This window comes from Eptesicus fuscus, chromosome 5, assembly GCF_027574615.1.
Source record: "Eptesicus fuscus isolate TK198812 chromosome 5, DD_ASM_mEF_20220401, whole genome shotgun sequence".
In the NCBI taxonomy this organism is placed as follows: domain Eukaryota; kingdom Metazoa; phylum Chordata; class Mammalia; order Chiroptera; family Vespertilionidae; genus Eptesicus; species Eptesicus fuscus.
In genome coordinates, this window is record NC_072477.1 from 36,011,747 (window position 1) to 36,137,928 (window position 126,182).

Below are 126,182 nucleotides of genomic sequence, written 5' to 3' on the forward strand. Positions count from 1 at the left end.
AGGAATATAGTACTACAAAAGGAGCTTCGACTGGGAGAGAATGGGAGACACTGTGCCCACCCTGGCTGTTCTCCCTCCAACCCCACCGCCCTTCACTTGCACCCCATGCACCCTTACCCTGTCCACACCCAAGTCTTCCGGTCTGCTCTTCATCCAGGCTCTCTGGGAAAGGCGGTGACCTGCTCCCCGGGAGCAACTGCAGCTGCGGGCCTTGCCTCTTTCACTCAGGAGAACATGAAAACACCTGGAAACGGAAGCTCTCATGTGGAATGGGGGTGGAGGGGCTGGAGGGACAACAGTAATATTGTCTTTAAGGAGCACCCATTTTTACAGGCAATGGGCTTGATTCTCTCTTCCGCAGTAGCACAAGGAGCCAGGGCATCTCTGAGACTTCTCAATGGGCAGCTCCAATCTGAGTGTCTCCCCAAGGGATCTCCTGGGAAGCAGGGCTAGAGCATGCTCCCAGCTCCGTGGTCGGCAAACTGCGGCTCACGAGCCACATGCGGCTCTTTGGCCCCTTGAGTGTGGCTCTTCCACAAAATACCACAGCCTGGGCGAGTCTATTTTGAAGAATTGGCATTAGAAGAAGTTTAAGTTTAAAAAATTTGGCTCTCAAAAGAAATTTCAATCGTTGTACTGTTGGTATTTGGCTCTGTTGACTAATGAGTTTGCCGATCACTGTCCCAGCTCATTCACTAAGTTCCGGTGGCCTGTGTTTGGGGGCCACAGGGTGCTAAGAGCTTTATTATACTCTTTATCATGTAATCTGCTCAAGTCTCTGAGGCAGGAACGGACTTTTACCTGGATTATGAAATCAAATGCATAGAGACTTTGGGATGCTTGTCCCCGGTCAAATAGCTAGTAAGAGTTAAAGGATCCTGGACTCAAAACACGATGCCCAATTCCGGCTCCCAGCACATATTCTGGGGCCACTATCAGGTAGGTTTTTCTCTCCCTGTCAAGCAGATGAGGAAACAACAGAGGAAGCCTTGCGAGATCATCCAGTCACCCCTGTGCCCTCCGCCCCACCAGGTGTATTAAATCCATAAAAAAACACAACAGCAACTCTGAGTCGTGCTTTTCTTTAAATCCTCACTTGAGGATATTTTTTTTAATTGATTTTTAGAGAGAGTGGAAGGGAGGGAGAAGGGGGCAAGAGAGAGAGGAAAGAGAGAGAAACATTGATATGAGAGAGACACATTGATTGTTTGCCTCCCACAGTATGTGCCTTTGACCAGGAATCTAACCAGCCACCCTTCAATCCCCACGCTGATACTCTAACTACTGAACACCCCAGCCAGGGCTGGGTGGTGCTTTTTTAAAAAAAAGCAAACTTGATCCTTGTTGATTTAATTCCAATTCCAATGTAAGTGTTCTCAGCAACATTAACCTGGAGAAAACACATGTCACCATAAAGCCCTGATGTTGGGCAGAGCTGAGGAGATGAAGAAAAATAAAGCAGGGTAAAGGGATGGAGGATGAAGGGGGGAGGTGGCTGTCACTCTCAAAGCCAGGCATCTCTAGCAGAAGGCACTGCGTTACCAATCTCTTTCTTGGATGAGAAGAGGGAGAACGTGTGGGAGTGTTGTGGGCACACACATGGGCACCTGCACTGCATGGAAGGCTGTGTGAAGCCGAAGAAGAGCTATATCTGTCAAAATAGACTTCTCATGCTTAAACGGGCCCAAATCCATAACCAGAGTCTAGCGGCTGGTGCTGCCGGAGGCCTCTTCATGCACTCTTCATTTCGTGAAAAGCCACAAACTAAGCTTTCAACCTCTTCCCGTACTGTGCATGCTCCTGCCATCTGAGTCAACCACTATAAGGGAGTTCACGGTTTTGTGTTTCAATCAGTGGACTGAGAGCTGCCCCTCCAATCAGAACTGCATAAATATATCCTCATTTGCATTTATACCGACTAATCAGAATGATGGCCACCAATCAGGACTTCGTGATTTGGATCAATTAGAACTGTCATTTGCATTAAGTGGACCTAATTGGGAACCTGGGCAGGAACTCTCTCTATAAAAAGCAGCCCCCCCTCCCTCCAACACACACACACACACACACACACACACACAACACACACACACACACAAACATTCGCTCGCTCGCTCTATCTTGGTGGAGTGTACTTCCCATTTCAGAAGTGTTGCTTTTCTCTGGTTTGCAATCTCTTTCTCCTGAAGGAAGTCTCTCTGTTTTCTAATATTCTTTGGGGGAGCTTTTGTTGACAGCTGGGAGTGAGGGCAGTGAAGAGTGGGGAGGAACCAGGGGATTAAGCAAAATTTGCAACGAGTTGTTCCTTCGGCTTCCCTTTCTGTTTTCTTTCAACTCTTTAATGATCTCCCAGCGCACCCCGTCTTTCTCATCCGCACCTGTGACCTCTGCTGCATCCTCTGCTCCTGCAATTTTGCTGTGAAGACCACAGTCATTACCTCTTTCCCCATCAACTCCTCAGATGTCACATTTCCTAGAGACCTTGCTGGTCTCCTTCATAATGTACACATCCTGTGTCTCAGTCCTCCAGGGCCCTTTAAGTGACCAGATAGCTATTTTTTTTCCAGTACCCACTTAGCTCTTTTGCATTTGAATTACACTTTGACAGGCGGCAAATATGCCTAATGTTGAATTGCCCCAGGACCTCTCCTTATCGTTACACTGACTTGCTTGGTGCTCTCATCCAGTTTCAAGGCTTTAAATACACCTATAATTTGATGACTCTCCGATTTATATTCCATGCAGACCGCTCTCTCTACCTATCTGACTTTTCCACTGGGAAGTCTAATATATCTACCCAAATGAAGACTGTGTGACCAAATCCTGGCTCCGTCTGCAGCCTCCGCCATCGAGTAAATGGCAATTTGATTTTTCCAGCTGCTCAGGATAACATATTTGGGGCATCCTTAACTCTTCCTTTATTCTCACACTCTGCAAGGACTAGTTCACCTTCAAATAAACCCAGAATTCAACCTGTTCGCACACCTTTGCTACCACTTTGGCCTAAACCCGTGGTCGGCAAACTGCGGCTCGTGAGCCACATCTGCTCAAGTCTCTGAGGCAGGAACGGACTTTTACCTGGATTATGAAATCAAATGCATAGAGACTTTGGGATGCTTGTCCCCGGTCAAATAGTTTGCCGGTAATGAGTTTGCCGACCACGGGCCTAAACCACCATCGTGTCTGGCTTTGCCTCTTCCAACAGCCTCCTAACCGTTTCTTCTTTGGCCTGCTTATAGCTCAGCAGCCAGATTGATCTTGTTAAAAAGCAAATCAGGACACCTGGCTCCTGGTTTACACCTTCCAGTGGCTCTCACCTCACTCTGAGGAGTCAAGCTGGAAACTGCTCCCTCTACCTCTGCTTCTTTGGAAAAACAAACAAACAAACAAACAAACAAAACAAAAACAAAGCCAGCCAGCTCTACGCCCTTTCCTTTTGCTCTCCCTCCTTCTCTTGTGGCGTGTCAGGGCCACACCTTGGCTGCAGACTTCTCCTCATGTGCCAGTCACTCTAAAGCTGGTCAAGGTTAGATTTGCCCAGAAATGTTCTCCCCAGATCCAAGAACTCTCCCCAGAAGCTCTGGAAGAAAAGACCTTCAAGGGCCCTTATCCAAGGAAAGACTGTCCCTTTTGTCCCCACCCACACAGGAATCCCCATTCTGTCACCAGCTCAGAGCCCACACCTACGGGGAAACGCCTGTTTCCAGTAACATTCAACCCAGCAGCTTTCTCCTACTTGGGCCTTCAACTACTTTTCTCTCTCTTTTTCCCTTTAAGAAAACCAAGTCCGTTTTAATTTTATGGGCTTGACAGAACTAGGACAATAGGACAATGTTTGCTGGGATCAAAATTTTTTGTGCGAATTTTTTTCTGGCAGAATCAGTGTTTGCAAGAAGCAGATAAAACTTGACTGTGGGAGAACCTCGCTGTAGCAGGCAGCTGCCTGCCAGCAAATCTCCAGTTAGCAACAGAGCCGGAGTCATTGTTAGCCAGGTAGGAGAGACAGGGGGAAGAGAAGACCCCAGAGCTTCCTTGTTAGGCTCGAAATGAAATGAATCGCCGCTCGGCAATTACTGTAAGACAGCAGACCTGGTACATGACTCTCTGAAGATAACATCTCAACTTGGTTTGCCCTCCTTACACAGCACAGGTGCATCTGCATCAAGGAAGCCCCACAGCCCCGAGATATTTTATTCACCTCACACTCGGAGGAGTTCACTGACTGGAATTCAATAGAAACGGTTCTCTGTGTGAAAGTAATTTCAGAAAGTAATCTAGTTTATGGAAATGAAAGGCATCAAAACACAAAAAAACACTGTTTCTCTACAAGTGCTTTGCCTCAAATATTTGACATGGAAATTTGTATAATCCCTCTGGGGGCACGTGGGTTTCACCAGTGTTAACATCTTTTGAAATGAATTTCACAAATGTTTATTTGCCGCACCAGGCTGACAAATAATTTAGAATATCGAGGCAGCTTACCGGAATCAAACTTAATGATATGGATCTCAGAAGATTGTGGAGGTTAAGTGTGAATTTTAATTGGGTGTTGGGGGGTGACTTCGCTTTCAAATACTGCCCCTGGGGAGCAAAGGTGTCACTTAGCTGCTCTGGCCCCCCCCAAATCTCCTTGCTATGTAATGCACCTCAGAAATGACAGTGGATGCCTCCTGCCACATTCTACTTCATTTCTCACATGGGAAACAGGGCTTACTGCACCTACCTAGAGGGAGAGGGGGAGGGGGGAAGGAGAGGGTAATGAAGCAATGGGCAGGCTCAGGTGGGATGTGGGCATCTAGGGAAATGGGGTGGCTGGCTTCTCACCAGTCCTTAAGAGAAGAGTAGGCACAACATAAGCCCTTACAAAGACAGGCTTTAGGTTAGAGTAGAATCAAGGAAGCGCGAGAGGGGGAAGCTTATGTCTTCCATCATCTGAGTGTGAGTGCTCATCGAACCCCTCTGTTCTTCTTTGAAGGGCTGTGTTAGAGAACCCCCGTGGTCTGTGAGAACCCTTTCCCCTCATGATCGCCAGTGAAAGAGTTGGAGTTGGCACAATCCTCATGGCTCATCCAGGCGTTCTAACACCCTGTTTTACAGAGGCCAGCAGTTTGGCTGGATCTGCCTGGGGAGTGAGAAGCAGAGCCAGTTGCAGATCAGGGTTTGCTGCTCCTTGGTCCAGCATCCTCCCTGCCCCTCAATCACCCTCTTTGGCCTCAATGATCACTAAATGCTGGTGACTGTACCCAGGCCAGAGGGAGGTCTTCTGGAGCAGGGAGCCATGAACCTTATATATGACCTAAAGTGGGGGTACTCAGACCCTGCAGATTGGTGGAAACCGTGGGTGGGATAGTGGGCTTTTCAATACCTCCATCCCATCGCCTGTCTTCTGAGTGTGCCCTGACCGCCATCCTGCTGTCTGTGAGGCGCCTCCATCTGGAAGCCTCAGGAGCACCTCAAATTCTTCAGCTTCCACCCAAGCCTGTTCCCCGTCCTGGATTTTCACTGCTGTTTATGATGCCAGTCAGCAAATCTAGACACCTTTTACCTCCCTTTTTGCTCGACCTCCATGCAATCACTTGCTGAGCTCTATTGTGGAGTCTTCTATCTACTAGGATAGGACAGTTCTTCATGGTGTGGGACTGTCCTGTGCATTGCAGGTTATTTAACATTCCTGACCCCTGCCCACAAAATGCCGGTAATGCCCTCCAGTCACTGTGACAATCACAAACAGCTCTAGACATCCCCAAATGTCCCCTCAGCTCAGTGTCATCCCTGTGGAGAAACACAGGAACTTTCCTTCTGCTTTTCTGTCACTCGCCTGGATTCTGACAATTCACTTTTCATCTGAGATGTTGGATTTGGGATCATTGAATTGGTCTTCTCACCCCTAATCTCGCCTTCCTCCAATCCACTTTGCACAAAGCTGTTCAATGATGTTTTTAAAGCACAGCTCCGATGGCATTACTCCCTGTTCAAAACACTCAGTGGCTCTCTACTGCCTCTAGTAAAATCGCACTTCCTGGCCTTGAATTTAAGACTTTACAAATTGGTTTAATATTCAAACCAGTGACTTTCTTGCTTCAAAGACTTTACTGCTTCCTTTTCTTATGTCCCCAAAGGAATGATGAGTGGGTGTTTGGCCTGTGTGCTGGTGTCTTCCTGCAAATGGAGCCAACGGCAACGATTTGCAGGGCGTCTGGTTAACTAATGCTGCAGCATAAACCACTCCAAACTTAGTGGCTGAAAACATCAAGCATTTTTTTTTTTTTGAGAGAGAGAGAAGGAGAGAGAGAGAGAGAGAGAGAGAGAGAGAGAGAGAGAGAGAGAGAGAGAGAGAGAGGAACATTGATGTGAAAAAAAAAACACATCTGTTGGTTGGTTGCTTCCTGTACATACCCTGACTAGGGATCGATCAAACCTGCAACCTTCTGGTGCACGGAACAACGCTCCAACCAATTGGGCCACTGGGCCAGGGCCAACCATTTCCATGTTTATTACAAATCCTTGGGTCAGGTATTTGGGCAGGGTTCTGCTGGGAGGTTCTTTTGTCCCATGTGGTGTCAGCTGGGGTGCCTGGTGTATCAGCCGGTGCCTAGAATGGCCTGGAGGACCCAAGGCGACTTTACCTGCATGTCCTGCATCTCAGTGCAAACAGTTGGCAGGTTGGGCTCAGCAGTTTTCCTTTCCTCTGCGTGGTCTCCAGGCTTCCCCAGAAAGGGAGTGGGAGTTCTTTCATGATGGTTCAAGGCTCTGGAAGAAGGAAGCAGAAATGGCCAGATCTCCTAAAGCTGGGCCTGCAAATGGCGGAGCAGTCACAGAGCTGCCCACCTTCTGCTGGTCGGGGGGGGGGGGCGGGGGCGGGGAATAGACCTCCTCCTGATGGCAGCTGACTCTAATCTCCACAACAGCGTAGATTCAACTGTGAGGGTGATATACTAGTGTGGACATTGATCTGCTGCTTCTACCTGTACAATTCTATGAGTTTCTGTCAGACAGAGCCCGAAGTGGAAAACATCACTTCTGCCCTTACTTAACTCTGTTCTCTACCTCGTCTCCCTTAGTCAGAGTTACTCTCACCTTCTGCTTCAGAAAATTTTTAATCAATGAGTCATTGTGGCCACACCCAGGACCAGCGCTGGGCAACGGGGTCTAGAGCAGCTCACTCCAATAGAAACATAATGCAAGCCACGTGAGTTACTCTGCATTTCCTTGTTACATGAAAAAGTAAAAAGAAACAGGTGAAACTAATAATATATTTTATTTAACCCCATGGATAAAGAAGTTCTCATTTCAATATATAATCTTATCTAATAAAAGAGTAATATGCAAATTGACCATCACTCCAACACACAAGATGGCTGCCCCCATGTGGTCAAAGATGGCTGCCCCCATATGGACACAAGATGGCCACCACAAGATGGCCAGCAGGGGAGGGCAGTTGGGAGGGACCAGGCCTGCAGGGGAGGGCAGTTAGGGGTGACCAGGCCTTCAGGGGAGGGCAGTTAGGGGCAATCAGGCTGGCAGGGGAGTGGTTAGGGGGTGATCAGGCTGGCAGGCAGAAACGATTAGGGGCAATCAGCAAGGCAGGCAGGCAAGCAGTTGGGAGCCAGCAGTCCTGGATTGTGAGAGGGATGTCTGACTGCCCGGTAAGATCGGGCCTAAACGGGCAGTCGGACATCCCTCGAGGGGTCCCAGATTGGAGAGGGTGCAGGCTGGGCTGAGGGACACCCCCCTGCCCCCGTGCATGAATTTCATGCACTGGGCCTCTAGTCAATAAATAATGTTATTGAGATACTTTGCATGTTTTCATGTGAAGTCTTCAAAATGCCATGTGTAACTTACACATGCAGCCTGTCTCAGTCCAGCCTCCTCTTCGGTGCTCAGCAGCCACATGTGACTGGCCACTTCACTGGACGTGCTGGTCTAAAGCTGTTCCTGTTACTCCCCACGCCCTCCGCCACCCAAATGAAAACCTGCTCTACAAGTGGACTTGTGCTCGAATAATCACGCAGGCATCCTCGGAGGGACAAGCCACCAAGAACGTGCCAGTGAAGCGAAGTACCCCCTGTCACTTAGGTGGGTGTGGTGATCGAGGTGCCTGGTGCATTTCTAAAGCTGCAGACTCCTCACCTTCTTCCTCAGTGATTGTCTTTCCAAGTCAGAACCCTCAGTCTCTCCACCGGAAGAAAAGCTCTCATCACATTTTACGAACACCTATTGAATGAAATAAATTATCCCTGAAAGTTGATTTTGGGGATGAGCATGAGCACAGAGAGGAAATACTGGTAGAAGGCTAGGACTGTAAGAAAACATTAAGTTCACAGAATCTAGGCCAGGGATGGCAAGTGCAGGCACCTGCACCATCACGTCTCATGGCAGACAGTGTGGTGGCCTGCCCCCATGGCAGTCCGGTGTGGCCCCAGACCTCTCCACACTTCCACTTAGGCAGCTGCTTCCAATACACCTGCAGCAGCGAGATGAAATCTGCTATCCCTGTTCTCACAACATGCAGGGCAGCTGGGGAGTATCTGCTCCCCCCGCCCCCCCGCCCCAGTATTCTGAAATTCTCCCGGGCCCCCCATCCAGGGCTGGCTGGTGTAGAGTTGGCACCTGACCTAATTGAGCCGGGGAGGCCCTTTCCAAGCGTTGGCATTTGGGAGACCAAGAGTATGTGCGACTGCAAGTCTCCTTGGAGGCTGAAGCTGTAAGATGGAAAATGCAGGAGCTGTTGGTTCTGTTTTACCCTCAGGGTAGGTCTGAAGGAAGAGGACGGAGCTGCTATCCTGAGGAGAGCAGAGATGAAAGAACAGAGCTGGGAGGCATCTCTTGGGCCCTCAGGTTTTCAACTCTCCCTTGGTTTCCTCGATACCACAGTAACTGTTCACTAAATTATCTTCAGCGTCAAGAGTGTGGCTTGGCTTCTCTCGTTTGTAAACCGAGAGTCATAAGTAATATACAGAGCAGACTCCCAGGCGGGGACCTGGCCCTTCACACAGGGCCCGTGCTCAGAGAGGCACTGGGCTTGGTCTGAGGCTCTGCTGCTGCCATCCTGAAATTCTTCATTTTTTTCAGTAAGGGGCCCTACGTTTTCATCTTGTTTGGGGTCGTAAAATTTATGTCTTTGATGCTGCAGATACACCTTTCCTAAGGAGGTATCAGACCGAGAAGAAGTCAGTAACTCATTTAAAGTCGCAGAGCTGGGTACGGAATCCATTTTCAGTTGAGTCCTGCTTGGGACCGAGAAACTGACAGAAACAAGTGAAAAGGAGGAGAGGACCATTTTGTTTCTCTTGCTCCTTCATCTACACAGAAGCTCCTGAGCCCTCGACCTTAATGGCCATTGTTTTGCTTCTCCATTTTTCTGTGGATAAACAGGAGAAAGGGCGAGTCGGAAAGGGCTGGCTGGTGTCACAGAGCAATTGTTCTGAGAGAAGGAAACACTTGCCAAGTAGCCAAAGCCGACCTCATTTCCCATTTTCCCAAAGACCCAATTTCCCCAGCTGCTTTGTTGACATAGCAACAGTGAATTCTGAAAGGGTTGTTATAATATTAATATGTATTTCATGGTGGGCTTGCCCTGTGTCCGTCCCTAACCGTGATCCAGGTTTGAAAAGAGGTGCTTTTGGCACCTGGCCACTGGAAATAAGAGACCCAAGGTCCGGTTCTCCCAGTGGGATGGCAAGTAAGGAGCAGGTGCCTCCACCAGCACAGTCAGACAATCGGTGGAAAGGTGGGATACCCCAGCCCCCGGGCTTCTCAGCCTTCCCCAGAGGGAAGGGGTTGCCACTGGATATTTTCAGTACAGACTGCACCTTGGGAAACATTTCCATCCTCCTCCTACTCGGGGTGGTAAATGTAGCACCTGTGAGCTATTGCGTGGAAAACCAATTATATCTTGGGGCCAGTGATAAGAATTCATCCCCCCCTGAGCTCAATTTTCAAAAGGCTTCAAAAGGCCTCCCACCTCTTTCCCTTTTTCCAATGCAAATGAGCAACACTCGGGAAATTTGCATGCCAGATTCCAACAAGGGTTTCAAGCGAGTAAATGGTCATATTTGTTAGTAATAGCGGCAGTGGATGAATAAGAGGTATTTAATAAATGTATGTTGAGTGTGCAGCATTTCTATAGCACTTAACAGTTTTTGAAGCTTCTCCCTGCCCCATACTTCATCTATTTTATTTTTCTATATTGAATTTATTGGGGTGACAGTGGTTAATTAAATTGTATAGGTTTCAGGTGTACAATTATGTAATGCATCATCTGTATATTGTATTGTACGTTCACCACCCAAAGTCAAGTCTCCTTCCATCACCATTTATCCCCTTTTGATCTTTGTATCTCCCCCACCCCTCTTTCCCTCTGGCAATGAACCTGCTGTTGTCTGAGTCTTGTGAGGTTTTTGTTTTGTTTTTGCTTAATCCTTGTACCTTTTTTACCCAATTTCCCTCTCAAATTTCTCCCAACTTCCCTCTCCTCTGACAGCTGTCAGTATGTTCTCTGTGTCTGAGTCTGTTTCTATTTTGATTGTTAGTTTGTTTTGTTCGTTCTATTCCACATATTAGTGAAATCTTATGATACTTGTCTTTCTCTGACTGGCTTATTTCAGTGAGCATAAATAATAATTGACAGATCCATTCAGGCTGTCACAAAAGGTAAGATTTCCTTCTTCTTTATGGCCAAGTAGTATTCTATTTTGTAAATATACCACAGCTTTTTTATCCACTCATCTACGGATGGACTCTTGGGCTGCTTCCAGATCTCGACTATTGTAAATAGCATTGGAACGAATATAAGGGTTCATAGATTCTTTCAAATTAGTGTTTTCTGTGTCTTCGTATATATTCCCAGAAGTGGAATCACTGGGTGGTAAGGCAGTTCCATTTTTAAATTAAAAATATATATATATATATATGTATATATATATACATTTATATATATATATATATATATATATATATATATATGTTTATTGATTTCAGAGAGGAAGGAAGAGGGAGAGGGAGAGAAAAACATCAATGTTAAGAGAGAATCATTGGTTGGCTGCCTCCTGCATGTGAGCCTGCAACCTGGGCATGTGCCCTGACTGGGAATCAAACCATGACCTCCTGATTCGTAGGTCGATGGTCAGCTACTGAGCCGCTAGCCGGGTGTTTTTAATTTTTTGAGGCAATTCCATACTACTTACCACAATGGCAGCACCAATCTATATTCCCACCAACAGTGTATGAAGGTTCCCTTTTCTCCACATCCTCGCCAGCACTCCTTGTTATTGATTTATTGATGATAGCCTTTCTGACAGGTGTGAGGATACCTCATTGTGGTTTTAATTTGCATTTCTCTGATAAGTGACCTTGATCATCTTTTCATATGTCTATTGGCCATCTGTATGTCCTCTCTGGAGAAGAGTCTATTCAGGTCCTTTGTTCATATTTTAATTAGATTGGTGTTTTTGGGGGATTTTTTGGTGTTGAATTTTATAAGATTCTTTATAAATTTTGGATCTGAACCCCTTATCAGATGTATCACTGGCTAATATGTTCTCTAATTCCCTGGGTTGCCTTTTCACTTTGTTGATGGGTCCCTTTGCTGTGCAAAACCTTTTTACTTTGATGTAGTCCCATTTGTTTATCTGTTTATTTTGCTTCCCTTGCCCAAGGAGATATATCAGGAAAAATATTGCTACTTGAAATGTTTGAGAGTTTACTGCTTATGTTTTCTAGGATTTTATGGTTCTGAGTCTCTAACATTTAAGTCTTCAATCCATTTTGAGTTTATTCTTGTGAGTGGTATAAGAAGGTGGTCTAGTTTAATTTTTAAAATTTTTTAATTTTTATTTTTAGAGAAAAAGGAAGAGGGGGAGAGGGAGAGAAACATTGATTGGGGCTGCCTCCTGCACACCCTATACCAGGGATTGAGCCCACAACCTGAGCATGTGTCCTGATTGGTAATGGAGTCTACAAACTTCCAGTGCACAGGATGATGCCCAACCCACTGAGCAACACTGGCCAGAGCTGATCTAGCTTCATTTTTTCCTTTTTTGTATCTATCTGTCCAATTTTCTCAACACCATTTATTGACTAGACTATCTTTACTCCACTGTATGTTCTTGCCTACTTTGTTAAATATTATTTGACCATAAAGGTGTGGGTTTATTTCTGGGCTCTCTATTCTGTTCCACTTATGCCAGTACCGTGCTATTTTGATCAATATGGCCATGCAATGTAGCTTGATAATCAGGTAGTGTGATTCCTCCAACTTTGTTCTTCTTTCTCAAAGTTGCTGTGGTTATTCTGAGTCTTTTGTGGTTCCATATAAACTTAAGAAGCTACAAGTAAATGGAAGCATATACCGTGTTCATGGATAGGAATAATTAAGATAATTAAAATGTCTAAATTTCCCAAAGCAATCTGTAGATTCTACACAATTATCATGAAGATATCAATTGCTTATTTCACAGAACTAGAACAAATATTCCAAACATGTAAATTTGATTTTTAAACAAGCATACAAACAAACCCAAAGCCTTATGATGAGAACACAGGGGAATGATAATATTCTCATTTCCCTGATGAACAAAATACGTTTTGAGAAAGATTTTATCTTGCCCAATGTCAAAGCTGATTCAGTGAGTGTCAGGTCTGATGAGAACTTGAGTGTGACTCCAGCAAGCACCGCCTTTCTGCTGTAACACATTACCTCCTGGTATTTCAGAAGGGACAGAGGACAAAACAGGAGTGGTATTAAGTCATTGCAGTAAAATGCAATCAATAATAGTTAAAATACATTGAAGGCTTACTCTGTGTCTGTCATCAATATCAACTCATTTAATGTTTTAATTAAATTTTCGGTTTGAGATAAATATCTACTAGTATTCACATGCAATTGTAGAAAATAAGAGGAGAGAGTCGGTATCCTTTACCCAGTTTCTCCCAGTGGGAACATCTTGCAGAAGTATAGAACAATGTCAGAGCCAGGATAGTGACAGATTGCTGCCAAGAAGCACATCCCCCCGCCCCCCTAGATCCCTCATGTTGTCCTTTTATAGACACACAGGCTTTCCTCTTAAGCCCTGGCAACCACTAGTCTGTTTTCTATTTCTATAAATTTGTCATTTCAAGAATGTTATATAAATGGAATTACACAGCATGTAATCTTTTGTGTGTTTTTTCCCCATGTAGCATAATTGTCTGGAGATTCAGTCAGGTTGCTTCACGCATCAGTAGTCCATTCCTCTTCATTGCTGAGTAGTATTCCAATGTATGGATGTGCCACAGTCTGTTTAACATTCACCTGATGGAGGACATCGGCCTTGTTTCCAGTTTTTGACTATCGTAACTAAAGCTCCTATAAACATTCATGTACAGGTCTGAGTGTGAACATAAGCTCATTTCTCTGGCGTAAATGTCCAGGCATGTAATTATTGGGTTGTACAATAGTTGCATGTTTAGTTTCTTAAGCAATGGCCAGACTTTTTACATTCCCACCAGCAATATATGAGCAATCCAGTTTCTCCACATGCTCACCAGCTTTTCGTGTTATCAACAATCTTTTATTTTAGTCTTTTAATAGATGTGTACTGATAATTCATTGTAGTTTTATTTGATATTTCCCTAATGATGTTGAGCATCTTTTCGTGTCCTTTTTTAATCATTTATATATCCTTTCGGATGAAATATCTCTTCACGTCTTTTGCCCATTTTCTATTGGATTATTGTTCATTTTTTACTATTGTTTTATGTATTCTAGATATATGACTTGTAATATCCACGCCCCCTCCCCCCTGCAGCTTGTTTTTTCAGTGTCTTAACAGGGTATTTTGTAGAATAAACCTTTTAACTTTGATGAAGTATAATTTATCAATTTTTCTTTTATGGATTATGCTTTTGGTGTCAAGTAAAGAATTCCTTGCCTAACCTTAGATCCAAAGATTTCCTGTGTTTGTTTCTAACAGTTTTATAGTTTTCCATATTCCATGTAAGACTAAGAGCCATTTTGAGTTAATTTTTATATAAGACTAAAGGCCTGATGCATGAAGTTCATGCAAGAGTAGGCCTTCCTTCCCCCAGCTGCCGGCACTGCCTTCCCTCCAGCCCTGGCTTTGTCCGGAAGGATGTCCAGAATGACATCCAGAATGATGTCTGGTCTAATTAGCATATTACCCTTTTATTATTATAGATGTGAGACTAAGGTCTTTCCTCTCCCTCACAGCCCTCCCCCATTGATATATTAATTACTCCCGCATCAGCAACCTGGGGAAGGCTATTTTCCTTTATTGGATTTTTTTTTACACCTTTGTTAAAATTCATTTGGGCATATTGTGTGGATCTATCTCTAGGTTCTCTGTTCTGTCTTATTTAATTTTTAACAGCCCTTTTCAAGAGATGCCATTGCTATCTCCGCTTTACAGATGAGTAAACTGAGTGCAGAGAGTGGAGGTAATGTTCTATGATTCAATATTTGCTGCTGTCAGGGGCGAACCATGAGCGGTAGCAAACAACGTCTGCTTATGAGAGGATATGTTCAAGATGGGCTCAATTATATTAAAATTTATTCATCAAGAATCAAATCAGAAAGAAGCATCTATGCTTCCTTTAGAGATATCCTCTTTAATTTTTTAAAACTTGTTTTTATTTATTGATTTGAGAGAGGGAGAGGGAGAGAAGGAGAGAGAGAGAAACATTGATTTGTTGTTCCACTTATTTATGCATTCATTGGTTGATTCTTGAATTTGTTATATGTGCCCTGACCAGGGATCTAACCAACTGAGCTATCCCGCCAGGGCCCATCCTCAAGACATCCTCATTCCGCTTATCAGAAAAGCATCAAGAAGCAAAATAACTACTCTTGGACACAATAAAGTGACTGCAAAGTGGATTTATTCTTCTATTAGGCTCAATAAACATCACTTTGTTGCCCTAATGACCTACTGAGGACTATCATTTGTTAAATAAACTAACCATCAGGTGAAGAAGAAGCTGTCAACAGGGGGCCCTTTACCGGTTGACAGACAGCTGTGAGGTGGAACCTGGAGGCACATCCTGATTACTTGAGAGGCTCTTTTTAAAAAACAGATTCCCAAGGCACATTCTAGGGCTACTCAAGCCAAATCTCCAGACTTAAACTGCTTCTATTGATAGTTATTTATTTACCTTTTTTTCTGTTTGTGCATGGTTTGAAAATTCTCTGGGAAATTTTGGTGCAGTTGGGGTCACTGGATGGGCTAAAGGACTGAAATGAGCTTTTTAAAATGTGGTAGAGGCTACTGCTTTTCAGAGAAGAGTACAAGTCCCATTTTGAGTAATTGAAAGGACACGAGGAACCCTTTCATAGGATCCTGTGTTCAGTTCTTTAGGGAAAAAAGAGCTTCCAAAAGTTTGCCCACCAGCTTCATCCTCACATCCAGGACTGAGTCTGATCGCTAAGGATTTAATCAAGTTTTAATGTAATAGAGATTGCTCTGCAGGGTCAAAAAGATTTTATGGACCCTCAAATATTCCATTCCGATGTGCCAATGAGCCCTGATATTGTTGAAAACATCCATACCTCCAAATTCAAATTGTTTAGGGAGAAGAGACTTCTCAGGTAGAGAGGGCAATGGTATGTTTAAGTAAGATTCTAACACAGGTAACTGGAATTGTCATTCTCCTCCTTTTCTCAGTTGATCAAGTAAAAAAACTGCATAATCAATACATGCGCAATCCCAAATGAACTGCTCTTTGATTTGTGTCATCTTCCAAGAATCTCAAAGGTTTATATTTGTTGTCTTTTTAACTTTCAAACCACCTGGAGGGGTTTTATGGTTTACTCCCCAACATCCATCCCACCTTAGATTACCTAATCTTATTCCACTGCTCTCCTCCCACTGGCCTGGCCAGCGAATGGTCAGACTGAGCACAGCTGGGGAGTTTCCCATCTCTGGTTCCACTGTGCTTCCCTGGGACATAGAAAGATTACACGTCCCCATCCAGTTGCAATTGGATAGAGGCCATATGACTAATGTCCATAAAGTGACAAGTGTCATCACTACGTCAGATTGTTGCATAAGACCCTCCATCGCTCTCTTCCTCTGCCACAGTGATTGTGGAAGGATGTTTGGAGGTGCAAGTGCCCACAAGATTTCCCAGCCTGCGCATAGAGATCTCCACTCTAGAAAGGTTCTGGAGGCTTTGCATAAAGCAAGAATTACACCTTTGTTGTGTGAGACCATTGAAATAAGGGATTCGTTCTCACTAGAGCATTAAGTTAGCTTGAGCTATGACCCTGTTCTAGAGTGAGATGTGAGATAAAGTCTGATGGAGGGCTTCTGGGAAATGTTTTCTCTCAAAAGAAACCACAGAAAAAGGTGGGCTCTCCTTTTCCTCTGGTTTTGGGTCTGAGAGTGAGGCCTGGGACTGACTGCTACCCCCACCCAAGGGTGAGGCTGACACTGAAGGTGGCAGAGTAGGAGAACTTGGGTCCTTGGTGACATCTCTGAGCTGCTGCATCAACCAGCTCTGGAACTCACCATAACTATTTCCGTTATGTGAGATAATTAATTGCTCAGACTGGTTTGCTTTGAAGTTTTCATAACTTGCGACCAAAAGCATCCTAATGATAAATCATGGCTGTTAGCAAAGCAAGATGAAACTTACTTCAGTTCTCTGAAACGACTGCTCTTGTAGCAGCGACATTGCTGAGTTTCTCATTTAATTAAACGGGAAACTAAACTTAAAACAAGCTGATGTACAAACCTGCAATTATTCCCCAAATGCTTTACAGTAACTAAAGCCAGTGAGAGAGTCTGTCTTCCAGCTGCAGGGACGACACGGATGTGCAAGGCCTTCCTGGCTGCACAGGGGGGCTCAGTCACTGCAGCTACATCCTCCCATTGAGGCCCTGCCTCCCGGCCTTCTGGGATCAGCATCTCCCCGAATGGAATGTACAGATTTCAGAGAAAAATCTTACAGCTACACATGATGTTTTAGACAGAAGATGGGGAATCTGAACAGGGCTTGTTGGCACCCTGGGATGCCTTTTAAAACGAGTTTCTATTCTTGGTGCCAGTTTCCCAAGAGGGCTTGGTTTTGTATTATGGGGAGTCCAGATAAAATATGTGCATCACTCCGGTCCTGAGTGGTTCTAAAACTTTACAGAAAGGACCTGATCCTCGAGCAATCCCTGAAGGAATGTCTATAAGGATCCCAATGATACCTAAAGGACAACCTTGGAAAGCAGAAGAAAGGGACTAAGATGGGATCAGCTCCTCAGTAGCCAGAGCAAGAGAGGAGCCCCATTGAAAGGGTGTATGCAACAACAAAAGTGTGTTGTTGTTGTTTTTTATGTGGGAGGCATTATCCATTAGAGTTTTTCTTCATTTCCCTAAAATTTAACTTAAAAACTTTTTTTTAAATTGTATTTTAGGTCTGTAGATGGGCAATAGGTAAATAGTGAGCCAGGATATATGATATGGGGCAGCCATGATTCTCTTGTATTCATTCATTCATCCATCAGAAATATGCTTAGTACCTGTTGCATGGCAGACACTGTGCTAGGCACACAGATACAGAAAGAGAGACACTGACCCTGAATTCAGGATAAAAGAGAGACAAACAGATAGGCAGGTCATGATGACCTCATATGACAAAGCCATTGGAGATTATGCCTTGGCAGCTATGGGGGCTCAAAGGAAGAACTCTGTCCCAACATTTATTCACAGCCCAGAAATCCCATCGGTGGAGAGGTACTGGTGGGGCCTTCTAAATTCTCTGTTGAAAAAGATGTCTTACCTTGGCTTCTCCTCGAAAGGAGAGCCTGAGATAAGGGCCTGTGTGCAGGTAGTTTATTGTGAGAAGTGAACTGGAGTGGGGAAACCAGGGAGAATGAAACGAGGAAGGGAAAGCCAATCCAGGGGTGCCTTAGGGAGCTGGTTAGCACTGTGGGCAAGTGGAATCAGTCCCCAGGGGTGCAGTTTCTGAGGAACCATGTGACAGAGAGGGACAAAGGGAACTTTACCTATTGGCTTTTATCTCCACTGGTCAGTTTGCTCTGGGAGTGCTGACTACCTCGCTCCTGCAGGTTTGTGCCTGGGTGCGTGAGCACGGCTGAGCTGGCTGCCACAGGCAGTGCGAGGACAGAAGCCCTGTGCAGAAAGCTGTGGGAAGGAAGCACAGCCAAGGAAAGTGCTACACCTGGGCACAGGTATTGTCACAGTAACAGCTGGAGCTCAGAGGTGGCCTAGGTCCATGTGAGAAAGGGCATCACAGCTGTCTGGCACCAAGGAAATGTTATCTGAGGGAGAATGTCACTATTCCATGAGGCTAATGCCAATCCCTGATGCATATATTGAATTCTGATCAAGCTTTTATCGAGTTTTCTCCTCGAGGGCCAGGTGGCTCCCTCAGTGTCCTTCTGAGGAAATGAAGCAGAAGACAGGTAATTGTGATAAGACAGTAGGAGGTGAACAGTTTGGGGGCAGTGAGTGGGGGTGGAGAGGGAAGTCCCACGAGGGCCTATTTAAGTCTCCAGAAGCCTGAGGACAAGATGGAAAGAAGTCTGGGGTCCCCTGTGAACAGGAGGAGAAAAGCACGCAGGCACATCGCTCCAACTTTACTCAGGAGGACTCCCTCTAGGGCGAGTTCAAATGAAGGCTCCTAAAGACGGGAGGACATGCGGGACAGCAAGGAGAGGCAGCTGGCGGGTGTGTGAGCAGTCGGGAAAGTCTGAGTCTTTGCATAGTTTCTGAACCAACTCCACGTTGCTTGAAACATAAGACATGTTTCCCCAGAGGCGAGGCCAGATTCTTTAAAGATTGGTCATGATGAATAGCCTTCTCATGGCTTCACCGAACTTAGGTTTCATTGGAATTGAGTTACACTTTGCTGCTTTGAGCATACAATACCCCTCCTCCTGCTGGGAGCGAGCACCCCCACTCGCCGTGGCCGTAACTCTGCACTGTAATAGAATAACTGTCAGAACCACTAGGCATCAGTTCTGACTCCTCTTTCCTTGTTAATGTTGGACAATGCCTTAGACGTGTTTAAAAAGAAATGCCCTGGTATTCTATTCCAGAAGCCACACATAGCAACCTGGGCCCTTGCAGACCCCACTTGGCTTACTTTATTTTTTTGCACGTGCAAACCTATAGTTACAAAGATGCATGGGCTGCAATTCCCAAGCCAGGAGAGGAGAACAGAAAAAATGATCCAAAGTCTGCGATTACTTGCAGGCTTACTATGTGCCAGACAGCCTGAACATCATGCAGTGACCTCATTTAATCTGCACAACAGCAGAAAGTAGGTGTCAGTTTCCCCATTTTACAATCAAGGACATTTGATTATGTAACCTGCCTGAGATCACACAGCTTGAAGGGGAAGAGCCAGGACTCACACTTAGGACTCATGCTGAAGCTTTGTACACTGAGTTGGGAAAAAATATTTATAAACAAAAATAAAAAAATATCGCCCTTGAAAGCATGTCTCCGAAAGGGTAAGACTTGAGACATTGCTAACAATTTGCCGTAACTGCTCTGGGTTCTTGGCTTGACGAGCAGAGACGTTCTTGTCCTCCTTCCTTCTCCTGGATTGTCCCTCTGCAAAACCAGGCCACCCAGCCACCCTCCTCCCTGCAAATCACAGCCATCAATCCTACACACTCTTGTTCATCACACCCAGTTTTTCAGGCCCTTTAGGAGACAGAGGAGTAGTGGGACCGGTTGGCCATAAAATATCTTTATTTTGGGGGGTGGAGGGGAGAATCCTATTAATTTTATTTTTTATTGGTATTACAGCTATTACATTTTATTTTATTTTATTTTTTAATATACTTTTTGTTGTTGATAGTATTACAGGTATCTCCCTCTTCCCCTCCTTAATCCCTCTCCTCCCAGCCCCTACCCACTCCCCCATCTTCACTACCCTATTGCCCATATCCATGGGCTATGCCTATCCTATATAATAAAAGGGTAATATGCAAATTGACCCTAATGGCGGAACAACTAGGAATGACCAGTCGCTATGACACTCACTGACCACCAGGGGGCAGACGCTCAACACAGGAGCTGCCCCCTGGTAGTCAGTGTGCTTCCACAGGGGGAGCACTGATCAGCCAGAAGCCGGCTCCCCGAGGGCCTAAGCCGTTAGTTAGTCAGACATCCCCCGAGGGCTCATGGGCTGCCAGAGGGATATCTGACTGCCAGCTTAGGCCCAATCCTCTGGAGAGCAGGCCTAAGCTGTCAGTCAGACATCCCCAGAGGGCTCCCGGAATGCATGAGGGCGCAGATCAGGCTGAGGGACCCTCCCTCCCCCACCCCCCCACCCCCAGTGCATGAATTTTCGTGCACCAGGCCTCTAGTAAGTATATAAGTTCTTTTTTTTTTTTTTAATATATTTTATTGATTTTTTTTACAGAGAGGAAGAGAGAGGGATAAAGAGTTAGAAACATCGATGAGAGAGATACATCGATCAGCTGCCTCCTGCACACCCCCCACTGGGGATGTGCCCGCAACCAAGGCACATGCCCTTGACCGGAATCGAACCCGGGACCTTTGAGTCCGCAGGCCGACGCTCTATCCACTGAGCCAAACCAGTTTCAGCAGTATATAAGTTCTTTGGTTTATCTCTTGTCCCCCCAATCCCATGTCTAGGTATGTCAGTCTGTTCCTTGCCTCCAAGCTTCGGGTTTTATTTTGTTGGTCAATTCATTCTGTTCATTAGATTCCACAAATAAGTGAGATCATGTGACATCTGTCTTTCTCAGATTGGAAAATATTATGCTAAGTGAAATAAAATATCTTTCTCCCATGAATATTCCTCTGGGGTGGTAGACTTCTCGGCTGCCCGGAGCTGGGAGCCTAGTAACGCCTGTGAGCTGGGCAGAGAGCCTTTCTTCCTACCCGACTCTAAAGGAAGTTTGATTGCATCCTGTGGAGCTGAAAGGGGAACGGACTCTGCAGATTAGTTGTCAGTTTTGACTCTTGCCTCTGGTTCGGCGGTGGGATGATTGATTTGCCTCCCTATCACGGAGACTTCCTCTTTCTCACACGCGGATGCCTACTGGACCCTTCAGAGGCCACTCGTCAAGTAAATGAGGCCCTTGAAAACAACCGAATGAACAACCTCCCTCTCTTTACAATTTTAATCGATTCTTTCATTTTGCCCTCACTCTTGGCGGGTGACTTGGCATTTTAAATGCACACCTTTCCTCCATGGTGCCCTCTTACCTGCTCCCGGCGCCTTCCACCTGCTCGTGGAGCAGAATCAATACTCTGTTATTCTCTGTCATTTGGATGTTACTTTGTGCAAACAGTAGCTTAAAAAAAATAATTCCACCAGGAGCTCTGCTGTCCACACAAATCAACAACCACGGGAACCAAGAAGTGGATTACTACCGAAATCCTTTTTGTTCTAAATTGTAATCAACTATATTGGATGCGAGGTTTGTCCATTTAAAAAATTTAATAATGGGTTCTGGTCCTCCTGGTTCTATAAAAAGGGCATTTATAAATATTAATATGGAATAGCAGGGAAAGAACAATACATAACAATAATGAGAATCACGAAATCCCATCACATTTGACACTGTCATATCACCAGCTTAAGGATTAGCAAGTTAACCTTAGAGTTAAAAATATTGCTTCATGATTAAAAGAAAAACCTCAGAATGAAAAAAAAAAAGCTCCTTGTTGCATTATATATTCCTTTTGGCTTCCTTATTTTTCTTCAGGTTATGGGATCACTGCTTTGATTAACATTTTGGGGGAGAGTGGGCTGAAGGGAAGGTGGTGGGTTGACTTATCTGCATTCTTTCTTGCCCAAGTCGTGCTGAGCTTGGCTTTTGTCTAATTCTAACCCCTGACACTGCTTGAGTCAAAGGCCTGGTGACTAATACCCCCCTTTTAGCTGTTTTTATTATTATTATTTAATTCACCCGAAGCTCCATTTTAAATGATAAAGTTACCCAAGGTGTCAGTTTTCACCAGTATTTCTAAATACATCTAGTAAAAATACAGCAATTTCATAGAAAATCCAAGCTATTGAGATCTAATCACTGCTTAAGCTGTGGCTTTATTCAAATCTGGATCACCAATATGGCTTAAGATGTAAATGAAGTGCAGAGAGTAATAAAGCAAGAAAATCTCCGATGGCCTTTCTCTCTGCTATTTGATGCCTGGGCCCTTATCAGTCAATTAATGCCGCTAAACTTCAGTGGCAGCATCCGTGTAAAAGCCCCAATGGTGGCTGTCCTCCTCCAGCCTCAGCCAAACAAAACACACTTTCAGGAGCCTTAATATGAAACGGGAAAAAAAAGGTCAAAATAGACGGGCTTTGCCAAATAAATCCCGAAGATCCATTCTCATTTCCACCCGTGGATCTTTTAAGTCCTCCTGGATGCTCTTTATGATATGTTGATCCACATTTAGTTTCATTAAAACTTTGTGACTTGGTATTTTTCACCCTGATAGCTTCCCTAAACTAGTTCTCAGAGTGCTCGCTAAGCCGCTCTGCATAAAACTACTTTGCTGTCATGGTGGCTTCTAATATCACCTCCACACAGGCAGCGGCCGTTCTGGAAATGAACCTGATCTACATGCATTCCATCTGAGCTTGGAAGTACTTTGCCTTTGCTTTCACTGGGTGTCTCAGGAGGGAGAGGTGCCGTCCTCCGCAGCCCCCACTCTAAGCCCTCCTGAAACCGAATGCTAAACGATCTACACCCCCTCCCCCCCCCCCCCCCCCCCGTATTTGTTCTGGAAGCAATCTACACAGAACAAGACTGTTATCTTGCTAAGGTTTCCAACTGGGATTAACAGATGCAAAAACATCTGGGAGGAGGGAGAGAAGGAGGGGCGCAAGGAAGGGAAAAGAACGAAAATGAAGGTCTCTTCCAACAATGGTAATGGTATGGCAAATACACAGGAGAGTCAAACTAAGCTAAAGAAGCAAGAGGATTCCCAGAGGGGCACCCCAAGAACCTGGCTTAGAGTGGTAAAAGGGGAGGAAAGCCACTCTGCGCTCCTGGCTGTCCAAGCTGGCTGGGCCCCACTCCGTGCAAGAGCTCCCAGTGTTCCCCTCCCCCCTGGATCTGACCGAAGCCTTTATTTCTTTATCAATCGCTGTGGTCAGTATGCGCTCCTGTAGTCAACAGAGCTACTGGCAAAGGTTTCTAAAGAGGTGAAGATCATTTTTTTTTTCCCTAGGGGAAAAGGGGACGAAACATAAAATAAATAAATAAACCAGCAAGGCACAATAACCAGGTTTGAGTCCCAGCTGAGTCCCCAAAAGTTCCACCCATCGTGACAGGTGGACAGCCTTGGTTAGCATCCACTTTCTGGGGTACAGTGTGGGAAATCGGGCCTTCCTTTAGCTGACCTTGCCTTTCTCCATAAGCTTTGTGTCAGGTGTGGGAGGTGTTGGCTAAGACCTGACCAGGCCTGCACATACATTTATAAACAGTCAGGCTTTGCCATCAAATCCACCTGGATTGGAAACCTGACTCTTTTGGGAACTGGCTGTGTGACTTTGGTACCTTCTCTGAGTCTCGGTGTCTTCATTTATAAACGCAGGTGATGACAGAGCTCTCTGTGAGAGTTGATAACTTACGTGGAGCACCTAGCCTGATGACTTACGGGGAGCACCATCAAGTATGCCTGGCACATACTTGATGCTTAATACATGACAGTTAATATAATGAAACTTATTGTTGTCTTATGACTCTGCAAATACAGAGAGCTGGGCTGTTCATGACTGTTCACTGGGACTACTGAACAAAACATGATGCATCCTGAAGCGCGAACCTCCGCTTTGTTGCTGAACTGGAACCAAACTGCACCTGGATGCCCCATTAGTTGGGAATCACTCTCCACGCCCCATCCCTCACCAGATTGTATGTTGTAGAAAGATGTGACAACCAGAGGCAGGCTCGAGTTCCCAGGAATGTTGGGGGAAGGTGCAAGGGCCTTTAGGAGAACTCAGAATGGCACAGTGGGCTCTGCTTGGGGACTGTAACTCCACCTGCCTTACCCTCTTTGCTCTCCCCAGGACACTCCAGCCACCCAACAGCTATGGAGCATGCTCAGTTCTGTTTTCCTTGTTGAGAATCAGTAACCTCTGGGAATCTGGTTCAGAAAAGTGAAGCCTTGTGATGAGAAATTGATGGGTGCCACGGTCAGAAGGTTGGAGGAGGAATCAGTCGTAGGGGGTGTCCTATAATACGGAATAATCAGGTGTTGAGGTGTGGCTTCTCCAGGGAAGCGTGCTGGTCACCCAAGCATGAGAAATTAGTCACCTCCTTGTGGGTTGCATCAAAGTATCTGATATCTGGGGTGCTAGGAAAGGCCTCCCTCAGAGTCGTAGGTGGAGAGAGCATTGGGCAGAGAGGTGGGGACTCCTGTCCTTGCTCTGCCACAGAAGGGCCAACTTCACTTTTCTGAACCCCAGCATCTTGGAAATGAGGTGGTTGACCCTAGTAATGGATTATCTCTGAAGCGTGAGATTCTGGGGAGAGCTTCTACTCCCCACTTGGAACACCTCTACTTGTTTTAAAAAATTACTTTTAACAACATAGAATCCTTGCATTATTTTTACAGTATAAACTTGTATTGAAAATGATGCTAAACGGCTAGGCCTAAATATCCTATAACAACCAAAGAAAATGGTTTGTCTGGGTTCTAGAGGCAGCCAGGGAAAGACAGCATTTGGCACAGCCCAGCATTTGAGCTCTTGCCATGACCAAGACAAGGTGGGACCTGGAATATTATCACCAAGAGCATCAGATGAAATTGGGCCTATAAAATCCAGATCCTACTGAGACCTGCTTCTCACAAACTGCATGGTCATATGCCCCATCCATCTCCCTCCCCTAACTCTGCCGTTCCTTTCAAACATCTCCTGGCACCATGAAATGGCTCTCTCGGGGGAAGGGGAGCTGCCCTGCAGTCTCTCCTGGCTTGGAGAGTGGCCCCTATTGCTCAGGCAAGGGTTACAGATGATCCTTCAAGATGAAGGTTCATTTGTACTTTGCAAAGAGTGAGCCTGCCTCCTAGCAGCTTTAGTCTATAATTGAGGCCAGGGGTTTACTCCCAGTGACCAGCCTTTTCTGGACCAAGGTGACCCCCCCCCCAGGGTACCCAAGCCCTTCTCCCCACTTCATGCCCATGTCCTTTCACCAAAAGGTCACCAAATGGTTTCGATCACTAGTCTGCATATCAAACCCAGCTGCACATCAGAAGCCCTTGGTTAGAGAGTTAACACAGATTCCTGAGTCCCATCCTAGGAGGTTCTGGTTTAATAGGTCTGGGTGAGACCCAGCATCCTCATTTATTAGGAAGCACTCCAGGTATTTAGGATGCCACCAGGCCACTGATACCTGCTGTGACACATTGCCCGATGATTCCCTTAGGGCTTCCCAGGTGCAGCGGTCTGGATGCAGCCAGGTGAACTGAAAACACGAATCCCAGCCTGCCAACGCACCACACACAGGTGGGTATCAGTGATGAGAACTCCACATGAGGCTGTGGACGTTTTGACAATGCTGAGGGTGCCTCCCGCTGACCCTACCCACAATGCCCCTCTTCCCCCTCTGCCCTCTCCCCTCCACCCAATGGCAAGTTAATGCACAGATGGAACAAACCTCCCAAAGCAAGAAAAGCTCTGCATGAGGCATTCTTGGCTTCCGGAGAACTCAGTCCAATTTGCCACCAATATCCAGGCTGGCTTTTGATTATGTTGATGATTAGGACTGTAAACAAAACAGCCTTTCTCTACTAATTAATTCCCTTCGAAGAACTCTGAAGGTCTTTAATTACACAGTTTGAAAAGCAGCGGTTACCCGATCGGCCGATGGGCCTGTGCGCTCCTCTCTCTGCCCACCTGAACGCAGTATTTTCTTGTTTCCCCTGCTTCACACACCTAGGATGGGCTGCAGCAAATCCTGTCAACCAAACGCCTGCCGAAAGTGCTCTGATGTCAGGTATAAAGAACACCACCTACAGCTTAATGTCTGAAAAAAATTCGGAGGGCTGCAAACAATGAAGGTTTTTGTCTTCTTAATGCCCAGTATGCAATCGAGTGGAAATGCTACTTCCATCTGTAATCTACGAATGAAATTAAAGTTGTTGAAAGACAGAGTGAACCAGAAGCTTTTGTTTCTTTGCAGAACAGGAAAAATTTAAACCATTAAATGTTTTAGCAGATTTACTAAAATTCCAATTAAATCATGAAATCTATTATTGCAGAACTCTGAGAGAACAGTGTCTTCCTTCTCTCTCTCTCTCTCCTCTCTCTCTCTCTCTCTCTCTCTCTCTCTCTCTCTCTCCCTCCCTCCACTCCTTCCCTCATGCCCCTCCCCAACACACATATGATATCAGCAAACCAAAGTCTGCCCCTCCCATATTTAGCCTCATTCTATTCCACCTGTGGGAAAATCAAGGTGCAGACAAGGGATACACAAGCTTGACGGGGAATGAGGCCAGCTCAGCAGTGGTTTTGCAGCACGGCCTAGGCCAGCCCTTGGAAAAACAAACAAACAAACAAACAAACACGGCAATTTGCCCCACATGAGGGTTTCAGGGCCCCCAGTGGGTGGAGGCAGCCCGGCTGGAGCAGGAAAGCATCGGGAGCTCATTCGTGGGGAGGGAGTGAGATCTGCTATACAAGAGCACCCTCTGTCAGCTGGCACAGAGGGCCAGCTGGAGAGGCCTGTGGCCTGGAGTCAGAGAAAGGACCCGAGAGCCTGGGTACAAAGCCGATGGGGCTGGGGCCAGGCAGGAGGGAGATTCTATCTTCAAAACTAGACAGAACACTCACCTCTGGAACAATAGCCAGTGCAGGCAGGGGCGATGCTGATTTTCCAAGGGCTCTCCATGTTAATCCGTCCCACCAAATCCAGCCACTAGGAGCCTGAATGGTCCTCCAGACACCCATTCAGTAGAAAATGACGGGTGATTTTTGCCCTTGTCTCCGGAGATCTCCGGTGAGCACCGCTACTCTGGCTGACATGTGTTTGTAAAGATAAAGCACCAGGCTACTTTGGGGGCCCTCCCAGGCTATTACAAAGAGCAAGTGGTGCCAACTCGGGCTCTGCATGGCTTTTTAGACTTGAGCTGTTAATTTTTTTCATATACGCACCTCTTTCTGCAAAGGATTTGAAGCATCTTACTATAAAGGCAAACACAATAAGTTTATTCAACTAAAATTAGAAAAGCAAAGCCATGAAAAGAGGGAAGACACAGGCACTGACTGTGAAGTGTAATAGTTACAGTGATTTAGCATCATATTAGGTTTGAGCTTCCTGGCAGCCATAGCAAAAAGGATACCCAATTAGATGGTCCGTATACCCTGCTAGAAGGAAGTGGAATAAGAAAGAGACATATACATTTTTTTCTGGCATTAAAGTTTTTTGTTTTTTTTTTTGGAGACTTCATATGGGAACACTGAAAACATCATACAGTGTGTATGACAATCATTTTATATACAAATGCAGAGGCTATTCTGGTACAGCTATTTCTTGCTATAATCCTTGGTGCTTGGCATACATCAGTCACAACTCAATGATAAATTTTAATGAAAGAAAACAGCAAGGGAAGAGGAGTAGCTTGACAAATGTGATTCAGATTTTAGCTCTTCCGTATTTCAATCGTTTGTTTGGTGCATTAGGTAGTTAGGTACCAACTAAATGTCAGGTTTTAGATGTGGGGGTTAGAGCAGTGAACAAGCTGACAGAGGCCTACTCTTGAGGTCTGATGTAGCATGATACTACGAAAGAACTTAGCATCCTCAGAGGGGTGGGTGGATAGCAGGCAAGCTTCCTTTAACTTAGTTGCTGCAGTAGATAGAATGCTTTCAGATGTAAGTCTCAGAAATCCCACTTCATGTTGCCTTAAACAGTAAGGAAATGTAGTGCCTTTGATTTAGCAGCTCAACAATGCTTTGTCTACCTTCACTGCTGGCACCGTCCTCAGGCCTATAGCAGTGTGGCTGAGGCAGTTCTGGAGTCACAAGGACATGACGACCTTCAGAGCAGGGCAGGAGGCCATTGCTTCCTGTGGTTTTCACTGGGGATGGAGGAAGTATTTTCCAGCTCCTGTCCCTACCCCATTCAGCAGACTTCCCCTTTTGTCTCATTGCCCAGAATTAGCCCACATGCCCATTCCTGAGCCAGTCCTGGCAAGGGGGATGGGGTCACCCTTAGACCAATCAGGCCACCCCTGGAGCTGGGGCTGGAGTTAGCCTCCCTTGTACTTGGCCAGGTGGAGAAGGAGGATACTTGAGCAAAATTGGGGTTATGTTAGGCAGGAAAAAGAGGGCTGGGGGAATAAAGGAATGCTGGATAGGCAGTTATCACTGCCGTTTTTCATCTCTAAATACCACCTCCCTGGAATGTCGAGGTTAGTGTAGGTGAACAGTCCTCAAGGGTTAGAACATCCATCTGCTTGTCTTTCTCAGAAAAAGAACATTCTTACTATTGCCTTCTTTTTTGAGTTAGACTTATCATTTATTTTTTTAAATATATTTTTATTGATTTCAGAGAGGAAGGGAGAGGGAGAAATAGAAACATCAATGATAAGAGATAATCATTGATCAGCTGGCTCCTGCACGCCCCCTACTGGGAGTCGAGCCCACAACCTGGGCATGTGCCCTGACAGGGAATCAAACCATGACTTCCTGGTTCATAGATCGATGCTTAATCACTAAGCCATGCCAACCAGGCTATATTTATCATTTCTCCACTTCCTCAGTTTAGGTCTTTACTTCCATTTGTATACATTAAAAATAAATTCTCATACCTCCAGTTTTACTCAGATCTAATCCATTTCCCACATTGTTAGTACAATCTTCTTAAAAAAACAATTATATGACATTACTCCTCTGCTTAGCAACTTCTTTGATTTCCTATTGCCTACAGTATAACATTAACAATCTTTGCATTAGCACACAAAAATTAAATACGTAGGTATATACTTAACAAATATGTGCAAGGTCTATATAAGGAAAATAAAAATACTCTGATGAAAGAAATAAAAGATCTAAAAAATGAAGAGATGTTCATGATTATGGCTAGGAAGACTCAAAATACTTAGGATGTCAGTTCTTCCCAACTAGATCTATAGACTTAATGTAATCTATAAATATCCTATCAAGTTATTTTGAGAATACAAACAAATTGATTAGAAAGTTTATATGGAAAAGCAAAAGGCCCAGAAGAGCCAGCACAATATTGAAGAAAAATAAAGTTGGAGGACTGATACTACCTGACTTTAAGACCTACAGTAAATTGTGATAGTGTGGTATTGGTGAAAGAACAGACAAGTAGATCAATGAAACAGAATAGACCATCCAAAAAACCCCAGACTCATAAAAATATAGTTAACTGATCTTTGACAAAGGAGTATAAGTAATGCAATGGAAAAAGAACAGTTTTTTTTTTTTAAATAAATGGTACTGGAACAACTGGGCATCTACATGCAAAAAAAAAAAAAATGAATCTAGACACAGACCTTACTAGTACACCTTCATAAAGATGAACTGAAAATGGATCATTGACCTAAATGTAAAATGCAAAACTGTGAAACTTTTAGAAGATAACATAGGAGAAAATCTAGATGACATTGGGTTGGGTGATGATGTTAAATATAATACCAAAAGCACAATCCATGAAAAAATGGATAAGTTGAAATTTATTAGAATTAAAAAATTCTTCTCTGCAAAAGATACTATTAAGAGAATGAAGAGACAAGCCATGCATTGCTAATAAAGGACTTGTATCCAAAATATACAAGGAGTTCTTAAAATTCAATAATAAGAAAACAAACAGCCCAATTAAAAAGTGGGTGGAAGATCTGAACAGATATCCCACCAAAGAAGATGTGCTTATGAAAAGATGATCTACATCTTAGGCTTTAGGGAAATGCAAATTAAAATGAGATACCACTACACACCTGTTAGAGTGGCCCAAATTGAGGAGAACACTGATAACACCAAATGCTGGCAAGGACATGCAACAACAGGAGTTATCATTCATTACTGATAAGGATGCAAGGATGGTACAGCTGCTTTGGAAGACAGTTCGGTAGTTTCATGCAAAGCTAAACAGTCTTACCGTATGATCCAGCAGTTGAGCTCTTTGGTATTTTACCCAGATAATTTAAAAATTTATGTCCATGCAAAATCCTGCCTTTTTCATAATTGCTGAAAACTTGGAAATAATCAAAATATCCTTCAATAGGTGGAATAGATAAACAGAGGTACATCCATACAATGGAATGTTATTCTGCAATGAAGCCATAAGAAGGCAATGGAGGGGGTGTATGCCCTTAAATACACATTGCTATGTGAAAGAACCAGTCCGAAAAGGCTACATGCTCTATGATTCCAGCTATATGACATTCTGGAACAGGCAAAACTATAGAAATAGTAAAAAGATCAGTGATTGCCAGAGGTTTCAGGGGAGGTGGGGAAGGAAGAAGAGAAGATTTTTAGGGAAGTGAAGCTATTTTGTATGATACAGTAATGGTGGGTACATGACATCAATCATTTGTCAAAACCCATCCAACATACAACACCAAGATTGAACCTAATGTAAACTATGGACTTTAGTTACTATTAATGTGTCAGTTCATCAATGGTAACGAATGCACCACACTAATGCAAGATGTTAATAGTAGGGGGAGCAGTGTACACTGGGGGAGAGTGAGGAAAGGAGGCAGTATGAGGAACTCTACTTTTTTTCCTGAAAACCTAACATTGCTCCAAAAAACAGCCTTTGGCATGACATGAAGATCCTGCGCTGTCAGGCAGTACCATTCTCCCCAGCTTTGCTTCACAAATTCTCTTCATACATCCTTTGCATTTTTTAACTTATTGTTCTTAAACACGCTATGCCGTTTTTTGTGTGTGTCTAACATGTACTAATGCACTTTTCTTAGAATACTGTTTATTTGTTTTTTATTCACTGACTGGCAAACTCCTATCCATTTAGTAAACATTGCTTGTAGGCCTACTATGTGCCAGACCTATCGAAGTCCCTATCTTAGAGAAGTCCACAGTCTACTGGAGAGACAACTCAGACAACCAGTATTTTACTGAAGTGTTCAGGTTCATTTGTTCTTGCGGATTAGGCTACAGTGTCAGAATTAGCCTCATGGTTATAAGATGGCTTCTGGAAACTTCCATGTTTCTTCAGATGGTAATATCACCACCCAATGATAGAAGGATAAAATGCATGTTGGAGTATCAACCACCACGTGTATTACCAATGTATATATTTCCAGGTAAGTGTGTGCCCATTCTTCAGGGTAACAAGTGAGGCTAAGGGCAGCTCAGGAATTTGGGTGATGTTGTTCGACTGGAAGAACAGAGACCTGGTTCCAGGACCTGGGAATAGTCAAGCTGTCCGTATGGCCTGAAAGTGAGGCAAGTTCACGGTGGCACACAAACTGAGTCTGAATCAGAGCTTGAGCCAGAAGAGGAGACAGACCAGCTCAGACTAAGGGAAGGAAGGGAAGAAGAGTTAGAGGAGAGCCACTGCCAAACTCTGGGTAGTGTGTTGCCAAACAGCAATGGATTGTGAATGGGCACTTAACGATGGGCCAGGTCGCATTTATTACATCATGTTATTCTTCAAACCTCTATGGAGTAAATATCATTGCCTGCATTTTACAGATGAAGAAACAGCAGCTCAGAAAGATTAGGTAACTGGTCCAAGACACCCCTCCTCACCCAGGGCTAGTGGTCCTGGAAGAGGGTGCCCCAAGACACAAACCCACAAGGCTGGGGCAGGCAGGCTCAGCTCCATCTTAAGAATCAGGGCAACATGCTATCATCTCGAGAAAGCAAACAGGCTTGGCAGTGAAATGTAAAGGCGTGTTAGGTAACAGACTTAGCGGGGAATGTTTGCAGGCTCACGTGGTTCACTGACCTCCCCTAGAAACATCTCAGTTCACAATAACATTACACATTTCGTTCTAAATGTGTAAATAGGAAGCTACGTGGGACACTTTCTGCCAATCTCTGAAGGCAGAGAAATAGGGCTGTGGCCAGAAAGCGGTACTGGGGGGAGTGTTCCTAAGTGGGGACCCAGGGGACTGTGGGAGGCTGGCAGTGCCCTGCTTCTGGCCAGCAGATGAGAGGGAGGAAAGCTGTGTCCGGTGTTGCAAGCACAGGGCCAGGGCGTGAAGGGTCCGGGAGCTGTGGGGCAACGCGGTGAACCTGCGGCACCCCTGCCCTGAGCTAAGAGGAAGGGCAGCAGCGTGTGAAGGATGTAGCAGAGGAAACAGTATCGCGATGCTAAGGCCTCCTCTTTCCTGGTGTTATTAATTCCATTCGGAACACACAGAGCGATGTGAGAGGCGGCCCTGTGGTGGGGCCTGCTAATTACCGCCAGCCTCCGAGGGCACCGAAGGTTCCAAAGCGATCCTGTGGGTTTCTCGACCAAGCTCCCCGAGGTTCCTACAGATGGTATCTGCAAGCACTTTGGAAAGATGGAGGAGGATGAAATATGTTTCATGCCTCCAAATCGGGGATGAATCAAAGGTCAAGTGGAAGATCAAGCCCAAGTTAACAGGCCTGAAAGTATAGTTCACTCCTTGGCTGCCAAGGGCAGGAATGAAGAGGGTCTTGACGGTGTTGATGCAGCCCTACCCCAGCATGGGAGTCACTGTCCAATACCCTGGGAGGTGGTCTGGACAGAGAACCCGGAGATCGTCTGGGAATGGGAAACTGCTAAGTCATCTCAAAGACCGCACTTTCAGGTCTGAGCGGAGGCACCCTAACTGGGAAACAGGCTGTAGGATGGCCCGAGCCTCTCACTAACGCTTAGCCCTTGGCTGCTATTTGTGCTCCTATCTCCTTCTGTGTCCTCTTCTCTTCCTGTGAGGACACCGGCCATTCAATTCAGGGCCCACCTTATTCCCATAGGACCGCATCTTAACTGATTATACAAAGACTCTATTATCAATTAAGGTCACATCCTGAGGTTCTGGATGGACATGACTTTGTGGGGGGACACTATTCTACTCAGTACAAATGGTAAACCTTTTTCAGGGAGATGGAGCAGTTTTTGCACAGGCCCTCCAGGTAGGAAAGAGCTTGGAGGTTTGGGGCCAGGAATGGAACAGAATCAGGGGCTCGCGGAGAGAGAAGCAAAGCCAGATCATGGAGGGAGAGGAATGAGGCACCACGGATGCAGGCACGGAGAGACCGGGAGGAGCAGAGACCTTGAGGAGGTGGCCAGCATAGGCTTCCAGAGTTGGCTTGTGAAGGGGGCGAGTTCCGGACTGGAGAAGAGGAACATTAGCACAGAAGCAGGTTGGTCTGATGGCAAGGAAGTGAGAAGAAATGCTTTCCAATGGCTTCTATTTTCTCAACTGAATAGGAGATCGCTATGAGGTGGAGGGACGGGAGAGAAGAAAGCTATGGTGGCCCCGGGGAGCAGAGATCATGCTAACCAGGAGTGCTAGGCAGTGCCAGGAGCCTTTCGAGGTGGGAGGGCCACTAGAATATGCCCATTCTGCGTCCTTCCCACTGCATGTACCTGGCTCAGACCACAGCACCACCTCTATGTGACGGCAAACCGCCTCTGACTGGCTTCCCTTCCCCCTGCCTTGCTCCTGCTCCTGTCTATTCTCCACATGGTGGTCACCCTAGTCATTCTACATCCACAGGGCACCACACCCCAGTCCAAACACTTCCAATAGTTTCCCACGGCCGTCAAGATGCAACCCAAGCTCTTTTTTTTATTAAACATATTTTTATTGATTTTAGAGAGGAAGGGAGAGGGATAGAGAGATAGAAACATCAATGATGAGAGAGAATCATTGATCAGCTGCCTCCTGCACTCCCCCTACTGGGGACTGAGCCCACAACTCAGGCATTTGCCCTTGGCCGGAATCGAACCTGGGACCCTTTAGTTCGAAGGCCGACGCTCTATCCACTGAGCCAAACCAGCTAGGGCCAAGCTCTTTTTTAAAGTTTATTTTTCAATTGCAGCTGGCATGCAATATTGTATTAGTTTCAGGTATAATCACCCAGAACTCTTTAATGTGGCCCTGAAGGTCCTGTAGGAGCTGGTCTGTGCTTGCTTCGCAGTTGCGTTTGTTGCCACTTTCACTCCAAATTCTGCCTTTCAAACACCCAGAATGCCTGTAAGTTCCTGGAATGTGCTGTACTCTCTCTCCTCCAAGGCTTTGTACTTGGGATTCCCTCTTCCTGAAATACTCTTTCTCCTCCTGCTCCCGCCTCCTGCTCTGTCTGTCCTTCTCTCCCCCTCTCATCCTGGTCTCCCCATCCCCCAGCTTTTTGTGCCATTCCTCCACTTTGAGTCTGGGTAGGTTTCCTCTATGCTTCTCTTGTTAGAGCAGTTACTACATTATAATGGAAATGCATCTTTATTTTAATTTGAGCCTCATAAAATTAACCCCCCCCCTTAATACCATACCTATCTTTAAGTACTTTTTAAAAAATATATTTTATTGATTTTTTTTACAGAGAAGAAGGGAGAGGGATAGAGAGTTAGAAACATTGATGAGAGAGAAACATCGATCAGCTGCCTCCTGTACACCCCCCTCCCCCCCTCCGGGATGTGCCTGCAACCAAGGTACATGCCCTTGACTAGAATCGAACCTGGAACCCTTCAGTCCGCAGGCCGATGCTCTATTCACTGAGCCAAACCGGTCAGGACTCTTTAAGTACTTTTAAAAATCTGTTAGCTTTATTTTTTCAATAAGTGAAAAGATTAGAACAGGTCCTGTCTGCACTGAAGGTAATTCAAAGCTGTAGAGCAGTTGACTCGGCTTGCCTTCAAGGCCCAATGCGACTGAACCTTATCCTGGTGACTCTGCGTGGCCTTCCGGACTCAGCTACCATTTCAGCTCGGGTTCTCCGCTGGACTTCTGACTTTCCACGGGAGGCTGCATGAACCTCTGTGAGGGCTCCCCTGCATGAACCTCTGTGAGGGCTCCCCTCAGGATAATTGCCGCTGTCTTTAGCTCCTGCCCACCTCCTGTCTTTTCGGCATCTGCGGTTGCTGTTATTCTGTTGTAGATGATGTTTTTCTTTACAAATGTCTTCCAGCTTCTGAAAGCCTTGGAGCAATGCACGTGGGTAGTCTCTTGGGTCACTTGATTTTGAGTTTCCAGAAATTCTTTCTTTAGCTGCTCTTTAGCGTAAACAACTTGGCCCCAGGTCTGACACTTACTCTGCCTTCCAGCAGGGCCCCCAGGAAACACTCCACTGACGCGAAGGTTGTCCTAGGATGGCTTCTCAAATGCCACTGGGAAAAGGGCAGATTTGTTTTGTCTCCTTCCTATTGGCAGGCCCTCTGATTTTGGCTCATGCAGCCCCAGGTCCTGCAGACCCACCAGATATTCCTTCCTCAGTTCTAGCCTTCACAGCAGGGAGTTCCCACCAGCTTCCGCGTTATTAGCGGCTAAACTCAGCTTCCTTTAGCCCTTCTGCACCACGTTCTAATCATGTATTGATTGACATGCGCTAGGTATAACAAAACAGGCACAATGCATTGACCTTTGCGAGTTCATCTATTGCTAAAATGGAGGATATACTTCCCATCCTCCCCCCCGCCCCCTTTTTGTGTGTCAACCTCAGATCCTATAAATTCTTGTTGGGACAATGCTGCATTACTAATTTGTTCATTTCTGAATGCACACTTATTTTGTGGCTCAAAAGAAACTATTGGCTCTTTTTTTCCTCCCCCAGAATGCAGTTCTCATCTCTGTAACCTGCAGTGTAGTAGATGGTGTACTGATGTTGACCATTTCCTCCAGCAGCCTCCGTGCAGCCATGCTCTCCAGGCTTCCGGACGTGAGCATGGGTCGGCTGCTCAGATGCACTCGTGGGGGCCCGAAGGCGGCAGTGAGCCAGCCCTCGTTTCTGTGTTTTCTGCTGGCAAGCACCGTCACGACGCCCATTTAGTTTCGCTGTGTCCAATCACTAGCTTCGTGTGTGTGGAAAGCCGTGATGGGTCAGCCATTTGCTGGTGTGGATTCAGTGGGCACGTGGGTGGCTTCCTGCAGGTGCCAGTGGTGTCGTGGTTCTGGAGTTGGGGGCAGGGCAGTAGCTTCTGGCTCTGGCACGGAGCTGCCTGGCTGCAGAAGGCGCAGCTCTGTGGGTGACTGGGTTCTGCAGAGCAGTATCGGGGGCATCCTGGGAAGGTTAAACTTAGAGCTTGTCTCTTCACCCTCCCAGTAGTTCTGGGAGCCCTTTCATGCCTTGTAATAAGTCCCTTTCTGCTGAAATGAGCTGGAATAAATTCTGTTCATGGCAACAGGACCCTGGCTGATGTACCATGGGAGTAGTTACCTGCAATATTAAGTATAGCTTCTGGTTACAAAGATTTTAAGGCAAGAGACTCTGTGGGGAAACACGGGACCTGGTTGGAATACCTGGAAGGAGGATTCTCCCAAAGGTCGGGGGCCTCTGAGGGGACCTTGCCGAAGGCGGCAGCCCCTGCCTTGACTTTTCCAAACAAGTCCGATCCCCGGGGTGTTTTGCTAGAATCTGTATGTTTAGTCTTTTAGACCCGACCTTGTAGAAGCATATACTTCCTCAAGGATGCTTACCCCGCTGACTGTACCTAGAGGTTAATTTGAGTTCCAGCTGTTATGACAATAAGGGCCAAAGGAGGCAGGGGAACGGGGCTACTTGGCGGCGATGGCCCTCTCTGTCACAGAGACGTGTGAGAGTCATCATTCATCCGTCGTTCAGGGTCTGGGGGTCAGCCCCGGCAAGAATCAGCTATGTAAGATGTGTGTGTGTGGGGGGGGGCAGATTTGTGCTTTTTATTGGTAGCTGCAGCTAAAGCCTGGCTCTTGCCATTTTGGGTGCATACACAACCTTCTGCGACAAACCACCAGCAGGATTTTCGAGGGCTGGGTGGGAGGCAGAGTTTTGGAGACCTTAACTTTCACATGAAACTTGAACTCAGCCTAAAACTCAACCCTTAAATGTATCGCCTGCAGGTGGGATTCTCCCGCCACACCCACTGGTGGTGAACGGCCTCTCCCCATTCTCCCTGTTCTCTCCCTCCTCCTCGCCCTCCTGCGGGAGACCTTCAGGACCACCCTCCTCACCCACCACACACACGGGGGAGGAGTCCATCTGTAAAGAAGCAGCACAATCGAAACAGCTAAAGTTTCCAGGGAGCAATGCTGATGAGATCTCCAGTAGAGAAGGGTGCTTATTTTTATGTGAAAAACACTGGAGCGAGAAAGTGATGCCCTTGGCGGGGAGAGGGGTTGACAAGAGCAGGTCCGGGAATGGGCGAGCCACTCTTTCTCCATGGGTGTGGGTTCCATTTCGCTACAATTTTAAGATCAGGTAATACTTGCTCATGGTACAAAATTCAAAGCTGAAAAGGGGACACAGGGAGCCTCCTGCCACCCCTGAGCCCACCTGCCTGGCTCCCCACCCAGCGGCCAGCTCACTTTCCCAGGGGGGTGTCTCTGATCCTGGGACTGTGTGGAAGGCTCCACAATGGTGGAAAGAGCTAGGAAGAGTCTGTGGTGGAGGTGGGGGTGGGGGCGGGGGCGGGACGACAGGGATTCCAGACCCACCTGGCTGGTGCCTGGCTGAGGGACAGCGTGGACAGGACAGCCGTGCTTGCCCACTCCTGGCCACTTGATGCTCAGGAAATAGCCGAGTCCCTGTGACTAGGCCTGTGACTTTCTCTTTAGCATTATTTCCTGTTAGGCTTTATGATGTGGTAGTTTATTCCCACAGCTTTCCCTTCAGCTGCACACGAGAGTGCTTACGGATGAAGGTTTGTTTGTATCTGTCATGTTTCTGTCTTTCAGGATCCAAATGTGTGCATTGGGGACAGGGGACTGTTTGTTTTTTAAACTAAGTGGAACTGCCAAACATCCTTTACCTAGACCGTGGAAAGTTTACACAAGAGAAATCTGTGCCAGAGAGAGAGAGAGAGAGCCTGAATAATCCTTTGGCAATTCGGGGTGTGACACAAGATTCTCTTCTTTCTTACCATTTCTGTGCCTTATTCCTGATCATTTCAGGGCCTGCTATGTTTCTTGCTATGAGAATTATCATCAGCAGCTTTCAAAATGACTTAGCGGTTAACCCCCTCCAGAAATCTTAAGACATTATTCTTTTCTTCCCCAAATTTCCCATCTCTAAGCCTTCTAATTCTCCTTCAAATATCCATCTGTAAAGTTAATACAATCCAATAAGAAAATAACGTGCTCTTGAGACGCTGACATGCTCAGAGCCATTTTATCCTGCCTTGAAGCCTGGGAAGTTTGAATTTTCCTTAGGCTAAGAAGAGGGGAGAAATAATAGAATAATTCACTGTACTGTAACAATTAAATCCAGCAACTTAACATTGCGCACTGGTAAACATATAATGCTCACAACAACCAAAGGTCTCCCATGTATTGACAGACGAAACCGATGTTATAAACCTAAACCTCCTATTCTGAACCACATTCCTAAATGCAAATGAGCATCCAAGCATGTTGCTACATATCTTTGCAGAGGCAATTACAAACAAGCCTTATCAGTCTCCAAGTCGCACAACCCTTATCTGCTGTGCCCTCTACTGGATAGAGTACACAAGGCAAGCCGCGTTATTTCCAATTAATTTTTGGCATCATCATTCCGCATCTGCTTTAGGAATGCAAGGCGTGAAATTTATAGTAGCAGGTTTAATATTCCATCCAGCCAAAATTATTTTGCTACAAGGACTTACCTTTGGTGGAATATTTCAGATTGGTGGGGTTTTTGTTTGTTTGTTTTTTTTTTTTAAATACATAGATTGCTTTGCTCCTTCTTGCAATCCATCGTCCAAACTCTCAAGCTGTCACCAAGCTCAGTACATGGCAGGAATCATTTCCTACTGAGTAAAATGTGTTTAATTTCACATCCTGTAAAAATAATTACTTAGCATAATGCCACTTAAAATGTATTTCTATCTGCAAATGCTAATGAAGCTACAAAACATGAATCATCTTGGGAAAGAATGAGGGTATTATGGGTGCTTCGCCTTCACTCCCTCTTCTTCTGTAGTGACTGCCTGAAGAGAGAAACCCAACCACAGGCATAATCTGAGACAGACCCTGCTGTTGTCCGTCGGGGTGTGAGTCCAAGGATTTTGTGGGGAATTTAATCCCACAGACCTCTTCTGAGCCTCCCCAAGATGGGAAACAAAGCCTTGGGCTCCCTGGAGATGCCCGTCCTCACCCAGGACCCATTGGACAGCCACTAGGAGGGGCTCAGTCCCAGGGCCAAGGAGGACCACCTACCCTAACACAGCGCCGGTGGCAGGCCTGTGGCCTTTGGCCTTAAGGAACTGTCTCTTTGATCATTGGTGCGCCCAAGTAATAAGACCACTGTTCTACTGCTCATGTTGGGGATTAAAGCAGTCAACAAAGAATGACAAAGAGTGAGAGGGGGAAGGAGTGCTTTGCCTTAAAAACATTTTCTTTATAAAAAAACACAAACCATTCTTTTTGAAATATTTTAGAATTACAGAAAAGTGGTAAAAATAGTTGAGTTCCTATATATGTTTTCCCCAACCGCCCCTGGTTTACTATCTTACATGATACGGTGCAATGATCAAAACCAATGCTATTAGCTGCACGGCGGACTTTAACTCAGAGCTCACCGTGTCGCCACCAGCACCTCTCTTCTGTCCTAAGACCCAGCCCTGGATCCCACGTTGCCCTCGGTTGTCATGTGTCCTCAGTCTCCTTCAGTCGGGGACACTCTGCCTTCCCCCGTCTCCCATGGCTTTGATACTTTTCAGTTTGGGTTTCAGGCTAAATTGAGGTTATGCACTTTGGGCCAGAATACTACAGAAACGTTGATTCCTTCCCATTGCTCTCTGCCAGTGGGACCTGCTTTTCCAGCAACATTCAGCAAGGTGTGAGCTGAGGGCCTGAAAGAGTAAGTCCCCTCCCCTCTGGGAATCTGAACAGTGGGTCTCAGAGTCAGGCACTGAGCCCAAGCATACACATATGCTTTTCCTCTCTCTCTCTCTCTCTCTCTCTCTCTCTCTCTCTCTCCCTCTCTGTCGTTAATCCTCACCCAGGGATATTTTTCCATTGATTTCTAGAGAGAGTGGAAGAGAGAGGGAAAGACAGAGACAAACATTGATGTGAGAGAAACACATCGATTGGTTGCCTCCAGCATGCACCTCGACGAGGGCCTGGGCCAGGGAGGAGCCTGCAACCAAGGTACGTGCCCTTCACTGGAATCGAACCCAGGACCCTTTGATCCGCAAGCCAATGCTCTAGCCACTGAGCCAAACTGGCCAGGGTACACGTAGGCTTCTGTTATGTGCATCCTCCTTCCTCTGTTCCTACGGGTGGCAATGGGAGAAGTGAGAACATTTCTTTGCTATAGGTAGACAATGAGAAGTGGTATTTTTGTTTGTTTGTTTGTTTGTTTTTTAATCTAGTGCTACTGAGATCAGCAAGTCAAGGCAGAGGATTATGGATTTTGGATGGGAGAAGAGGTGTGGGGAGAGGAAGACTAAAATGGAAGTGTGGGTAGAAGGACTGTTGTGTGGATTCAGGGGGCTCTAGATAACCTAAGAATGAGATGCAGACGTCGCCATGGGTGGGAGACTTGTTAGTTTGTGCCGAGGGGTGGTGTAAACCTTTCTCAGTCAGCACCTGTAACAGGAGAAGCAGGTTTGATCTCCTCCATAGTGGCACTGAAGGAGGACCCTCGGGCAGATGTAAGACTTGCATGTTGGCTTCTTCCCCGTCTAGACTCTGGCAGCTCTTTAGGGGACAGGCCCTTGTCTGTCTGGGTCCCCTGTCCCTCCGAAAACCTAGCGCCTGGGCCTGGCAATTGTAGGAGCTCAAAAAAACGTTTATTGATTAAATGAATAAAAGAAATACGTGAGCGAATGGGGTACTCACGTATAAAACATCTAGATGGGCACTGTCCTCCTCCCCACTCGGAAATCTCTGCCCCCGGCCCCAGCATGGTTGTGAAGGCCCAGCAGTGGCCCTGAGTGCAGGACCCCAAGCTTCCTGTCCTGCGTCTGTCCTCAAGGTGCCTAGAGAAGCTGTGCTGGGAGGAGACTATTTTTAAAGAACTCTCTGGGACCAACGGAATCTACACTGATTAATAAAGGAGAGAATCGTATCAAATGTAGAGATGGCAAAATGTAAGTTTGGGGAAAGGAGGCGAATGGCAATGTTGAAGCTTCCTTACAGGTGGGCCATGGTGTGTGGGAGCCGTGGAAAGAGGGAAGGGTGGTCTTGCTAATGGGCCCGCCCTTGTGTGGGTGTGCGCATGCGCCTGCAGGCTGACAGGTGTCTACCTGATTGATGGGACTGACTTCTTCATCTGCTCAGTGCTTCTGGTTCCCTCCCTTCCTCCCTTCCTCCCTTCCTTTCCCTTCCCTCCCTTCCTTCCCTTCCTTCCTTCCTTCCTTCCTTCCTTCCTTCCTTCCTTCCTTCCTTTCTTCTTTCTTTCTTTCTAATATATATTTTTTATTGATTTCAGAGAGGAAGGGAGAGAGAGAAGGAGAGAGAGTAGAAACATCAATGATGAGAGAAAATCAGTTCATAGGTCAGTGCTCAACCACTGAGCCACGCCACATCAGCTGGGTGCTCTTTTCTAGTTTTATTGATTTCAGAGAGGAAAGGAGAGGAAGAGAGAGATGGAAACATCAATGATGAGAGAGAATCATTGATTAGCTGCCTCCTGCATGCCCCTATTGGGGATCAAGCCCTTAACCCGGGCGTATGCCCTGACCAGGAATCAAACCATGACCAAGTTCATAAGTCCACATTCAACCACTGAGCCACGCCTGCCGGGCCTTGTTGCTTTCTTGTAATTGCCAGTTCTTTATATAATTTAAATAACCTGATTGTAATTACCATTGTAATATAAATTGACTTATATAAGTTTTCCAGGTATCTGTTTGGTGAGGACTTTTTAAACATACAAGAGAGAAGCAAAGTAGCAGGAGGCTCTGAAGACATCTTTCACTCCGTGTATAAAGCAGTTGGAACTGGTTTCATGGGCAGATTATGAGCAGTTGGCATGCACCAAGCACTCTTCAATGCACCTGCTATGTACCAACTCATTTCAGCCTTACTGACACACCATGACCTAAGTCCCTTTGTCATATCCCCATTCTACAGAAAAGGAAATTAAGGCCCAGAGACACTTGCTTCAAGTCAGCAGCTAGTAGGTGGCAGAGCTGGGAGTCTGGCGCTAACCACTATCCTGAACAGTGCTTCTGGTACGATCTAGACAAGGGAGGCCTGTGCTTTCCAACATAGCCTGTACCCTGGGAATGTGAACGCGAGAGGTGGGAAGGACTGGGTTTCTGCTCTTGGCTCTTTGAGGCACAAACATGAGTCCACCAGGCACCCATCCTCGAGCATGCCTCTGCAGGGAGGTGGTGGGAATGACAGCCGTCCTCCCTCACTGGCAGGTCCTACTGAGTCCTGCAGGAGCTTGCACACTGTTATGGGAGCTTCAAGGTGAACTGAAGGAGTTGGTTAAGGAGTTTATTTATTCTGCCCGCACTATAATAAAAAAGGAACGCAGACTATATCTCACCACAATTTCAAGCAGTCACCTGTTTCACCGACAGTTATTATGGAGTCACATGGCATTGCTTTAAAACAAAGATCTAATGCGTACCCCATGGACACAGACAATAGTGTGGTGAAGCCCTGGAGGGGTGCGGTTGTGGGGTGCAGGCGGGGAAGGGACATCTGTAATACCTTCAATACTAAATTTTTAAAGTGTAAAATGAAACAAAGTTCCAGTTTTGTGTGATTCTTGTATAGGTTCACACATTTACCTTGTACAACTAGCTCATGGTGTTCAACAGGGTTAGGCTCTGTGGACCAGCTACGTCACTGTTCACCGGGGGACGTGCAAAAGGGGAGGAGAAAAGTATCTTCACACAGATGCCCACCCTGTGACTCAGGTCATCTTCAACAGGTGCGCAGATGGGCAGCATGGTTTGTGCGGTCACATCAGGAGTCACTGCCTCACGCGGGACACCAAATTTAGTTGTCTCCCCAAGATGCAAGGCCAAATGCCTTCCAATTCTGACAGCAAATGCAGGAAATGTAGGTGATTTCAGACCATTGAAGCCGTTCAGTAGATAGTGAGTGGGATTGGTTGTTACAATAACAGTAATTGTGATTATTGCTATGTATTTTGACAAACCATACATATGACCCAAGAGCCAAGTTTGGAAGAAATGGTCACCTAAACACTGAATGGGTAAGGCTCATGATTAGAAAGCCAGGCATCGAAGTCTTCAGAGGCCTCTGCCCTCTGGACACTGTTACAGTTTTCAATAGAGTGGCCGAAGCTAACAGAACCATCATGAACAGTGGCTCTCGATGGTCTTAGATTCTGGCAGGAAAAGTCAGATTCCCAACTCAATCAACATTCCAGTGGAGCGGGGACATATGCCTTCTGCCAAGCAGAAATACTAGTATGTCTTGAACCCTGCTCGGGAGGGGGAAGGAAAACATAAATGAGCGCAACATTTATTTATTTGTTTATTTATTTAATTATTTATTTTCAGTTCCAGTTGACATATTATATTGGTTTCAAGAAGTGCAACGTTTTCCAAATGGAGTTTTTGGTAGTTCATTCAGCTAGCCTGTAATTTATGCTGCTAAGTCACTAGATTTCAAAGTGACTTTTTCCTATCACACTAAAACCTTTTAATTTGGACATATATTCCTAAGTCCAGAATGGGTAGGAAAATTCTCTGCCAAAAGCTAGAGATGTGCCCTAGCCAGTCTGGCTCAGTGGATAGTCAGCCTGCGGACTGAAGGGTCTCAGGTTCGATTCCGGTCAAGGGTCAAGAGCATGTACCTTGGTTGTAGCCCCGGCCCTGATAGGGATGTGTGCGGGAGGCAACCAATCTATGTGTCTCTCTCACATCAATGTTTTGCTCCCTCTGTCTCTCCCCCTCCCTTCCACTCTCTCTAAAAATCAATGGAAAAGATATCCTTGGGTGAGGATCAACAACAACAAAAAGCTAGAGATGTAACTGGCCCTGCTGAAAACAAAGGGAAAAAGCGAAATTGCATTCCAGAGATTTGGTCGAGGGAAGAAAGAAGTTTGGTGCATGGATTGTAAACAATTTCCTATGACATAGTTCCTGATTTCACACACCATTTACCTCTAGAAAAGTTTATCATAATTTTAACATGTCCGTATTATTTGGGGACTTTAAGGTGACAACGTTGGTAGTAGAAGTAGCTGGTGTCATTTAACTGTGATGGAAGCGGGGAAAGTATGCAGACTGAGCCAAAAATCGTGTTCTGGGAGCAGCTCTGCACTGCCTGGCTGTGTGACGTTAACCAGGGCGCTTACTCAGTGCAGGGCTCAGTTTCTTCACTCATTAAACTAGATTAGCCATGCTAGTTATACTAGGTGAACCCTTACTAGCCCTTTTGGCATTAACATTTAATAAAATCGGATTAAGTTCTCCTAGGCCAACATATGTGTAGTATACTAGTACACATGTAATACATACAACCACACACACATATATTCATATGTGAAATGAGTTTCATGAAGCAATACTTACCCTTGTTATTTCAAATGCATTATTGTATTATTTTAGTTCACTAAGAAAATCTGTTCAATTTCCACTAAATTGAACCCATTTCACAGTCACCACAGCCGGGCACAATCCTGCACTTTGAGGGCCTGCTGCCAAGTGAGTGCAGGTGATCGCATAGGTTAATGGTCAAAATTCTGATCGCTGAAAAAAGTTATAAAAACGGTATAGATACTAGTTCACATACTGAAGAAATATGCTGTAATTTTAGGGAAAAATTATGAGGCATTAAATAAAAACAACCTCTAAGTATAAGTACTCTCCAATCAAAGGAACCCTAGTGTTGTGCTAAGTGGATTATCTTCTGTTTATAAACAACCCATTTTAAAGTTTCTGTCGTTTTTGTTAGAGTATTTCAAAAGAGTCCTTGACTTTTTAAATATTAACTTTTAAAAGCACCGTTAATAATACAATTAATTACACATGTATTGTTAATACAAAATTATATAATGTTTCCTCCCTCTCTCTATTTTGATGGAAGATACTGTAAGAAGACTGTAGTCCTCGAATACTTCACTCTGTCCTCAAATCCTCGATGGGCCCTCTGTGGCACTTTTTGAGTTAAGTCTCGGCATGCCAAGATGTTACTGGGATCTCTTCTGCCTTAGATGATACTCAAGGGTCTAAAGTAATAGGTGCTTCTCTTAGGTCCCATCATACCATAATCCAAGGATGAGAAAGCTGGGTCTGATTTCCCAAGCAGGGTTCCCTTTCTTTAATCACATGCACTTTTGTATATAAGCAACAGCCACAAGGGTTAGGGATATTTTCAATGGTTCAACCATTGGGACTATTTCATGTAGATGAGAGAAATCTCAAAATATCTTTTTAAAAAGGTTACCTTACAGTCCTAACTGGTTTGGCTCAATGGATAGAGCATTATTTCTACTTATCTTTCATTCGACCTTATTTAACATCATCCTCATGTGATGATAGCTATGTCCAATCAAGACTGAAAGGTTTCCAGGTTTGATTCCGGTCATGGGCATGTACCTTGGTTGTGGGCACATCCCCAGTAGGAGGTGTGCAGGAGGTGGCTGATCAATGTTTCTCTCTCATCGATGTTTCTTACTCTCTGTCTCTCTCCCTTCCTCTCTAAAAAATCAATAAAATATAACAAAAAAATAAAATAAATAAAAGGTTACATTACAAAATAACCCCTTTCCCAGTAATACTTCTAAGTAGAAAATAATTGTGGTTTGTGTGTATATTTTAAAAAACAGGACATAATCTCCATTTATAAGTTTATAATATTTAATGAACTTAACAATATAAAGATTGTACTCCATCAATCATACTTTCCCCTCCAATACTATTTATACACATTTATAAGAAATTCTAGCCCTGGTCAGGTGGCTCAGTTGGTTGGAGCATCATCCCATACACCAAAAAGTTTACGAGTTTGACTTCTGGTCAGGGCACATACCTAGGTTGCTGGTTTGAGTCGGGAGCATATGGGAGGCAACTGATCAATGTTTCTCTCTCACACATCAATGTCTCTCTCTCTCTCTCTCTCTCTCTCTCTCTCTCTCTCTCTCTCTCTCTCTCTCTCAAATCAATAAACATATCCTTGGGTGAGGATTTTAAAAAATCTAAACAAAATTATTAAATCTTAGATCTGGCTTATTTCTACTTATCTTTCATTCGACCTTATTTAACATTATCCTCATGTGATGACAGCTATGTACAAAAGGACGTGATATCGCTTGGGTGCTCTGTGAAGTTGGGTCACTGGGATGGGAATGTGGGGCAATTATTTGCCTGTGTGTTTTTTTAGCTGTATCTTGAAACTTTCTCAACCTTACCAACTTGACTTTTTCTAAAATCACGATACTTACATTACTGAAAAGCCTCGCCAGTATTACGTAGGATTGTGGAAAAGACCCAGATAACTGTGTATAGAAAGGTCAATAATTGTGGGTTTCATGGTTACAGTTTGGGAACTTCTACCCATTCTCCTCACCTTTCTGTTTTTTTCCTACATGACATAAGCTAATCTTCCCAGTACAATTTCCATCAAATATATGTTACATCGTTGAAAAGCAATCGGATTTTTTTCCCCAGAAAAATCCCTTTCTCAAGCTATAGTCCTACTCGTTTACTTTCCTATATCCAGGTAAGCACACTGCTCTTCCCAAGGCCTTTTTACACCATCCAGGCTGATCCAAACCAAACAGACCTTTCAACGGTACTGACAATGACGTCTTCATTGAATATGATCGCTGCTCAAAGCTTCAGCTCCCTGTTTGCTCTGTAATGCTGTGCCAAGATCCTGGCCTTTAGATGTTCCCAGAATCCCTGGAAACATTACTTATTTGTTTGTGAGTATAAGCCTCCACAACAAAATATGAGAATGAATAAAAGCAGTGTGATCTCTTATTGGGTGGGAATATTTTTCTTTACCTACCATACAACTTGGAACCAGTTAGAACAGAGTTTTAAGTAATAACCCACCTTGGTGCATTTGTAAAACACACCAGAATTAAAACAGAGGGAAAGGATTTGCTGTAACAGGTTCCATTCCTCCCTCCCCCCAATCTTTGGTATCAATTGTTTGCCTTAGTATTAAAAGTACTAACATTTGTAAATTCTGAGAAATACTGGTGGGAACTATGATTAAGAACTCACATTATTTAACTTTTAAAATATAAATTAAAAAAAACAACCACTCTTAATACTATCATTAAGGTATCAAACATACCCTGGCACTCAAAATGGGCTGTATTTAGTTATCATAAAGGCTAAACATCATGGTTCCATCACCAGAAAATACTAAGAATATGGACAGAAATAACACTTCCTACTTTCTATTTGAGGATTTCAAAAGAGTACACTAGTAATTGATTCCCTTCTATATTGGCTGCATTGTAATAGAACAAAAGCATTTTTTTTTTTTAAAAAATGGGTCCTTTAATAAGGAACCAAAGTCAACATGAAGAACCAAGCACAGCTCCCGTCAGCGGGAACAGGGCAGGGGAGGCGGTTTGTTGAACATGGGCCGAACAGCCCCTTCTCCACTCGCCCTGGTGTGTGCCAGCCCCGGGCCGGGCAGCAGGGCACAGCAGCATGTGGACAGGCAGACAGTTTTGCTGGCTCCCACTGGCTCCTCAGGCCAAAGTCCAGGCAGAAGTTGGCCTTGTGGGGTTCCTGTCGCCCTGCCAACCCCTGGCACTCCGGGGACACCGCTAGGAAAATGCTGGCCAAATCCGCATGAGAAGTCACCTCTTCACATTGTCTTCCACGTCGGGGGTTGGACCGAAGGAAACCCCTTCTGTCAGATGTTATGGTGCTTGTGCACCAGCCAAGGAAAAGTGAGAGAGAGAAAAAGAAAGCAACTTGTTTAACCTCATGCAACCGAGAGAAAGGATTCTCCAAGGTAGGTGATCTGGGAATGAGGCCCAACATGCCCAAATCTCAGCTCAGTTTGCTCTTTTTTCACTTACTGATGGTTTTCAAAAATTGAAAGAATTACGATCCTATCTACATTGGGCCATTATATCATTGCTTTCTCAAAGAGGGAGTGGTCCAAAGTCTGTTGGACAAATACAGAAAAATCTGCACACCATTTGACAATGGTCAATACACAAAGCACAGTCAGATATGTGTGTGTGTGTGTGTGTGTGTGTGTGTGTGTGTGTGTGTATGGCATATAGACAAATTGAAAAAGCAGATATGCTCAAAAAGGAAAATGTCTTCATTGGCCATTCTTAAGGCTCTAAGTAGGAAATACTACTTTTAATAAGGTTCCTTCAACACCACATATATGTGTAGATGCTCAAAGATTTACATCCATGTACATATAGATGTTCAGAAACAAACATGATCATCTCATGCAGGCAATCTTTTTTCTGAACCAATAAAGACAATGCATTTCTAGGGAACGTTTATATGATTTTTATTATACTTGATTTTAGAAAAGTGGAAATCATAATCTTACATAATTTCCTTCCAATGGGCAAACTTGGACAATTTGCCAAGGCTTCCTTAAATTTTCACACCACGCTGAACTCCAACAGGTTTTTGTTTTAAGGTAAACCAGGTTTTCGGTCCCTCCCTGTGGAGAAGTTACTTTCAAGTCAGTGAAAGTTCTTGGCCCATGATTAAAAGTCTTTGCCAATTAGTACTCAACAACTTCAATTCATTTTTTTCTGGTTCAAGATGAGTAGGAGCCTAATAAGGCTGTGATAAAAGGGCAAAAGGCACCGAGAGCCAAAAGCGGATTAATGAGCTCCTCCATTTATTTGTCTTCCTAACAGCTGAACTGTTACAACTATTGACACTCTTCAAAAGGTTCCGCTCTGAACCCTGTCCAGGCACTGCAGGCTCCAATGGACATCTTCAAATCCAGAGAATGGAGGGGCAAGAGCTTCCCCTGTGTGGTGCCAAAACCAACAAAGCCCCATGGATCAGGTAATGAAACTTCAGCTTTTCCCCCTTTGAGATTTATTTACTGGCAGCTGACAAGGGGCAAATTCAGCTCGAATTGTGCAGTCAAGGCCCTGTCAAGCTTTTAGAGGCACCCTTGTCTTGAAGCACCTTCATGACTGGCATTTCACTCAAAAGCCCTCGGCGCTGGTCCTTAACAGCTTATGACATCACAAAGGACACTCCAGACAGATGCCTACATGGCATCCTGCAGCATTTTAAAAGAGAATTAGTGGTTTTAATTATGGTCGTAGTATGAAAGGGAACCATGCAAGCTCCACGGGAGACCTTTGATCAGACCCTTTTGCTAGTACAATGCCACGGAACTGTGACTATTCCTGGTAAGGGGCCTTTTCTTGCTGAATGACTCACCAGTGATCTTTGAATGCAGACAAGCTTCTAGCCCTCCCTCTTCATTAGTGAGCATTTCTATACAGGGGCCTATATAGTGCTCGGAGTCTCGGAGCTATACAATCGGGGGGAAAAGAATCCCTACGGATTCGGGCCTCTACTTAGGAAGTGCTGAAGGACTCTGAGTGACTTTATTCATTAAAACAGGTTGCTATTAATTAACTGTCATAATAAAATAAAGAACTATTATTTGCATTTCTTACTATGTTCTCTTTAGTAATATGTATAAAAGATGCTTGTAACAGAAATGAATTTATCGAACCATTTCCCCATCCTCCCCCTTGAATCTCCGCCTTTTTTTTTTTTTTTTTCTTTTTGCATTTTGGCAGCAGGAGCCTACTAATTATTGGGCCCAGATTTATGAGCACAAACAGAAGCAAAACATAAATATAAAATTAATTAAGGAATTAAAAAATTCTTTTTACTGACCAACCAGTTTACACGACTGAAAAAAAGCAAACAATGAATTAACTTTACTTTTCAGTGGTTTCAGAGAATTGCCTAAGACAATAAAACCCCAACTTTTTTCAAAATATCATAGGTTGGTGTTTAGCTTGAAACAGGAGATTATGTAACAACCACAGCTAATAAAAAATAAAAGAATTCTGACTTGCAGCATAACAAGATTCACTCTTTTTTTTTTTTTTTTTTAAGCCACTTTTGGGAAACAGAAAATGTCTTTGGTATGGTATTAATGTTTGAAGAATTTAACCTTCAAAACTGATCCCAATAAGCAGGGCCCTTAAAAGATTCACAGTCAATATTTTAAGTATATGGATAGAGTCCATTCTCTTTTAGAATCTAATGGAGCAACATCATTAGGTGAAAGGTTGTGGAAGTGGGAAGGATGTCCGGAAGATTCTCCCTGAAATGCTAACTTGGGGACAGGGGATAAACAGATTTTGCATAAACAGCATAATTCAGTCACAACCACCCTACCCCCAACCCCCCAATTACTTCTATCTGGGAAGTGACTTAAGTCTCCAATTTTTTTACAGTTTCTTTTCTCTGAAGGAAAAGTTTTGGACCTCAAAATTTTGGAAGCAGGATGACAAGCAGGTTTCCCACATTTTGCTGTCTCAGGCATTTTTCCTGTTTCTCAGACTCTGCAGTTCTTTTCTTAGGTGCTGCAGAGCGGCTGAAATATCAGCCAGCTGCGGGTCATTCTGCGCTCTCTGGGTGTAGAGGCGGAAATGTCTGATGGTTTCCGATAACAAGACTTCGGGGTCTGTGCCTCCTTCCCGAAGGTGCAGCATCCGCTCGCAGGCGATGGCATAGTTCTTGTGCCAATTCACTGGGTGTTCCTTTTGTAAATAGACAATCTCCTTATAAAGCTGGAAGACAGCAAAAATGATGGTATTTCTCTTATCCCTTTACTTTTTTCCCCAAAACACCAGAAAACACAGAGGAATTAATAACACAAGAAAAAAAAATCCAAGCAGCCTGCGGTAGAAATCTAATCGTTGCCAGGCCATGCAGAAAATGCAAGGATGCTACTGTAATTACTGCAGTGGCAGGAGGCAAATGTGCTTCGTCTAAAACTGCTTCTGGGGTTTTTCAGATGTTGCAGAGGGAACCGAGGACACACTGCGTCAGGACAAATGCTCTTCCCGCAGAAAGATGTTCCGGGAAAGAGATTTAGTTCTAATTCATGGAAAGCTATTTACTCACTAGGCAGAAAGGTTGAAACTCTAAATTTAGCTGTTGGAGAAAAAAAACAGCTTTCTTTAGAAAACTGCATGGGAAAAGAACTTGAAGGAATTTAAATTTTGTCCCGCATTTTTACATAAATTTCTCTGTACATTTAAAACAACAATAATAACAATAGCAATATTAAAACAAACCCAGCATCAAACAGGCCAAGCATAATAGACTTTAAGAGATATCTTTAGAGTGAAACATTAAAAATCTTCCTAGTATCCTATAATTACAATTTTGATAGTGAAAACGTTGCCCACAGGAATTAGAAATTTTATTTCTCAACACCAGAGGTAGTATTAATTAAAAAGAGCTGGAATTTTTTTTTTTTTGATACAGTTTTCTGGTGGAAAAACATGAAAATTTAACAAAAGTAGATATATATCTGCAAAATGAAAGATTACACTTGTTGCATGGGAATTTCGGCCTTCCTGGGATTGTCAAGTTGGAGTGGGATCCATAGGAACTTGAGTTTCCAGTAGACTCCATGAGAGCACAGAACAGCAACGATGTTTTCTCTAGGGACAAGTGCTTTCTGAATTACGACTGTATTCATCATAGCACTCACTTGAAAGGAACCCAATATATTATCTATTTCCCCAATGCCTACTCCAGAGCAGACAAATGCATTTTTAATTTATTTTTAAATAGCGTCCACATGGAAAGTTCCACAATCCATGCGTGATATGCCATTTTGACATTTTATAATGTTCAGTGTTTAAGTTGCTTTTTAAAGCAATGTTCCCCTAAATTTCCTTCACTTCACAAAACAGGAACGTCATCCCACACTTTCATGAATATACTTTCAAATACACCAAAGCTAGGTAGGAAGTTAACCCCCCACTCTTTTTTTTACATTTAAATTAAAATTGTCTAATTTATTGATTTGAGAGAGATTTGTTGTTCCACTTATTTATAAATTCACTAGAGGCTTGGTGCACAAAATTCATGCACTTGGGGGAGTGGTCCCCCAGCCAGGCTGTGCTCTGTCACAGTGTGGGAGCCCTACTATCAATCACCCCAAAGAGGTAGGCCCCGCCCACCCATCCAGGACTCCTTGATGGATTGCCTCAAAGAGGTAGGCCGGAGCTGGGGGTCCCACTTCCAGGCAGGCCTCGCCGTGCAGGGAGGAGGGGGGACCCCTAGGCAGGCCTTGCTGCGTGGAGCCAGGGGACCCGCCTCCTCCCTGCTCCACGCTTGGAGCTGGGAGGAGGCGGGACTCCCAGGTAGGCTCTGAGCCGTGCATGCAGCATCAAGCCCAGCCCTGGCCACCTGTGCGTGCCTGCTGTGCACCCAGCCATCTTGTGATGGCGTGAGGGCATCACTGTGTGACAACCACTAAGGCTTTTATTAGTAAGGGCTGGTTGATTCTTGTATGTGCTGTGACTACAAATCAACCCGCAACCTTGGTGTATCGGGACAACTCTAACCAACTGAGCTACCCGGCCAGGGCCAGCCCTCCACCCTTTCACTCGCTTGGCAATGTTTTCTACCTTTCCCCTGTAGACTTTTTCCTCTTCCTATTTCTCTTTCTGAGCCTCCTTCTGATGAGGGACAAGTGGAAAGGGCGGGGCACACTCCCCAGCACAGAGCAAGCGCTCAGGAACAGTTCCTGTTCTTTATATTGATCAAGTTTTCAAAATTCTACTAAGACCCTTAGTGTGGTTGAGTCCCAGCGTTTGTTTGGCTTCCTGGGACCACAGAAGACTAAGCTATGCTCTTCCCCTTCATCTTTCTCATGAAATCTCCAACAGCCATGGCCCTGTCGTTTCAAGTGTTGCAGGGTCATGACTCCTGCAATAGAGGGTGATCTGTCAGAACTTCTTTTCTAAATAAAGTTAATTTCCCATTACTGTGGTAACAAATCACCACAATATAGTGGCATAAAACAATATGAATTTATTATTTTATACTTCTGGAGGTCAAAAGTCATAAAATCAAGGGTACTGTAAAATCAGCAGGCTCTAGAATCCGTTTCTTGCTTTTTCCAGCTTCCAGAGGCTGCCTGTACTCCCTAATTGTGGTCCCTTCCTCATCTCCCAGGCCACCCGTATAGCATCTTCAGATCTTCCTCTTTGACCTGTCTCCTTCCCAGACTCTGACTCTCCCGCCTCCCTCTTCTTAAGGACCCTTGTGAGGACACTGGGCCCACCTGGATATGATCCAGGATAATTTCCCCACCTCAGGATCCTTAACCACCTCTGCCACATCCCCGCCACCATGTAAGGTCACAGGTTCTGGAGATTAAGACCTGGACATCATTAGGGGGACCATTATTTTGCCAATGACAGCCATTTACTTTAGATATTATTTGTGATACATTAGTATTTTTCCATTTATACTGCTTTATAATGGTAAATAAAGCTGGAAACTAAAAAGTAAAAATTCTGTGACACACCCTCTCTCCATCCCAACTCCAACCCTCCCACCAAATCCTATATAATAAAAGGGCAATATGCAAATTGACCGAACGGCAGAACAACTGGTTGCTATAACGCACACTGACCACCAGGGGGCAGCTCCTGCATTGAGCATCTGCCCTCTGTTGGTCAGTGCGCTCTGACAGGGGGAGTGCCGCTCAGCCAAAAGCCGGGCTGACAGCTGGAAAGTGCAGCGGTGGTGGCAGGAGACTCTCCTGCCTCTGCAGCAGGGCTAGGATGGCTTAGGCCTGCTGCAGAGGCCAATTGATGGCTTAGGCCTGCTCCCCATGGGCTCCCGGACTGCGAGAGGGCACAGGCCAGGCTGAGGGACCCCTCCCCCGAGTGCACGAATTTCGTGCACCGGGCCTCTAGTATACTGATATATGTAGAAGTATACCATACGTCATATGCGTGAGTGTAGAGTTGAGCTTTCACATTTGAAGGCACATTCACAGTTTCTGCCAGGTTAAAAATGAAGAACGGTGTTTTCATCCTGGAAGGGTGGGGGAAAACACTTCATTAAAATCATGTTGTCAATTTCAAATTTATCTGCCAGACTTTTCCACTGATAAAGAACATACAAAACCCTTTATTGCATCATTTTTACTTCTCTCAGATTCAAACGTTTACTCTGAACCAACAGTAACCCCTTCTTCCCCCAACTGCCAAGACACTGCTTTCACACTGATTGCCAGATCTTTTAGAAAAAAGCTAAGTTCTTCATCACTATTATGCATCATTTCCCCTCCAGATGTGCACTGTTGTTATGCAAGAGAAGCGGGGAGTGTGGGACTTGCTGAGTTCGGTGCCCATCGCAATGGCTCAGGCCATGTGTGACCAGCACCTCAAAGGTGGCTGCACTCTTTGACCACGCGAACTCATCCAAATTGTATTCAGCACACCAATTAAATCAACACCCACCAGAATAATAACCTGCTTTCTTCTTTTATGTGACTGCTCCCCCAGCTTTCCCGCACTCAATCATAGGGAAGAATTGTGCAAACATATGGTTAATCTTTGTTCAGTTCTTCAGAGCAAAGTATTTGTCTCTATAACTAGGCTGATAACTTGAAATATGCCGTTTTCTGACATTTTCATAAACACTATTGCATAAACTATAGTATGTCTATTTTTATAATTGTTAATTTGGAACTGGATTTCTTGATACTTTTTTTTAAAACTTCTTTAAACTTATAAGTAAACCCTTTATACACCATAAGTCAAGCCTCAGTGCAAAGCACAGTCCCTGGCCCGGAGTGGGCTTCTTCCTTTGCAGCAGGAAGTACGTCCTATGTATGTGGGACCCCCATCTGTATCATTTAGAACTTTTCCATTAATATTTAGGCCAAAGTCTGTTAGCATTAGGTACTTTGAATTATTTTTAAGTGACAGGAACCAAGAGAATCAATAGAATCATCATGAAGCGTTCCATACAGGAACAACAGAAATGTATAGCATCAAGTACATTCATATTCAGATCTTTTAACATATCTGATTGCTCCACAGTCTGAGCAGATTGAGGGTAGGAACTATGTTGTATTCACGTGTGCAGTCTCTGTGCCTGGCACAATGCCTGGCCTCTAGGAAGTATGCAATATGTGCCTAAGTAATTAACTAGAACCTTACATGTGGGCACGGTCATTATCAACTTCTCCTCAATCACACTCACTCTGGCTTAGCTGAGGTGGGAGAGGACAGGAGTGGTGCAGGTCTGAGTCAGACCCAGCACTAGCAGCTAAGTGGCCTTGGACAAGCACCCTCTCCATCTCCAGTGTGGTCTTTTGTAAAATGGAGATAATAACTTTCAGATAGGTTGTTGTGAGGATGAAATGAGGTTACTCGTCATAATGACTAGTACAATGCCTCAAACAAAATGACTGCCCATAAATGTCATTTTTATCATCACCACCCACCCCTGTTTCCTCAATGAAAAGTGCCACAGGCTACTTCTCTGCCATGTTAACAATGAGCCACAAACACAGACATGCAGATTAGTCACCTTGCTTGCCACATCTCCTCATTGGCCACAGATTCCCAAGAAGATGGGTCAAACCTGTAGTTACAAGAAAACAGTAACATTTTTCTGCCAACCACATTTATTGCTATGGATATGTAATCTATATATATAAAAGCCTAAGCGACCATAGCATCTGAACGGACAATCAAACAGGCTGCGTGGGGTGACCAGGCCAGCAGGGGGGTTTGTGAGGGGCGACCAAACGACCGAGCAGCAGGCTTGCATGGGGCGACCAGGCTGGCAGGGGGGTTAGTGAGGGGTGACCAAATGACTGAGCAGCAGGCTGTGTGGGGCAACCAGGCTGGCAGGGGGGTTCATGAGGGGCGACCAAACGACCAAGCAGCAGGCTGCATGGGGCAACCAGGCCGTGGGGGGGGGGGGCAGCGAGGGGCAACCAAATGACTGAGCAACAGGCTGCATGGGGCGACATGGCCAGCAGGGGGGTTAGTGACTGATGACCAAATGACCGAACAGGTGGGGCAGTTGGTGGTGACCAGGCCAGCAGGGGGGGCAATTAGGGGCAGGCAGGCAGGCAGGTGAGCAGTTAGGAGCCAGTGGTCCTGGATTGTGAGAGAGATGTCTGGCAGCTGGACATCCCCCAAGGGGTCATGGATTGGAGAGGGTGCAGGCTGGGCTGAGGGGACTCCCCCCCCCCCCCCCCCCCATGCACGAATTTCGTGCACCGGGCCTCTAGTCTTTTATAATCTTCCAAGGCAAATGAAATAGACTGGATCTTGCCCTGGATGGGTTTGCTCAGTGGTTTAGAGTATTGGCCTGTGGCCCAAAGGGTCGCAGGTTGAATTCCCAGTCAAGGGCGTGTATCTTGGTTTCAGCTTTGCACCCCACCCCCAATAGGGGCTCATGCAGGAGGAAATCAGTTGGTGTCTCTCTCACATCAATATTTCTCTCTCTCCCCTCCTCCTCCCTCCCTTTCACTCTCTAAAAAATCAGTGGAAAAAATATCCTCGGGGGAGGATAAAAAAATATAGACTGGATCTTGATGTACCAATTGAGACTGAAATAAAAAACTTATTCTAGAAAAGGTGGATTGTTAGCAATTTGAAGTTTTGGTAAATGTGTTCTTAGTTTGCATAATGAGCCCCAGTGCCTCATGGGAGCAAACAAAGGATTGGTGGAAAGAGGCTGGAGGCATTTAGGGAGCCAGCTGTTCTAAGAACTGTCACTGTCAGGCAAAGGGGCAGGGCTGAGGCCTCAGTCACTCCATGAACACAGCTAAGAGCCAAGGAGCTGGGAAGCAAGGGGACAGGCCTGAAGAGAAGGGACTCCTGGCTTTGCCACATCACTGCTGGAGCTGATGCTGCTCAAGGAACACTGGCTAAACTATTTACTGATTTTCTTTCTTTCTCTTAATTAAACGTTCTCTTATGTATCCATTTTGACTGAACGGAGATGAGTTATGTTGTGTCCTTGTACTGTCATCAGCTGTTTACAGAAGAGGTTATTTTCTATCTTCTCCCCACGTGGTCTCAGAGCGCTCTGATGTAGACCTACCTACCCATCTCTGGTTGGTGCATAGCAATGTGGTCCATTTGCTCCGTTTGATTAAAAAATCCTTTAGAGCATTTTTCATATGATCTTGCCTGTTGTCCTTGAATTATAAGCAATAATTATCTAATCTTTAAATAATTCATATTTTAAACATAGGCAATGGAGGCACCTTTCTTTAGATGGTGACTCAGTTTCCAAATGGGAGAAAGTTGCTTCAAGGAAGAGTAGGCATGCCCAAGATAGCATTAACCAGGCTGATGACAAACAATTGTGAAGAAAATTTCAAGGCCCAGTCTTCCCTATAGAGAAGTTAGCTGCCACTCTAGAAGAAAGAAAAATATGACAAGTGTATGATGTAGAAACTATCACATGCTACAGAGTGACTTTCTTTTTGTTAATCCTCACCCAAGGATATTTTTCCCATATTTTTTTAGAGAGAGTGGAAGGGAAGGAGGGAGGAAGGGATGGAGGGAGGGATGGAGAGAGAGAAAGAGAGACAGACAGAGAGACAGAGACAGAGAGAGAGAGAGAGACAGAGAGAGACATTAATGTGAGAAAGACACATCAATTGGTTGCCTCTCGCACCCACCCCGGCCAGGACTAGGAATTGAACCTGCAAGCCAGGTACATGCCCTTGACTGGGAATGGAACCCACAACCCGAGACGGCCAACTCTATAACCATTGAGCAACACTGGCTAGGGCCCAGAGTGGCTTTTAAAGCTCAGCCGTAGTTAATGAATCTCTTCCACCTTAAGGATATGAGATACAGGCTGGCAGACAATATGCATTACAGGAGTTTCATGCATCTAACTACTATGTCAACTCAACCACAACCTCCCTTTCCCTTCCATTGTCCCATTGTTCTTCAAACATGAGGACAAGAAATACATGTTCTCTTTCTCTATTATGATACTCTGTGGGCAGCAAATGACTATTTTAATAACTAATAAAAATAGAAAGTATCCAAAAAATTTAAAGTCATCTCAAAACAGTGTTTTTTTAGGCACACAAATTGCTATACTCCGATAAAAAATATTAATCTATTCGTACCGTCCATATTCTTCAGTCCAGTTATAGATATTTCTTGTAAGTTTAATCCACTCCTCAGGGTTGAATACTATCTCTGAAGGAACCAATTTGTCACAAGAGCCCCATGGCCAAAGTGAATAGTTCTTTTGCCAGGTTGGGTCACCTTCATGAATTCCTATGCAAACAAAAGTTTCTTTTCTATAGAAAACAGAAAAAAATATGTGATATATTTTTACCTTAAAGTTCTAAATGTTAAATAAATGTAACTCATGATGGGTCATTTTTGACTCCTTAAACCTTAGTCACCAATAAGCCAGTTGCAACCATTTCAGTTTATTTACATCTTTCCCAAACAGATTGTTGGAAATTTACATTAGTGTGAAAAAAGCTTTGGGGGGCTGGGGAGAAGTAAACAGACATAAGTGATAAAACCTATCTGTTTGTAACATTATAAGAAACCACCTGTGGGGCAAAAACATTCATAACATCAGAATTCTAAAAGAAGAGAAAAATGTTTAAAAAATAATGTCTGTCAGCTCCCAAATTTTGGAAAAGACACACCTTACTGATTCAAGAAACTCAATGAACCCCAAAAAAGTTAAATTCAAAGAAATCCATGGCCACGTACACCATACTCAAACTCCTGAAAAGTAAAGACAAATAATCTTGAAAGCAGACACGGCAAACAACACATTTCATCACACAAGGAAGCAATGATTTGAATGACTCTGGATTTCTCAACAGAAACTATGTAGGTCAAAAGTATGTAAAATAACATTTTTAAAGTGCTGGTGGCCCAGCTGGTGTGGCACAGTGGTTGAGCATTAACCTATGAACCAGGAAATCATGGTTTGATTCTCGGTCAGGGCACATGCCCCAATTATGGGCTCAATCCCCAGTAGGAGGCATGCAGGAGGCAACCGATCAATGATTATCTGTCATCACTGATGTTTCTCTCTCTCTCTCCTCTCTCCCTCTCTCTCTCTCTCTCTCCCTGCCTCTCTGAAATCAATAAAAAATGAAGTGCTGGGGGTGGGGGGAGAAGAATTATCAACCCATTATTCCATATCTAGAAATATACACCAGAAATAAAGGTGAAATACATTTTCAGATAAAGGAAAACTAAGAAAATTCACTGCATAATAGTCTTGTTGTAAAATAAATGTTAAAGGAATATCTTCAGATGCGAGAGCAATAATACAAGAGGGAAACTTGGAATATCAGGAATGAAGGGAGAGCAACAGAACTGGTAAATATATGTATTAATATTTTAGACAATTTTTCATCTTAAATTTTAAATATTTATGTCCTAGAGGCCCGATGCATGAAATTCATGCAAGAGTAGGCCTTCCTTCCCCTGGCTGCCGGCACTGGCTTCCCTCTGGCACCCATGACCCAGGCTTCCCTCTGGCTGCTGGAAGGCACCTGGGACTTGGGCTTCCCTTGCAGCCCCAGCTTCGTCCAGAAGGCTGTCCAGAAGGACATCTGGTCTGATTAGCATATTACGCTTTTATTATTATAGATGACAGTTGAAAATGATCACATGTTGATATAATACATATGACAACACAATCAAAATGGGATGGTTGAAGGGATTTATGTAGGAGTAAGTTTTCTACATTCCACTTGAAGTACTAAAATATAATCCTAAACAGACTGTGAAAAGTACAGTATGTATACTGTAATCCCAAGAGCAACCACTAAAAATAATTTACCAAAAGACATGGTAAAAATCCCAATAAAGAATTTAAAATGGAATTCTAAAAAAATCAAGTTATCTAAAAGAAGGCAGGAAAGGGCAAACAGTGGAATAAAAAACAGAGGGAACAAACAGAAAGCAAATAATAAATGGAAGACATACATCTAAACATATCAATATTTATACTAAATACAAATGGTCTAAATACACCAATGAAAAGTAGATATTGTCAGAATGAATAAAACAAGATCCCACATATATTATATCTACAAGACACCACATGAAAATACTAATCAAATTAAAACCAATAAAAAATCCCAGAAAGATTTTTTTTTTTAATACAGAGAAAGGTACAAAGGCAATTCAATGAAGAAAGAATAATGTTCCCAACAAATAATATTTGGATAATTTGACATTCATATGCAAAAACACTCAGAATGTTCACCACCATGCTGTATTACAATAGCAAAAGTCTAGAAACAACAATATCCAACAATACTTGGTAAGTTATCATGAATCTATGTGAGAATACTATACAGCCCCCAAAATGATGTTAATGAAGACCACTTATTGAGTGCATGGGGGAATGCTCATAATAAGGTATTAGATAAAAAACTGACAGGAAACCCAATATTATCCCAGCTATGTAAAATATATTATGCAAGTGTATGTATGTGTGCATATAAATAAATAATTTCTGTTAAAAATAAATGGAATCCCAAAAAGCTTCCAAAAGTGTTAACATGATTGTCCTTGAAAGACAGATGATATTGATCTTCTTTATACTTGTCTGTATCATTTATAGAGTTTTCACAGGGAGCATGAGATATTTCCATAATAAGGAAAGGCCTCATCCATGCTTATAGAATAAATCCCTTCGTGACCAGGGTCCCACCATCCCTCCACACTCATCGCCTCACCTAGCCCTCTAAGCCCTGAGCTCTGATCTCACTGGGCCACCCCCGTGTCCCTGGAGCTCAGCAGGTGCTTTCCGTAACTCTGCCCATGCAATTCCCTTGAGTCAGCCTTCTCCCACCTACTTGACAAATTCCTACTTAGCCTTTAGGTCTCAAACATTCTGCACATACTAACATTATCACACTTACAGATGTTACTATAATTTATCTGTTTCATAGTTAAGATTGATCCTGCAACTGTATCGGAAAACACTGTAATAGCAGGGATCATATCCATGCAGCTATGCCTAGTACAGTTGTTCGGACACGTTGGACACCCAATATTTATTAAATAAATGTTGAACGAATGCCCCGAGGCAGAATTAATTGCTTCCTCAAGCATGCTCCCAGAACACTTGGCTTATACTGTCAGTTAAATCATCCATTCAGGAGACACATACTGAACACTTACTGGGTCTCACATTTGACAAAGCTCTGCTAGAATAGAGCTTATCCTATCATATTATGGCCAGCTGTATTTGTACCCATGTTTATATACAACTGGGCTGTGGTCTACTTAAATTTGGAACTGGTCTCATTATATTGCCAGGGCCTAATATAAGCTAGAACATGGCATATTCAATAAATGTTCAATAAATACCACACACACACACACACACACACACACACACAAACACACACACACACACACACACACCTATTTGGTGATGTTAATGGTGCTTAGAATTTTAATCCAAAATAGAACAATTAAATGCTACTGTCACAGCATGTTTATATCCATTACCTTCATATTACTTCATGAGCCACAGTAAACTCCAGGTTCTGAACACCAAAAGTATATTATTATGTTCTTAGTAAGGGATAATTTAACTTTGCAATTTACAAAGTATTTCTGAAGTCCCCTTTAGAAGAGAATAGAAATTATGAAATAAGTTTTTCTTCTTCACACTCTGGACCATCGCACGCATTTCACAGACAGGAGAAATGTTCAATACTATACTATTGGAGGAGTTATTTATTCTTGACCTTAACTTTGAATAATTTTATGTTCTCAAGTATGGAATTCACAATTCTCATGTTATCTCAGCCAATATAACTGTAGATGTTTTTCTTATTTATAAAAATGCCTTATCCTTTATAAGAAATTCTTAAGCTATTTTTATGTAGTGATTATTCCTAGAAGCCATTTCCTTTACACTTAAAAGGGAGCCATGGTGTTGATCAGGGGGAAACTATAATTGCTTGCGATTCACCTGAAATGATTTCAAGTAGGAGGCACATCTCCAATTTCTCTGAATTGTACTAAGATCTTATTTGCTATTCTTGCTAATCTGTCTTTATTTTTCCTTTACCCAGAACAATAACATTTATTTCTGCCTGGTCTCATTTATGCACAGATATTCAATTTAATTACAAAGATAATCTCACCGGTGACAGGAAAATAGGTGTAGAAAATTGGTCTTTTGGATGAAGCACAGCTGCTACATAAACAATTTTAGAACAGCTTAAGATTTTAGAAAAGCTATTATATTAAAAGAATGCTTACTGTTTATTTATTTCAAGAAAATGATAAAGATTAAATGTGACCATTCCACTGGGTAATACTCCTTCCACAGGATTCCACCGGTTCCCAGGAAAGTTGACACCTGGTAAATGCTTTGCCATCTTGGGTAAATACCACTCATAAGTCATCATCTGCCAGAAAAATAACATATGATGTCATGCATTTATTATACCTCTTTAAGAAAAATAAAATTTAGCAAGTACAAAAAAAGTTCTAAAATGTAGGTATATGCTCATCGAATATAAACATAATTGGTCTGGCCAGTGTGGCTCAGTGGTTGAGCATTGACTCATGAACCAGGAGGTCATGGATCGATTCCCAGTCAGGGCACATGACCAGGTGTCAAGCTCAATCCCCAGTAGGGGGCATGGAGGAGGCAGCTGATGGATGATTCTCATAAATGATGTTTCTATCTCTGTCCCTCTCCCTTCCTCTCTCTGAAATCAATGTAAAAAAAAAAAAAAAAACTTAAAAAAAATAAACATAATTGAAAAATACATACAAGCACAACTGAGGTATGTGTCATTGACCAGTCTTGTAATGACTTAAACCTAGGATTTCATGTCTTAAGTTATGACTCTCATGGGTAAGGTTAGCATCTAGTTTCATTTTGCTTTCATGCATTTGAGGGACTATCCAGCATGACCTTCCCCCATTCTGGAGAATGTGTACTCAACTTTCAAAACCAGCTTACATATCACTTCCTCTAGGATACCCTCCCCAATTTCCACAGCAGAATGACATGCTCCTGCAGCACTTGCACCTTCCTCTAGTATAGCTTTTAGACTATTCCTCGCTAGACTATGAACTCCTAGAGGGAAATGACTGTATCCTCTCTTCTTTGTGCTTCTGCTCCCAGCACACTGCCTGGCATAGAACAGTTCTCAAATTATGTTTGCTGAAGTTGAAATGCCTTTGATGGTCAGACTAGACAATCTAGGCAAAATAAAGATGTGCCATTACTCTGTTCTTTCATCCATTCAAAAAAAAGGTATTGTTCACCTATAATGAAGAAGCTTTAATCCCTGCCCTGGAGAAGCTTGATCATATAATAAACTAGGCTTCAAAGATAAAAACCTTTTGGCTAAATTATCTGAATTTATTAGTATCTCCAAATTAATTATATATGCTGACATTTAAAATAAATCATTAATATCAGAAAAGTCATTTTTCTTAATTCTGTAGTTAATATATACTTAGATATACTTTTATTTGTATAGATTTTCTTTTTTTTTTTTTTTAAAGAAAATACTCCTAGTCCAGCCGGCGTGACTCAGTGGCTGAAGATCGACCTATGAACCAGGAGGTAACAGTTTGATTCCTGATCAGGGCACATGCCTGGGTTGCCAGCTCAAACCCCAATAGGGGGCATGCAGGAGGCAGCTAATCCATGATTCTTTCTCATCATTGATGTTTCTATCTTTCTCTCCCTCTCCCTTCCTCTCTGAAATAAAAATTTAAAAATTTTTAACTTAAAAAATACTCTTATTTATACTTTCAAAGCTTTGTTAAAGTTTGAATATCATCGTTTGAGCAATTATGCTTATGTTTTACTTGCTTTATATAAGTCATTTAATTAAAAATGAGTAATTTTAATGTAAGTGTATATGGCAAATATTCACAAAATACTTAATTTTTTATTTATTTCAGAGAGGAAGGAAGAGGGGAGAGAGAGATAGAAACATCAATGATGAAAGAGAATCATTGATCGGCTGCCTCCTGCATGCCCCTTACTGGGGATCGAACTGGCAACCCCGGGCATGTGCCCTTGACTGGAATCAAACCTGGGACCCTTCAGTCACAGGCTGACGCTCTACCCACTGAGCCAAACCAGCTAGGGCACAAAAAACTTACTGAATTTGATTTTACTACCCAATAGTTTGTTCTTGGGATATTAACATTAATTAAATACCCACGGTATGCTATGACATTGTTTCTCATTTAATTCTCATAATAACCTTATATGTGAGAACAATTATATCTGATACTGTTGAATGCCCACTGAATAGCTAGTACCTTCTTCTTTCTCACGAACACAATCCTGACTTTGATCAGGTAACCAGGGCAGCAATATGCTTGGGTCTAGTCATTCCCCTTTGTTGGTGATAGGTTAGGAGTGGGCATATGACAATTCTGGTTAGCGTGGCCCGAATGGAGGTCCGCTCGGGGCTTCTGGGATACATGTTACTCCCAACAGAGAAAGGGGGTGGGGCAGGCCCCAGAAGAAGTCTGTGGCGTGGTTTCATGATGTGATGTTTGGAAGAGGGCATCCATCAGGTCAAGGTACCTGCAGAGAAGCTGCCCCAGAACACGGACATCACTGAATTGCTTATAGTAACTTAAAACCAACTGTCTCCAGACTACTTGTCATGTGAGATTAAAAACTCCATAGTTTAAACTATCTTAATCAGGTATTTTGCTTCTTGCAAATTCAAAAGCATTCTATGTTTATATGATGATCATTTCCATTTTATAAATAAGGAAACAGGCTCTGAGAGAAAAAAATCATTAGTTCCATGTCATATATTCAAGAAGTGATGAGGACTTGAATTTAGGTCTAATTAACATTGAAATCCATGCTTCTCAACTATAGTAGTTGCCAACTCAAACAGTATTTAAAACCATACTGTGATACCATATTATCAACAAATAACCTAGCTTTTGTCAGAAGCTAGATTGAAGATAAAATTAACCAGTGTACTAGGTATAAATGCAAACTGCTTATAAAAATGTATCATTTGTGCCCTAACTGGTTTGGGATGGAGCGTCGGGCTGCGGACTGAAAGGTCCCAGATTCGATTCCGGTCAAGGGCATGTACCTTGGTTGTCGGCACATCCCCAGTAGGGGGTGTGCAGGAGGCAGCTGATCAATGTTTCTCTCCCATTGATGTTTCTGACTCTCTATCTCTCTCCCTTCCTCTCTATAAAAAATCAATAAAATATATTTTTTTAAAAATGTATCATTTGTAAGTTTCTCTATATTTGCAAATCTGTTTATAAAGTTTTCTCCAAAAAAGTTTTAGTTATTCACTAACTCAACAAAATTTGTTAAATAAGTAATGCGTCTAATAATTTTCTCAACCAAACTAATCATAGTAATTTTTTAAGATTAAGAATTTCTCTTTTCCTATGACTGCTCTAAAAATAGATTTGTTCCCTTTTAAGTATTTATGGTTTAAATAATAAATCTTATAGTTTAAATATATTTCTTCAGTTCTAGAAGATTCAGTTCCAGGATGTTTCACAAGTCCTTTCTGACCATATATTTTGCATATAATCATTAAGTTTACAAAAAATTCTATAGCAGAATCATGGTTAATAATTTCTATTTTGAGTGAAATGTTTACTTACCTGCAGTATGACTTATTTTATATTCAACCTAATTTATTCTAATCCCTGGACCAGTGGGCAGTGTTAATTTGTATATAAAAGAACCATTTAAAAATAAATTTATAATAAAATATTCCCATGGTTTGCCATGTGAACTAGAGACCTAGGATATTATTTGAATCTAACATAAAACACATTCTTAAAATGTGTTTTAACATTCAACACTCAGTTTAAATAATGCAGAGGCAACTCATAGGACTTACACCATTATTTAAGAAATAAACAAAAAAATATGATATATATTCTAGAGTGATCACAATAACTGTACCCATACACTGTTAAAATATAGTTTTTTAAAGAAAACATGTTTTTAAATGATTACAATTACTATATTCTCAGTATATTTTCCACATACTCACTTCCTGATCCACTAATGAAATGTCTGGCCTCAGTCCCTCACAATAATGCATATAACGGAGAGAATTTCCTGGCAAATCTCCTCTGAGTAAGATAATTGCATCATGAGGCATAGAGGCTAGAAGGTTCTTTGCAAATTTATCAATCACATAGTTGGTCTTTTGGTCACAAATGCTAAACAAAAGAATAAGAAAACACATTAAAATAGCAGCATATTGCTTCAGATTTAATAAGACGGGGCTTATTTTCTACCTCATTCCTTTCCCATCACACAATCTATATTTAGTGCTTCAAAGTATTCAAATTTATATTTTCCAACAACATGCTTATATTTGAAAGTGAACTTTATCATCTGAGAAAAAAGGAACTAATTGTGCACTTGAAAAAAAATCAATATATTGTTTCACTTCTAGAATTATAATCACTTTCATAAAAAGAGAATCAGTTAGGGCTCAAGAATAAGACCTTTTCTTTTTCCTAAAATCGTATCCAATTTAACTAAAAAGAAGTTAAGGTTTCTGATTCCACCTGGAATTTAGGTAATTTCATGTTAATTCCACGTAGTGCAAAGGAATATTCAGAAATGCAAAAAGAAATCTGCCAGTTTGTAGCATAAATTGGGATGCCCTTTGTCTGACTCTTGCATGCCAGACTGACCCTTTGCACCACTTCCCTGATGTAAATATTTCTCTCTTTTCCGTGTCCAGTGCGGCTAGAGAGTGGGTCCAGTTCCTGAGTAGGGACGGCTGGGGATTGAGAAAAATAAAAGAAAGAAAAAAAGACACAGAGATAGAAGGAAAAAGCTGGGACCAGGTGGGACCGCTGCCCTCTTCTGATGGAGAGACAGTGACCCAGAGCGGATGCAGCGTGTTTATTTTATACCCCAAATACCAGGAAGTTTTCCTATTCGTTCCTGGTGCTTGGCTGGATTTACATAATAAAACCCACCCCCTGGAGAAATGCCCATGTGCCTTCCCAGGCGCTCTCTACACCTTGAGCCACAGGCTCCCTGTGTTTCTCTCTCCCTTCCAGACTAAGAAATCGTTAGAGAATGGGGCCCAAGAGAAGAGAGGGAAGGAATAGAGGGTGGAGTTGTTACTTCTTTCCAGGCATTATAGCAAAAGCAGCACAACTCCCTTCGACGATGAAGTGAACGTTCTAACTTCAAAGAAAAACTGGCATGAATTCTGAGCATTTCCCATAAAATAAGAAAAAGACTACAGGAGCAAAAGCATCAAAAAACTGAGCAAGCAATGTCCTTCCGAGTCTCCTCAGGTCTATTGCATTTAATGATACTGAGAAACACAGCCGAAACTTGAATTGGCAGGCTAGTATCACAAAGCAAATAAGCCTTACCAGAAACAAAATATTATCCTTGCCTTTGTAACTGATGCAACCCTTTCCTCCTATGATCCCCTACTTTGCAGGATGATGCTTCACATTTACCACCCAGCAGTGTTGCTATCTATTCCATTCACCTAGGGCAAATAAAATAATCAAAACAAAATAAAACCACCCAGCCTGTGCCGACATCCCTGGTGTTGAACCTGGATTGCCAAAGACCCGAGCCAGAAGACTGGGATAAAAGCAAGGTTGGGTAAACACACACTGCGGGCTTGGCAAGCCCTTTTGAGCTAGCTATGGCGTTGGGTCTGGAATTCCACCAGGTGTCCTGGTGATGCAGCCTTCCTAACACTGGCTCTACCCAGGTATTATAAAGAACATCGGTTTTTAAAGTTAAGTTGACAGAAGAAATTTAACCTGTAAAATACCAATCAAATCTTATTATAAAAAAACTCCCATGGACTCTTCCACTTCTGTAATGTTTACTCAATACTGCTGGAAATAAATGAACTATCACCTAAAACTTGGACATCTTTCAAGTTAGACTGAGATTTTCATTAGAATGATTATTTAAAAGATTTTGAAAAATACATATAATACTAATAATGCCTAAGGGTTAAAGAAGCTTTTAGACCAAGCATATCAAACTCAAAGGCTAACACGGGCCAAATAAGCAAGGTTTAAGTTTATGTGGGCCGCAAAAAAACAAAAGCTTCAATTGTCATAGAAACGTAGGTTTATTTCGATAGAGACATGCTGAATACAAAGGGCTGAAATAAATGAGTAATCGTTAACATAAAATAACAGAACATTTTAATAAAAATTAATATTTTTCTTGAACATTAAGTTACCAGACACTGAATAACTGCACAAATTAATAAGCATAATGCAAATAAACCTATTTTTCTTGTTCTCTGAGAGCGAAATATTTCCTGTTGTGCACACCAAACAAGTCAGTCCAAGACTAATGATGTGGCAATCGGCTGCTAAAATATTCACTGCTAGTACTAGTGGAGAGAAATGGTGCGCCTGCGTGTAAGGCGCATAAGGGAAATGAATGCAACACGATTATAGTAATCAGTCATTAGCGAACGCTGTAGTTCGTTATTAATAATTATGTATAACAGGATATTGTAAAAATTAAGTTATGAAGTTTTTATTGAAACGTTTCTTACATACTGTCATATTGGCTGGGCTGCAAAAATATTCATTGTGGACAAAAATATTCATTGTGGGCCACATGCGGCCCATGGGCCGTGAGTTTGACATGCTTGTTTTAGACCTTTATTTTAAAACTAGAGTCGCGATGCACAAAAATCGTGCAAGAGTAGGCCTTCCTTCCCCCGGCTGCTGGCACCAGCTTCCCTCTGGCACCCAGAACCTGGGCTTCCCTCGCAGCCCTGGCTTCGTCCGGAAGGTCGTCAGGTCTAATTAGCATATTACGCTTTTATTATTATAGATAATTAATATTCACTTCTACAGTATGAACTAGGTAAGGGCCAGGTACTACTCAAAAGATAAAGTCTTTGAAGCCTAGTGTGAATTATTTTAGGGCATACGACAATGCCCAACTATCTTTACTCTCTATCTAAGTGGTCTTTTACATCATGGAATTTTACACAACTGCAGACTCTACTAACTTTCCCTAGAGTTCCTTAGAGGAAAATACACAAATGGTTTACATGCACCACCCTGTTTGCAATGCCCTGAACTACATATCACTCATGCTGAGATTCTGGTTCAAAAGTTTAAGGACCATGGCTTTCAGACCAAGCTGTCTCACTCTGAAAAATGGTGGAAGGCGAAGATGAAATAAAGTTCTTGAATCTAAATAATCCAAACATCTCTGGCTTGAGTGCTATCTGTTATAAAAATAACTACTTCCTACCTGTAATTAGAATATATTTGGTAAATTACAAAAAGAGCTGCTGAAAGCCACTCCAGATACTGAAGGCCTTTGGTGTTCAGCAATCGGTTACTCTCAGAAACCAGCGTGGCCAGCCCGAGGCCGGCGAGGACGGCCACCACAGCGTTGCTCTGCATCCAGAATCGCTCCACCTGCGAAGAGGCACGCAAGGTGACTGATCTGCAATCCATCTGGTACTTACGTATCTTACAAATATATTGCTTATACCTAATTGCGTATGCCTGCTGTCATTCAGCTCTTGCTTACTGACTTCCCCAATCCAACTCCAAGTTACTTTAGTTTTCAATTTTCAAACATTCCTTCCTCCCAGTTTGACATGTGAAGCTCCCTTTTGGGACCCACACATTCTTTTTGATACTATGGACTTGGCGTTGAACTCCTGCAATATGGAAAGTGGAGGAGGTGGAGAAAGGCGTTTGCCTCACTCCTGACGTTCCCTTCCATGTGCAGAAGTGCCGTTAGTTTAACACTCGCTGCCCTCTCACTTATTTCTTCCTGCAGGACCGTATGGACTGAGCTGACTGGGCAATTTGGGAGCTGGGACTGGACCTGCATTGCCCAGTGGCAGACTCTGTCCCTGTGGCACCAGTGGGGCAGTGGGGTGGAGTGGGGTGCAGAAGGCCTGGCCAATGCAGCACAACCTGTGACTAGTGGGTAGGTCTGCCTACCACTATTGTGGATGCAGAATGAGGAAGCCCCCTCGCTCACAGACATAAACCACATTCTCCAACATGAGCATTATCAGTGATAAAGGTGATTCTACTGCTTGTTATCTTGTTTCTCAACTGATTCTGAACTCAGGTGATTAAATAGGATACTATCTGCTGGGGCCACTTGAACACACAAACAATTGTTTCAGCTGTTAAGAAAGAGTTGTCTACATTTACAGAGTTTCTACTACGGAGAATCTCAGAAATGACAGCCAGGGAAAAACAGAAATGTGGTTGCTCTTTTGCATAGGCCTGGACAGGTGAGATAAGAAATAATAAACTGTGTTGATAAGAGCCCCCAATTACAACCCATATTTCTTTGCTATTTAGAAAAAATCCAGGAGAAATATAGTAGTACCAATATCTATTACACACATAAAATGCCTAACTTAAATCTACCTTGCATTTATTTTTCTATTTAACTATTGTGTTAACTAAACAATGCATTTTCCCTAAAAAGAGGCCTTTGCCTTACTAGTTCAATAATTTAACTTTTGATTTATAATAATGCACATATAATTTTAACTATTTCTGAGATAATCTGCTTTTCTACAAGATTCATGAGAGACAAACTGATATATTCTTCACAAACTTCCTGGTCAAAAGATATATCTAAATAAAACTTACCACACCCATGAAAAGTGGTTTTGAAATATCTAAATTTGCCCTCCAAGCAAAGAACAATGAATAAATGCAAAACATTCCAGTAAAAAGCCACACTAATGATGGGTTCTGTCTGTCCCTATAAAAAATCAAAATAGGTCCAAAATTATTGGTGTACATGAATACCAATACTACTATTACATAGTTTTAAACTATAGGAAATATTTGGAACTCTAAAACTTTCCAGTTTTAAGTAGAACTAAAGAAGGATCTCAGTGTTTCAAATCTGAATTGGAATAGATAACCAAAACATAGTCATAAAATACACTGTCTCTATATTCTAGACAGCTAGGAAATATGCAGCAAAAGATACAAAGTTAAAATTTGCAGGAGAAATACAAATTATTAATCTTGTTAAATTAAAATGTAATTAACAAATGCAAAACAAAAGGATAATTTCATGCACCAAAATAATAAAATGACAAATCTCAATAGTATTGGCGAGAATGCGGTTGCATGAGAATGTATATTGGTACAGTCTTTAAGAAAAGTTAATTTGATAATATATATCAAGAACCTTAAAAATATTCACATTTTGACCCTGTAATTTGACATGTATAAATAAATCTTTAAGCAATAACCAGAAATGTGGATAGAGATTAATCTCTAAAAATGCTTTGGTATCACTTATAATAGTGGAAAAACTGGAAACTATCTGAAGATCCTCAAATAGGAGAATATTTAATTATACAGGCATTTAAATGATTTTAAATATTCTTATGGTATAGGGAAATGCTCACAATAAATGTTAGGTATTAAGGAAACAAAACTATAAATGTATATAGTACATATACATTTAAATAAAAATGTATTTGACGGGTTAGAAATTAATGAAGGTTAATAGTTCTATTTTTTTAGGTTTTTATTTTTAATCATTGGAGGTTACTTTTATTTTTAGAGGAATTCAAATAGTTGTTTGCTTCTTTTGTAATGCAATAATAATTGGCTATGGGTAGAGTAAGGGATCAAACCAAAGTTTAAGACATTAAATGACTCGCCTAGTTAGATTGTAATACACTGCTCAATCTTTCAAAATCACTAATTTATAATCAGAACAAAAACTATGAAAAAATAATACATATTTGCCTTCATAGAAGTGGTTAGAGCAATTTATTTGAAATATAAAATACTAGTGGTCATGTTCTACAATAATATATTAAAAATATTAATTTAATTAATAAACATGGGAAAAATAACAGGAAAAATTATATTACTCACCTTCTTACTAAACACATATTAGCCCAAACTGCAAGGGCTTGGATGTTGAATGAGAGTTCAGTCCTCATGTTTGTTACTTGAGAACTGTAAAAGACGATCAAACTTATTGTTGACAGAAAACAAATTTGGTTAATTCCAAATAAAACATTCTCTGTAAAATACATCAGGTTATGTACTGAATAATTTTAAGGGATGAAGTCAGATTGAAAATTATTTTTTTTCTTTCAAATTCGGGGGAAAAGTACTTCAAGAAAGAGTTAAACAGTTCTAAGATATTTTCCAATTGTAACATCTGGTTATCAATTTATATTATTTGGGATAGCATCAGAACAAATAATTTTTCAGTGTTTGTGATACTAGTATACTGTATTGATATTGTAAAAACAATTTGTATTCCTAATTGGCTTGATAAGAAGTCATCTGAAATGGGTTTCTGAACTTATTCCTGGCCTCTAGTGATTAGCATTAAAAACAAAATTAATTCAAAGCATTTTTTGAAGGTCCAATCATGAATTTAAAAAAGGACAAGAGAAATGATCTCCAACCATTCATTTCTGGGTTACCTTTTTCCTTAAAAAGGTTTCCTTGTTTTCTATATTATTTGGTTCAAAAAATGTTCAAGGAATCTCTGAGAAATGCATCATTTTTCCTTATAATTATACTAAATTTTTCCATTGGCTTCATAAACTAATTAACAAGCATTTTCCAAGTGGCATCTGAGCTCTAGCAGTCTCCATTTTTTGAAAAAGAAATGATTCTATATACCATCTCAAAGAACTTTCTTCTCCCTACTGGCAATTTTACTGGAGAAAATGTGATGCCATAATTATGGAAACCACACAATGTGTATTTTACTAATGGAGACTCATCAACTATGGGAAGATATCCTTACTCATTTTCAAATACACTTGAAAAATTGATTCCAGCATGAGGCCCATTTCAAGCCATTCTTCAAAAGGAACGAAGTCAGCCTCAAAATTAATTCTTGGAGATCTGTTGCTTAAATGTAAGCTCTAAAACATGGTCACTGCCTAGGGTTAGATTCAATAATTTCCTTGTACAGGATTGCAATTTAGAGATATGCGTGGGGAAAGAATTTAATTTGCTCGACTGGCAAAGGGTTGATGATTAGGTTCCATCATTTTGAAGGATTTTCTAGTAAGTTAATTATGAGTTCCCTTTTTCAACACTCTTGTCCACCTGAAACAATTAAACACTAGAAATTCTCTTAATCAGAGAGTATAAGGATTATGCCTCCATTTTTACATTATAATCTTGTCCGAACAAATAGTGTAAGTGGTCATCACTTTTGTCAGGTCTTTTTTCTGGGTGTACAGCCAAACTGCCGTTATTTCAATGTAAAGGGGGCCTATAACTACCTAATAGATGACTTTTATGTGCTACTTATGAAAGTTAGATGTCTAGTCTAGGGCTGCTCTTGAGAGTTTTTTGGAGTTCATGTGGGATTTGTTAAAGCAAATACACCAGTAATCCTGAGTGTGACAGCAACCCCGACAGGTAGGTAAAAAAAGAGCAGGCAGTGAGTCTGTGACGCGGAGCAAAGAAGGAGAAAGTAAAAGCCCTTAGACACTGGCAAAGCTGTCTTTATCTTTAAAAGGGAAGCTGAGCTTCTTTGCTGTCTCCCCAGCAAAACAGGAAAGTGGGCTGAAAAGTCTTAGACATAAACAGAAATATTTAAAATCAGCTGTGAGAACCATCAAAGGTTATATACAAATAATTGGTGGCAGGAAAATGTTTTCAAAGTAGAGTACCAAATGAAAAACAGGAGGCTAATAAATCAGTATGTACAGAGGTGAGCAAAAGTAGGTTTATAGTTATTAGTATGCAAAAGTTTATTCTTGTATTATTATTTTTCCATATAAAAAACTATAAGCATACTTTTGCCTATCCCTGTATATTATGAGCCCATTAAAAAAACAAACATATTAAAAATATTGGAAAAATAGATAAAAACATTAATGGATTAATAATAGTGGTTACCTCTACATGCTGGAATTATAGTAATTTGCATTTTCGTATTTTTGCTTAACTGTATTTTCTGAACTCTTCATAATAATTTTGTGTCCTTTTTTAAAAAAGAAAAGAAGGATGAAAGAAAAACAAGCTAGCAAGTAAGAGAAATTCTGAGAAACTATGAACTGATTTCTATATAGAGTTGAAATATTCTCCTGACAATTTATATAAAAAATTTTAAGTTGATTTTTAGAGAGAGGAAGGGGGGAGAGAGAAAGAGAGAGCGAGAAACATCGATGTAAGAGAGAAACATTGATCAGTTGCCTCCCCCATGTGCCCTGACCAGGGATCAAACCTACAACCTAGGTATGTTCCCTGATCCAGAATTGAACCCCCCACCTTTTGGGGTATGGGATGATGCTCCAACGAAGTAAGCCACACTGGCCATAACCTCCCCATATTTTTTAAATGGTTTTCAAATTAATAATTAGAATCCAAAATTAATAATTACAGATAACTTGAGTGTTATTGAAAACCATTCTTCCCTAATTTCATATTGAAAATATTAAAAAAATATTACAGGATTGGTATGGGTATTTTCCAAGTTGTCTTAATTTGTGTAGGTTTTAAAGCAAACATTAATCCATTTTTTCAAAAAAAAGCTAATAGATAAAATATATTTGCTTGAGCTGGCTTTAATAAGGTTGAATGTTAAAAAATGTATCTCAGAAAAAGAGCTTAAGGACAGTCTAGAGAGGAAAAGTCTTAAGAGACATTAGATATACTAAGCTCCAAAGAATTAAAATGCATAGCTCACTTCAAGATAACAAGAAAATAATTGTTCACGTTGATAAATACTATGTTATAAAATGTCTGTGGGAGAAAGAAGATAGTAAAATCAGAACAAAGCATGAACTTTTAATAAAGGAACACTACATTCGAAGCATTTAGTTTTATAGGTTTTATGTAGTCTCCTAATAGCCGCATTCATTGTTGGATTTATTGCTCATTTTCAGTTTTCTCTTATTGAAGGAGATGGTAGAATACTTGACAATGTGCAAAACAACTGCCAACTATGTGGGTGAAAACTACTCACAGACACACCACTTCACAAAGAGAGAAACTCAGAAGTCCCTCAAACCATTCAAAGGAACAAATAGAGAATTCATTTTAAAATAGTTCCAAATATTTCATACTCACAGTAAAATTTCAGACATACTGGATCCTATTTCAGATTTAGCCTAAACATAAATGAGAAAAGTTTATTTGCACAAGCGTTAAGCTAAAACTCTGCTAAGCTATCGTATTTAACTATCTCCATTTAAAAGATACATGCTTTAAATATACAATGCAACATTTCTCTTCATTCCAAGTCTTTACTTCAGAGCCTTACTGAATTTTTAAAGCAAAGTCAGTGAAACTAAACATGAACATCGTTTAGGAAGAATTTCAGAAATAATAATTGGCTAAAAATCAGTCAAACTATTCCAGCAGAAATGTCTAGCACATTAATGAATTAACAGTCTTTACACTTAGAATCTCTTTAAGCTCTTTTTTGGGGCACTTTGATTAGAGCTCATTATCACCTGTTAGTCTATAATTTCACAATTGTGTGTGAATTATACAAATTTCAAATCTGGAATGGTCCTCAAACAATATTTTAATGGAATGACCAATATAAGTAAACCAGAAGTGTCAAATTCTCAAGTCAAAAAATAATAATTATGCTTTTATTAAACTATTTTATTATTAAATATCTCTAACTTACAAACAACATATCAATATATATAAAAGCTAAAGGGACCAACTGACCAGTGGACTGGTTGCTATGATGCGTGCTGACCACCAGGGGGCAGATGCTCAACACAGGAGTTGCCCCCCCCTCCCCCCCGCCTTATCAGTGCGCTCCCACAACCAACCTCCCACGGTTCCTCCCCCCACGCCCTGGCGCGCCCCCCCCCTCCTGCCCCTGTCAGCCAGCCCCTATCATCCCCGATCGGGACTGGGAGAGATGGCCCCAATTGCCAGCCAGGCCGAGGGACCCTACCCATGCACCAATTCGTAAAAAAGTCGTGCACCGGGTCTCTAGTATAATGTATATTTAAGTGATAGTTTAAAACAAATCTATAGATCCACCATTCACTTAAGAAACAGAACTGCATGAGTACATAAGGTATCTCACACAGCCTGGCCTTCCTCATCTCCCATAAACTTTCTAAAATATGTAGGTTTACTACTTTTGTATGTATCCTTGAGAAATAGATTGTTTAATTTTTGCATGGCTTAGAATTTTGTATAAATGGTATGATATAATATGTACTCTTTTGAGATTTGCCTTCTTAAGTAAGAAACAAAAAAGCACAAACAGTGAAAAGTCTGATACAACTGTCTATATTAAAATAAAAACCCATCTGTTTATACTTTAGTGTTTTCCCCTAATACGTTTTAAGAAAAACAAGCCCTTTTGAACTTCTTTAGGACATAGTAAATTTTACACACTTAGTGAAATTATATTTTATAAAGCCTTTACACATAGGCATTACACTAAATACTAACATGAACACTATTCATCAAATATATAAAAAGAAAGTTTTGGTCAAAGTAAATTAAAAATTTCGAGTTTTCTTTTTCCTTCAATCTTTTCCAGATATTTTAAATCACAGATCAAGAGCCCAAAGTGACTCCCAGCACTACGGAAATGCTTCCAAGTGCTGGCGGCAGAGCCTTTTGAATGCCTGTTACCCTAAAATACATTCAGGATATATAACGGTACAACGTCAGGTTAAGGGATTCCATTTTTTTTCTTACATATGTTAAAGGTCACATTTCAATGGGCAAGTTTGTTCCATAAATAACTGAAATAAAAATTCTACATACTGTCTGGGGGGTGAGGGCATATATGTGAGTGAGGTGGGGGGGCAATGGTAAGATATGTACACATATAATACCTTAATAAAAAAAATTAAAAAAAAATTCTACATACTGCCACTGACAAACATTGTTTGTTTTTTTTCTTTTTTTCAATCGAGGTCCAGGCAGAACACGGGAGTTTTGCCACTTATTCCTTATAAGAGCTTTAAATATAAATTTACCAGATTGAAGGTTCCATATTCTTCCCGGAGAAAATGAGTCAAAAACCCCAGCACCGTTGTCTGGTCTCCCCAGGTCCAGCGGGCTTGGTTGAGGTAGGATGAGATAGGAAGATAGACGTAGGGCAGCAAACCGGCAGAGAAACACAGGCTCAACTTCACCACGGAGCCCCAGGAGAGTTCCTGCAGCAGAGCACAGTGTGTTGTATGACAATGTTTACCCTGGTAGATTTGTCCTGGAACTTCAAGAACACATCAAGGAAAACATCAACTATGTTTACTCAGCTCTGATCTCTCAATTTATATGAAGTCACCACAGAATACTATGTTAAACCTTCTGATTACCAGGGATTACTAGAAAATTGCATCAGCCTGAACTTCTTTGCATGGCAGGTGAAATCTGAGTGAAGCAAATAATATCAGCGAAGACTCGTGAGTACCATTTTTATTGCATCTTTTAAAATTAAAACCATGTCATGACATGCAGCATTGCAGAGATAACCCAACTGGAAGGGATTAGGTTGTTCAGTTGATTTTGAATATGCCCCCAAATATTGTCCTAATACAAACTCATGTCATCACCTTCATCAGGGGTGGACTTTAGCTATACACTCTATTATGACTATACATTATAATATGAAACTTTCTACAAGAATTTGGGTCATATCATGGAAATATGTGGCACAAATGAAACTAGCTTTTAAATAACCTCCCAGCTCAGCCAAATGCTCTTTCTCCTCAATTTACATACAGACTGAAGTACTAAAGGAAATGTGTTGTTCTATATAACAAGGTTGCCTCTATAGAGAATATATTTCTCATTTGCACACCTCTAAAATGAAGGATAATAGTGACAAAGTCTTATATAGATTAAGTCCAAAAGAATTCTGGTGTATTACTACAAAGATTCAAATAGTGGTTGCTTTAGTAATTGGGAAAGGGGGTCTCTTACAAATATCATCATTGGAAACTGCCCATTTTTTCTTTACAAAAAAGGGAAATGTTATATGTGATAATGGATAGAAGAATCAAGATTCACATTCACCAGACGTACAACAAGTAGCTGACATATTAATATTTTCAAATAAACATTTTTAACTGATTATGGAGTGTTTTTATTATAGTACTGATTTCATTTGCTATTCCTAAAGGGGTAATGAGATACATAAAAAATGACAGCATGAAAAGAGTGTAAGAAATAACTAACTGAACAACGTGCCTTTGCTATTCTTAAAAGTAGTCTTAAAGAAAGTAAATGCTTGCATTTTGGCAGTTTCTGCATATTACAGAATAGCAAGATGCAACTGCTGCAGAATTTTCCTTTTGTGCAGGAAAGAAACAGGAGACAGTTACATGAAAGCTACCCACAGGGCCCAGGAGAGTGGTTCCATGTCCTAGCTGCGCATACACTAGAATCACCTGGAGAGCTTTTAAAAAATATCAGTGTCTAAGCCTCACCCTGTATGTATATATATACACACACAAAAATATATATATACACACACACAGATACATACATTAATATACAGGGTGTCCCAAAAAATGTATATACACTTTAACAGCTGATAGCTCAATTCTGAAAATGAAATGTATTTTAATAAACACTGTTTTATAATTATTCAGTGTGTATGCATTTTTGGGACACCCTATAAGTACACACATACAAACACACACTTACTCTTTCAAAGCTTCTCAGATCATTCAAGTGAGCAGCCAGAATTGCAACCAAGTGACTCAGGACTTCTTCCTCTGCCTCAAATCCAACTACCCTGTCACTCCACTGGTAGACCTTATTTTCTAGCCTCTGTTATTTAAATGATGGAAATGGCAGGTCCTTTGAAGAGTCATTCTTCCCAAAATGTCATCCTTCGTGAGTATCTGGCCTCAGTACAGGGCCAAGAGGCTCTCAAACCAGCCTCCTAACTTGTCAGCTCTGAGTCCTGCATGTTTTACACAAAGCATGGCTTCCCCTCTCAATCATCTAACACCTGGTTGTCAGGTTCTTGCCACAGGACGCACCTCTCAGACTTCTCAATGTACCTTCTCGGAGGTCAGAAACCTGGCTAAGAGTGACACCATAAAGTAGGTAACATAGATCATTCCTGACTTCAGTCTCCTCACAAAGAGACCAACCAGCAGCTATCCATAGACAAAACACTATTGTGCAGGTACCCGAATCTGTGTCCCTGGAACACAGAGACTGAGAAGGACTGCATTGGAAGCGACTGCACCACCCCTCCGGCGGCCAGCACAGCACTGCATGGAGAGGACACCCTGGGCTACGGTTCCCAGTGGGGAAAGAGTCCCAGTGGACATCCAGCTCCTTCAGCATTGCGGGACGCTTTCCAGGAAGCCCACTGGAGTCTCACCTCATGGGGATCACTGGGGGCATTTGCAGGGCTCAACCGCTGAGGATCAGAGAGAGATGGAGAAGGGAAGCCGGGCTGACAAAGCAACCAGTGCTCAGATCTTGGGAAACTGCATTCCTGCTGCCTGAGCAGAGATCCCAGCCATTCAGAATCCATAAGAAAATTATAAAACCGGCCAGGTGCCACTGTAATCAAGACTGCAGAATTTTTGTCAAAAATCCTGTTTCTTCAATGTTGTTAGGACCTAAGGTAATTTAAACAATATATAAAACTAAAAAAAAAAAAAAAGTAAAGTCCTATGGTGACATATGTTGTATTGGGCCTAAATAAAATATTATGAACTTTCATTTTTACAAAATTCAAAACCTACCTTCTCTTTGAAAAGTCGAAAGAGAATCCATGGTATTATGCACAAAACATAGAGTATTATTGTGTGCTGATTACATAAGCTAAGGCCACAGCAGAAAGCACCAATTTTAGCTATCTGAAAATAAAATAAAAATAAAAAACAAGTTAAATATTCACCTAAAATTCTAAGTAAGCACAATAGTAAAAAGCTATTCTTTATATTAAAACTAGGCATACCACAGGTCAGATTAAAAATCAATTGCTTAGACACAGCAGTCATTTTTTTTGCCAGTCACTAATATTTATTATCACTATTTTTTATTAATATTTTTCATTCTCATCAAAGCATTGCAGTTTGACCTTAAATAACTGTCTTCAAACTAAATTTCAGAAAGTCCTGTATGAGGACTAGATAAGTCCTAACAGTAATCAGATATCATGTAATTCTTATTTGAGTAAAATCTGTAACTAAAATTCAGCAATTATTTGCTTTACTTTTTTCCCCATTAAATGAAATATAACACTTTATTTAGAACCTGGTTATCAATGGGTTGTGTTTTTACTTTTTTTTTTTGAACACGCATTATTTTCACAATCAGAAAAAAGTCTATTTTAAAAAACAAAAAAAAAACTCTAATAGCATCACAGATCTGTTTATGGAAGCCACAGATAACCACAATGGTTTTTTGGTTCTATATTCCCTAACAACACAATGCTGCCTATACAGAGATGATTTGGCATTTTCCAATGTGTAGACTGTAAGTTCTAAAGAGACAGGCTTCCTTCGAGCTTCAAATTATCTTGATGATAGTGCCTACCTTAGAATTCATTGTAATCTCTTCTGAACTACTTCATTCTTACATTTGGTGCTCTCCTCTTAAAAAGTACAAATTTGGGGAGAGGTCAACAGGGAAAAAAGGAGACATATGTAATACTTTCAACAATAAAGAATTTTAAATTTTTAAATAAGTACAAATTTGATCCCTTTTTTGGAATTGGGGAATAAGTCACTGTACCATAATGGTATATAATTTAAAGTGATCAGTCTAGAGCTTGGCATATTACAATGTCTTTCTCTCTTGTGTGAGCGCACGCGCGCGCGCGCGCGCGCGCGCGCACACACACACACACACACACACACACACACACACGATGGTGGAATTAACCAACAAGCCTATCTTTCCCAAAGGACTCAAAGGGGATTTCAAAATCCCCTCCTTCTCCAAAAAACTTTTGAACTCCAAGGGGATGGGGGAAATCCCATCTTTTATAAAGACTCTCATGGTCCACAGTAAAAGACCTGAGAATATTTTCTCTCTCAACATGCCTAGATTACTTTGACAGTAATCAGGACAGGTAAAAATATCTAAACCAAAGTTTAAAAGAAATACAGCATCTATCTAAAAATAAATACACAAAGTGATTTCACTGTGCTCAAAATAGGTTACCTTTGATCTTTCTTTTGCGGTTGCTGCCTCCTCGAAATGTACAGTAAGAGCCATAAGCAGCCCCACAAACAGATTGTTTAAGCTAAAGACCTCCGCTGCGATGGACCACTGCCATGTTAGACGAGAAAATGAAAACACCCCCGCAGCAAGGATTCCTCCCGCATGTGAGCCAGAAAGCCTGCAAATACAGATAACATGAAATCTTCTTTCCCAACAAAAAGAACCGACTTTATTCTCCTTCTTATAACTGTAGCAGTGGAAATCATGACAGTCACCCAGCACTATCCCAACACACTACATGGTTAGTACATTCCTCCACATAATAATATTCTCCAACAGATTTTAATTAGGAAGTCCATATGTTAACCTAGTAACACACAAATGAACAAACCTGCTTGGTATCCTGTGGGTGACATGACGTTTAGTTCTCAGACGTAACCTCTAGGGTTCAAGCCAGTTCAAAAAGCCTGAAGAGTTAGTAGCTAGAGAGATAACCTGTGTCATTTTTCTTCCTCTATCCACAAAGCATGATGGTCCGGTTAAGACTGGAATATGCTTAATTGTAAAAATTAAGGAAATGGCAAAATATCTATTCAGGAATCCTCATTCTCACTTCCTGGGAATGTCTGGGTCCAGGTACTTTCTATATCCATCTCCCAACATATGGCGAAGCATCTCTTGGTCACGATATCTGGTGATTTTAAGATCTTGTTAGCTAAGTGCTTAGTTTCTCATGATGTCTTCTTTACACAGAATTGAAGTTAAAAACAATATATTTTTAAAGAGAGAAACATGTATGGCAATTTTAATAATGCACAAAGAATCAAATGCTGCACTTAGAAACAAATTCCTCACCCCCCAAATGCCAACAAAAGCCATACATTTCAAATCAGTCAGGAATCCGGATCTCAATTCAGACATGACTCAAGACTGGTAACATGGTTGAATATACTAGTGCATATCAAACCAAAACAACATCCTATTTCATTATAAGTCTAAAGCTATGAAAATTAAAGCTATTACAAATATCTATGTCTAGCAAGTGTTATAAAATTCAGCAGGCACTTCTGTATCTAATAATTTTGATTTATATGACCCCACATCATTACTTTTTAACTGTATTGTTTTATATAAAAATTATGGAGTAATAATATGGTTCTTAATCAACCATTATAGGGAGAAAAAATTACAATAAAAATTTTTAATATCACCAAACCTGTTTTCCTTTGAGTTTCTCTTTGCAATTTGTTTTCTTTCCTTCATAAAAATCACCAGTTTCTTATTTCATCAGAGTCCCCCATTCTCCCAGTTATCCTGATTCAACACACTAAAATCATTTCTTTATTCCAAATTCCTGTCAAGTTGTATCCCTATGGCCTTTGACTCAATTATTTTAATCGTTTTCTAACTTGTCTTGTTTTTCTATTCTGCAATATAACAGCAGATTAAACTTCCTAAACATACCCTTTATGACTACCTAGCCCCCAAGCTTAGGGGCCCTTCACTGCCTGCAGGATAAATTTCAAATGAGTCAGCCTGAAGTCCAGCCGCCCCATACATGGAACCCTGCCCACCTAGCCACAAAGTGTCAACATTATTTTCTCCACCAACTAGTCAGGCTTCTCAAAATTCCCTAATAAAACATGCCTATTGCCAGTGTTACACCTTTGCTTGTCCAGTACCCCTGAAATGAATGTCCTCCCTGCTCCTTTCCATTTATTCAAACTCTACTCTTTCTCAAATTTCTCTTCAATCCCCAGGTTTCTAGCCCATCTCTGAACATCGGTAGCATTTAAATGTCTGTAGCCATTATTTTGACATTGTTTTTGAAATGTGAGCTGGAGTTAAACTTCACTTCTATTGAAAGCATCTAGCCCCAAGCACAGGGGCTAGTGAAATGAGAGAATAAATTAATCTTAAAGTATTAGTAACATTTTAAAAGGAACTTCTACGCATCATCTGTCGATATTACTTTGGAAAGTCAGCATGAGATAGAGGATTCCTTCTTCTACTGAAATATCAATTAGCATCTTTGGAGAAATGGCTGATTTCAGGCATGGGTAGCTCAAGTACAAAATGAATCTGAAACACCTTGTGTCAGAAATTAAGGAAGTGCTCAAACAGAGACATGACAAAGGACGCAGGAGCCAGCTTAAAGGAACTCTCACTCGCCAAATCAGGAATAATTTGAGCATCGAAATGATTATAGTAATAGATTGTAACCCAATGAATAAATAAGAATCTATGAATATGTAGTATTACAAATAGAGTAGGTCCTCGGGTTACGTCGGAGGCACGACATAATGCGATTTTCGCCGTAAGTCAGAACCCACCTACATAAGCACCTATGTCACTCACATGGAGCACACACACAGCAGTAATGAAGTGAAACAGTCAAAAAGTTTTAAAATAAAGATAACAATTCCTGACCTTTACTTGTGGTAAATAAATAAAAAACATAAAACACATATGTACATACGTCGAAATGATGTAACTTTTTTATATTAAATATATCTTTATTGATTTCAGAGAGGAAGGGAGAAGGAAAGAGAGATAGAACATCAATGATAAGAGAATCATTGATTGGATGCCTCCTGCATGTCACCTACTGGGGATCAAGCCCGCAATCCAGGCATGTGCCCTTGCCTGGAAACGAACCTGGGCCCCTTCAGTCCGCAGGCTGACTCTAGCCACTGAGCCAAACCAGATCAAGCCTGCAACCCAGGCATGTGCCCTTGCCTGGAAACGAACCACAGTGGGCCCCTTCCAACTCAAATTGAAGAACATTCATTACAAAATAAACTGAAGAACATTCTACAAAATAACTGGCCTGTATGTATCAAAAAATTTCAAGGTCTTAAAAGACCAAAAAAGCCACGAGAAACTGTTCCAGATTAAGGAGAATGCAGGAATATGACAGTAGAATAAAAGGCATTTTCTTCTGCTAGAAAGGGCATTATTGGGACAACTGGCAAAATCTGAATCAAGTCTATAGATTAGACAATATGTTGTATCAGTGATAATTTCCTGATTTTGAGAACTGCACTGTGGATACGTTAAAAAATGTTCTTGGTTTTAAGAACCATACTCTGAAATAGTTAAGGATGAAAGGGTGCAGTGACTGCAACTTACTCTTTAAAGGTTAAAAACAAAATGATACACACAGAATCAAGGACAAAGAAAATGCGGTAAAATATGTGGGGAACCTGGGTGGAGGTTATACAAAGACTGGGCTATTCCTGCCACTGCCCTATAAATCTGAAATTATGTAAAAAAAAAAAAAAAAAAGTTAAAAAATAAATCAATAAACTCCGGAAATAATTTGCTGACATTTATTGAGTTTTTTGTCTGCCATGTACCAGGTATTGTTCTAAGTGCTTACCTTATATAAATTCATTTAAATAGATATTATTTATTTCTTTTCAAATGAAGAAACTGAGGCCAAGAGAAGCAAAGTGATTTTTCCAAGGTCAATGGCAATTAAGCAGCAGAACCAGAATTTAAACTGTTCATCTAGCTATTTAGTGCCATTACATTATGGGGTAAAAGGTGGTTATTTTAGTTTTAATGCCAAATAATTCATTCTATATTAATGATATAATGTACTTTATTTGGTGTGAAGAATAGAGTAAAAGTTTTATCAGTTATTAGAATTGTGTTTATTTCTCTTTCATCAAAACAACACAGTATCAGCTTGAATGGTGTTCTACATCTCTCAAGACTGGTTTTAACACTTCATCTCACCCTCCGCCCCCTGGAAAGGGTAATTAGTCAAAGTTTAAAACCGTCAGTTAATTAAAGAGAACTGAAGAGATGACAGTCCTGATATGTCTGCATCCTCAGGAAGAAAACTCAAGACTCATTAATCTATCATGATTTTTAACACATTATTATGCTCAGGAAGACATCCTGAAGTGTTTGAATTGTTGCCATTAATTATTGGAATAACTGCCTTTTCACATATTTCATACGGTTTTAAAAATTGAAGAGTATGATAAAATGATAAACTTGAGTGACAAAATTTATCCAGTCACCTTAGACTATTACAGTTACTTGCATACATTAGCATTTTATTGAAGACTAAGCATATACATCAACAAGGTCTATAATCTGAATCTCCACCCCCCGCCCCCCCCTGCCATGCCAAGGTCAGGATGGTTTTGCAAAGAATAATCAATAGATTCTTAACACCCAATTTTCCTTGGTATCAGAGAAATGATTTATTAGACTACTGAGTATGGTTATAGAAGAGAGGTAACATCATAAAACCAGTAATGGAAATCAAACCTATAATCTTGATCTTTTTAGTATCTCAAATGAGCTTGCTTAGAAATCAAACTGTCTTACAGGAATTTGAGTTGTAGTCCTAATATAAAATGAAAACAAAGGGGTAATCTAAAATCCCTTTCTATGCTTGAGGGATTCCCAGCTAATAAGGTATAGACCTCTCCTATTATACATGCTGAAAATACAAAATACTTTTCCAGCCTCCCTTGCAGCTAGAGCATGGGTGTGTGACCTGAGCTCTGCCTACCAGAAGCACCCATTCCATTCTTTACTTGGATGATGGTGAGGCAAAGAAGCCTCAAAATACATTCAGACAAGGCTGGTGGCATTTTTACATAATTTCCATAGAAAATGATGGCAGCACTTTCAGGGGCAATGTTCAGAATCCAGGTCAGTTGGTAGTGTGAGCTGGGGTGTCTGGTGCCCAGAGAGGACAGCCAATGGTGGTTTCAATAGAACATACCTGCCTAGAAATTCCCTGGGCTCTCCAACTTCCTTTTCTTCCTTCCTTCCTTCCTTCCTTCCTTCCTTCCTTCCTTCCTTCCTTCCTTCCTTCCTTCCTTCCTTCCTTCTTTTCCTTCCTTCCTTCCTTCCTTCCTTCCTTCCTTCCTTCCTTCCTTCCTTCCTTTTCCTTCCTTCCTTCCTTTTTCCTTTCCTTTCCTTTCCTTTCCTTCCTTCCTTCCTTCCTTCCTTCCTTCCTTCCTTCCTTCCTTCCTTTCTTCCTTTTTCTTTTTTTTTCAATTCTAGATTTGAATATTTCCTTTTGTAAAAAATAGCTTTATAGAGATAATCCATTTAAATTGACAATAAAAGGTTTTTAGTATATGTTATAAATTAAACTGTGAATGTCCCTTAAAATGCACACACTTGAACACACTGCCTTTAAAAGTTTGATTTATGCTTAGTTTCAGAATCCGTCGACACTTACTGAACACATAACATGTACAGACGAGTGGGTTAGAAAAATAGAGATACTCTGAGACATCTGTTGTAGGAAAACTCCACAAGCTGCAGAGGGATATATAATGAGGACTCGTTGGTAGCACTCTATGCTCAGCAGCGGCTAGAGACTGCAGACTGTGGATGTGGAATGGCAGCCATCAGTCTGCATGGCTGCGGCCTGAGCCAGGGTAAGCGGCTTGGCTAGGTAGGTAAGTCAGAATGGCAAGATGGAAAGAGAGTTAAAGTCATGAATCATGGGGCCTGCATTAGATAGGGAAGGAAGTAAAGCCACAGGTGGCAGATGGAGGAGACAAAAAGGATGAACAAAGGGTTCTCAGTCTCAGTTAAATGGGAGGCAAGTATAGGGGCATCAAGGAAATGAGCGGACTGAAAGCTGAAGTCCTGCAGGAAGTGAAAAGTAGGCTGGGGAAGGGGACATCAAATTGTTGAAGGACGCAACCGCCTGTTAAAATAAGACTGGACTCTACTGTTTAAAATAGCCAAATGGAAGTTTAATGTGAAGCTGTTCTCAAAATCTTAAAATTTTCATTAAAACTAAGTATTGGTCCTGAAGGACAAGCCACACATGAGTAAATCTGCAGGGTGAGTACAGTGTAGGAAGACAGGTGTGAGGCCCAGTGCCACAGCATCGCATGCATGCTAACAAGGACATGTAATGCCCATGTCAGTGCATAGCAAGCTGAGCCCTGCTGACAAATCAAACAATGATGTCAGCAATGGTAAGAATGAGGACTTTCTGAAGACTTTGGAGAAGGTCTTCAATTTATTCACTGACTCTGTAGGTAGGCAGTCCCCTTATATTGCTCAAGGCATATTGCATAATCTGAGCACGCTTCCTTTCACCTTCCTGGACAGAGATAATGGACTAAAGAGCAAGCTGATGTCAGGATGCTTTCATAAAGGGAAGTTTCAGGGCCATGGCTAGGCCACAGTGTTAGCTTATAGGGTCCACATCTGCAGCCTCTACCCTCCGTTCTCACCCTAGCACTCTATGGATATTGCTCTCACAAGGTCCCCAATGACCAGCTAACTGCCTCATACAATAGGCTTTTGGGACCTCTCTGCTGTCTTGATTACTCCCCCAGCCACAGTCTACTGAGTTGACATCTGGGACCTCACATCCCTCTGGTTTTCCTTCTATAGCTTTGATCTGCCTCCTGTGTTTTCTCTGAATGGCTCCTATTCTTGCATGAACTCCTTTAAAGTCAGTGTTCCCCAAGATTTCATTACCAGGCAATTGTTCTCACTCTACTTACTCTGCCTGGGTGGCTTTATCTAGTCTCTTGATGTCAATTGCCTGCTACAAACTGGAGAAACCAAACCTTTCTCTAGCACTGCCTCTCCCTTAATTTATGACTTACATATCTCTGACTGACTGCTGTACACCTCACCACAAAGCCACTCCAACTCTGGATGTCCTGGAGAATTTCAATGTCAACACGTGCAAAACTAATTTCTCATCCTCTTCCCTGAAATGGCTCATGCTCTTAGGATCTTTTAGTGATTTTCATTGTCTGCCTAGTTATCTAAAATAAGAAACCTAGGAGTCACCATCAAAGCTCCCTTCCCTCTCTCCCTGTTGAACACATCACACCCTAACAATTTTACTTCATAAACATTTTAAAAAACTCATCCTCTTGTCTCCATCCATATCACCACTGCCCTATTTCAGCTATTACCATCACCTCAGGCTCACACCATGCAACAGCTTTGTATACTGTCTGCCTCCAGTCCTAGGCCCACCATTGCCACCAGAGTGAGGGATCAAAAACTTATCTGGTCTTGTACTTTTCTGCCTCCAACCCTTTAATAAGTCTTCTTTGATTATAAAACACTATAAGCTCCTCATCATGATACACAGACCTTTTATGATCGAATCTCAGCTCACCCATAGCTACATTTTTTGATATAGCCCATCTCACACTTTGTGTCTCAGCACCACTAAATGATTTGTAAGTCTCTGTACCTATGAGCTCTCTCTCTCCATCTCTGGGTTTCTTTGCACATGAAGTTCCCTGTATCCAGAATAATTTTGCCTTCACTTGGGCAATTCCCACTGATTGTTTACAACTCAGCATAAGTATCACCTTTCCAAGAAGTGTTGCCTGCTTTTGAAGACTACGGTTGTTGCCCTTTTTCCAGATTCACATTAAATGTATTAAATAGGTATTGGATAGACATTTTTCTATATTTCTAAATAAATAAAATCCTGAAGAATAGAAATGTTTAACTGTAACCTAATGAAAACATAGTAAGGAAACCAGATTTGAGGAACTTAATATTCTCTAAATAGTGTATTACAGAGCCAACAGAATTATTTTGGGCCACTGATACCAGAACAGCCATGTCAGCATATTAGTGCATTTTTAAAATTAAAAGTATGACTGAAATAAATAAATAAATATGTGTGTGTGTGTGTGTGTCTAGGAAAGCTATTTGATTTTTGAAACTAAATGTTTTCATATATATATATATATATATATATATATATATATACACACACACACACACACATATACATACTTCAGTCATACTTTATCTTTAATTTTCAATGCTCTTTAAATAGCAAGAGCTTCTGTTTACCTCAACCTAAGTCAATTCATTTCCAAATAATGCTTTATAAAATTACTTCTGCCATTATCTAGAAATTCAAGTTTTTTCAATTGTAAAAAGTGGAAAGGAAAAGGAAAGATGTTCTGGTTTTGGGGTAAATTTTGTTTCTTTTAAGAGCTACATTCTATATCATTGCTATCCTTTACTGTTATAAAAGTGGTGTCTTAGTAACAAAATTAGGGGGAAATTGAAGGATTCATTTTTATTTTCAAAGAATTCAAATGAGATTGTGAATAAAATAAAGTCTTTTCACCAGAACTCAACTCTAAATTGCCAAACTATTGTCTAAACTATTTTCCATGTTCCCTTAAGAACACCTTGTGATAAATTAGATATAAGATGAGAAAAAATGTTTTCTATTCTCAACCTAATTCTCATAGAGCCTCATAGAAGAAACTCAAGGGAGACATTTCTTCAAATGAAATACATATTTTTAGAATCTAACCTGACTTACAGAGATAACATCTAATGAGGCTATATGAAGATCACACTTCAAACACCATTACTATGATTATTTTAGTAATGCAATATTGTATTGTAAAAGACACATCAATACTAACTATCAAAAGCAAATTTTTACATTGTTACAGAGTTATGCTCAATTCTCAAGGTCTCATACTAACAGAGTAAATCAATTATATGGATGATTCAAAATAGCAAATAATCCAAAATGTATTGAAGTATCTTTTATTTTATATAAATACTAGAGGCCCAGTGCATGAAATTCATGCACAGGGGTGTGTGTGTCCCTCAGCCCAGCCTGCACCCTCTCCAATCTGGGATCCCTCTCACAATCCAGGACTGCTGGCTCCCAACCGCTCACCTGCCTGCCTGCCTGATTGCCCCTAACCGCTTCTGCCTGCCAACCTGATCAATTGCCCCTAACCGCTTCTGCCTGCCAACCTAACCGCTTCTGCCTGCCAACCTGATCACCCCCTAACCACTCCCCTGCCAGACTGATCAACGCCTAACTGCTTCCCTGCCAGCCCGATTGCCCCTAACTTCCCTCCCCTGCTGGCCTGGTCACCCCTAACTCCCTCCCCTGCAGGCCCGGTCGTCCCTAACTGCCCTCCCCTGTTGGCCTGGTCGCCCCCAACTGCCCTCCCCTGCTGTCCTGGTCACCCCCAACTGCCCTCCCCCGCAGGCCTGGTTCTCCCCAACTGCCCTCTCCTGCAGGCCTGATCCCTCCCAACTGCCCTCCCCTGCTGGCCTGATCGCCCACAACTGCCCTCCCCTGCTGGCCTGATCGCCCACAACTGCCCTCCCCTGCCAGCCATCTTGTAGCGGCCATCTTGTGTTCACATGGGGGCAGCCATCTTGTGTGTTGGAGTGATGGTCAATTTGCATATTACTCTTTTACTAGACAGGATATTTTATGTTACATATTATATTTATTACATATTTATTTTTTAAATATAAAATCTATTTTGCAGTATATGTGCAGTAAATGCATCTACCTAATTGCGTTTTACTTGGGTTGACACTAAAATCATGCAGCTCTCGTTCTAAGACAGCACCTGGTTAGTCAATGAGGAAAGATACACCAAGAGTATGATAGTTGTGTGGGAAGGGTAATCAAGTATTTAAAATTTCACTCAGATAATGCAAAAGACAGAGATTCTCCACTGGGGGGCGGAGATGGGGTAAGGAACACGTGATGCTATTAAGAGCATCCTAACAAATGTGACGCTCAGAATTCCATGGTTAAAACATAACTGCCTTCTCTTCAGTCCACAAAATCCATGAGACCTAGATAAGATGCCTTAGAGAGGTACTGATCGTGCAATAGTTTTCTCACTGATGGAAAACTATTCATCTGTTGACACAGCGGATAAATCAGGAAGTTACAATTTACACCACTGACACAGGTTGCTATTGATGATAAATATATTTTTCTTTCCACTAACCCTCCATCAAAAGGCAAATAACAGAAACCTGAGATTCTTTCAGAACACATATTTGACGTGCTTCATAAAATCCACAAATGTATTTGTCTGCGATGTTACTTGCATGCAAAGAATCCAACATGGAGAGTACACTACCTTCCTTCTACATGGAAAACTCCTTGAAGTAAGTGGAGTCTAGCAGAAAGTCCACAATGCAGGATCTGGGCACTATTGGTAAGTAAATTACTCTTAGTGTGAACTCATATCGACGACTAAAAAATGCATTGGATTACAGTGTGGTAAAACAAGATACAATTAATAGCAAATCTACCACCTCCATCCTCCCAAGCTCTTATCTTTCTGGGCCTTATTCATGAAAATTATATAAATGTTACCTTCTGGCTCATTCACATAATCAACACCCATATATTTATCTCTTCAGTGTACCTGGAGAATGGTCCAAGTGGGAAGCTAAGCTACTGAAAAAAAAGGTGCACTGCTGAACCTTTCTCTTTCCGTGGCAGTTAACTCAGCACCCAACAAATACACACTGAGCATCTACTATGTGCCAGGTAGTCTGTGGGCAGATTATAGTCAGTGGCCATTTAGAGAGCAGGACAATCTAAATTTTTCCTTTCATTTTCAAGTTTAGATTTAATGAACGTAAATCAATACTTTAGGACAAGGTGTATTAAAGTTATATCTATCTCCAAAGCCACCACCATGGCGCCTAAAAAAATGCCAAACATTTCCATCTTTAAAATAAATTTGCAAATAAGTCCTTTTTCCCACATTTCATAAAAATTTACTTTCACTCCAGATAAAATCCTACCACGGTTGGTTTTATTTCATGAGACTCAATCAAAAGGAAAAGAATTGTTCTACCCTGAATTTTCAGCTACATGAATATCAACCACCAGTACACGTAAAGGCAAAGTACAAAGTATTAGTCCTGATTTTAAACCACTGAGTAAAATTGGAGGTAAAAATGTAAAAGCTTGAGGAAACCAAGATGGCGCCATAGGTTAAACACCTAACCCGCAGCCGGGCACAACAATTTCAAAAATACAACTAGAGGTCAGAACGGTCATCGTCCAGAACCACAGGAAAGCTGGCGGACTGAAATGCCCACAGCTGGGGAGAAGGAGAAGGCCACGGGGACAGTCGGGGGAGCCGCAAAAGCCTGAGGTATGGAGAAACGGACGGAGACACGAGCACGCGCGCCTGCGGGGAGGATGGAGCCGGAGAGGAAGGGGCGGCTGACGGCCTGGCCGGCGTTCACTGGCAGGAAGGAGATAAAGGCTCCGGATTGCGCTGAGCGCCGGCTCCGACTGCACTGAACCCCGTTCCGGGCGAAACCCTGGGAAGCCAGGCGCAGGCTGGGGGAATGAATCTGGGCTGTGGGGCGCAGGCACAGAGGAGCGGCGGAAGGCAGAGCTCCAGAGGCGCGCACGGGAAGGGGCGCAAAGGACGGACTGTTGCCTGCGCCACTGAACTGCCCTAGCGGGAAGGAGACAAGGGCTCCGGACCGTGCTGAACCCCAGTTCTGACTGCACTGAACCCCAGTTCCGGGCGAAACCCTGGGAAGCCAGGCACATGCTGGGGGAATGAATTTGGCCTGTGGGGCAGAGGCACAGAGGAGCGGCGGCTCCAGAGGCGCACACGGGAGGGCGCGCAGAGGAGGGACTGTTGCCTGCGCCACTGAATGGCCCTGCTGGGAAGGAGACAAAGGCGCCAGACTGCGCTGAGACCCAGTTCCAACTACATTGAAACCCAGTTCCAGGCAGCGGGCGAAACTCCAGGGCGCGTTTCTCTCAGAGGTGTTTGCAAGGAATACAGAGGGACACAGACACAGGAGCCTCATGTCTCCTGCACAGCAACTCTTCCTATATAGACAAAGAGGGTCCTCATGGACAATTGGCCTGGAGGACAATTCCTCCTAGTGACACCAACAACAATCAAGACTTAACTGTAGATACTCACTCAGTTTCGCAACTGCGCCGCCCCCGCAGGCCGCCCGGCCCGGGGCACTGGGGACGCCGCGGCGGCAGCGGCTTCCGGAGCCCGGCGGCTGCCCAGCGCCCATCCCCGCCGCGAGGCCCCCGCGCGCCTGGTTCCGCGGGCCGCGCGCCCCGCACAACGGACGGAGGCCCGGGCGCCCTCTCCGTGCACCTCCCGGCGCCACTAGACCTCAGTAGAGTTGACTGAATTCAAGGGATTAAGAAGAACAAATTGGGGAATTCGAAAAAGAGGACGGCGGAGGTGAAGGCTGATGTGTTGCCTCACATGGCAGTTTCGGAAATACAACTGGAACATGGACTAGTGAGGGTGGCGACTGCTGCTCGCGTCTCCCCAGACCGGGCGGCTGCTCCTCTCAGTCAGCACCGCAGCCGGGGCCATGGGCTCGTGGGCGCTGCAGCAGCTGCTGTGGCGGCGGCCGCGGACTCGGCGCAGCGGCTCTCTGTGAAGGAAGAGACCATCTTTCTGCAGGAGGGGCGCATCCGCGCCACCGACCTGGCCGAACTGCGCAGTGAGATCCTCGAGGCCCCGGAGGCCGCCAACACCGATTTGGAGGATTCTTAGGAGTTCTCATCTTACATTCAAGCCCTTTAAGCCATTTTGACAGAGGAGAATCAAGAAGGCGGCTAAGTTAAACAAAGGAACTGCGAACTCCACCGCGCACAGCAATTTCAGGGGCACGAATGGAGGACAGAGCCTCTGCCATCCAGAACTACAGGAGAGATGGCTGAATGGTAGATTTATAGCTAAGAGGGAAGAGGAAACCAGCGAAATCGGAGGGGATGAGGTGTGGAGGCGCGTGGGTCTGGTTGGTGGCGGGGGAAATGGGCTTTTGTTCCAAACCTAGGGGAGATTAGCTCTCCATCACACTGAAATCCAGCTTCTGGGGACCCGTGGGAGACCCAGATGCCTGCGGGGAGAGGCGGGACTCTTGCGGAGGTGCCAAGCGCCCCTGGGTCTGGGGGAGGCCGCGCTCCCCTGGGTCCGAGTGAGGCCAGGGGTCAATAGATCCAGTTGAGGCCTCGCGCATCTAGGCCCGGGTGAGCCCAAGTGGCCCTGGGTCTGGGAGAGGCCAAACATCCCTGGGTCCGGGTGAGACCATGTGTCCCTGGATCGGGTGAGGCCTCGTGAACCTAGGCCCGGGTGAGCCCAAGTGGCCCTGGGTCTGGGAGAGGCCAAGCGTCCCTGGGTCCGGGTGAGACCATGTGTCCCTGGATCCGGGTGAGGCCTCGTGCACCTAGGCCCGGGTGAGCCCAAGTGGCCCTGGGTCTGGGAGAGGACAAGCGTCCCTGTGTCCGGGTGAGACCATGTGTCCCTGGATACGGGTGAGGCCTCGTCCACCTAGGCCCGGGTGAGCCCAAGTGGCCCTGGGTCTGGGAGAGGCCAATCATCCCTGGGTCCGGGTGAGACCATGTGTCCCTGGATCCGGGTGAGGCCTCGAGCACCTAGGCCCGGGTGAGGCCACGTGCCCCTGGGTCTGGAAAAGACCAAGCGCCCCTGGGTCCAGGTGAGACCATGTGTCCCTGGATCCGGGTGAGGCCTCGTACACCTAGGCCCGGGTGAGCCCAAGTGGCCCTGGGTCTGGGAGAGGCCAAGCGTCCCTGGGTCCGGGTGAGACCATGCGTCCCTGGATCCGGATGAGGCCTCGTGCACCTGGGCCCGGGTGAGCCCAAGTGGCCCTGGGTCTGGGAGAGGCCAAGCGTCCCTGGGTCCGGGTGAGACCATGTGTCCCTGGATCCGGGTGAGGCCTCGTGCACCTAGGCCCGGGTGAGCCCAAGTGGCCCTGGGTCTGGGAGAGGCCAAGCATCCCTGGGTCCGGGTGAGACCATGCGTCCCTGGATCCGGATGAGGCCTCGTGCACCTAGGCCCGGGTGAGCCCAAGTGGCCCTGGGTCTGGGAGAGGCCAAGCGTCCCTGGGTCCGGGTGAGACCATGTGTCCCTGGATCCGGATGAGGCCTCGTGCACCTAGGCCCGGGTGAGCCCAAGTGGCCCTGGGTCTGGGAGAGGCCAAGCGTCCCTGGGTCCGGGTGAGACCATGTGTCCCTGGATCCAGATGAGGCCTCGTGCACCTAGGTCCGGGTGAGCCCAAGTGGCCCTGGGTCTGGGAGAGGCCAAGCGTCCCTGGGTCCGGGTGCGACCATGTGTCCCTGGATCCAGATGAGGCCTCGTGCACCTAGGTCCGGGTGAGCCCAAGTGGCCCTGGGTCTGGGAGAAGCCAAGCGTCCCTGTGTCCGGGTGAGACCATGTGTCCCTGGATCCGGGTGAGGCCTCGAGCACCTAGGCCCGGGTGAGCCCAAGTGGCCCTGGGTCTGGGAGAGGCCAAGCGTCCCTGGGTCCGGGTGCGACCATGTGTCCCTGGATCCAGATGAGGCCTCGTGCACCTAGGTCCGGGTGAGCCCAAGTGGCCCTGGGTCTGGGAGAGGCCAAGCGTCCCTGGGTCCGGGTGCGACCATGTGTCCCTGGATCCAGATGAGGCCTCGTGCACCTAGGTCCGGGTGAGCCCAAGTGGCCCTGGGTCTGGGAGAGGCCAAGCGTCCCTGGGTCCGGGTGAGACCATGTGTTCCTGGATCCAGATGAGGCCTCGTGCACCTAGGCCCGGGTGAGCCCAAGTGGCCCTGGGTCTGGGAGAGGACAAGCGTCCCTGGGTCCGGGTGCGACCATGTGTCCCTGGATCCGGATGAGGCCTCGTGCACCTAGGCCCGGGTGAGCCCAAGTGGCCCTGGGTCTGGGAGAGGCCAAGCGTCCCTGTGTCCGGGTGAGACCATGTGTCCCTGGATCCGGCTGAGGCCTCGTGCACCTAGGCCCGGGTGAGCCCACGTGGCCCTGGGTCTGGGAGAGGCCAAGCGTCCCTGGGTCCGGGTGCGACCATGTGTCCCTGGATCCAGATGAGGCCTCGTGCACCTAGGTCCGGGTGAGCCCAAGTGGCCCTGGGTCTGGGAGAGGCCAAGTGTCCCTGGGTCCGGGTGCGACCATGTGTCCCTGGATCCAGATGAGGCCTCGTGCACCTAGGCCCGGGTGAGCCCAAGTGGCCCTGGGTCTGGGAGAGGCCAAGTGTCCCTGGGTCCGGGTGAAGCCAGAGCCTGGGTCCGGGTGAGGCCGTGTGCCCCTGGATCCATCCGGGTGAGGCTGGGTCCCAGGCCCGGGTGAGACCACGCGCCCCTTGGGTATGGGTGAGGCCACGTGCCCCTTAGTCCGGGTGACGCCGTGCCCCTGGGTTCGGCCGAGACCAAACCAGAGGGAGTCGGACCTCCGTTACCGCCATTTGTCCACCATCCAGAGCTGGGGGGTCAGTGCTGACATGTACACATAAGGAACTACTGGACATTGAAAGTTGGTCCAGGGGGAAGCTCGCTACAGACTGATTCATTTGCCTGTCAGCATAACTATTATTGCTCGTCTCACATTCAGTGCTTATTAGAATATATCTAGTGACATATGATCTCGCTCATCTAGGGGAAATGATGAACAACATAGACTGAGGAACAAGAACAGAACCAGAAGCAAGGAGGCATCGATCGGACTATCGGGCCTCAGAGGGAGGATAGGGGAGGGTAGGGGGAGGGTGGGGGGAGGGGGAGAGTTCAACCAAAGGACCTGTATGCATGCATATAAGCCTATCCAACGGTTAAGTTCAACAGGGGATTGGGGCATGCGTGGGGAGAGGGGTGGGATGGGAATGGGGGGATGAGGACAAATATGTGACACCTTAATCAATAAAGAAATTAAAAAAAAAAAAAAAATGTAAAAGCTTTCAAAACAAAAAGAGGAAAAAGCACCACTGAAATGGAGGGAATAAGATTATGAATAGCTTCCATAAATAAAATGCAATCACACAATTTCCATTACAAGTAAGATTTATGCATTAACCAATAAATGAGAAAGCTATTCACAGCTTAGAACAATTCACTTTATTATATCCCATCAACTTATACCTGAATATCTAAAAGAAAAACACTGGACTGGGCTTTATAGAAATCACCATCATTTACTTTACATTTTACTAAGTGTTCATGGTATGCCAAATAACCTGCACAACGGGAGGCATTATCTTCTTAAGCACAACCTAGTTTAAAGTAACTCCCAAATTACAGATTTTTGTCAATATTGTTTGAAATATTTAAAAACACGCACGACCTCAATATTAGCTTGTTACTCAATTTTGATAGTGTGTTTTGTATTCAGTAGCAAAATCGAAATTGTTTGAAAGTATATTTCAGCATATTAGTCTCAAAGGCATGGGCCAACTCATCATAGTAAGTTGTTTTTAACTCAAAACTTAGAAAATGCTGCATAATTTTTAAACTGTTAAGATCCTAAAGGTATATGAGTAAACTTAAAAGATTGAAATAATAAAATCAACAAAATGACGGTATTAAACTACTTTCACTAGCAACCCTAACCAACTTAATAAACAATAGAAAATTAGCATTCAGTAGTCTTGTTATGCAAAGTTACAAGTACATCTTAACATTTGAAATCATCAAGCCTGTTTTCTATTGCTATGGCTTTGAAAAGCAGCAAATCTATAGGAGTTATGATCTGTAATTTTATTTGTAGTTTTAAGAAATATATGCATTTATTATTATCGCCATAATGACTGATGACTAGTTCCAGTGGCAAAATCTCGGCAGGAAACAGATTTAGCAATTTAAATGTTTTATAAGTTTTTGTAATTGAGGAAACTTTTCATAATCTGACATTTGTTAAAACCACTTATTAGAAATTATGCAGCACAGTAGCTGTGGAAATATGAGCTAGCTTCACAATTATAAAGTCAGCCTATGTAGCCCTTTCCTATTGTATATAGTGGCATAAACCCCACGGCGGCCTATCAGCTAACTGGCAGGCAGGGGGCTGCTCTATTCAAAGTGAGAGATACAAGCTGCAGGGCAAAAACCTGGCAGCTCCCATCTGACCCCACAATCCCCTACTGGTGACAGCTCCAAGCTCCATGGCAAATTAGGCCTTCTCATATTACAATTGGAGAAGACAGATTCCATTAGCAGTATCTGAAATTGAGTGGAGAGCTGCACTGTTATCAGACTTGACTCATAAGCACTGCTATTAATCAGAGCTATGATAGCATTTATATATTTCAAGCTATCTGCTGCCGCTGTGATATTCTGCTACAAAGGGTTGATGGGACTTAGGAAAGTGAACAATAGAGCTTTCTGGGAAAAGCAGAGTAAATCAAGAAAGTCTATGACTTCCGTACATTCTGAAGGGATTGTGGTTTACATAAATTTTCTCCCAATTGGAGATTGAGCTCTTCCTCATCTTACACATGGGATTTAGTTGTCACTCAATGGTAACAGCTGTGAAAAGGTGAAGCGGCCCACCGCTCAGAATATTGCCTTCGCTTTTAAAGCAATTAACCCATGAACAGGAGGATACCTGGTGATATCAAAGGGATTAGGCCAGGCGGTGCATTATTAACATTTCCTTGAACTAATTCTAACTCTGACTAGCTGTCAGAAAAGACTCTACCGTCTTAAAAAAGAGTTTTTGCCCTGCTTTTTTCCCTTCAAAATGAAGTGCTGTTATTTGAGCCTAATATGTCCCTCTACTTATAAGAAAATGCAAATGAACCAAGCTCTTAATATGCTTACCCAGTCTGAGTCAATGCAATTTCAATACAAGTATGAGAGAAATATATGATCAATTAACCAGGGATCAAAACAGATATTCTCCTGAATGGAAATGAATGCTCCAGTACTTTTCATTCTTTTTCAACTACAAAAATTTGGTGACTTTTTGTTACTTATGCATAGTTACCTCTGAAATTAGGCAGAGTTTCACATTATTCTCCACCGCAATCATCTAGAATGCTCTTTGAGTTGGAAAATCCAAATGTCCCTTAAGCAGAAGAGTCTACATTCTCTAAGGTATGCCATTTTTCTCTTCTTTATTGAATGGAATCTTAGCTGAAGCTATACGAACAGCAGACACAGTGCTCAGAATCAAGCGTTCTTTTTCCTAATCAAATTATTTTTAGCAGCAGCATAATGTTTAGAAACATACAGCTCATAAAACATTAAATACCCCATAAGGAAAATAATGGCACAAAACAATTTGCCAGAAGATATTTAAATATTACTGAAGTCGGTTGTAGGTTCTTTGTAGTAAATAGGCAGAGTTTCCATATACCTTTAATTATTATTAATATTCATATATCCTAGGTAACCTGCTTGACATGAAAAGATCTGATTTCTTACTGTGCAATATTAATGGCCTCAGAAAGTTTTTTAGTGCAGGTTTCCTGAAACAGTGCCTTTTAGAGAAAATATTTTAAAAACAGCCTGTTTAAAGGTTGGTAATTTTGTCTTTCTTTAAAGTAAGCACTGAATTTTGATTATAAAAACTAAAAGAAGTTTACTTCTGACTCACCTGGGTGCTCAACAAATACTGCTGAATCAATCCTCCTATAGCTCCTTTTGGCCCCTAACAGTTTGAAAAGGATAGGCTGACTCTCAAACCTGTTGAGACTATACTCCCTGCCTTGTAGCAAACAAAGTAAATGATACAAGATATGCCCTCATCTGAGATCATAAACAATTTAAATTTTTCCTGAGGTAAAGAGTTTTTATGTAATGCTATCCATTCTCTTTTAGTGATACCAGGATATACGAAATGTAAGCACATTGATGTTTAATGATAGTGATTTCAGTATTCCTTCCTTATTAGTATATAGGACCTAGTCTCATGTTTCTTAGGAAATAAGTTTGAAATTCAAGTACAAGGCAATGCTAAGTGGTGTTCATATTAGTGATTTACATTTTCTATAACTTTTTTATGTTGTATTTATGGGATTTGTGAATTTCAAATTTAACACTTTAAATATCATACAATCAAACTCAAAGATCATTTACTTTAATGGCCTTAAAAAAGAGAAAAATCTCAGTTACTATAAAACACTAACTGTATTACAGTCTTAAATGCACAGATGCACACAGTAATAAAATGAATTCTATGTAATATAAGTTAAATGTATTACATTAAACTCCCTTAACATAAGGCATGCTTAAAAATACCCCAGAAGGGGACAATACATACATACATATAGAAACAACTGGCACAGTCTTACTATTTTTAATTCAATAAACTACAGTGATACAGATAGCTTTCAATGTGCTGTTTTACTCATATGCTTTCCACATTAGGGCAAAGCAAATATATAAATGAGTTCTTGCCAACCACTAGAAAAGATTGACAAAAAAATGCAGTGTTAATGACATCTTACTGCTTTTAAAAGCAAGAGAAAGATGGAAGAAAGGCAAAAATTACATAGTAATTGGAAACAACGAATAAATCGGTCTCTCAATCAAGTCATGTTTACTGAAAAAAATGGAGCTTTTAACATCAACACATTTAAACAGAAATTTGCTTTTGAAATACAATCTTTGTTTAAAAGGTACAGAAGGTCTTTATGTCCACCCAAGAGCTAAATATAGTGAATGCTATGTGAACAATTACCTGAAAAAAAACCCAAACCTGTTAAAAGAATTAATTTACTGCACACCAGTCAGCATTAATCCCATATGTACAGTAATGTTCTCTTAAGTGACAGGAAAAAAAGAATAAAACAGCTTCCTGGATCAAAACTCCTCAATATGTAACAACAAAACAGAATGATGACTTGGTGTATAAATGAATAAAGTAGTGAAATGTCTCCTCAACGAATTCTGATAAAGGAGTCAACCTGTAAAGGAATACATTTACTGTATGGCGGGGCTGGAAAAAAGCCGTCACTGTAATGGCCGTACAAAAACTGCATCCTGCTGTTGGGTTTATATTCACAGAAGAAAGGTTTTAAAGGTTAAGTTCAGGTCATACAACAAATGAAATTGTAACAAGCCAGCTGACATTGTCTAATGTCTTCTTCCACTCAATCAATAGGCTGCTGTTAGTCCTATTACCATAGAGATGGCTTGCTCTTTCCTGAAGGGTGTCTATTGTTTGACAAAACAGATTTGCCACTTGAACTAGGCTGCTCCCAAAGGACGTGTACCTTGTCAATTATTTGTATTCAAAATAATGAAGTATTTTCATATTAAAATGCATGTAAGAGATAATATTGTTAGAGCCCTTTTCTGAAAGAAAGCAACTTTTTCAAAGTACTATATTACTAAAGCAACTTAAACATTCAGTTTATCATATTAAGAGTTTTTGGTTTAAAACATGTAACAGCAAGTATATAAATGTATCACTAAGACTATATATTAAAAGAAAAGGGTTACAGACTAGTGTGCTAATCCAAAACCCATTATAGACAAGCATAATAATTAATAAAAGCTATTTTAAAATCTAGAAAACTCAAAGGGAAATTATTGTCCAGAACTATTTGGATTCTATAAAGATAAGGATTTTTACAGTGGTTTTCATGTAGAATAGCATCAACAATTCATATACTGAAAAATATGGAAAAGTTTTAGAAAGCAAAGCTCTTTATTTGCATAAAAGCTATTTATAGCCACACAACATTTAAACATATGTATATGTTATAGAAATAATCTTCTAAAATATAGATGAACTACCTAAATACAAGTATTAATTTTCTTTAAACGTCTGCCTTAAGTGTCTTGTGAAAATTAATAACTCACACATTCAATACAGAACAGGTAAGTCTAAATTTCAACCTGAATACTTAAAAATAAAAAAGATCAGTTTTCCTATCAACAGAAATAATGATAGATTCTTAATTATAAAAGACTCAGAAGGAGCAATCTAATAAAGATTATTCTAACCATTTAGAAAAGAAAATATTAATAGCATTCATAATACAAATAAATCCAAGCAGAGATGTTACTTTAAACATTTCATGCTTAAAAAATTGGCTATCACTGAAAACCTGTAAGACTGAAATATAAACAAATTAAATAATATAAATAAAAATTTAGTGAATGATCAACAATTATAACATCTGAATCTGAAAGCTTTCTACAAATAGATTTAAAAGTATAAAGTCATAATTATGTTAACTTTTACCTTACTATAAATAATTAAAAGAGAATTTAGAAAATAATTTAGCTTAGGGGCAATATTATGACTAATCAAAATGAAAATATTGGCCTCCAAAATGACATTTGAAATTATGTCTGTTCAAATTCTACTATATTTACATACAAAAGTTATTTGTTTTAAAATCAAACCTACAATAGTTTTTGAAAGAAGTGTTTTAATTTGGCGTTCCCTTTGCAGGAAGTATAATTTGTATTTTTCACTCTAATCCTCTTAGGCATAGGTTAGACTGAGTTAAGAATGAAGGAAACAGAAATAGCAAAGACAAATGAGTTCACCAATATCCTAAACTAATGACCCGTTTTTTAAAAGCAGCGCTGTAGCCTTCAAAACTAAGAAAGCCTTCCATCAATGAAATAAGTGGGGTCTAATTTGCCTATTTTCCCTACAGCTATAATGGAACAAAGTGAAACCTTACTAAAACCACATCCCAAATGATTTCTTTAGTTAATAGCCTCATTTCAAAAGGTATACAACATGTCTATATTTAAATACAATAGAATTGGGTATTAGCTCTGAACCTGATAGGCAGCTGCCCATCAGCAATACCGTGAGTAATTAAAGGACATTTATCATTTACCCAGAGATGAACTTCATATGGTTGAGTTAAACTGGCCCATCTGCATTTTCATAAAACGACAAACCTTATTAGTTCTGCCTAACCAGAGAATTGTGATAATGAACTGGTGATGCTTTCATGCCATTGTATGAAGCAGAATTAACTGTGTAATCATTTAGGGGTCAAATGCATATGAAATTACTATAGATTAAGAAAGTGAAACCGCATGGGCGATACTGGAAAACCATTCGAACGATAACAAAAATCATTTTTTAATGTATGTATTTGGGCTATAAGAAAATTGCATCTCCAGTTAGTCAAAAGGGATTTTAACTAATCAACTACTGTACCTGAAAACGGTGAAAAAAAGTAATGATGCAGCTGCGGCTCCAAATAAACCACACAGAAAATTGACTCGGTAGGCAACGGAGCCAAAGGGAAATAGTGCAATTGCCAGTTTAGCCACCAGAGTGAACAAAGGATAGCCAGGAGGATGGGCAACCTGCGGGAGAATTCACACAGTTAGAAGGTTCTCATCTAGTAAAGGAAGGGTCACACTGGCTTTCACGAACAAGCAGCCCTTTCCTCGGGCAAGTATAAAGATTAAGAGCGAATGACTGTTTGAATAGTGGCTTTCTATTGTAATCCTTCTGTGCCAATACAAATAAATATTTTCTTCAGTGGATTTGGCAGGGTCTATCACATGGTATGTCACCTAGAGAAAGGGTGACATATTTCATTGTCAATTCGTAAGCAGTTTGTTCGCTGGGTTCATAGCACATTAGGGTCATTTAAAAAGGCTATTGAGAAAAAAGAAGCAGGTTCTGAAATATGGTATTGGTGAGAAAGTTGAAAGACCACACTGCTATCGGATTACCACCATGCTGACAGTCCTAAGGTCTTGCCTAAAGGGATCATGCACCATAATAAAGTTTATTAAATAATAAACTTATTAGAAACTGTTAACCCGATTTATTTTATTCTCCACAGCTTATACAAAATTTTAGGGTGATAATAAGCCAGCTACTGTACATATAGTAAAGACTTTGCTTTATAATTTAGTGTAATTGGATTTAAAACTTAAAGTAAATTGTCACGTACTGAACTTATAAGTTACTAAAAACTGGGGTTTAAAAATAAATTAATCTACTTTATTCCATGCTTAATTAAACTTTCTTAATTCCTAAAACTGTTAATGAGAGCATTGATTAAACAATAAAACTAATACTTACTCCAAGCTCATGTGCGGCTGTGATCAGCTCCCCTGTGAAAAAATAATGTAAAACCAATAATGACTATTAGAAAATGACACTCCTCCAAAGTTTTCAAAATCCAACTGCTTGCACTGGGGTTTTGCATTAATTTGACTGGATAAAACTAAATCTGCAGAGATTTAACAGCGTGAAGAGTCTAAGAATATTTTCCACCTTAGGTCTTATTGAATAAACTATCTTTGGTAGCTTTTAGTAACCGGTCAGTAAAAAGAGGTGAATTCTGTTTTTACGAAAATGCTTATTTTCCTTCCTGAAAGTTGTACACACTTGCAAAATATTTTTTAAAACTCTTAGAGGGCATTCATGTAATATGCTATATTATCCCTCAAGAGTTTAGTACAAAACTGTCCATACAGATGTAACGGTATGAAATGTAGAATGTGCAGGCATCTGAGGTTTGGACTCTCCAAAGAGTGTGCCATACTGCCCTACATCTGACATCTGAATACCTTCTCTACATTAATTAGGTTGCATACCTTTTAAACAATTTCCACGTGTTTATTTGCTCCAGATTATTTTGGTAAACTCCGATTACCGTGATATATTTTTTTTCAAACTATTAAATCCTTATACTATTTACACAGCCCTCTATAGTTCCTTGCCATTAGCAATTATTTTTAAAATTACAATGCATTAGTTCAATGCCTGTTTTGTTAATATTGCTTTTTGGCAGAATTTTATGATTTTATTAACACAAATACAACGTGTACACGATCTGTCTATTCACTTTCTTCGCTGCGCAGCCTGGCATTGGGATTGGTGACTCTGATGGCCCGCTGGGCTGCTCTTTCCACAGTGGCTTTGCGGTTCTTTGAGGAGACGCTGTGAGCAATCTCAGCACAGTGAGATCCGCTGCACATCGGCAGCACTTCAAGCTCCTTGACGCTATGGGCCAGAAACTTCCGACAGCCACTGGGCAGCATGCGCTTTGTTTTCCTGTTGCTCCCATAGCCAATGCTGGGCATCAGGAGCTGGCCCCTGAATCTTCTACGCACCCTATTATCAATGCCTCCGGGCTTCTGCCAGTTCCGCTTAACTTTGACATATCGGTCTGACTGGTGCCGGATGAACTTCTTGGTCCTCTTTTTGACAATCTTGGGTTTCACCAGGGGTTTGAGGGCCGCCATGGTGCCCAGGAGATGGGCAATGCAGGCAATGCAGAGGAAGAGACTGGTTTGTTAATATTTTAAGCATCCAGAGCACAGGGACTATTTTTGACTCATCGGTGTATACTGTAATACCGGACAATGTGAGAAATCAATCAACATTAATTGATGATTTGTGAAAGCTTTATTATCTATTAGGAAATGTATTAATGTCCATTTCCTATCCTTCAGTGAATATCAATATTCTTAATTTTTACTGACTGCCCTAGCCACAGTGTAGACCTTTACCTTCTCTGGCTTGGACTACAATAGCATTGACCAATCTTCTTTTTCAATTCCTCTTCATACTGAAATCACTTATTAAATGCCACCCTCTTACCTACTCCCCCAAACCCCAAAAGGCTAGATCGTATCCCTCGTCTAAAATTTCTCAATGGCTGCTCTCTGCTTACTCAATGAAGTTCAGATTCCTCAGCGTGACATGCAAGCCCTCTGCGGCTTCAAGTTCCCTTTACAAACCTACGCTCGCTCACCTCAGTCAAATCTGATTACCCACTGTTCCTCTGCAATGGTCCTCTTCCATGCCTCTTATCGCTCATTTTCTCACCTGGTATTCTCTTCTAAATCCTTCAGGGCCTAGTTCAATTGCCACCTTCTCAGTGACATGTCTCCTTACACATACCCCCTCCACAGCTAACTCCCCCATCAGAAGTGATCACTGCTTCCTTAGAGAACCTGCCTGAACCTCTATATTTAGCATTTGTTTAGATTGCCTTTTATTCTGATTAGTTGCTTTCATTTCTGTCTTTTCCACTAAGTTACAAATACTATTCTAACCACTTCAGGATCTTGTCAAGACATCACTACCTCTTCCTCCTCTGGCCACACACACAGACTCTAATTCAAGCTCCGGACATAGAGGTTGACTGACGCCTATCACACTGTCATCCTTGCTCCTCAGACTCCCCTTAGGTAAATGACTGCTTACATCATGAAACCTCCATAAAAGCACCTAAAGACCGATGTTGCTTATTGAAGTCAATTACTCAAGGGCATATTTTAAGTTTTCTGGAGATAGTCAAGAAAACCTTAGAAACCAAAGGTAACTTTTGTATCTCACATAGTTTTCAAAGAAATTGTTTATGATCTAAAAATGTCTAGAATAACTGTTCCCTTTGTAACTATTGTCAAGTACTTAGTTTTGTTCTAGAATAAGATAGTTCTAATGTCTTTAGTCCAAAACTATGTTAACCAAATTTTTTGTTCTTAAACTTCTGTAGGTGTAATGAAGTACAGTGCAGTTCAAAATTTCAAGGCCACTAGTCATTCTCTTCCACTTAAAATGCTAACATTAACAAAAATAGCCCATTTTCTCTAACTATTTATCATTAGGAAGCCAATATGCTGTTATTCTTTGCTGGTGTTCTGTTAGTATAAGGATAATTCTGGAATATGACAAACTTCCATCAACTCTTACCAAATGTTAAACTAAAATCTATACAGAGAAGATGCTACCATTCAAAGCAAAGCCTATAACTGTATCTGTGATAAAGAGCTAAAGGGAAATATTACTCTTTTTGTTGTTAATCCTCACCAGAGGATATTTTTCCATTGCTTTTTAGAGAGTGGGAGAGGGAAGAGACAGAGAGAAACATCAATGTGAGAGACACATCGATTGGTTGCCTCCTGCAAGCACCACGACCAGGGCTGGGGAACCTGCAACCAAGGTATGTGCCCTTGACCAGAATCGAACCTGGACCCTTCAGTATGTAGGCTGAGCTCTATCCACATTAGCCAAACCGGCTAGGGTGGGAAATATTACTCTTAAAATTACGTATGATAAAGAAAAGAAAGGACATGAACAGTCAAAAACAACAAAGATCCTCCTGGGTCCTTGCTTCCTCCCAACCTTTTACACGACTGAAATTTAAGTCCTAATACCACCTGCAATCAGAATTATCTGGGTGCTTTATAAAAATGAAGATTTCATGATCATACCCCAAATCTACCTACGCTAAGACCCTCTGACATTGGGGCAGAATTTTCCCAGGCAACTCTGAGGTATATTCAAGTTTGAGAACCACAGCTTTTTGTCTTTCGTGATGATCCTCCTTCATACTTCTTATCACTTGTCTGGGACATAAATGGGTAGCAAGCTCAGAATTGTTAGCAGATGCTTAATCATTAAAAATGAGTTCCTTTATATTATACATTTTATAGTAATTATATTGTCAAATACCAAGTCTGTTAAAGATGGTATTCGGATGTGAATTCGTTTTCCCCAAGAATAACAAACTGACGTGAAGGCTAGATTCTCACCCTCTCCTCCAAAGGACTGAGCACTCCTACCCATAAATCAACTACGTGTATCAAGCGGTACGAAAGACTGGCAAGGCCACACAACAGGATGGATGGATGGAGTATTTAAGACTTATCAGGAAGAATAATACATGCTCTTTATTGGTTTTGAGATGGGTTGTTTATTGATATAAAATATATTTCATAAACACAAACATTCAAGGAGAACAGCCCATTCAACATAAAATTATCAAAGATATGATTATACAATTTATCATTCCCCGAAATGAACAAAAATACTAGAAGTGACTACTATTTAGCGTCAAACTAAACAAATAAGAGCACCTAAAAAGTTTTTTGGTAACTCAAAGTGAATAGATAACTTTATTCTTTTGGGAAAAATTAAAACAGCATTAATAAAGACAAGGCAACAATCAGATTTTAAATACTCTAAATATCACTGTATATGTGATGACGGATTTAACAAATAACTTATGAAATTATTTGACAGAGTAAAGGGTAAGAGAGCATGTCTTAAAGTCAATCTTCTTGGATTCTTTCCTTGACTGCCCCTACTTTCTAGTTGGGTAACTCTGGATATCGCTTAGCTTTAGTTTTCTCATTTATAAAGATATTTATTTTTTTTCATTGATTTCTAGAGGGAAGGGGGGAGAGAAACATCTACATGAGACACATGAATTGGTTGCCTCCTGCACCCTCCCCAACCGGGGCTGGGGAACCTGCAACCGAGGTAAGTGCCCTTGACCAGGAATCAAACCTGAGACCCTTCGGTCCACCGGCCAATGCTCTAACCACTGAGCAACCTGCAGGGCTATCAAGATATTGATAGTAACTACCTTATAGTTATTGAAAGTAGCTACCATATTGGTAGCTACTACCCCTAGTAGCTGGGAGGACTAAAATAACGATCCATGTAAAGCACTTAGAATTGTACCTGCACATAGCAAGTGCTCAATAAGTATTAGTTATTATTATTCATCAACCTCCCCCCTCCCCGCATATTTCAGTTTCAATCAACCCTGGTAAGTCCTGTCAGTGGTTTTCTTTTGGGAAAGGTACAGAACCACCCACCCCCTGACTAATGCTCTCCAATGTCAAAATTCTCACAAAAATAAAGTTATTTCTCTTATTTAATATAAACCTTGGAAGTATGGTTATCTCCATTCCCCACTCTACTCATGAAACCATCCTCCTACATGTTCAATAGGACCTGAAAGAATAAAGGTAATGACTTGAAAATGGAACATCAAGGATCCTCACGTGTGGTAGGCAGCCCTGAAGATGACTCCTAAGGATCTCCACCTCCTGGTAGTCTCACTGTATGATCCTCCCCCGGAGAGTGGGCTTGAGTTATGGACTAACTTCCATGATAAAAACAGGGCCATGGTATGTCACTTCCAAGATTAAGTTACAAAATGATAAGGGGCCATCTCTTCCTCCCGACAGAGGTTAGCTCACCCGGACCCACTTGGCAAAGAACTGGATTGAGCTTTGAAGCGAGTCCTCCCCAAGCTGAGCCTGGAGAGGACTGCAGCCCAGCCTACACCATGACCGCAACCTTGTCCTGAGGAAGAGCACCCAGGTTCCCGATAAACATAAAATATGAGCTAAAAGATATTCGTTGTTTTAAGCAAGTACCTTGTTATGCAGCAAAGGTAACTACAGATTCACTATCTGAATATAGGGCACGGACAAAATTACTGGCCGTTACTGGGCATTATTGCACGGTCACTCAAGTTGGCAGCAAAACAAAACCTATTTCTTGTTTCTCCTCGGACCAAATACAAAACAAGAATTCTCGTGATTTAAATGGCACACGAGTCATGGATTTCTTTTTAACAGAAGTAGCTTGCTTTAAACTGCAACCTGACTTCCACTATTTTAAGTATTCTAAAATATTCTGCAAGGCTGGTTCCTATTCAATATTCATGAAAATGCCACCTCTTCCGTGGCCTTTCCTGACTAGCCATTCAGAAGGAGCCACTAGATTAAAAAAGAAAGAAAGAAAGAAAAGCTGTGTGTAGAACATTTACACAATGGACTACTACTACTCCGCGGTAAACAAGAGGAGGACATCTTACTACCCTTTGCAACAGCATGGAGCATGGATGGATCTGGAGAGCATTATGCGAAGCGAAATAAGCCAGAGAAAGAGCCACACCATATGATCTCACTCATGTGTGAAACATAATGAAGAAAACAAAACAAAATAGAAACAGACTCATTGAGAACAGACTGACAGCTGTCGGAGGGGAGGGGATTTGAGGAGCTGGGTGAAAAAGGTGAAGGGATTAAACAAACAAACAAACAAACACTCCTGGACAAGGACAACAGTATGGTGATTGGGTGACTGCAGAGGGAAAGGGGTGGTGTGGGTTGGGGGGAGGTAAAAGAGGGTAAAGAGGTAGTTAGTGGTGATGGAAGGAGGCGTGACTTGGGGTGGTGAGTGACAGTACAATATACAGATGATGTATTATAGAATCGTACACCTGAAACCTGTATCATTTTATTAACCAATGTCACCCCAATAAATTCAATCGAAAGAGAATTAAAAAACAAAAAAGAGCTACTAGCCACCCCTTCTCCATCATACTTCCCTCTCACTGTCAACACTATCACCACTGAAGGGGCAGCTCTTTATGCCGCAGTTGGCCTATCTCCCGGCACTAGAGTCCTCTCCACGAAACCTGTTCACCTCGACTGTCAATGCCTTCGGTCTGGAGCACCACACGCAGCGGGAAGACGTGTGGGCCGGGTGGGCATGGAAAGCGAAACTCCGGTCCGGAAAAAGGACCTGGGGAAGTGGAGGGTTCGGTCCGTCCCAGCAGACGAAACGGACAAGCCCGGCCTCAAAAGCCGGAGGACCCCAGATATCACAGGAGGGAGGAGGGAAGAGGGAGGGCGCGAGTGCCCAGACCTGGCCGGATGAGTGCAGACCCGGGGAGAGGGGCAGGAGGGGCGGCCCTGGGAGTACTTTACCCGCGTCTCCCCCGGGCACCGAGGGGGGCAGCGTGAGGGTGAACACTGCGGCCACGGCGGCGAACACGGCGACCCCGCCGCACAGGCCCGCGGAGCTCCGTGGCCCCGCTCGGGCTGCCCGCCCCGGGGCCGGGCCCCTGCCGTCGCTGTGGAGGCCCATAGGCCAGTAGGGACCCAGGAAGGGGGACTCGGGAGGAGAACCGGCGAGCCCACGGATTCCGGGCAGCACGGCGCTCAACTCCCCGCAGTGGGGAGAGCGCAATGCGCGCGGCGGGGCGACTTCCGGGTCGGCCCGCCGCAGGCCGGGCCGTACCTTCCACTGCCGGAGCGGGGGGTGGCGGGAAAATGCTGGGCCTTGCAAGGCCAGGCCCTGGGAGTGTTCTCACGCACTAGGGCTTACACAATTATAATGTATTTTTACAAAGCTCATAATCTGGAACGTATTTCTCTTGAGAAGGCAATCCTGAGCACAAGTCTGCAGTCTCCATGGCCATCCCCCCTTTCTCACTGACTTGGTAGAGTCTGACAGAGACAGAAGCTGCGGGGGGAAACCGGAGTGGGGAAAGGCTGCTTCTGCCCCATCTGGTGTGGGGTGGAACTACACATGAGGGCCAAGATTAGGAGCCCAGCGCCCCATGTTACAAAGCCAGGGGAAGTGTGCTTACAGCATGTGCAAGTAAATCCATAATTAATTTGATCGCTTGTGTTTCCTACGATTGACTATAAACCCGTGTGCTAGTTATTAAGTCGCTGAGTAATTTTCAGAGAGATTAAAATAAGCCAATTGTTACAATTGTTCTTTTTTTTTTTCTTAAGGCAATAGGAAAACTCAGCAGATGAGCTGAGAAACTTGAGTTTCTGCATTAATGCAAATAATTCATATCCAAATACTGTAGTGTTGTCTCCTACTATTTTAAGGAAGAGTTGGATGGAGTTTTGACCACCAAGTGAGAAACAGACACTGTCCTTCCCTACTAGCAGCATTGCATAAACAAATGGGGATTCTTGCACAAGCACATAACACACTCTTAGTAAGATTTTTAAGCTCACATTTTACATTATTATAGCAGTTCTTCTGGAATGGGAGGGGAGGAGGGCAGCCTCTGTGAAATGTATCTCAAAGTACAGTGAAGATCAGTGACCATCCTAAACTTGTCACAAGCAGTCTGTCAGGAACACAGTGACTCAGCTCTAGAGCAACATACATCCACACTGATTGGCAGTCATTGAGCCAGCACACCTTAGTCTTTCTCAGGTACCTACATAATGCCTTCTCGCCTATATTGTGAGTCCCTGGAGGGCAGGAGCTGTGTGATAGGCTGCTCCTAAAATGGCTTCCAATGATCCCTGACTCCTGGTACAGTAGGTCCTCGAGTTTCGTGGGAGATCCATTCCTACGGCGCGACGTATCGCGATTTTTGCCGTAAGTTGGAACCCACCTACATCACTCACATGGAGCACATACACAGCAGTAATGAAATGAAACAGTAAAAAAAAAAAAAAGAAAAAAGAAAAGAAAGATAACAATTCCTGACCTTTACTTGTGGTAAATAAATAAAAAACATAAAGCACATATGTACATATGTCAAAATGACGGAACTTTTTTTTTTTTAAATAAATAAATAGGAGATGGCGACTTAACCACAAAAATCAACCATGGTAAGTCCTGTCAGTGGTACGCCGAGTCCGACGTAACCCGAGGACTGCCTGTATTCACTCCTTTGTGTAATCCTTTTCCACTGTATGTGGGCTGGATCTAGTGACTCCCCTCTAGCAATAGACTAAGACAACAGGTGGCTGTCACTTTAGACTGACTTTCATCTGGCTTGCATGTTCTCTTGTGGTCACTACCTCTCTTTCTGACTCTGATGAAGTCATCTACTGTGTTGTGAGCTGCTTGAGGTCCAGGTGGCAAGGAACGGAGGGTCACCTCCAACACACAGCCATCAGGGATCTCAAGCCCTCAGTGCACCAACCTGCAAGGAACTAAATCTGGCCAATGCCATTTGAAGGAGGCAGGAAATGGATCCTTTCCCAAATGAGCCTCAAGATGATGATAACTCCTCCCAAGGCCTTGATTGCAGCTGGTGAGAATCCCGGATGCAGAGGACCTGGTTAGGCCTCACACAGATTGCTGTCCTACAGAAACTGGGAAATAGTCACTGTTGTCGTTTTAATCCACTAAATTGTGGGGTAATTTGTTATCCAGCAACAGATTACTAAGACAGCCTCCATTCTGTGTGGTTTTTTTTTCCTACAAAAAATATGCCAATGAATAATACTGTCTGAGCCAAGTATATTTCTTTCCTTTTTTTAAAATCCATTTTATCTTTTTCTTGTTTATGAGCTTTCTAAAATGATAAATGTTTATCATGGCAAATTACTTTTAAAAAGGCATAATTATTTGCCTATGTTTGCGAGCAGTGCCGGAAGTACGAATTTGTGAATTATTCATGTAAGGGTGATATGAATGAATAATTTCACAGAGGCTTAGTGTAGAGAGAACAAGGTTGAGGCCAAATGTTAGCCCATATCTTCATTTAGGGAAGAGAGGGATGTGCCAGAAGCAGCTAAGGAGGAAATAATGTCAAGGAAATATGTGTTGTCACGGAGAGGTGAAGGATGAGGAGGAGGGACAGCAGATCTGGGTTCTGTGGGGCTTGAGCTTATACAATTTGGAGAGTCAGCTAAGCAAAAGAATGTAAAACTGCAGATACAAAATGAGGTACGGGCGCTGGAAGGAGCCTGTGCTAGTGACCATCTGTGAAACTTAAGCTTCATTAGTTTCACAGGTAATTTCCTTTGAGGGTGAAGAGTGGCCAGTTCTGTCTAGCTCTGCCGCTCAGTAAGCATGCTGACTCTCCGCTCCTCCCTGAAGCGCTTCCTCCTCCAGCTTCAGGGACAGCATGCTCCTTTGGCTTCCCTTTACCCGGGCCTCCCCACCCGGGCTCTTCTTCTGTCCGACCTCCAATTATGCACCAGGGCTGAGCTGTAGACTTATTATCTCTCTTTCCGCTTTCTTTCCCACAAGTGTTTTACCAAAACTGTAATTAGCAACTACAGGATGATCACTCTGAAGGCTACATACCACCAACCTCTCCTTTAAGCGACAACTTTTTTAAGACCCAACTGCCTTGTGATTTCTCCATTTCCATGTCTAAGCAACATTTCAAACCCAGAAGACTCTATCTGATTTCTACTGTATACCTGTGCCAAAAGTGGCACCTGGAACAAAATAGTACTTAACAAATATTCATGTAATGAATGAATAAAATAACAACAATAGACCATTGGTGGTGTATCCATTAGGGATCGCATTTAGGAACGAGTAACAGAGACCCTGCTGCTACCATAAAATTTGACCTAAATTGTCAGTGAACATATGAAAATGTGTTCCACTTTATTAGTAATCAGAGAAATGCAAATTAAAACCACAGTGGGATACTACATACCTACCAGGTTAGCAAAAATGAGAGTCTACATGTAATGTTGGCAACTGTGTGGAACAGTGGAAATGTTAGCAGGAATATAAATTGGTAGAACCATTTGGAAACAGACATTTTTCTAGTGAAGACAAACATGTGCAGAGCCCATAACTCAGCAATTCCACTTCAGGTTTGTACCTGGAGAAGCCCGAAGCCAGATATAAGATGTTCACAGCAGTATTGTTCATAACAGTGCCAAATAGAGACAACCTCAAACACTCATCCACAATGGACTAGAGAGTATGCCATTCCTGGAATATCTATACAGTGAAACACAGCAAAGAGAATGAACAAACTACAGCACACTATCATAGAATAATATGGGCGACTCTCACTCAAAAATCCTAGTACTTAAAGTTGAAAGACTTTATTGTGAAACTAAACTATATTGTTTAGAGATATATCCACAGAGTTTAAAACTATAAAGAAAATCAGAAAATCATCATCACGGATGTTGGGATAATGGTAGTTACCGCTGGGGCTGAGAGGGGGCTGTGACTGGGGAGGGGTACATGTGAGTTTTAGGGTGTTGTCAGTGTTTCTGTTCTTAACCTGGGCTGTGGCTACACGGGTATTTCCCTTATAATTGATCTTTAAACTATTTACAAATCTTTTATGCATTCTCTATCTGTATATGTTACAAAAGTATTTCATGAAAAAAAATGTAGACAGGAAGGAAGGAAGATTATGGAACAGTTATCTAATATCTAATGGACATATTTATACTGAATGATAACCAGAATATTATCCTCAGTTAGCATGAGACAGCTCATGAGTTTCCCTTCATCTTTTTAGTTCATATAAGATCCAGACATTGCCTTTGACTCATCTGTCTCCAAAGTCTCTTTCAATCAATAACATTTCTCCCTCCAGAATGTGGGGAATTCTACGGGACAGAAAAGAAACTGGATTATTCATTCTCCAGGGTTTTCCAAATTCTGTTTTTTGTTATCGTGTTCATGTGATATCACTTAAACATTTATGCACCAGTCATCTATTGCTTCAATAACGCTATGAGCCCTAGCCTGTTTGGCTCAGTGGATAGAGCGTCGGCCTGTGGACTCAAGGGTCCAGGGTTCGATTCTGGTCAAGGGCACATACCTGGGTTGTGGGCTCGATCCCCAGTAGGGGGTGTGCAGGAGTCAGCCAATCAATGATTCTCTCTCATTACTGATGTTTCTATTTCTCCCTCTCCCTTCCTCTATGATATCAATAAAAATATATAAAAAATAATAAGGCTATGAAACAAAACACTCAGTGGCATATAACAATAGGGTTTATTAGTGCTCATGCATCTGAGGAAATTGTCGTGGTAACTCTGCTGGTCTTATCTGACCTTGTTCACATGTCTGAGGAAGGGCTGGCTGCTAGCTGGTCTAGGACAGTGGTCAGCAAACTCATTAGTCAACAGAGCCAAATATCAACAGTACAACAATTGAAATTTCATTTGAGAGCCCAATTTTTTAAACTTAAACTTCTTCTAATGCCACTTCTTCAAAATAGACTCGCCCAGGCCATGGTATTTTGTGCAAGAGCCACACTCAAGGGGCTAAAGAGCTGCATGTGGCTCGAGAACCGCAGTTTGCCGACCACGGGTCTAGGACATCCTTGTTTGGAGAACATGACTCTCCATGTGTCTCCCATCTTCCATCAAGCTAGCACAGTTATGTGCTTCTCACGGTGATGGCAGAAGAACAAAAAGACTGCGATGGTAAAGGAAGGCCTCACAAAAGAGCTCTTAGGAGTAGACTGAGTCAGAGGGAACTGGCTAAGTAGACAGGTAGTAAGGTGGAGTCTTAGAGAACAGTAGAGTACAGCTGCAATTGGACTATAAGATAAAGGACCAGTCCCAATGTATAAAGTAAGAGCCCAGATTTTGGGCCCTAAATATAAGCTGAGTCAGAATCAGGATAAACACAGATTTTCTTTAAATGAATATTTGAGAAACTCCTAGCGTATGCCAGGCACTTCATCAAGGAAGTTACGCAAGTTATGGAGTAGAGGCTGGGTTGGAGACCTTCCCCCAACAGTGAAATGTGTTAATTCCTGCACAATGCTTAAAACACTGCCTGCTGCATCAGTAAACACTCATAAAAATGGTACATGTGATCTCCTTTTACATCCCCAGCAGCCCTGTGAGCTAGAAAACATTTTAATTCCCATTTTACAGATGAGGAAAGGGAGCTCTGGAGAAGTCAGGTAACTTGCCCAGGTCACACAGCCAGTGAGGGGTAGTGCAGGAGTTCAGATCCGCGCATTTCACCTCAGGGCCCACACAGTAACCACGATGGGCATCAAGGGGTACAGCTGTCTCGTCTGTACCCCGTGATGTTTCACTGAGGCCTTGAGTTAGTTTTGGAAGTGCCTTTGTCTTGGGCTAGGGTGGGCCCCAGAGCCTGAGTGTGGATGTGTAGGGGGTGGGGGGAGGGGAGGGACTGGGTTCATCCTGAGAAGTGTCTTCACTTGCGGGGATTAGTGCGCTGTGGGGGCAGGAACCCAAGCAGTCAGAACTGAATGGGACGACCATGGAGAAGCAGAGGTGTGTTTCTAAGGCCACAGAGGCACAGGAGCATGCTGGGAAATCTCTCAGCAAGGAGCAGAAAGGTGATGCAAGAGACCAGAGGTGGGTGTGAGAGATTTTTTAAAGGATGAGTAAAGAGGCATCTTAAAGAAAGACCAAGGGTGGCCATTGTCTAACGTGGTATCTCCTGAACCTGGAAATATCAGCAAGATCATCAGAAACATTTGGCAGACTTCTTAAAACTGTGGATTCCTGGGCCCACCCTTGGAGATTCTAATTAGTAGTTTCAGGTAGATCCTGGATAGCTGCACGTTTTCAAAGCTTCCCAGGTGACCCTGTTGATTAGCTTGGTCTGGGGCCCACTGATCGATCTAAAGTTACAGCCCTTCATTGTGCAGATAAGGAAGCAGATACCAGGGAGGTTAAGTGTCTCACCGGAGCCACACAGCTGGTTGATGGCAGACTTAGAACTGGGCTAAGTTTTAAAAATAAATATTTTTAAAAATATATATTTTTATTTATTTCAGAGAGGAAGGGAGAGGGAGAGATAGAAACATCAATGATGAGAGAGAATCATTGATTGGCTGCCTCCTATATGCCCCCCACTGGGGATTGAGCCCGCAACCCAGGCATGTGCCCTTGACCAGAATCGAACCCAGGACCCTTCAGTCCGCAGGCTGACGCTCTATCCACTGAGCCAAACCAGCTAGGGCGAATGCTCTTTCCATACTATTCTATATTCCTGTCACTATATTGGATGAGAAAGCTGCTTTAGGGGGGAAATACTCCCAAATTTATATGCTGGCATGAGATTATCAAATAGTGTTCACACTACAAACTGTGAGTAACCGTAATTATGCACAATAAATTCTATCCCTGACCAGTGTTGCCAAGTGGTTAGAGCATTGGCCCACACACCCAAAGGTCCTGGGTTTGATTCCCAGTCAAGGGCACATACCTGGGTTGTAGGCTCCATCCCTGACCCCCTCAGGGCGCTTGAGGAAGCAACTAATGGATATGTGTCTCTCACCTCTATGTTTCTCTCTCTCTCTCTCTCTCTCTCTCTCTCTCTCTCTCTCTCTTTCCTCCATTCCTCCCTTCCACTCTCTCTAAAAAAAAAAAAAAATCAATGGAAAAAATATCCTCAGGTGAGGATTAACAGCAACAAAAAATTCTGTGTGCCTAAGTATGGATTCTATTCCCAGGAGGGCTGTAAGTGGCTCAGAACTAGGAACCATATATATCTTTTCATTTTTATATCTCCACCTTCTCCCACAGTATACTTCTAAATGACAGTTAAATAACTGCAATGAATTTAAAAAGCCCACATCCTATATAATAAAAGTATAGTATGCAAATTGTCCCCTCCACCAGGCGTTCATCCAGGAGTTAGACCAGCGGGTGGGGCCGGCTGGGGGAAGGGAGGGAGGCCCCGGCCCATGGCCAGCAGCCTCTAGGGACCCTACCAGTGCACAAATTTCATGCACTGGGCCTCTAGTATTATAGAACATGTTTAGTGGTGAAAAGTCAATATTGTGGTAGGAAAACCTTTATTTGTGTCAATCTCAGACATTTTTTTTTCTTTTCAAGTCTGTCAAACCTCTGTTGCTCTGAAATGACAGCTTGCTTGGTAAATAATATAAACCCAAGATGGAACAACACACTAGTTCCTTTTCGGAGGCAGCTGTGACCAATGGGGCTGAGTCAGCCCCCTGCAGGTGGCCGGATGGGTGAGTGAGTGAGCGCACTGGCCTGAGAGTTCCCTGCCTGAGAGCCCGGATTCTCCCTTTCCGGGTAGCAGGATGCCGCAGGAAGCCTGGTTCTCACATCACCTCTCTTGTGTAAAAAAGGAAACTGAGCCCAGAAAGTCTGAGTAAACCTCCTTGATGACACACCTGACGAGCTGAGGAATTGGGGACCGGTGCTCCTTACAGGATCACACTCTGCCCGAGTGAGGAGCCGATATCCGGGTTTGCGTTGTTGTGTTTGGTTTTGAAATTGGGTCTCTAAAGAACTGTTGGTCCAGAAAGAAACTCACTACAGACTGATTCATTTGCCTGTCAGCATAACTATTATTGCTTGTCTCACATTCAGTTCTTATAAGTATATCTCTAGGGACACATGATCTCGCTCATCTAGGGGAAATGATGAACAACATAGACTGATGAACAAGAACAGAACCAGAAACAAGGAGGCATCGATCGGACTAGCGGGCCTCAGAGGGCGGATAGGGGAGGTTGGGGGGAGGGGGGAGAGATCAATCAAAGGACTTGTGTGCATGCATATGAGCCTATCCAATGGTTAAGTTCAACAGGGGGTTGGGGCATCCGTGGGGAGGGGTGTGGGATGGGAATGGGGGGATGAGGACAAATATGTGACACCTTAATCAATAAAGAAATTAAAAAAAAAGAACTACATGTAAATAAAATACATAAGTATATGTAACTGAATATAGCATTTAAAAAGGTAAAAAACAAAAAAACAAAAAAAACAAAACAAAAAAACAAAGAGCATCTGCAAACCACACAAGCACCGAGGCTGAAGGACCGTCGGAGCAAGAGGAGAGCCAGGCTCAGCTTGGGGGCTTGGCCACCACAAACCACCGTTGTGGGGTTCTCAGAGCCTCTCAGGTGCCTCGGAGCCTGGCATTCTCGGGGCTCTTGTCCGGACCAGAATCCCGGAACCAGGAGGAGGACAGATGGTGCTCATTTGCCCCAGGAGGCCCCGAGTCCGGCAGGGCTGCTCCCCTTTCCCGGAAGGGGCGCTGCAGATGAACCTTGGCTCACAGCTGTCCCTACTGATGGGGCTCTGCTTGGAAGCTGTGGGGAGGGCCACTCATCACATCACCTGGCTTAAAGCTGTACTTACATAGCAAAGGCACTGCTTTTATTTAGTTTCTGCTTTTATCTGAGGTGGCTTTGAAAGGGGCTAGGTGGAGATTATTAAAGGGAGGGAAGGGGGAGGATAGGGGGCGGTCCTGAAATCTCCTGAGCTCCCTCTTCCTGTCTTGACTGTCTGCTCAGGGTGGCCCCCAGAGCAGGACCTGAGCTGGGCCTCCATACTGCCTCCAGGCAGCTCCGCACTTCTGTGAAAGGGGTCTTGGGTACCTCCTGAGCCCCAGAGGTTATGGTCTCCGAGCCCTGAGCAGACAGAGGGCTTTAGAGAGCGGGGAAGACAAGTGTTCCAGCCACAGGGACCTTGTCTCAGACTTCGCTGGAGCAACAGTGACTCAGACCCAGAGAAGGAAGTTACATTCCACCTGAAGCTCTTTAAAGGCCCGAGAGCAAAAGGGCCCTGGGTCACGGGAGATGCCAGGGGCCCGAGGGGCCACAGCGCCTGGAGAGAGGCTCAGCGACCTGCTTGCTTCTGGGGACAGTATTGAAACGCAGCGCTCTGTTTCAATAGGGGCTGAGCAGGAGGTGCTGCTAAAACGTGCTAGGGTCGCACTCTGAGCTCAGTGCCCTCAGCAAGACCAGCTCCAATGCTGATGCCCGGACGGTGCTCTCCTCTCTACCCACATCCAAGATCGCGGAGCGCTCTTCTGCCGGGGACTTGAGACAAGGCGATAGATATTCAAGGAGCTACCTCTTCCCACGTCACCCCACATTCATGCACTGGGCCGCAGTGACACTAATTTTATAAATACAGTGAGAGAGTTATTGCCTGAAAACAGCTCATGCGTGGAGGGGAAGTGCTCTTTCTTAGCACCCCATTAGAGCTAAGTGGAGCTAATTCAACTACAAATATGAAACTCACCCCAAACATTATCCAGTGGTAGTACTGAAGGTAAAGCCACGAACAAAATCCAGTCTTACCAAGACACGTAAAGGGACACATATTAGATGGAAAGATGTTTTTCTAGGTATTTCATCCATCTCCTTCGCCAGCCAGCTACAGAAACTCCGAATCTCATGGCACTAGAGCACACTCTAGTGGTGGTGAGGCAAAGCGCACACTTGTTTGGGCGAAAGGTCAGGTAGGCTTGCCTCAAAACAGCGAAATAAATTAATAGAATGTCATATGAGGACTCCACGCTGATAATTCTCTAAGAATAAGGCAGTTTGTTTTGTTCAATGCTCAGTGCCAAGGGCAAACAAACAAGAATTATTAAACATCTCAAAACAATCTAAAATAACAACCAACCCAGTGAGATTTTAGGAAAGCTTTTGTTTTCTGTTTTCTTCTTAAATCCGAGCTACATTCAGACTTTCTCCTTGGAGACTTGGTTTAAAGAAGGGAGAGGAAGCCGATAATAGATATAATACCTAAAACAAACTCCCTTCAGCCATGACGGTGTTATTACAAACTTGAGTGAGTACCATTATTGCAGATAAATAAAAACAATGGACCAAAACCGATTTTGCATAAGGAAATATTGTGCAGTGTGTTATAAGCCTTGGTGAAGACTTTTCTCTGCTCTATCAAGCGATGCTTAATATACACAAGAAACTTGTCTTTGGTTACAGATAGCAAGGGCTCTTATAAAAACACACATATCTGTTTAACCAAGTAGCAAAGTTGCACAGACTCTTTTGTGTGTGTTTCCAAAGTAAAGGAAACATATTCCCTTGGTTCGACATGTAAATTATACTCTTAAAATCTAACACAAACTGGAAGAAAAAAAAATTCAACAACACACATAAAAAAAACTAAAAAAAAACACCTTTTTTTTAAAGCCAGAAGCTTTGTGTTCTATTGTGTTTAGACTTAAAATATAGAACTATTTAGAAAGAATTAAAGAGATTATGTTTATTTGATTTCAAGTTATCTCAGCAAGAAACACATTTTTCATACCTCTTTGGAAGAACAGCAGGTCAAATGACACATTTGTGAGTGACTGTTTGAAATATTTCAGCCACGCCGCAGGGTCCACCTGACCTGAGCACCACAGATTGAGGGAACAAAGGCTGTGTTTTAAATGTTCCTTTAAGAGCCTTTCTGGGGAGTGGAAGGGATGCCGGAAGCTGTCACAGGCCTCCCTTTTTATTTTTAGCCTATGACACTAATCAGTTTTATTCTATTTCTAACCCATGACTTAGGCTCATAATTAATTTTCCCAAAGGCAAACATCATATAGCATAATTCTGCAACTTTGCAAGATAATTGTTTCAAAGTCACCCACATCTTTCAATGCCCAAGAGTTTCCCAAACATTTATTCCTCGAGTAGGTTTTGTTTTAGAATCTGCTCAGTAACCAAGGTAGGGCTTTATTTTTAATGCTAAAATGAGGCGCAGAACAGGTTTGTTAAACAGGAGATCCAGGATCTAAGCAGTCATTCATTTTATTGCTTGACTGAGTGAAAATGACACATTTATGTGAGCTGAGTTCCCTGATTAAATGAAACAATGAATATTGCAAGTGTCTGAAGATCATGCTCGAGAGGACTTCACTGAACGTTTCCGAGAGTAATTATTCCAAACAGCAGAACCTAACCCCTGTTCAGGGTGTGACTCAATATAAAGACTTGTGAGTCAAATGCTGAGCCCTTTAAAACTACACACCTTTGTTTGTGGCCTTATTAAAGGTATTCTCCCATCTCCATTTAAAGGGATAGATTGCCAAGGCCTAAATAAAACGCCAGAATGTAAAACGAAAACAGTCTGACCTCACCGCTGCACCTGATACTTCCAATGCCGATTCCCTTTCTTCACCTCCTTTGCCCCAGGCTTTCATAAGCCAGAGAGATAAAAATGAATTTCACTTCCCAAATGCTAAGATTGCTGGTGCAGAACGGAACTAAATATCAGCAGCTGTGCCAGGGCACCTGGGGCCATATAAGAGAACTGACAAAAGGCTTCGTTATGAGCCAGACTTGGGTTCTCTGCTCATCTTGGCTTCCTGTGCTTTAAGAGCGGCAGGGAGAACTGCAACTGTGCTCTCAAAGAAAGAACGAAAAGTTACATGTATGGGAGAAATTCATAGGGAAAAGAGAATAAAACAGATGTTCCTGAAGCCTCACAATGAGACAAGTAATGCCAACGATACTGCTCATGGCCGCGGCTTCCACACTCCACCGTGTGAATGTACCAGGCGGGGATCGTTTAAGATGCGGATTCTGAATCGGCAGGTCTGCGGTGGAGCCTGAGGTTCTGCATTTCTAACAAGCGCCACGGGATGTTGGTGCCGTTGGTCTGAGGACCACATTTTAAATAATTAGGGCTCGAGCCATTCACTGCCTTTCAAATAATTCGCCCTCCCTCCCCCCATATTACTATTCCAAAGTAGTTTCATTTGTTTTTGTTGTGTGTGTTTTTCTGCAGCAGGTGTGTGATGACAGTATTCAATAAATAAAACAATACGTGTGTTTTATAAAACAGATTTAGGTATATGCAGCGATTGTCTCAAAAAAATTAATGTGGTTCCTGCCTTCCTGTGACCCCCATTTCCCCTGGTGGTTTGCAACCCTTGATTGAAAATGGTTTCCTCTGGCTCTATTAAACAGGTAAAGTCATGTCACACGACTAGAGACCAATCTGTGGTAATAAGAAAAATACATTTTATATTACAGGAAGTCCTATTAATACTTTTATTGTTAAATGTTTTTCTTTATTGATTAAGGTATTATATATGTGTCCTTATCCCCCACCCCCAGTGCCCCCCAACCCCCCACTCATGCCCTCACCCCCCTGGTGTCTGTGTCCATTGATTAGGCTTATATGCATGCATACAAGTCCTTCAGTAGTTTCATTTAATATTGCTGTGTTTCTCTGCTATATCCCTTCGCTCCTTGCGTGGCATTGTTGTAAAAACGAGAAAGAAGAAGTGCTAACAGTAACAGGGGCAAACCCTTTTCAGAGGTCATGGCAGCACACCTGTGAGGAAGAAGACTTGGGTTCAAGGACAAGTACATGATGTTGGCAGAAAAGGTGTCGGAAGCCTTTACAGTCTGTCCTGAAGAGAGTTTGGGAAGATCCTCTCTGGTCTCTTTCTACCTGCCAGTTAGTTCAGGTGTGAAATGATGGTCCTCCCGAGAGGCAGCTTACAGCAGTAAGGATTGGGCCTGGGGCAGGCCCACAGGGTAGGCTCTGTGACCTTGATTTGGCTTTTAGGCTTAGTTTGCTCACATCTCAAAACGGGCTGAGCACACCCACCTGCAAGCTGATTTGAAGGCGTTGAAAGGACTCCTATAAAGCACCCAGCACAGTGCCTGTAGTTGCTCACAAAATATTAGGTGCAATCAACGCTCCCTCAGGGCTTGCTCTAACCCAGGTGTTTTAACCTTGGCAGCTGCACATTAGAATCACCTGAGGAAGCTTTTAAACATCCTGACTCCCCCTCCCAGGTCACACCCAGATCAATTAAATGATAGTCTGAGGAGGTGAGGGGGCCACTTTTAAAGCCCCCCAGGTGGTTCAGCCATTAGTCTAAGTGTAGCTCAGGAGCAGTTGCTTCTTAGGGGCCTAGTAATAGGCACCAGCTCATTAGCCTGCCCCAGGGATGGTGGGGTGGGAAGGAGAAGGGGGAGAGGCTCCCCAACCCCCATGCACACCCCAAGGCTGTCTTCCCTTTCTCACCCCTGCTGGGACCACAATCTGCCCCCTCTCAGTGCTCATCAGTTTCTTCCTAGTTATTGATCTGCCCCAGGGGACGTCAGCACAAGCCCATCCCTTCAGATATCTGAGCTTGGACTCTTTATCTGTGGTCTCCTTAACCGATGGAAGTATTTTATTATTATCACCCATGTTTTCTGTGGTTTCACCAACAGTAAAATCAAATAGGGTCACATGAATAAAATAGCCACCAGAAAAACTCACTCCGATATTTAGCCCCTGGAGAGCTCAGCCCACAGAGTGTCTGAAGTTCCCAGGGAGTGGGGATGCCTCACATGTGTGCTTGACCAAATGCAGTCAGCTACCATCCTGGTTCTGTCACATCGTATCTGTGAGGTCAAATGACCTCAAAGGACTGTGACTAGTAAATGAATAACATACGTAAGGTCCATTAGCCTAGGGCTCAGAATGAGGTGTATTTTCAATGATGTTAGGGTTTTTACAATTAATAGATGGCACCTGCCCAGCTTGGCTACCACTACCAGGCACCACTGTCCCTTCTCAATACTGAATTTAAAAAAAATCATTATTTTTTTTACCGTCAGATTGCTCTCTCATGGTTGTCTCCCATGATGTGAAGACTGCACAGGAATTTGTGGCAAAGTTGGGCAGAGTCCCACTCTTTTGGGAGACACATTCTGTTTCCCAGGTCCTATGCAGGACAGCTTGGGCCCCAAAGTCTCACTAAGCTTTTACTTATGCAGTAAAAGAGAAATTGATGTACACAGTGAGTAAAAGCTAATTTGGAAGTGAGTTGCAACTTGATTTCTTTTTTACCACTTGAAAACCTGGAAGTATTTGTCAAAGCAGGGGTTTGGAAAAAGACACATCTATTGTGAAAATTCATCCTGACTACCTAGTGTGAAAATAAAGGCAATCTCGATGAAATCATTTGGTGTGATAACCAGACAACCCCCAAGCTTACAAAAACAAGAGCTGTTTTTGTAAGCTTGGGGGTTGTCTGTTAATCAAGGTTCATGGGAGGGGGAGATAGCAAAACAACAAAAAAAGGTGAGGGGATAGGGAAAGCAAAAATGGGGGAAAGGAGGTAAGGATTGAAACAAGGAAAATGAGGTCTGTTTTAATCTTTTTTTATAAAGCAAATAAATGAATAGGCAAATTGCCTTTTCTTCCCCTCAGCTATGCATCTGTACTTGTGAAATTGCTAGAAATATTTGTCATGTTAATTTTGTTTGGATACACACATATATCCCAAGCAGCTGCTGCCGAATGTCCCCCTAAGAGCTCTGATCTTATATGGGAGATTTGTTTCTGTTTTAGTTTCCAAAGCCTCTGCTTTAGTAGTCATGGTGAATTAAAGTCGGCTTCACCAGAGGCATAACATTTCTTAAGCGATGAGATCAGGACTTGGGGTCCCCACTGAAAACTTGACAAATATAGCCAAGAGAGCAGTCAGCCAAGTTCTACCAAGTTGAAAATTCAGTCTAATTCTGTGCTTGTCTGTAACTTTGATCTGTTCTGGGGACATAGCCTGTACTTCTAATCTGGTCCCATCACCTTGGAAATGTGTGCCTTGCTCATAAGAGACCTGAGAAAGAAGGGATAGATCAGGGTGAGACTATCACACCCCTGGGAAAAGCAACCCCAAGGGTAGTGCTGGTATGAAAGGTCTTTCATGTAGTTGCAAAGATATTTGATTTATATTTAGGACTGTGCTTGAATTTTGGAATTAAAGAGGGGAAAGAAGGCAAAATGCTATTTTATTTCGTAGGAAAACCCCAAAACACACCATCTTTTCTTTTTTTTCAAAATATTTGTTGCAATGAATGAATCACCACCTGTGTGTAGTCATTGGCTCACAAGAACCAATTGTGAACATCTGTTTCCCACTTTACATTCAATGATGTTAGCTTGGTAGCTTTAAATTAGCCAAGGGTGGGAGTACTTATGAAAATTGCAAAATCATCCCCCGCCCCCCTTCCAGCTCAAGAGCTGGTTTCCACCAGCATGCCACTGCCCCATCTATCTTCCATGAACTGGCTTAGTACTCATCCTATATAATAAAAGGCTAATATGCAAATCGACTGAATGGCAGAATGACTGGTTGCTATGACATGCACTGACCACCAGGGGGAAGATGTTCAATGCAGGAGCTGCCCCCTGGTAGTCAGTGCGCTCCCACAGGGGGAGCACTGCTCAGCCAGAAGCCCTGAGCCAGGCTCACGGCTGGCGAGCACAGTGGCAGTAGAGGGAGCCTCTCCTGCCTCTGTGGCAGCGCTTAAGGACATCCCCTGAGGGGTTCCTGCGACCCCCCCCCCCCCACCCCCCCCCAGTGCATGAATATCATGCACCAGGCCTCTAGTTTCCTAATAAAGCTTCAACGGACTATTCCAAGCCAACAATGATTTCTTGCCTGTCAAAAGCTTAGAGTACTTACATGATCTACTCCACTTATTTGACACTTAAACAATATATTGTGGCTTAGATTGTTGACTTTGCATTATTTTAACATGTCACCATTTTACCTTTAAGGATCCTTCATGTAGAT

The 126,182-nt window shown here is 42.7% G+C and overlaps 2 protein-coding genes across 2 annotated transcripts; both read right to left on the reverse strand.

The window, feature by feature from the left end:
* Positions 1 to 48,445: 48,445 nt before the first annotated feature.
* On the reverse strand, positions 48,446 to 110,365 carry TMEM260 (transmembrane protein 260). The gene is made up of 16 exons (XM_008139013.3): positions 110,117 to 110,365; positions 103,671 to 103,702; positions 102,789 to 102,940; positions 81,094 to 81,271; positions 79,668 to 79,781; positions 76,932 to 77,111; positions 75,040 to 75,080; positions 71,866 to 71,949; positions 70,612 to 70,726; positions 69,236 to 69,405; positions 66,006 to 66,177; positions 62,239 to 62,387; positions 58,098 to 58,274; positions 55,520 to 55,573; positions 53,923 to 54,013; positions 48,446 to 50,736 (listed from the first exon to the last, which is right to left on the reverse strand). Exons 1-16 carry the CDS (start codon positions 110,274 to 110,276, stop codon positions 50,482 to 50,484), a joined length of 2,124 nt encoding a protein of 707 aa, XP_008137235.2. The 5' UTR covers positions 110,277 to 110,365; the 3' UTR covers positions 48,446 to 50,481.
* LOC129149126 (60S ribosomal protein L32-like) lies at positions 104,400 to 104,848 on the reverse strand. Its single transcript, XM_054716036.1, has one exon. The coding sequence runs from the start codon at positions 104,837 to 104,839 to the stop codon at positions 104,432 to 104,434; it is 408 nt and encodes a 135-aa protein (XP_054572011.1). The 5' UTR covers positions 104,840 to 104,848; the 3' UTR covers positions 104,400 to 104,431.
* Positions 110,366 to 126,182: the final 15,817 nt, after the last annotated feature.

Coding starts and splice junctions, on each gene's coding strand:
- LOC129149126 (XM_054716036.1), bottom strand. CDS start 104,839: ATGGCGGCCCTCAAACCCCTGGTGAAACCCAAGATTGTCAAAAAGAGG.
- TMEM260 (XM_008139013.3), bottom strand. CDS start 110,276: ATGGGCCTCCACAGCGACGGCAGGGGCCCGGCCCCGGGGCGGGCAGCC. Junction 79,782..81,093: donor CCGCAAAAGAAAGATCAAAG/GTAACCTATTTT, acceptor TTTTATTTTCAG/ATAGCTAAAATTGGTGCTTT. Junction 69,406..70,611: donor AACCACTTTTCATGGGTGTG/GTAAGTTTTATT, acceptor GCCTCTTCGCAG/GTGGAGCGATTCTGGATGCA.